A 144,179-nucleotide genomic window follows, 5' to 3' on the forward strand; every position below is an offset into this window, starting at 1 on the left:
ATGTGACATGGGTCTATCTCCTTGCCCAGTCCTAGACTTCAAAGTGTAAACATTGAACTCCCCTGTGAATTCACTTTTGACCCTGTTTTGAATTCTGACTTGGTGTATTAATCCAGTGTCTGATTTATCTTCAGGCATGTTACAGACTATAAGTAGGGGATTCTACTTTCACAGTAGTTCACAAATCGTGTAACAGCTTATGCCTGTCTTATGCAGTTGCAGTTTAGACTACCAGTGTGTTGCCAAGATTTCACACACCATCAATGCGAACATGCATCACTGTAGGTTTAAAGAGGCTGGTGAACTACTTGGTGAAGGTGTTTCCTGTTTCTCATCCTTTGGAAGTTACAAAGAGCATTGCTCTGTTGGTATTTGCGGCCTGGTCAGTCTCATTATTGGGCGCTGGAGATTGGGGGCTTCACTGTTGTGTGGGCAAATGTCTTCTGTACAGTTTGTACCATGTGGAACCTTGCCAGCTGGTGCTCTGGTGCTTTCACTTCTCCTTTGGTAACACCGTGGGCAGTTGCCCATTCACTTAGTTGTAGTAGTAATTCTACTTGCAGTCCATAAGACCTTGCAGTGCAATGTGCACTGGGTGGTGTTCTTAAACAAAGAACATATCTCCTCCAGACTCCTGTTGTTAGGCCTGAGGGTCCGATCTTTCCTCTCTACTACTGTTATCACACTGTTTTGTTGCGACCGATGGTATTGTCCCTCTCTTGCAGGGAGTTGTCCCCTCTCTCTCTCTCTCTCTCTCTCTCTCTCTCTCTCTCTCCTCTCCTCTGACTTCTTTCTTTGCGCATGAGGACACCGCCCAGCCACAGCTTCGACCACCCTTCCCTCACTGTTCTTGAACTCCTTAAGCTTCTTTTGAGCTCCATTGGTCTGATGCAGCTGAGCCTCTGCCTCAGTGTCGCTTACTGCTGCCTGCTCTCCTGCAGCTTCACCAGCTTTATTTGGAGCTGTGCTGTGTTCACGTTTAGCTCCTGACTGCTCCACCCTCGTATGGGCATGACTCTTCTTACCAGTCTCAACTCTTTTTGTGAGAGATGTTCCTGGATTTCTTCTCAACTATTAGCATCGTGTGATGTTTTCTATTTTTGTTACAGACAACGTTGAGTTGCCTTCAATCTCACTGCCATTAAGTCTGCAAAGCAGCCTTGGTCTTACCTGTCGATTGACCTTTTGCGTATTTTTCCTCTCAGTTTCTGCCTTGTGATTCTCCATATCTTTGGTCGTCATCCGAATCTCACATACCTGTGTTTATAGTCTGTGGACTCTTGAAATCTTGGAAAGCCATACTTGATCACATGTGAAGGTAAGTATCTAGTTTATCCACCCTGGTGATGTCTTCCTATGCATGGGTAAGCCTGATGGTCAGCTCATCCACTGAGATGGCTGACTTTTGACTGTTCCCAACTCAATTTTCTGCCGCATAGCTACCAGCTAATGTAGAGAATGTTCTTCTCTTGTGTAGGTGAGTAAGCCAAGACACCAGTCCTGCACATGCACGATGTTTCATTGCTCACCCCACAGCTGTTGTTGAAGTATACTAGCAGGATTCTGACCACACCTGACACCATGTACCATATGCAAGTTAGTGCACCTCAGGCCTGCCACACTTGTACAGAGCTGTTAGAACCTGTCCCTGTTGTTGTGGCCCTCAGGCCACTCTGTTAGCACTCCCCCAGGGGGCTCACCACCCTTGGTGATACCATGTCCCCCAAACCTTCGCAGCACCTCTTCCCTTTCTGTGCTGCACGTGTATCATCCTATTTTTTCCTCTCCCTTGGGAACATATCTGGGATATTTTTGGGAATGTGTTGTAACATCAGAACAGTTCCTCGTTTGTTTTTTGTTCTCCATCTCCTATCCTTCCTCGGCTTCTGCGTGTTATGTTCCTCTGTTTCTTCTTCCTCCCTGTGCATTAAGGCCGGCACATGCATTTCATGCGTAACAGGTGAGTGGGTAACTCATAATTCCCAGCCCCGGGTTAACAAGTAGTGTTTGCACGTATCCCCTGCTACAGGCCAGGCCGGGGGAGGGGCGATTGCCTGAGCCTGTTACTGTCCCAGATTTACAATTGGTCCCTCAGTCAGGTGTTAGGGAAGTCTGACGTGGTGTAAACTGAGGAGTGTGCAATCAGATGCTGGCAATTGTGGGGGATTTTTTTCACGCTAAGCCAATCACCGTCACAATCTACATCTACTAAACACAAGTGGAATTACGCTGAAGATTCAAAGAATCTTCCAGCTGCACCTCTGCTCCTCATGGTATCGTGTACTGAAGGTCAGTCCTTTACTAAAATTCATTGATTTATTATTCAGAAAGGTGATGATGCAACTGCACGCCCTTTGAAATTCTGCTCTCATTTACGTAATGGAACTTCCAGAGATCAGTTATAATTTTCAAGCCCAACAACTGCTTATAGCTTCAGTCCTCCATGGCTATCCTGGTCATGCTGACTTCTTCACCTGGTGTTATTTACATTTGCGTGCTTGATGGTGTGACCAAGGGAGAAATCCAAATTTACCTTACTGATCAGGGCATCACTGCAGTGTATTGGCTAAAGAAAAATGTTATCAACATTAGTGCCTACATGCACTCTTTTTCTCACATTTGATTGACTAGTGTTCCTCAAATATTAGAGCAGGCTGTGAAGTCATCACAGTCAGATAGTACATTCCGAACCAGACACGTTGCTACCAGTGCCAACGTTGCAACCACACTCGCATGTCCTGTCAAAATGTGGCCAAATGTGTTTCTTGTAGTTGGGATGCTCATAAGGGGGATTGTGTACTACCTCCCCCTGCTGTATCAATTGCAATTGCAACCATGCAGCTTCATCCAGAGAATGTCCCTTGTATCTCGATGAGTGGGCCAGCCAGCAACTTTTGAATGTTCACATTCAGATGTTGCAGTACCTTTATCTTACAGACAAGCACTTTCTCCTTCATACATACAATAGTGTTTGGGTTGATATTAAGTTTCCCAGACGCTGTTGTGAAGCTACTTTCATATCCCAGTAAGGACAAACACCTTCCTCTTAGCTACCGTCCCATTTCTCCGACCAGCTGTGTTAGCAGGGTGATGGAACATATGGTTCATGACTAGTTGGTATGGTGGCTCAAATCTTCTAATCTACTAGCCACTGCACAATTTGGATTTTGAACACACCATGCTGCAGTTGACCACCTCGTCATTTTGTCAACTTGTGTCATGAACAGTTTTCTGTGGAAATACCAGACTATGGCCATGTTTTTTGGTTTGGAGAAAGCCTATGACATCTGCTGGAGGACTGTTATCCTCCATGCTCTGTACATTTTGGGTTTCTTACACTACCTGCCCTGTTTCCTCCAGGAATTTATAAAAGGAAGGGTTTCCAAGGCATGTGTGGCCTCAGCCTTGTCGGACACCTTTATCCAGGAGAACAGGGCACCCCTAGGCTGCGACCTGAACGTCGTCGTCTTTTGTGCTATAGCCATTAACCTGTCTCCCACCAGGTACCTCCAACTCCCTTTTTGTCTATGACTTTGTGATCTATTGAAGGTCTCCATAGACATGCTTCCTTGAGCAGCATCTTCATCAATGTCTCGATCGTCTTGACTCGGAGCAGTGACAGTGGCTTTCGCTTTTTCACTGACAAAATTGTTTTTATGGATTTCTGGTGGGGAATGGGTTTCTTTCGCCATCTGTACTTCTAGGGCCTATTCATCCATTTGCTGAAACTAAGAAATTTCTGGGGCTCATGCTTAATCTAAAAGTTTCTTGGTCCTCCCACGTGACTGTGTGCTGCAGCCAGTCCGTCAGTGTCCTAAGTGTCGTAAGCAGTACTTCCTGGGCAGCAGATTGGGCCACCCTGCTACGTTTGTGTGATTACTTGGCTGTTTGAAACTAGACTGTGTTTATTTTGTATATTCATCTGTACATCTGTTCATATGGGTGTTCTAAGGTTGTGACATGGGTGCTTATGACCTCTGTTGTTTGTGCACCCTAAAAGAAAACAAAACTTCTGTTAGTGGCTTTGAGTAGTGAACACATTGTCTGTTTAGTCAACAAAATCATGCTTTTTCCACCCAAAATCGTGCACGCTGGGACGGGACACTTTTCATGTTGCATCCGCCGCACATAGGGCATTTCGCAGCAACCACCCAGTCATCGCCCGCCGACACCAGCATGCTTACCTTATCAACTGATATGCTGTACAGTTCTGTTCCCAGTATTGTGCCTTGACTACAGTTGATGGATGATGGTCAATAAGTTGTGTTATAAAAAACACTGTCTTCACTATAAAATAGGTATGCTAATTATCGCTTTCGTATTACATAAAGTGCCATCGGTTGGTCATTTGTGCACTTTTTTGGTATTGGCAGTACCCCATTTTTTAAAGCATTACCTACCGACTTATTCTGTGAAGTACTGAGTTTCCAAATGTTAACAGGCTTGTCAGTCATTCTGTATTTTACTGGCATTCCAAGACTTACCTTTATATGATTTAATGAGTGGAAAATGTTTTTTCTGTGCAGAGTCCAAAGGAGAAATGTTTGCAGTCCAGACAACTATAATCCATTATGAAAATTTCAATGAATAATAATTTGTGATGTCATGAAAGACAACTGTAGTATTTGATGGGGAAAGCTATTCAGCATGGGCTGTTATGTAAATTTGGATGTATTAAGTAATATAAATCAAATTTTGCAGAAGTTTGAAAATTTTTCTGTTATGGATATTTCCTATTTTATTTTCTAACAGGTGAGCAAAGCAGTATTAAATACAGTAGTTCCAGCTTTTGCAGCAAGTTTGTGTTATTTTGCTAATGTTAAATTTTGTTCAAAAATGTGACACGCTGTATTTTTATGTTCAAATAAAGAAAATAAATTAGATTTTTAAAGTGCCCTTAACCTCTGAAAACAGTTCCTGCAAGGATACCACCACACAGTTACAGATAACCAACAAAAGTACCAGTCTGAGAATGTGGTGAAATCCCAGTCCATCTTGCATACGTCATTAGCCAAATTTAACTATGAAATATATTTTATATTTGCATGCAATATAAAATTTAAGTGATTACAGCTGTAATTTCTTTACAGGATGTAGACAGTGTAGCTCATAATGATTGAGGAACTAATGTGCACATTGAATTCAGGTGCTTCATGTGTTTTAACAAGACTAATTTTGGTTGTAATGCAGTCTCTAACATTGAGTGGAGTGAGGTTTACCTACAGTTAAAGAAGTTCTTGGTTTAAATGTTAAGTGTTGGTTTTACTTTCCAGATCTTAGCTGTAGCTGGTGTAAAAGTAACATGCCTGGTATTTTTGACACGTTGGTTTTTAAGTTTTATTACAGAGGGTGGGTATTTCAGGCAGCAACTATTTGTTACTATGTAGAAATCTTCACCTGAAGTGAGTTGATTAGCAGTCATATTCTTCTTGGGTGTGCAGCCAGATCATAATGTCATCTTGACACATTTCAGCGGTCCAACTGGCCGCCCTCTTCACGTGAGAGTGCTGGTACATGATTTTGCCGGAACTGACTTCTCAGCTCAAGCAGTGGGCCCCCATATAGACCACAGAAGGCCCACAATGTGTGCGGAAAAAGATGCCGTAACTGCCCTCTAGCGCAGGTAAACATACAGTGCCCCATGGTGGAAACAGGCTAAATCGTGATATCGCTATTAAAAATTATTCCGACGATCGAAACAGACCATTGTTTTTTAATGTCTGATAACACCCTGTTCCAAGTCTTACTTAAGACTTCTCTATTGATAAGATTATCAGATAATCGAATCTCTATGGATTCTTTTAAAACACAGTCCCAATAGCGAGATGCAGGGGCAACCATTTGTGTCTCGTCATACAGCATTCTATGTCCCTCAGTGAGACAGTCTCCGCCACTGCTGATTTCTTAGGCTGAAGCAACCGTGTGTGCTGCTGGTGTTAAACACATCGGTTCTAAATGGTCCAGATTGTCTGACCAATATAAGCCTTCCCACAGTGGCAAGGGATCTTGCACACCCCGGGCTTCCTCAAACCCAAGTCATCCTTAATGGAGCCAAGAAGTGCTCTAATCTTGACTGGCAGATGGAAAAATACTTTTGATATATTTTTAGAATTCTTCCTATTTTGAGGAAATGCTCTCAGCAAAGGGTAGAAAAGCCTCTGATTTGCAGGTATCTTCTGGTGGTTCAGGCGAAGGTCTAAACTGGAAAGCACGACAGGTCTGTTTATCTGTGTAGCCATTCTGCTTGAACACAACCTTGAGATGGTACACTTCTTGTCAAGCTTTCTCCATCGTAAATGGCATAAGCTCTTCTCACCAACATCTGCAGGACCTCTGGACGTTGTGACGGGGGATGACAGCTAGAAGCGTGCAGGTAGCGGTCCGTGTGCATAGGCTTTTGATAGACACTATGTCCCAGTGTCCCATCATACTTTCTGTACACCAGAACATCCAGAAACAGCTTTCCATCACTTTCCACCTCCATGGTAAACTTGATGCAAGGATGCAGGGAATTAAAATGATCTAGGAGGTGGTAAAGAGCTTCTCTCCCATGAGGCCACACCATAAATGTATCGTCAACATACATCCAGAAACAGGTTGGTTTTAAAGACGCTGTCTTCAGTGCCATGTCCTCAAAATCCTCTCCTACCTACAATCTAGCCAAGTATTTAGCATCTGTTCTTGGCCCTCATGTGGGTAATTGTGAACATCATATTCCCAATTCTATGGTGTTTATTCAGAGATTGAAGTTCTCATCTCTTAGTCCCGGTGATTTGCTTGTGAGTTTTGAAGTTGTCGCCTTTTACCCAGGTTCCTGTGGAAGAATCATTGCAATTAATTGGTGTGAAACTGGATGAGGAAACAACCAAGCTTTGTCGCCATGTGCTGACATCGATGTACTTTTTATTCAATGACAAATACTTTGAACACACTGATGGAGTGGCTGTGGGAAGCCCATTGCCCACAATAGTCACCAAGCTTTTTATGGAGGATACTGAAATGTAGTTAAGAGTTTACTGTCCACTTCCTTTCAGAAGTCGACATTTCAAGAGTGTAGATTACTTCCTGGAAGTAACCATTTATTGCTTATCCATACAACTGTTTGAAAGAATATAGTTTTGAAGTTTAATTGCATACAAAAGTACTACATTGACAACTTGATGAAATTACTGCTTCAAAACCTGCACAAGATTTATACAATTTCTTACTATGGTGAACACTTGAAAATAAAGAATAGGGAAACCATTCTTACTACTGTACTTTCAGTTTGGACATACCATTTTTTCCGGTAAGTATCCATTTTATTTCCTCAGAAAATGCTATATCTTAGGTCTTGCCTAAATTTGTATGTTTTAGAGTAAGTTGAGACAAAATATCCAACCTAGAGGCTTAGTATAAATGTTAATGTATACGGTGAATTTCGGAATGCAAGTAAGAATAGTGATCTGTTCCAGATGACGTGAGTAACTGTCACGGAAAACTTGGAAGTATTAGTGTGTTCCAGGCACCCCAACTATTAATTTCATTTTGAAATTGCTAGGTACCAATTAACAATGCTAGTCAAAGAATACAACAGTTAATGTTTTTTATATTTTTGTGTAGATGACAGTGGGAAGACTGCAGCTGTAATGACACATTATACATCTGTTTGGATGGAAACTTATGCATTTTTTCATGTGTTATCTGGTCCATTTGTGGAGGGAGTGACTTTTGGTAGAAATGTTTCTGCCACTTGTTTGCAGCAAAGGGAAGTACTCTGTGCTCCGTAAGATTTCATCCGCTTTGACCAGTGTCATAAACGTGACAAATCCTATAAACAATAGTGTGTATTATGGTTTCTGTTGTTATATTATTATTTTCTCAGAGCTTTGCCAAGTAACAAAACTGAATATATGCATCACATGGAGACAAGAGTGTTTACTAACATTACAGCACTGGGCAAGCCAGAGACTCTTACCAAACATTCTCGTGACCCTGTAGGTTCTACAAATTTTGTTAAGGCTGGTAAGTGGCTGTACTTAAACAAACCAGATTGTAGATATTTGTTAATGGTAACTCAGCTGATCCATTGTTATTTTTAATGAAGCAGGTTGTTTATTGGGCAATGGATTTCCTACATTATTTCACAGATTCACTGCCTACTTTGTTTTCAAGGCTTTAAATTCGGCAACACTGGACAGTTTGACCGTAGGTAAAATGTGGGAGAAATTTGTTTTAAAGGTTTTCCCTTGATTTTGACGTGAAATTTTGCTTTATAGCAGTCCTTTGCCCAGATTTAGCTAACATATGCTTACAGATTTGCCAAGAAGCAAATACAGTGGATTTTTCTGTGCTTTAATTAAAGGCAAAGAAGCACATGCACACTGTGTACGTCATTGTTAGTATTTATTTCGATTACTACTTGAGACCCACACTGCAGGTAACCTTCAGATCCAGTGTAATTACTTCAAATCAGTTTATCATCAGAGTAAGGCTTCATATAACGTTGGTTATGACAGGAACCATGCTCTGATGGCGAACTGAGTGTCGTGGTAATTAGTTTCGGGCCAGATGATGATCTGTGGCAAGTCTAAAGTGATGACCAATACAAAAACGACATGTGAGGCACTCTGAGATGCATTAAAATTGGTAACTATGCCCTCAGGCATGTCTTCAATCATTAAAGGTGTTACAAATTGTGTTAAATTTTTAGTGCTTCTAGCATTTTCTGTAAACATTAATTATGAATAGTAACCTTCAAAATTAACCATGCCTAGTTCAACATAATTTAGGTGAGTAGCATACTACTGTGGATGTACTTTGCTAAAATGCAATTTTTACCTATGTTGTTAATGTAAGCCACTTTTGTGGCTGAATATTTGAAGTTTGTTAAATGGTTGGTTAGCATAACAAATCTCACTCCACTGGAACCACATACCAGTTGCAAGTCGACCATCTAATGGCTTCCAAGGGCTACAAAAAATTTGATTTTCAGTATTCCATGTAATTATTGATCAGATTTAAAATTTCATAATCTGCTCATTAAGAGGTATCATCCAATGTTAAACTTTTTAACACAATAAGTATTATAGTTAGAAACTGTTTTCATTGTGAAGCAGCATGACTGATAGCTTGCAAATACCTAGGCTATGTTCATCCACGTAGAAAGTGCTTCATAACTTCCAACTAACTTTGACATGTTGACTGCTGCCAGCAGGCTCCTCTGTGCCTGACACTGTGCACCTGCTGGTGGTCACATGCTTCATTTTTTGACTGTATATTGTATAGTGCAGCACTGTGTGTTAATTTGTATTTGTTGATTGAGATGACACCAGGTTACAATGTCTTGTTAAATGTTTTGTACTTCAGAGACTTCGCACTGCATCAAATGGTAAACTGTACTAGAGTGTGGAGTGTGAGGCCACTGGTGGTACAGTCAGGTGTGTACCTGTGCTGTTCCACTAGTGGGCTTTTGGCAGTCAGTGTCAAATACTTAACAAATTGATTTGTAATCAGAGGCTTAAAGCAATTTCACTCATGGGAGTCAGATTCTTTGAAGAATTTGGGAGTTCACTGTTACTGATGAAAGGGTGTATGTATGGATCCAGAATGTAGTTGTCAGTATGTTTTCTTGTAAAAATTATTAAAGATGATATGAATGAAATGAAGTTGCAACTGTGCTGAAGACTAGTAACAAAAATTGACATTGTTAATGAAGCTGATGGTTCTAATTTTTTCTTTTTTCTTAAAGCAAACCCACTGATATAAGCAACTTTGACTAAAGGGCAGATTATGGCGTACCACCTGCGAATGAGTATTTCTGAAACAAATGCAGCAGCTTGGTGGTTTCTTGTACTGTTCAGAGTACCTATGTACAGCTGTCATGAGCATCTATGAAAAGTGGTTCAGTGGTGAGACGAGGAGACACGGTCTGGGATGTTCATGCCTCATCACAGTACATGCAGTATGTGGTCCCTATGTGTTTCCTTGTTGATCAAGTGACATTCAGTTTACAGTGGGCATGGATCGAGATTCCACTGTGGATCAGTTGAAACACGTTGCTTGGATAGAGGAATCATGTTTGTTATACAATATTAATAGTAGTGTCTGGATATGTCATCATCCAGGTGAGTGGCTGCCATAAACATGCACCATCTTGCAATTGCACACATTTGGGGGTGTTGGACTTCCAGGGGCTTACGGTAGTGATCAAAGGTAATGTGACAGCTGTGTTTTGTATGAACATTACTACTGATCGTCTGCATTCTTGATGTCTTGCTTGATGGCAGTGACATCTTCCAACAGGATAACGGTCCTTGCCATAAGACCATAATTGGGCATCACTGGTTTGAGGCGCACAATAGTGAACAAACTAGCAGATTCGCTAATGAGCCAGAAGGAACACACGTGAGATGCTGTCAGGTACCAGTTCCGCTCCTACTAGCTTCCAGCACATAATTTATGGGAGATGTGTGACCTGTGCATAAGTATGTGCTGCATCACATCTCTGAAAAACCTAGTAAGGACTTATTAAATCTGACATGCATAATTGTTCCTGTTTTGTGTTCCAAATTTGGACTAACATCCTATTATTTTATTGACTGCACTGAGGTTGGCAGTGGTCAGAGTAATGCCTTATCAGTGATGCCATGCACTTTCCAGTGGCCGCGCACAGCCTCATTGCTGATACCTTGGCCTGAACTGACCTGACGGTGAAACATCTGCCACTATGCCTGTGGGAGTCAACTGCACCATGCATTATGTAACTCTTCGTGAGAGGCTCTGATCACGAGAAAAGCATTGAGAGGCTGTCTGGACATGACTCATTTTCTTTCACATTCTTTCACAAACTATTGATACAAACATTAATCAGTTCGTGAACAGATTATATACATGTGGGGTAACATGTTTTATTCTTATCGAGATTATGTTTGTTGGTGGTAGTCCAAAGAATCTGTAGGTATAGTATGTATCTCATAATAATCACACAATTGAAGTTAATTATGTATTGCCCCTGCTAAACACCTCCCCACAAATGATCCTTGTACTTAATTGTTTTATTTGAACTACCTAAAACTGGTGAATGGGACACACTGTGCATGTTCATTGTATACAGATTTAAGAAACACAATGCACATTAATGTGACCACTGCCTATTTTTGATGGGGAGTAACTCTCAGGTGGCAGCACTAGCAGTGGGGAGTATATAAAACATGTTGGGGTGAAAAACAGTGCAGTTGTAAAGGAGAAGTAGAGCTATTTATCTGATATCCAGTAATCATTGACTTTTGGGCGAAAGTTGGAAGCATTTCTGAAATGCTTAAGTTCATAAACTGTTCATGTATTGCCGTGGATGAAGTATACCTTGCATGGCAAAATTGTGCTATCAAAAAATGGTGCAGAGGCAATGTGGTACACCAAGAGCCATAGATGACAGGGGAGAATGATGGTTGAGGAGGTGTATATGAGTGAATAGACATGCACCTGTTGAGCAACTGGCTGAACTAGATGGACCAGGGGCTGCCAACGGTGTTTCCTCAATGATTGTTCAGTGGTTGTTGCTGCTTATGGGTCTCTGCAGCAGGCGCCTGGTTCGTGTGTCCATGCTGACAGCAATTCATTGGTGATGAACGGTAGAATTCGCATGCCATCATAACTACTACACAGCCACTGAGTGGCGACAGGTGGCCTTTTCATATTAATCACATTTTATGTTCAGACAGATAACTGTTAGTGTGTGTGGTGTGAAACATCTGAAAGTAAACAGCCAGACTGGAGGAGGAAGTGTTACAGACTGGGGAATGTTTTCTTGGAATTATCTGGGTGTTAGTCTTTCTGGAAGGCACAATGAATCAAATCAAGTAAGCATCTATTCTTGGGGACCATGTCTTGTTTTTAGCTGTCTTTCTTTCCGTCGATTAGGCGTAACATGTAGCTGCTTTAAATTTCTTCTAATTAGTATTCTCAGGTTATGACATGGGTGCATATGACCTCTGTTGTTTTTGGGCCATAAAACAAAACAAACCTACATTGAATTTGCTTTTACTCAGCATCTGTCAGTAGGACACTGCAATGAGTCACACAGCTTGCAAAAAATGTGCATGCTTCGAAAAGCACAAGGATGAGTTTACTGTACTCTGTGGCAACCAAACTTCGCAGCTTTAAACCCAGTTGTGAATACATGGTACAGTCTTAATTCAGCTTTTCCCACCATGATCCTCAACCAAGAAATCTAGTGCAGCTGACTGTGGCACTGGAGTTGGGTTTGGCTTCACATCCATGTTGGTACCTTCCAGAACCTCACTGGCTCTTCCTGCACATCTGTCTTTAAGCTGGTGATCATAGTATTGTGATGGGTCTGTGTAGAAGTTGCACAGGTTGTGTTAAGACTTACTCACACCACAATTAACCTTAGGAAATGTGCAATGGTTTTGCTCATATTCTTGAATGTGACAAACCAGTCCTTCCCAATAGAACAGTTATTATTACTAGTGGCTGGGAATACCACTCGAGAGTTGCAGAAAGTTACTAAGAAGCTGGCACATCATGTCTATACTTCTGCAAAGAAAAAAGTAGCTATTGCCAACTGCAAATGAAGCCATTTATAGTTAGTACTTGGTAAACAGTATGTTTGTGAGAAGTTACTGTAAGCCCAGGAAATCTTTTGGAGGCTACTGATACTTCTCAGATACTACTAACAACGCAATGTCTGATCAGTATTGTAGGGAGGCAGAAGTATCCTGAACAGCATATTATTCGCATTCCATAGACATGACATGAATAAACCAGGATGGAAAAGCAAGCAAGTCATACCATTTGAGTGGCTCACATTTTTGAGGTGTACACATAAAGGCTGGTAAATGATTCCAAGGTTATTGCCATGTAACAAACTTGAATACAGGATTTGCTGAATGGGTTTCCGACAGGATCCTACAGGCAACATACTACACTGATGTACGTCACTGCCAGAGTGAGAGGTATAACAAGTTTGCATTATTGGATTGGTTAATTTTTCTTGCTTACAGAAGAATAGTTGGAACGACAGCTAAGAATTGATACTGTGTGTTTTAAATGACTATAAATCAATTGAACAGGATGCGGTGAATGAGGATGAGAAGGTATCAAAGTGTACTATGTTTGCTGCTGTCTCTTCTGTGGCTAGGAGAATGTTTTCCCAGCTTGTATGTATAATTTATTACATGACATACAATTTCTGCTTCATGTTAATATGAGATATTGCATATGAAGAAGAAAAGTCAAGTCATGTTACGACACTCTGTTAGTGCAGTTATTTTATTTGTTTCAGTGAAACGGCATGAAGAAATCGATTACTGTTGATTATAGTAAAATGACACTCTACTAAAATATTGTGACTGCTTTTCTTTAGTTATGCCATTGAAACAGGTTACCAGTGCGTGTTTCAGGATAGTTGTGTGTGTGCAGGGGAAAGAGGACTTCTGGAGTTGCAGCCATGATGTTTTATGCAATGTATTTATTGCAGCACATGATTGATTGTCGTGAGTGTAGGAGAACAGATGCAGGCAGGTTAACACGAAATATTGCTTGTGGTCCAGTGAATGCAAATCACAGAAAGGGGAGGCTGCAGTGTTTGCAGAATGCTGTTAAAGGTGTAGAATAATTTTCTTTAAAAAGCAGACATTTATTGTATTTTGCTGTGTCTAAAGCAAAGCAAAGGAAAGCAAAGCATTTCATTGAATGAGTGTTTCCAGTGGTGGTGCAAAACGGAATGGTATGATATAATCAGTTTGTAGCTGCAGTGTGAGAGTCTCTGTGATTGGTTTATCTTGGTATTGTTTTGAGTGGCCTTTCTGTGTGTGCATAACTTGAAAATGTGTAGTCGCTTCACAGCAGCTGAGGGCATGTTCAAAAATTTTTTAATGAGTAAAGATTTGCGTACCAGATGTAAGTAATGTGGATTTACATAGATGGAGGGCAAATGTGGCATACTAAATTTGATTTTGCAGATTTCCTTCTTTGAGCTACACAAGTGGTTCTTAATTTGAGGTCTGTTCAAAAAATTCTGGAACATTCGTGATTTCATGCCAGTGGCATGCTGGAGCAAAATGTGGTTGGCATCACTGCACATGCTTGTGTTTAATGTGTAACAGCTTGAACTTTCATTGTTGTATGCCGGTTAGCTATTGTTCAGTACTGTATTGAGCAGAACGTTGTCGCACAGTTCGTGAATTTTGAGATCGCAGAGTTTGAGCAGCAACAAGTCTGCATTAAATTTTGCGTAAAACTCGAGAAAACATTTACAAAGACACATCAAGTGACGCAGGGAGCATACAGTGATTAGTGCTTACGCCATATTCGGTGTAATGAATGGTTCACATGATATAAAAGTAACTGGACGGAAGTTAAAGATGACACTTGTTCCGGACGTTTTTAGACTTCTACTGACTACATTTGCGTCAGGAATGTCAATGATATTGTGCATGCCAAGGTTGACTGTCCAAGAGATTGCAGAAGAATGGAACATATCAGTTGGATAACTTCATGAAATTCTGATATAGCATTTTGGAATGCATCATGCTGAGGCCAAGTTCGGCCCACGACTCGTGTGTCAAGACCCGAAAGACCTCCACCTCACAATCTGTGAAGAGCTTTTGTATCACACAGATAAGAACAAGATGTCCCTTAAGAGACTCACAACTGGTGATGAGGCTTGGGTCCGTGGTTATAATCTTGAAACCAATCTTCACAACAGGTTGGGATAGGTTCTCAAAGGCCAAAACAAGCTTGTCAGGTCAGTCAGGCTGATAATTTTCTTTGACTTTGACAGGTTAGTTCATCATGAAATGATGCCACAGGGACAAGCTTAAATCAGTGGTAGTATTGTGACGTGTGTTGACACCTGTTAGAAAATGAGAAGGAAACTGTCTGAAATGGTGTGAGACATTCATAGCTCTTGCATCATGATAATGCATTTGCATGATCATCCCTGTTGGTGTGTGACAGTTGCACAAGAAAAGAAATCACTGTGGCGCCGCATCGTCCGTATTCACACCTTGCCCTACAGACTTTATTTCCAAAATATGAAAACCTCACTGAAAGGGCAAAAATTTGCAACAATAGATGAGATAAATGAAACTTTGCAGACCGCACTTCGTGTGCTCCAGCAAGAGACATACTAAGACTGCTTCTGGAAGTGGAAACAGTGTTGGGAAGTTGTATCAATCGTGGAGTATTTCGAAGGTGACCATGCACAATAAGTAAAAGGTAAGCATAGAAAAACTGTGTGGACAAAGTTCTGAAATTTTCTGAACAGACCTCACATAACCTGTGATGATTATTGTATGTGGCACCATTTTGCATTAGTTTCACAAGTGTGCATTCAATTAGTGGACATAGTGATGCTGTATTTAATGAACACTTGTTTTCCGAAAGTTAGAAGCGATCTAAGCAAATATATTCACATCAGCAGTTACTAGTAGCAGCAGCTAGGATGATGCATTAGTGATAAGGGAAAAATGCAATTGGGCTGTCATAAATGGAGTAAAGTAGTACATGCAGTATCTTCAGTGTATAATTGCTGGTAGAAACGGTAAGTAATTATTATACTGTGAAGCAGGTGTATGATGCTAGGTTGGTGTGTTGGTGAAATTAGGGTGGTGAAATAACTTGATAAGCTAAAAGATATTCCATTTTGCTGCTTGTATGACCAGATGCACTGGTACTTCCAGTTCTTTCATGAATTCTTTTCTAATGTGTCTGCTTTTATATGAACACTTCTCTCTTTCTTCCAATAGGAAAGGGCATGTTCATTCAGCCATATTCATTCATCAGTAGGAGGCAGTCAGTTTAAATGAGTGATTATTGAGGATACGAGATGTGTTGGAAGAGACAGCTCACTGTGTGGAGCATGTTATGTTGATGGTTTGAGAAAAGCAGTTGTAGAAGTGGTAGGCTGCCTTTAGGGATGTATGCCTACTGACGAGTGACATACTGTGTAACTGTTGTAGTAGGGCTGCAGGTGAGTGCCGTCTTGCTGCTGTAGCAATGAAATGTTTGTCTGAATTGCAGGAGATGTTATGTTACTGAATGGATTAGAGTTATGTTTCATTAGTTCTGCACCATCAGTGGCTTTTAGCTAACACTGAAAATTTCTTGTGTCTTTTAGGACGAATAGTCATAATGTGAATGACAAGAGTCTGCTTAAGTTTGAAGTGTTTGTAAAGGATGTATGTTCAGGATTCTGCTGATCACAACATTGGTTAAGCTTCTTGTTAATAAACTGTGCCTTCTGTGTGGTGACAGAAATTAGATTTGAGCATGCTTGTTTGGTTATGTGGTTTGCTGTATGAGGAGGTCAGACATTCTTTGCTAATGTCCACCACCGATATGAAAGGTATGATACCTTGTATTATGGATTGGTTGATTTTTCTTATTACTGCTGTAATGAGTGTTATTTTATGGTTTTGTGTATGATCCTTTTGAATAGGTCACTTACTATTCATTTATTTTCAGAGGAAATGATTGTGGCTATAGCGGAAAGCTATGTTATGATGTATGTATTGGAAGGAGCAGGAAAAACTGCAAATATTTGAGAAGTTATCAAAAAACTTAAGATTATAAAAGAATAGTTGAAACAGTAGTGACAAAATGATAGTACGTATATCTTTGAAATGACTGGAAGGGGATTGAGCAAGATGATGATGAATGAAGATGAGAAGCTGTCAGAGTGTGGTTAATTTGCAGGCATGTCATCCTTGACTTGGAGAATGTTTACCCAGGTCATGTGTATCATTTGTTTCATTGCATGTAATTTCTGCATTATAATGGTACGAGATGTTGCAGATGAAGCAGAGAATATAAAATCATGTCATGACACACTATCAGATGAAGCTGTGTTGTGATTTTTTAAAGTGAAGTGGCATGAGGAAATTGACTATGATTGCTTTTGATTATAGGAAAATGGTTCCCTCTCAACTAAGGTATTGTGATGCTTTTTCATAAGGCTGTATCCATCTTTTTGTGGCTAGAAGTGGCATAGTTTGTTTCAGGACAAATCTTTGCGCAGAAGAAACGGTACTATTACCGTTGCAGCCGTGATGTTTTATGTAATGTATTGGTTGCAACAAGTGAAACGAAGAGTTGATATATTTGCCTGTTGTTGAAATTTATGTAATGTTCAGTTCTAAACATTTGTATTGATCTATCTTTTAATTACAGTGAGTGTAACATGTAGATACATAACTTGATATGTCTAGTATTAGTGGATATGTAACGTATATTACTTACATTCATAGTGTGAAGCTTTGAAATACAGGCAGTTGTAGGCTGCAGAGTGATGGACTGGAGGGTTGGAGAGTGAAGAGAAGAGATGAGATGTAGGATGGTTAACACAGAATATTTCTTGTGATCCATTGAATACAGATCATGGAATGGGGAGGTAGTAGTGTCTGCAGTAATGTTAGTAAGCACATGGAGTTGGTATGTAGTGGGGGAGAAAATAATATTATTTAAAAAGAAGAAATTTACTATATTTGCCTGTGTGTGTTGATGAATAGATATTAACTCAAGCAGTTTGGTATCATTTCTGCCCCTGATAATGATCTATGCAGTTAAGCTGTTTCAGCTTGTCTTACTTTAGTAATGTTGTGCAACCAGAGTTCAGCATTTTTGTGCTTATGAGAATGTAATCAACACAGGGACAGTCCAGTGCGCAATTCTGTTGGGAGCTGTGCCTGCACCTTTTTGCGTGACACAGAGAAAACATGAAGTACCGCCATTAAGTGCTCATTGCATGAGTATTGTATATTGTATGCGTGATTGCTGAATAATTTGTTGACATCCATGCTAACAGGCAACATTGCATAAATATATGAATAATCTGCTGGACATATATAGCACTAAGATGTAAACATGACCTAACTTTGTTGAGTGCTACTAACCAAAATATGCCTTCTCATTGCATGAAAGTGATTCAGTGTCGAGGAAGTGGTTTGTGAAATGGAATAATATGATTAATCAGTTTATAGCTATAGCATGAGAGACTTGGTCATTGGTTCATCTTGGGACTGTTTTGAGTGACCTTTCTGTATAATTTCCTAGTGTGTAGTCATTTCGGTATATTTCAGGTACTAATAACATAGCAGCACATGTGAGGGAATGCTCAGAAGTGTTTTACTATGTATAGTATTTCCTTTACAGATATCATTGATGTGGGTTTACCTGTATGAAGGGCAAGTGTGCCATACTTCATAAAATCATTTTTGTGCAATGTGTGCTTTGATCAAAGGTTATATGTGGCATCATTTGGCGGCTGTTTCACAAGTTTGTATCCACCTATGGACATGAAGTGATGATGTAATTTCTGAAGACTTGTTTCCCTTAGAGGTGATTTAAGCAAATGTGAATCTATCAACAGGTGCTAGTTGTAGCTGTTCAGGCAAAGCATCAACTAGAGCATTCATGATTTAAGGAAAAATGTCATTAGTTTGTCATTGATAGAATATGGTAGTAACTGCTGCATCTGTATTGTGTAAGTACTGGTATAAATGGTAAGTAATTTTTATAGTGTGGTAATTGATGTAGTGTGAAGCAGGTGTGTTATGCTGAGTTGGTGTGTTGCTGACTCTGTGGTGGAGGAATAAGTGGATGAAGTGCTAAAAGAAAGAATTCCATTTCGTTGTTTCTGTGAACAGATGCACTGTTACATGCCTTTGTGACTGTGTGCTGTTGTTTCATGGAATGTGTTACAGTGTGGTGTTGTCTGTGCAAACACCCCTCTTTCTGTCTCACTGTCTTCCAACTGAAATGGGCATGTTTATTGAGACAAATACATAATTATCAACAGAGGGCAGTCACTTGACTTACTGACAGTAGTTGTTGATGGTGCATGATGTCCTGAGAAAGATAGAGCACTGTGCAAATGTTGTGGATGGTTTGTGTAAGGTAGTTTCAGAATATTGGCAGTGTGGATAGTTGTAGACTGCCTTCAGGCATGGTGCCCAAAGATCATTGATATACTACATGGCTGAGAAAGAAAATGTTCCAGGAGGATCAAAGGTGAATAGTGTCATACTGTAGTAACATTAAATGTATTTCTATGTTTGAGAGTATTTGTTTGAGTTACAGAAGGTGTTATTTTACAGATTAGATCTATGTATGTAATTATTTCTGCACATCAGTAACATCAGCTAACACTGTAATATTTTTTGTGCCTCTTAGGATAAATAGTCATAATTTGAATGATGAGATTCACTGTGCTTATCTTTGAAGGATATGGAAGGGCTGTATGTTCAGGAATCAGTTGATCACAGCATTGGTTAAGCATCTGATTTTGTTACACTGAAACAGTGCTTCCCATGTGGTGGCATAAATTTGATTTGAGCATAGTTGCTTGGTTGTGTGGTTTGTTGTACGAGGTTCAATCAGACATGCTATGACCCTCATTGGCATGAGAGGTTGATACACTTGCATTACAGATTGCTGAATTTTTCTTGAATTTTTGCTGAACTGTTAGCAGCTGGAATGACAGTATTCTTTTATGCTTTTGTTATTTTACCCTCTTGTAAGGGTCACTTTGTATTAATTTGTTTTCAGGGGAAATGGTTGTGGGTATAAGGGAGGCTGTATTACAGCGTACATGTTGGAAGCAGCAAGAAAAACTGCAAATATTCAGGAAGTTACCAGAAAACATACATTTAGGAAAGAATAGTTTGAACGACTGTGACGAAATTCCATAACCTGCCAAGGGAAGGTGGTTAATAAGCAGTAGGAAGACACAGGAAACCAAAAAGAAGTGTTTATTACAACCATAGGAGACAGAGTTAATAACAAGGGAAATCTACTTCTTAACAAAAATAAAACAACTTTTCAGTCACTAACAGGCCGTTGTCTGGAACTCTCACTGAATAAACATAGTGAGACATGAAGACTGTGCCACAGATAATTCCTAACCATGGAGGTGGGGCAGTCAGCGTAGATGGCGGACAACTACGTCTCGGGATATTGGTTGGAAGTCGTTGACCCCACTGCAGTGTCTTCCAAAGACACTGAATGATGAGCTGCTAAAAGGTGGTGCATGGATTGGTCCAGAGCTGCAGTGGAGTGCAATGCTGAGTATTTGGCTTGCACTACCCTATATACATGGGACATGGAGGAATTCAGGCCGATCCGGATTTGCACATGCGTCACTGCAGAGAAATAGGTCCCTGGCATGGAGAACCTCTGGTGGCACTTGTACTGCAGTCAGTTGTTCTTGTTGTGATTGACACAGTCTGAGGAAGCAACACCTTGTACATATACAACTGTGTTGTGATGATGCTGTGTGTGAGGGGTTGCTAATAGTTTAGGTGAATGTTGGGTAAATGGCAAAAATGATAGTATATGTTAGAAATGACTGGAAGCAGACTGCCTGAAGAAGGGTCTGCTAGCTCCAAAAGTTTGCAAATTACAAAAGTCTTCTGTGGGTGTGTTCTGCTGTAGCTTGGTGAGTAGATTTTTTATCTATCTAATCAAATAATTTTGTCAACGAATTTGGTTAATGTGCTGCTGTGTCTTCCATGACTAGGAGAATGTTCACCTACATGGTATGTGTAACTTCTTGCATTGCATGTAATTTCTGCCTTATAGTGATATGAGATGCTGCATATGAAGCAGAAAAAAGTTAGCCATGTTTGACAGTCTGTTAAGTACAACTCTGTTATGATTTGTTTCAAGGAAGTTGCATGAGGAAATTGATGTTGATTAAAGCAAACTCATTCTTTCTCTGCTAAAATATTGTTGGTTTTTCGTAAGGTAGTATCCAGTTTTTGTGATTGGAAGTGGCAGATATTGTTTCAGGAAAATCGTGTGTGCTGGGGAAAGAGGACTTAGGTGTTGAAACCATGATGTTTTATGAAATGTATTTACTGGAACAGGTGTCGTGGAGAATAAATATATTTTGTTGAAATTTGTGTGATGTTTGGTAGTAAATATCTCTCTAATTGCTATAGTCAGAAGCAGGCATATGTTGCAAAGTTGATGTGTTGATGAGTTTGTGTTGGAGGAATAACTAGATGATGTTCTAAAAAATAAAATTCTGTTTCAGGTTTTGTATGATCAGATGCATTGGTACTTGCAGTTGTGACTGTTGTATGCTGTTGTCTCATGGATTGTATTGTAATGTGCTGTTCTCTGTGCAAACACCTCTCTCTCTCTCTCTTTCGGTCTTCCAACAGAAATGAGCATGTTTATTTAGACACACATGTAATAATCAGCAGTGGGCAGTCACTGATAATGCAAGAGGTCCTAAGAAAGATAGCTAACTGTGCGAAAGATGTATGTGGTTTGTGTGGTTGCAAAATATGGCAATGTGGATAGTTACAGGAGTTGCAGACTGCGTGTAGGCATTGATGCCCAAAGATCATAGACATACTGCATGGTTGAGGACGGTCATAGGTGAACGGCATCATACTGTAGTGACATTAAATGTGTTACTGTTTTTGAGTTACAGAAGGTGTTATTTTGCAGAGTAGAGGTATGTAATTCATTAGTTCTGCACGTCAGTAGCATCAGCTAACGCTGTAATATTTCTAGTGCCTCTTAGGATAAACACTTACAATGTAAATAATGACTTTCACTGTGCTTAATTTTGAAGCATATGGAAAGGATGTACATTCAGGATTCAGTTGATCACACCATTTGTTAAGCCTCTGGTTGTGCTACACATAAATAGTGCCTCCATGTGCAGGTACAATTTTGATTGGAGCATACTTACTTGGTCCCATGCTTTGTTGTATGAGGTCCAGTCAGAAATGGTATGCTAATGTCAATCACTGGCCTGATAGTTACAATGCACTTGCGTTATGGATTTGTTAGTGAGTATGACATACAGTCGGACACGCTATGCTATGCATCACTGGCATGAGAGGTATGATACAGTTGCATTATAGATTGCATTTTTTTCTTGCATTATTGCTGAATTGTTAACAGCTGGAATAACAGTGTTCTTTTATCCAATTATATATAACTCTTTTGTATGAGTTGCACTGTATTCATTATTTTCAGAGGAAATGGTTGTGTTCACAATGGGAGGATATGTTAGAATATATGTATTGGAAGGAGCAGGAACAACAGCAAATAGTCAAGAAGTTATCAAAAAAACATACATTTAGAAGATAATGGTTGGAATAGCTGCATCAGAATGATAGTATGAGTTTGAAAAGATGGGAAGGAGATTCAGCAGGATGCGGGAGAAGGATGAGAAGCTGTCAAAGAGTTTGGTTAGTTTCCTTTTGTGTTACCCGTGGCTGAGACTTTGTACCCAGGCAATGTGTATAATTTGTTGCATTGCATGTAGTTTCATCCTTATAGTGCTACAAGATGTTGCAGATCAAGCAGAAAGATTGCTCATGTTAATGACACTCCTTCTCTGTTGTGATTTGTATTGGTGAAGTGGCATGAGGAAATTGATTGTGATTGCTGTTCATTAAAGCAAGATAATTCATTCTCTGCTAGGGTATAGTGAAGATTTTCATTAGGCAGTATCGAGTTTTTGTGGTTGGAAGTGGCAAAGTTTGTTTCAGTACAAATGTGTCCAGAGGAAAGATGACTGTTGCTGCTGGAGCCATGATATTTTATGTAATGTATTGGTTGCAACAGGTGTCATGAAGAATTAGTGTATTCCTGAAATTGATATTTACATAATAATGTAATAAATGATTTGTACATGGTGGAGCAAATAGGTGACGTTTAGAACTGAGTTTCAGGGAAATAAGAATCACAGTAGAGGAATGGAAATTCAGTACTAATGACCACCATTCACCTTTTTGCATTTTTGGATCCTGACAGCATGTTGCATAAGGTGGATCAAAGCTGGATTGATGGAACGGCTACAGTCTCATCCAAAATATTCTTCTGCAGTTCTTGAAGACTATGAGGGTTCCTGTGATACACCTTAGACTTGATGGCTTGCTATGCTTTATCACACACTGACAAATCATGTGACATGAGTGGCGAGCTAGTTCTGCGACTAGATTGACCTCTGATCAGTAAGTGTGTGCCAAGGTTTGTCCAGCTCTATAGGCACTTACTCCATCCTGTTAGATGGAAATGGAGGTCATTTCTGCCCAGTTAATGTTGCTGCAAACATACGTCGAAATGTATCCAGTCATCGGGCCCACATTTATTTGCTCCACCCTGTATTTACCTATGGTTTAAATTTCAGTGAGAGTAATATGTAAATTGTGTTACCTGATTTTGTCTAATGGTAGTTCGTGTATAAGTGTCTATTACTCCATTGATATTGTCATGCTGTGAAGTAGAGGTAGCATGTAGGTTGCAGAGTGAGGGATTGGAGTGAGTGGAGAAGGGAGAAATTCCAATTGGTTAACACAGAAAAGAGTGTAATTTTGTTTAAAAAGCAGACATCAATTGTATTTAGCTGTGTGTAAAAGAATCTTTTTTTCAGGTCAATTGCAGCAGCACTTGCTGTTTGAGCCATGTTCCAGGGATGGAATTAATATTAACTGAAGGGTTGTGGTGCCATTCGTGCCTGTTATATGTAGTTCTTAGCAGTTACGATGTTTAACCTGTATAACTAAAGTAATGTTGTGCATTTGGGTTACAAATGTGTATCCGTTAGTGCATGTGGGGAAGTGATTAGCATATGAACTGTTTATCCAGACTGAGGATTGTTAAAATGTACCTCAAACCTGATGGCCCGCTAAGCGAAGTTACCACACACTAATAGGCAAAGTGACATGGGTGGCCAGCTTGTTCCATGACCAGATTGACCTCTAATAATGTCTGTGTCAAGTGTGAAATTTACATTAGTGCTCCGGCTGTATGGGCATGTACTCCATCCTGTTGAAAGGTAGCACAGGTCATTAATTTCTCAGTTAATGCTTTCACAAATATCTGTTGAAATGTATCCAATCATCATGGCCACTTTTATTTGCTCCACCCTGCATTTACCTGTGGTTTTAATGACAGTGAGCTCAATTCTGGCAGTGCTTGTTGTTTGAGCAGTGTACAGAGATGAATCAATATCAACTAAAGCATTTTGGCACCATTTCTGCTGGTTATATGTCATTTATTGCAGTTACATTGTTTCAGTCAGTGTTAACTTAGTAATGTTGTTCAGTTGAGTTAGAAATGTTTGTGCATTTGAGAATGTGATTAACACAGGAACAGTCTGGTGCAGGGTGCTACTGGGAGTTATGTCTGCATCTTTTTGCATGTTGCAAAAGTAGACATGATGTACCACATCAAGGGCTCAATGCATGAATACTGCATGGGTGATTTCTCCTATATTTTGTTGAGATACATTCTAAGAGATGGCACTGCTTTTGGATGATTAGTCCCGTATGTAAGAATAATGTGTTGGGTGTGTGTCTCACTAAGGCCTAAACTTGATCTAACATTGTCAAATGCCCTTGCTGTTGTGAAACATAACAGTATCATATAATCAATTAGTAGCTACAGTGTGAGAGTCTCGTTCATTGGTTTGTCTTGAGATTGTGTTTTGAGTGTGCTTTTTCTATAAATATAACTTGCAAATGTGTAGTCTTTTTGATATGTGTCACATACAAATAACATTGCAGCAGCAGAGAGGGAATGCTCTGAATTGTTTTAATGAGTATATTACTTGCTTTATAATGGAAAATCCAGGATGAAAGTAACAATATTAGAGAAGTAGCTACTCAGCATCTCCGCTATGTGGTGAGTAGCAGCTTTCCTTCTCTAATATTGTTACTTGCTTTACAGATATCAGTGACGTGGATTTACCTGTATGAAGGGCAAGAGTGCCATGTTTTATAAGTGGTAATTTTTGTGGAATGTAGTAGTTTTTAATGTGATGTGAGATGAATGTTGCATGTGGCAGCATACGGCAGTTGTTCAACAAATTTGTACCCGTGTAGCTGCCATGAAGTGATGATGTAATTATTGAGTGCTTGTTTCTAAAATGTTAGAACTGACATATGCAAATGTGAATATATCAGCAGGTGCTTGTCTAATGAGCTAGGACAAGGCACACATAGCATTATTGATGCAGGGAAAAATGTCATCAGGTTGTCATTGGTGGAATAAATTAATAACTACTGTCTACACTGTATTTGTATAGGTAGAAACAGAAAGTAATTGCTTTGATGTGGTAATTCTATAGTGTGAAGGAGAAGTCTAATGCTACCTTGGTGTGTTGGTGACTTTGCATTGAAGGAAAAAATGGATGATGGCTAGAAGATATAATTCTGTTTCACTGTACATTTGACCAGATGCATTGGTACTTGTAGCAGTGACTGCATTGTATGCTGCTGTTTTGTGGATTGTAGTTTAGTGTGTTGATATCTGTATCATTGCATGTAATTTCATACTGATAATGATACCAGACACTGAGCAGAAGCTGGAAATTTACTCATGTTATGATGCTCTGTCAAGAGCAACTCCATTGTGATTTGTTTCAGTGAAGAGGCACGAGGAAATGGATTGCGATTGCTGTTGATTGAAGCAAAATGATTATGTACCTGTTAAGGTATACCGATGGTTTTTTGTTAGGCAATATCCAGTTTTTGTGGTTGAAAGTGGTGGAGTTTGTTTCTGGACATATGTGTGCTGAGGAAAGAGGACAATTGCTGTTGGAGCACTGATGTTTTGTGTATTGTATTGGTTGCAACAGGTGTCATGGAGAATTAATACATTTGGCTGAAGTTGATATTTATATGACGATGTAAATGTTTTGTAGATGGTGGAGCAAGTAAGTGTACCGAAGAACAGAATTCCAGGGTACTAAGAGTCCTAAAAGAGGAATGGAAATTCAGTACTAACTTGACTATAGCAGATATTGAAAGTGACCACCATTAATCTTTCTGCATTTTTGGATCCTGATAAGGTGACAATGGTGACCAGCTTTTTCTGTGACCGGACTGACATCTGTTAACATCTGTCAGGTGTGAAGCTAGTGTAAATACGCTACAAGGTACTTCTGGCGGCATGGGCATTTTTTCCATCCCGTTGGAAATAGCTGTAGGTCAATTCCTCCTCAGTTAATGTTGTCACAAATATATGGTGAAAATTTCAAATCTTCCGGGCCACTTTTATTTGCTCCGTCCTGTATTTAACAATGGTTTTGATTACAGTTGAATGTAAATAAAGGAAAAGGGAGTATGCAGTGTTTGGAGAAATATTGGTAAGCATGTAGAGTTTTTATATACTAGGGAGAGAGTATTTTTGTTTAAAAAGCAGACATAATTGCATTTGGCTATGTTTGAAGCATGTTAATTATGGCAGCACTTGTTGTTTGAGCACGTGCTTCTGGCATGTATTAACTCAAGGGTCTTGGTATCATTTGTTCCATTATATGTGGTTGTTTACAGTTATGCTGTTTCAGCCTGTATCACATTAGTAATGTTGTGCATTTGGGTTACAAATGTGTATCCCTTTGTGCATATGAGTGTGTGAATGACATAGGAACAGTTTGGTGCAGAGACTATTGGGAGTGATATCTAAATCTTTTTGCATGATGGAAAGGAGATGATGATCAACCACATTAAGAGCTCAGTGCATGAATATTGCATGGGTGATTTGCTGAATAATTCATTGAGTTCCATGGTAAGAGACTGACTGTGCTTTTGCAAAGTTTGGTGTCTGTTAATATGAGAATAATTTTTTGAATGTATGTTTCAGTATGGCCCAAACTTGGCCTAACATTTCAAAATGTTGTTATTCAAAGTACGCCATTTTGTTGCATGAAAATTTTTTTTGTGTTGACGAAGTGGTGTAGTGAAATGAAAGAGTATTGTGTAACCAGATTGTAGCTACAGGGTGAGAGTTCAGTAATAGGTCCATGTTGGGGTTGTGCTTTGAGTGGTCTTTCTGTATATGTATAGCTTGAAACTGTGTAGTTGGCTTGATATGTGTCAGGTACTAATAACATAACAGTAGGTGAGAGGAAATGGTCAAAACTATTTTAATGAGTTGAGTTCTTTAGACTCTTGCTAAACCGGCCATCCCTTGCACATATGGGTGCTGATTTAGAGGAAGTGTTGGATTGTTGAGAGTGTCTAAAATTTAGTGTAAATACATAGGGATTGTACTTTATGAAATGAAAAGATACATTAATTTTTACAAAAAATTTTGTCCTTGAGTGCGTACATGTGTATTAGTATCACTAGACATTCACTATGAAACATATCCCATAGTTTTGGTTGTCACTGTGATGATAAGCAACGGTAGTATGCTTCATCACACAACGGATTTACAAGCATTTCATAGGTCCTGCAATGTTTCTGATTGATGCATAATGTACTCCAGAAAGACGTCTAGAGTTTCAGCACTGGCAGTTTTATCCTCATGTTCTCTCTTCCTATGTCGTCTTCTTCATCAGTTTCATCATAACTTTCCTGTGAGTTTGTGATTACCCCTTTTCTGCTAAAGTTTGGTCATAAATAGTTGCTCGTCCAACACAGTTGTCAGCAACAGTAGTTTTGAGTTTCTGCTTGTGGTCTAGCATAACGTGTTTCCCTTTAGAAGCCATGATAATGATTCATAAGGAAAGCCACAGTTTCAAAGTGTACAGGACTGTTAAACATTATAATTAACTAACCACATGGTTGCAGACAAAATTTCATTACTGTAGGTGTCATTTCAGATTGAATGACTAGAAGCTGGAAGTGTGCTGGATTACTGAGAGGCCAGATTACTGAGGACCGTATTAGTGAGAGTTTAGTGTATTTGCTTTACAGATAGCAATGATGCGGATATACCTGTATGGAGGTAAAGTTTGGCGTACTTTATGAGTAATGGTTGTCGAATGTGTACTTTGAACAAATTCAATGGTTTTTAATGTGATGTGAGAAGAATGTTGTATGTGCTGCCCTTTGGTGATCGTTTCACAAGTTTGTAGCCACCTAGTGGACATGAAGTGATTGAGGCAATTATTGAAAATCTTGTTTCCCAAGAGTTAGAACAGACCAAAGCAAATGTGAATATAGCAGCAGGTGCTAGTCATATCGGCTAGGACAAAGCATTATCTAAATTTGTACTGATGTAAGGAAAAATGTCATAAGGTAGTCCTTGGTGGAATAAGTAGAACTGCTATGTCTTTGTTTTGTAAGTACTGGTAGAAACATTAATTACTATAGTGTGAAGCATTCATGTGATGCTATATTTGTGTGTTGCTGATTTTGCCTTGGAGGAATAACTAGATGATGTGCTTGTTGTTGTTGTGGTCTTCAGTCCTGAGACTGGTTTGATGCAGCTCTCCATGCTACTCTATCCTGTGCAAGCTTCTTCATCTCCCAGTACCTACTGCAATCTACATCCTTCTGAATCTGCTTAGTGTAGTCATCTCTTGGTCTCCCTCTACGATTTTTACCCTCCACGTTGCCCTCCAATACTAAATTGGTGATCCCTTGATGCCTCAGAACATGTCCTACCAACCGATCCCGTCTTCTGGTCAAGTTCTGCCACAAACTTCTCTTCTCCCCAATCCTATTCAATACTTCCTCATTAGTTATGTGATCTACCCATCTAATCTTCAGCATTCTTCTGTAACACCACATTTCGAATGCTTCTATTCTCTTGTCCAAACTATTTATCGTCCATGTGTCACTTCCATACATGGCTACACTCCATACAAATACTTCCAGAAATGACTTCCTGACACTTAAATCTATACTCGATGTAAACAAATTTCTCTTCTTCAGAAAAGCTTTCCTTGCCATTGCCAGTCTACATTTTATGTCCTCTCTACTTCGACCATCATCAGTTATTTTGCTCCCCAAATAGCAAAACTCCTTTACTACTTTAAGTGTCTCATTTCCTAATCTAATTCCCTCAGCATCGCACGACTTAATTCAACTACATTCCATTATCTTCGTTTTGCTTTTGTTGATGTTCATCTTATATCCTCCTTTCAAGACACTGTCCATTCCGTTCAACTGCTCTTCCAAGTCCTTTGCTGTCTCTGACAGAATTACAATGTCATCAGTGAACCTCGAAGTTTTTATTTCTTCTCCATGGATTTTAATACCTACTCCGAATTTTTCTTTTGTTTCCTTTACTACTTGCTCAATATACAGATTGAACAACATCGGGGAGATGCTACAACCTTGTCCTACTCCCTTCCCAACCACTGCTTCCCTTTCATACCCCTCGACTCTTATAACTGCCATCTGGTTTCTGTACAAATTGTAAATAGCCTTTCGCTCCCTGTATTTTACCCCTGCCACCTTTAGAATTTGAAAGAGAGTATTCCAGTCAACATTGTCAAAAGCTTTCTCTAAGTCTACAAATGCCAGAAACGTAGGTTTGCCTTTCCTTAATCTTTCTTCTAAGATAAGTTGTAAGGTCAGTATTGCCTCACATGTTCCAGTGATGTGCTTAAAAGGTATAATTCTGTTTTACTGTTGGTGTGAGCAGTTTGTAATGTCCCCCCCCCCCCCCCCCCCCCTCTCCTTCCTTCTTCCATCTATTATCCATATTGAACAATGCCCAGTCCAAGTAATTAACATGCAAATTCTTTTATGAAGATTTGAGAGGAGCAAAGATCACAATAAATTTTCAAGTTTACTTAACTTGTCATCTCGAGATGACTCCAGTTCTTCTTGTCTAGGTGCCTGGTTCTTGAAGCTAACATCGGGTCCTCACAACTGGTTTGAACTAAATAAATTGGGAGATTGTTGTTGGAGAATTTTTTTATGTAAATATTTTTCCACTTATTTTCTCACATTTTAGTGTATCATACAGTGTTTTGATTTATCATATTAACAAAGCCAAAATAACATTGTTCAGACCTATTGTACAAAAAATACATCTGATCACATCAGAGGCAAGCTTACAAATCTCACTCTCTGTGGAAATAACAATATTCCAAAGGGTTTACAATTTGTCTTATTAAATGTAGTTGTTTTCTTTACATTATTAATTTTTATTATTATTTCATAAATGATTCCAGAAGTAAACAAAGGAAACAGTAAAGGACTGTGTAATTAATAATACAAATTTTAAGTGCACAAATAATTCATAATTTCAAATGTTTCTAAAAAAAATAATTTTAACTGTAAATTCAGAACTAAAGTAATTCCTTTTCATAAAATTTAACTTTAAATATAAGATACTGTGTATAAAATCATATGAAAGTATTCAGAAAAGCAATTGAGATAATATTAACCTGTCCAAAATTTGAAAAATGATACTGGTATCGATGACTACTGCCTAGGAGAAGTAATGCTAGATGAGGATGCCCCATTACAAGTTGATCTTCTGATGAGACAAGCTGGGATATTTTTACTTCCTTTTTTGCCATATGCCTCCTTAAAATTCGTTTTTTTTTTTTAAAAAATTAAGTACCATTAACATATGTGAATATAATCTGCATTTTCACAAAAGAGGAAGGTTGGCCGTCAGTCTTAAAGAATACAACACCAAATCTAATTATGTGCTTAGTTTTATGTATGTAATTGATGTTCTAATTAATTTTGACTTAATAGATAGTGTCTTTTTGTTATAGGGTGAAATCACTAATAGTTTCATAACTTAAATTCTATTGTTGATGTACAAACAAATATATATTCTGTAATAATTATAAACATTTGGAAGTCAAAACACTAGCATTCTTTAAGTATTCATTTGGCCCTACTCAAAAACATGTTAGCAAAGCCAGCCCTTAATTAATTGCAAAGTAATTAAGTTTTGTCAAAATTATTGTTTGTGTAATGATATTTGTTAATTTAATCATTTAAACAAATAATTCGGCCTAAACCTTGTAGTAGAAGAAACAGTTAAAAAGACGCACTCTTTCAATGTATTCATTTAATGAGTTAAGTTTTGATTGTGATTTCTGTAAATTAAACATCGAACAATGTGTAGTTTCAGCACCTATTATTGTGAGGATATATAAGGGCCCGATTTTTGGTCCCAAGACAGTCAGTCCATGGCCAAGTTTCAGACGAAAAACCTGTGTTGGTTAGAACAATAATGCTTCAACTTAACTGTGAAATAAGTGTTGCACAGTTAGGCCAGATGTTAAAACAATGACAGTGTCTGCTCCATATGTACCGTTCTATTCTTCAAGAACTGTGAACTTCATGGTTAGGTTTTTACTGCTCGTAGATGTTCAGTAGTAAACTATTGCAGCAGTATGCGGAGATTCACCTGCAAACTAGTAATGAGGCTTATTGAAAGTTGAACAATAGTGCATTGGCCATATATAACAGTGTATTATTGGGGGGGGGGGGGGGTTGGGAAAAGTGAAAGTACATCAACAACCAAAGAAACAAAGTAGGCGAACTGCTACAACCTGCTACTTCTTGTTGTGATTATTTTGTATGCTATTGTTTCATGGACTGCAGTCTAGTGTGTTGGTCTCTGTGTGAACCCTTCTCTCTCTCTCTCTCTCTCTCTCTCTCTCTCTCTCTCTCTCTCTCTCTCTCTCTCTCTCTCTCTTCCACCAGATATGAGCATGTTTCTTGAGACACATACAGTACATGATTGTTAGCAGAGGGCAGTGAGATGAATTATTGATTGATTTAATTGTTGAGAATGCAAGAGGTGTTGGGAAAGATACCTCACTGTTTCAAGGACACGGGTGGTGTGCAAATAGTAGTTTGAAATGTTGACAGTGCAGGTAGTTGTAATTGTTACAGACTGCCTTTAGTCATTGATACCCGAAGAACAGTGGCATACTGTGTAATTGATGTAAGAATTTTTGTAGGATAGTCGCAGTTGAGTACGTTGTATTAATGTAGTGTTGAAATGTTTGACTGTATTTGAGGGAATTGGTCTGAGTTACAAGAGGAGTTGTGTGTTACTGAATGAAATAGTGGTATGTGTTCCATTAATTCTGTACATCAGTAGAGTCAGCTAACACTATAATATTTTTTGTGGCTCTTAGGATGATCAGTCATAATGTGAATGACGTGATTCACAAGTTTCAAGCATTTGGAAAGGATGTATGTTTGGAATTCAGTTGGTCACAGCATCAGTTGAGTCTCTGATTTTATTGCACTGAAAAGGTGCCGCCCATGTGGTGTCACACATTTGCTATGAGCATGCTTGCTTGGTTACATGGTTTGCTTCAGTCAGACATGCAAGCTAATGTGCATCAGTGGAATGAGGGATTTGATATACTTGCAGTATGGATAATTTTCCTTGCATTTTTGCTGAATTGTTGACAACTGAAATGACTATGTTCTTTGATGCAGTTGTATATGATGCTTTTGTATGGATCACACTGTATTCATTTATTTTCAGAGGCAATGGTTGTAGTTAAAATTTAAGGCTGTATTACGATGTATGTCTTGTAAGGAGCAGGAACAACTGCAAATATTTGAGAATTTATCGAAAAATGTACATTTAGAAAATAATAGTTGGAAGAGCTGTACCAAATTGATAATGAGTTTGAAAAGATGGGGATTTAGCAGGATGCAGGTGGAGGAGGATTAGAAGCTGTCAAAGAGTTTGGTTAGTTTCCTGTTGTGGCATCTCTGATATTGAGAATTTGTAACCATGTCATGAGTATAATTTGTTGCACTGAATGTAATTTCATCCTTACAGTGGTACCAGATGTTGCAGGTAACGCAAAAAAGTCATTAATGTTATGATGCTCCAACAAGAGCAGCTCTCCTGTGGTTTGTTGCAATGAAATGGCATAAGGAAATTGATTATGAGAGCAGTTGACTAAAGCAAAATGATTCATTCATTGCCAAGATATTTGATGATTTTTCATTAGTCTGTGTCCACTTTTTTTTGCCTTCAGAAGTGGCATAGTTTCTTTCAGGGCAAATGTTTGTGCCGAGAAAAGAGGACTATAACTGTCGGTGCCATGACATTTTATGTAATGTATTGGTTGCAACAGGTGACATGGAGAAAATATATTTTGCTGAACTTGTAATTTATGTGATGTTTAGTAGTAAATATTTATTAAGTGTTTTAATTGCAATGAGTGTAACATGTAGATTATATGACTTGATTTATTTCTAATACTAGTGCATGCATAATGTATATTACTTCCATTCATAGTGTCATGCTGTGAAATATAGGTAGCCTGTAGGGTGAAGAGTGATTTATAAGGTGACTGCAGAAGGGAATGCAGATTGATTAACACAGAATATTTCTAGTAATCCACTGAGCACAAATTGTGGAATGGGGGGGTCTGCAGTGTTTGCAGAAATGTTGATAAGCATGTAGAGCATGTGTATACTAGGCACAGCATATAGTTTTGTTTAGAAATGCCGATTTTAATTGTATTTCGCTATGCATTAAGCAATGCTTTGATCAGGTTAATTTGCAGCAACACTAGCTGCTTGATCAGTGTTACAAAGTTGAATTAAGATTAATTGAAGGGTTTTGGTACAATTTGTGCTTGTTACATGTGGGCCTTTGCAGTTGAGCTGTTTCAGCCTGTGTCACTTTATTAATGTTGAGCAGTCAGTTTAGTAGTGTCAAGCCATTTGTGCATATGAGAATGTGATTACAGTTCGGCACAGTGCACTATTGGGAGCTATGTATGCACCTCTTTGCATGATGGAGAGGAAATTATGATACATCACATTAAAGGTTCAATGCACAAATATTGCGTGGGTGATGTGCCGAATAATTCATAAAGATCCATGCTGAGAGATCTACAGTGTTAATGTCAGTGTATTAAAATAAGAATAATCTGTTGGACATATGTACCATTAAGGCTTAAACTTGACATAACATTATTAGGTGCTACTATACAAAATATAATGTGATTGGATAGATGAAAAATCTGTTCACCAAGTACAAGCAGGATAACACCTATACAAAAAAAGTATTATGCATGGAAGCTTTTGGGGCCAGTGGCTTGTTCTTGGGATGGAGGGAAAGGAAGAAGGGTGAAGGAAAAGGGCAGGTGATTTTGCTGCATGAAATTGTTGTTAGTGTCAACAAAGTGGTGTTGCCAACTGGAATAGTATCATATAACGAGATTGTAGCTACAGCATGAGAGTTTCTATCGTCATTTAATCTTGGATCGTGTTTGGAGTGGCCATTCTGTCTGTGTATAACCTGCAAGTGCAGTCTATTTGGTGCATGTTAGGTACTAATAACATAGCAGCAGCTGAGAGGGAATGGTCAGAAATGTTTTAGTGAGTACATTGTTGAAGTGATGTGGATTTAACTGTATGTAGGGCAAATATGGCATACTTTACAATAGTCACTTTCGTGGGATGGGTGCTTTGAGGGAATCTAGTGGTTTTTAATGTGATACGAACTGCATGTTATATGTGGCACCATTTGGCGATTGTTTCACAAATATGTACCCACGTAGTGGCCGTGAATGTTGACATAATTACTGAACACCTGTTTTCCAAGAGTTAGAAGAGAGCTAAGCAAATGGGAATGTATTGGCAGGTGCCAGTCGTAGCAGCTAGGATGAAGCGTTATCTAAAGCATAAATAATCTCAGGAAAATCATCATCAGGTTGTCATTGGTGGTATAGAGTAGAAACTGCTGTTCCTTCATTTTGTAAGTATTGGTAGAAACAGTAAGTAATTGATATAGTGTGAAGCAGGTGTGTGATGTTAGGTGGGTGTGTTGATGTCTTAGCGTTTCCAGAATAACTGGATGATGTCGTAAAAGATATAATTCTGTTTTGCAGATAGTTTGACCAGATGCATTGATACTTGTAGGTGTGACAATGTTGTGTGCTGTTGTTTCATAGATTGCAGTCCATATATTCCCCCCCGCTCCTTTTCCCTTTGCCTCTCTCTCTTCCAACAGGAATAAAGACATTTATTGAGACACATGTTCATCGGCAGAGGGCTTTCAGTTGACCTTTTGAGTAATTATTGAGAATGCAAGAGGTGTTGGAAACAATAGCTCATTTTGTTGAAAGACATGGGTGAGTTGTGTAAAGTGGTTTTGAAATACTTGCAGTGTGGATAGTAGTAGTAGTAGTAGTAGTAGTAGTAGAAGAAGACTGCCTTTGGGCACTGGTGCCCAAAGATCTGCTACATACTGTGTAATTCTGATAAATAATAGTGTAAGAGGCTCATAAGTGAGTGGTGTCATACTGATGTATTATTGAAATGTTTGATTTGACTGTAAGTTAGACTTGCAAAGGGTGTTGCATTGTACATGGTAGAATAGAGGCAAGTGTTTCATTAATTCTGCACCATTAATGGCTTTTAAAACCCTTTAATATTTATTATGCCTCTTAAGATGAATAGTCATAATGCGAATGACGAGAGTCACGGTGCTTAAATATGAAGTGTTCGGAAAGGATGTACGTGCAGGATTCTGTTGGTCACAGCATTGGTTGAGCTTCTTGTTAATAAACTGTGCCTTCCGTGTGGTCGCATAAATTAGATTTGAGCATGCTTGCTTGGTTATGTGGTTTGCTGTATGGGGTTCAGTCAGACATGCTATGCTAATGTCCATCACTGGTGTGAGAAGTGTGACACATTTGCGTTATGGATTGGTTAGTTTTTCTTGCTTTATTTCTGAATTGTTAACAGCTGAATTGACACTGGTATTTCATGCAGTTTTATATAACCATTTTGTATGGGTCAGTCTGTATTCATTTACTTGCAAAGCAAATGGTTTCAGTGAAGTGTCATGAGGAAAATGATTGTGATTGCTGTTGATTAAAGCAAAAAGATTCATTCTGTGCTAGGGTATTATGATTGTTTTTCATTAGTCTGTATCCACTTTCTTGCAGTTGGAAGTGGCATAGTTTTTATCAGGACCAATGTTTGTGAGGCAAGTTAGTGACATGACGATTTATGTAATGTAATGGTTGCAACAGATGTCATGGAGAATTAATCTATTTGACTGAAGTTGTAATTTATGTGATTTTTTTTAGTAGTAAATATTTTATATGTATCTGTTGTTTTAATTACAATGTGTGTAACATGGAGATTATGTAACTTGATTTTGTCCTAATATTACTGCATGCATAATGTATATTACTTCCATTCATAGTGTCATGCTGTGAAATATAGGTAGCCTGTAGGTTGAAGAGTGTTCGAGAGAGTGTAGGAGGGAGAAGAGAAGTGATGCAGGTTGGCTAACACAGAATATTTTTAGTAATCCATTGAACACAAATCATGGAATGGGGAATTTGCAGAAATGCTGGTAAGCATGTAGAGTTTGTCTGTACTAATGAGGGAGCGTAATTTTGTTTGAAAAGCAGACATTAATTTATTGTGCATCATGTAAAGCAATGCTTCATTCAGATTAATTGTGGCAGCAGTTGTTATTGGAGTATGTTAACTCAAGCATGTTTCAGCCTATGTTACGTAATATTGTGCACTCAGGTTAAAAATGTCAAGACACTTGTGCATGTGAGAATGTGATTAACATAGCAAAGAATGTGATTAACATACGAACAGTTTGGCACAGAGTACTATAGGGATATACGGCTGCATCTTTTTGCCTGATGGAGTGGAAATGATGATGTACCACATTAAAGGTTCAGTGCACAATTACTGTGTGGGTGATTTGTCAAATAATCCATAGAGATCCATGCTAATAGAAGAAATTGCTTTTCTAATGTTAATATCAGTGTGTTAGTGTAAGAATAATCTGTTGGACGTATTTATCTATAAGGCCTAAACTTGACCAAACATTTTTAGGTGCTACTATAAAAAATATAAGGTAATTGGATTGATAAAAATATCTACTCATGAAGTGGCAGCAGTACACTCACACATAAAAGGTTATAATTAGGTTAGCTTTTGGAGAGATTGGCTACTTTTTCAGGCAGAAGGGTTGAAGGGGAAGGAAGAGGGGTAAAGAAAGAAGATTCTTTCCTTCTCACCTGTCCAGTAAGCCTACACTAACCTGCAGTTCTGGGTGACTTTCCTAAAATCCATCTCTTTTTCTAGGCCTTTCCATTCATTTCTCTGTGCCCCTCTTCCTTCCCCTTCAACCCTTCTGCCTGAAGAAGCAGCCACTGGCTCCAAAAACTTGTCTAATATAAACTTCACTTATGTGTTTTGCCGCCGCTTGGTGAGTAGATATTTTTATCTATCCAATTAAATTATTTTAGCAGAAATTGATTATTTTCCTTGTTATATTTTATAAGTGGCCATTTTTGCAGAACGTGTATTTTGAGTGACTGTAGTGGTTTTTGATGTGAAAAGAAATTATTTTTGTGTGTAGCACCATTAGGTGATACTGTCACAAATTTGTACCCAGCTACTGGATATGAAATGATGAAATTACTGAGCACCTGTTTCCAAAGAGTTAGGAGTGACCTACGGTAAGCAAATATGAGTATATCAGCAGGTCCTAGTTGTAGAAGTTAAGACAAAACATTATCTAAAGCATTTATGACGTAAGGGAAAACATTATCAGGATGTCACTGGTGGAATAAGTAGTTAACACTGTAATATTTCTTTTGCCTCTTAGGATGGAATAGTCATAATGTGAATGATGAGATTCACTGTGCTTAATTTTGAAACATTTCAGAAGGATGTATGTTCAGCATTCAGTTGGTCACAGCATTGGTTAAGCTTGTTGTTCATAAACTGTGCCTTCATTGTGGTGGCATAAACTTGATTTGAGCATGCTTGCTTGGTTATGTGATTTGCTGTACGAGTTTGTCTGACATGCTATACTACTATCAATCATTGGTGTGAGAGGTACAATACACTTGCATTATGGATTGGTTAATTTTTTTGCAATGTTTCTGAATTGTTAACAGTTGAAGTGGCAGTGTTGTTTTATGCAGTTGCATACGACCCTTTTGTACAGGTCTCTCTATATTCATTTATTTTCAGAGGAAAGAGTTGTGGTTGTCATGGAAGGCTGTGTTATGATGTACACATTGAAAGGACCAGTAGCAACTGCAAATATTCGATAAGTCACCAAAAAACATACATTTAGGGGAGAATAACTGGAACAGTGGCAGCAAAATGTTGGTACGAGTTTGAAATGACAGGAAGGGGTCCGAGCAGGATGCAGTTGGAGGAGGATGAATAGATGCCAATGAGTTTTGTTAGTTTTATGTTATCATGTGTGACTTGGAGAATGTGTTCCCAGATCAATTGTATAATTTGTTGCATTGCATGTAATTTCATCCTGATAGTGGTACAAGATGTTGCAGACGAAGCAGAAAACCTAGTCATGTTATGACACTCCATCAAGTGCGGCTCTGTTGTGATTTCTTTCAGTGAAGTGGCATGAGGAAATTGATTGTGATTGCTGTTGATTAAAGCAAAAAGATTCTTTTCTTATTAAGGTACACTGATAGTTTCTCATTAGGCAGTATCTAGTTTTGGTTTTTGGAAGTGACGGAGTTTGTTTCAGGACAAATGTGTGTGCAGAGGAAGGACAATTGCTGTTGGAGCCATGCTTAATGTGTTGGTCACTACAGGTGTCATGGAGAATCAATATATTGGGTTGAAGTTGATATTCATGTGAAGATGCAAATATTTTGTAGATGGTGGAGCAAATAAAAGTGGGGCAAAGAACAGAATTTGAGGGCACTAAGAAGCACACAAAAGGAATGGAAATTCAGTACTAACTTGACTATAACAGATGTGTAAAGTACCACTATTAATATTTATGCATTTTTGGATTCTGGTCAGCAAGTTGCTGAAGGCAAATCAAAGCTGGACTGTTGGAATGGCTGCAGTCTCATTTGAAATATTCTGCTGCAGTCTCATTTGAAATATTCTGCTGCAGTTCTTCAAGACTATGAGGGTTGTTGCAATACACCTTAGACTTAATGGCTCGCGACGCAAAGGTATCACACACTGACAGATCAGGTGACATGGATGGCCAGCTATTTCCAATACCAGAATGACCTCTTATAACATCTCTGTCAGGCCTGAAGTTTGTGTAAGTGCACTCCAAGGTTTCTCCGGCTGTATGGGCATATACTCAATTTTATTGGAAGTAAGTATAGGTTATTTTCTCCTCAGTTACAGCTACCAAAAATATACCTCAAGATATATCTAATCATCCGGGCCACTTCTACCTGGTCCACCCTGGTATTTACGTATGGTTTTAATTACAGTGAATATAATACGTAGATTGTGTTCCTTGATTTTGTCTAATGGTTTTTCATGTATAATGTGTGGTACACCATTCGTAGTGTCATGCTGCAAAGTAGAGGTAGCCAGTGGGATGCAGAGCAATGGATTGCAGTGAGTGTCAGAGGGTGGAGAGGAGAATCTAGGTTCATTAACAAAGAATATTTCTAGTAGTTCATTGAAACCGTAAGGGACAGCATACTACTGTTCTAGTATTGAAATATTTGGCAGTATTGCAGAATAGTTGAGTGTTGTGTGTTACTGAACAGAGTGTAGAGGTATGTGTTTCATTAGTTCTGCACCATCAGTGGATTTAGCTAGCACTGTAATATATATTGTGCCACATAGGATGAATAGTCATCATGTGATATGGAAAACATTTATGTTCAGGATTGAAATCTTCAGAGGATTGGTGTAGATTCTGGTTTTATTGCACTGAAAGGATGCTTTGTATGTGTGGCAGGAATTTGATTTTAGCATGCTTGCTTCGTTACTTGGCTTGCTGTACAAGGTTCAGTCAAACAGTCTATGCTAATGTCCATCACTGGCATGAGAGGTATGATACACTAGCATTATGGATGTATTAATTTTTCTTGCTTTATTGCTGAATTATAACAGCTGAAATAACAATGTTCTTTTGTGCTATTATAGGTGACCTTTTGTATTCGTCACTGAGATTTTTATTTTCATAGGAATTAGTTGTGGGTGTAACGGATTGTTAATTTATGACATACATGTTGGAAGGCGCAGGAGCAACTGCAAATGTATGAGAAGTTACCAAAAAACATGCAGTCAGAGGAAAGTAGTTGGAACAGCAGCAGAAAAATGATAGTATGTGTTTGAAGTGATCAGAAGGGAACTGAGTAGTATGTTATTGAGTGAGAGTGAGTAGCTGTTTGAGTTCCATTATTTTGCTATGTATGTCTCATGACTAGGAGAATGTTTTCCCAGGTTGTATGTATAATTTATTGCATTGAATTGCATGTAATTTTTGACTTATAGTGATAAGAGATATGGCAGATGTAGCAGAAAAGTTAGTCATGTTATGACACTCCATCAAGTGCAGCTCTGTTGTGATTTGTTTGTCAAGTGGTATGAGGAGTGTTTGTTTTAGGACAAATGTGCAGAGGAAAGAGGACTATTGCTGTTGGAGCCATGATGACGTGTGTAAGGTATTGGTTGCAATAGGTGTCATGGAGAATTAATATATTTGGTTGTTTGAAATTTATATTATGTTTAGTTGAAAGTACTTTGTATTTTCTTACAGTTTTAAGTACAGTGAGTGTATTTTATCTGTAGTCCGATCCACGAATGATGCCAGTTCATACAGCTTGAGATGTGGACACAGATTTCACCATTGCCAGTTCCAGCCAATAGTTGTGGTAAGCGCATATATGTGCGCTGCAATTGAAAAAAGTGTGTACTCTGCAAATGTTGTCTTTCACTTGCTTGTGCAGAATTTGTCGCTTACCACCACAATCAGCCATGACAGTTCACAAAAAGTGGAATAAAAATTCACTGAATAACTCACTGTGATCATGTTTAATGCTTGCACTTGCTATGAATGCTTGCATTTGCTATGAATGCTTATTGGTTGGTGGAGTATGCGTGACGTAAATGCGCGAAACAAGCCTAAACTCACAAGCCATTGTTCATGACTTGACCTATAATGTTAGTGCATGCATGATTTACATTACTCCATAGTGTTGTGCTGTGAAATGTATGTAGGTTACAGGATTGGAGTGAGTGTTGGAGTGAGGAGAGGATATTTGCAGTGATCCATTGAATGCACAGCATGAGTGGGCGTGTGTGTGTGTGTGTGTGTGTGTGTGTGTGTGTGTGTGTGTGTGTGTGTGTGTGTGTTTCCAACAGAAATGGGCATGCTTATTCTGTAGTAACATTAAATGTATTTCTGTATTTGAGAGCATTTGTTTGACTTACAGATGGTGTGTGTTATTTTACAGAGTAGAGATATGAATTTTGTCAGTTTCACACATCAGTGGTATCAGCTAATACTGTAATATTTCTTGTGCCTCTTAGGATCAATAGTCATAACGTGAATGAGATTCGCTGTGATCAAGTTCAAAGCATATGGAAAAGATGTATGTTCAGGATTCAGTTGATAACAGCATTGGTGCTTTGGTTACACTGAAACAGTGCCTCTCATGTGGTGGCATAAATTTCATTTGAGCGTAGTTGCTCGGTTCCATGGTTTGTTGTATGAGGTTCAGTCAGACATGCTATGTTAATGCTTATCATTGACATGAAAGGTATGATTCACTTGCATTATGGATTGCTAAATTTTTGTTTCATTATTGCTGAATTGTTAGCACATGGAATGACAGTGTTCTTTTACGCTGTTGTATATTACCCTCTTGTATATTACCCTCTTGTATGGGTCACTCTGTATTAATTTGTTTTCAGGGGAAATGGTTGTGGCTATAAAGGAGGCTGTATTACAATGTGCATGTCAGAAGCAGCAGGAACGACTGTAAATGTTCAGGAAGTTAACAGAAAACATACATTTAGGAAATCATAGTTCAACAAGCAGTTACTAAATTCCATAATCTCCCATGGAAAGATGATTCATAAGCAATAGGAAGACACAGGTAACCAAAAACAAGAGCTTATTAAGACCACAGTGGACAGAGTTAATAACAATGGCAAAACTCTTCTCAGTAAAAATAGGACAACTTTTGTCACTAACAGGCATGTGTCTGGTACTCTCAGTGAATAAACGTAGGGGAAAATGAAGACAGTAAGATATGAAGACAATGTCACTGATCATTCCTAATGACAGTGGTGGGAATTCTTCATAGTTGCGGACAGGTACGTCTCGGGATATCGGTGGGAAGTCGTAGATCCCACTGTAGTGTCTTCTGAACACACTCTGAATGATGGGTTGCTAAGAGCTGCTGCATGAATTGGTACAGAGCTTCAGTGGTGCGAAATCCTAACCTGTTGGCTTGTACCACCCTATATACCCGGGATGGGCAGGAATTCAGGCTGATCCAGATTTACACATGTGGCACCACAGAGAAATAGATCCCTGACATGGAGGACCTCATGTGGTGCTTGTCCTACAGTTAGTTGTCCTTGTTGTTATTGATGCAGTTTAAGGAGGTAACACTTTTTGCATGTGCAACCCTGTGATGCTTCAGTGTGTGAGGTGTTGCCAATCCGTTAAGGTGAACATATGGTAAATGGCAAAAATGGTATTTTGTGTTTGAAGTGACTGGATTGCCAGTATGCTGCTGAGTGAGGATGAGCAACTGTCAAAGAATTTGGTTAGTTTACTGCTGTGTCTTCCATGACTAGGAGAAAGTTTACTTATGTGGTATGCATAACTTATTACATTGCATGTAATTTCTGCCTTACAGTGATAAGAGATATTGCAGGCGAAGCAGAGAAAAGTTAGTCATGTTATGACACTCTGTCAAGTGCAACTCTGTTATGATAGCTTTCAGGGAAGTGGCATGAGGAATTTGGTTGTGATTACTGTTGATTAAAGCAAAATAATTCTATCTCTGCTAAGTTATTGTGATGGTTTTTCAAGAGACAGCATCCTGTTCTTGTGGTTGGAAGTGCTGTAGTTTGTTTCAGGAAAAATGTGTGTGCAGAGGAAAGAGGATTTTAGGTGTTGGAGCCATGATGTTTTATGTACGGTATTCACTGGAACAGATGTCAAGGAGAATTAATATTTATTGTTGAAATTTATGTAATGGTTAGTAGTAAATACTTTTGTATTCATGTATGGTTTTAATTCCAATGAGTAACATGTATGTTCTGCAACTTGGTTTTGTATCATTTTACAAACTCTACATGCTTATAAACATTTCTGCAAGAAATGCAATCTACCCGTCTGTGATTTGATTCAATGGATCATTGGAAATATTCTGTGGTAACCAACCTGCATCTCTTCTCTTCTACCTCCAACCCTCACTCCAACCCAAAACTGTAATGTAATGTGTGAAATACAGATATCCATTGAATCAAATCACAGAATGGGTAGATTGCATTTCTTGCATGTAGAGTTTGTATAGCAGGCAAAGTGTAATTTTGTTTACCAAACATACCTTTATTGTACGGGTTGTGTGTAAAGCCAAGCTTTGTTCAGATTAATTGTGGCAGCACTTGTTGTTTGAGCAGTATACAGGGATGAATTAATATTAATTAAAGCACTTTTGGTATCATTTCTGCCTGTTACATGTGGTTATTTGCAGTGAAGCTGTTTTATTCTATGTTGCTTCAGTAATGTTACACAATTGGGTTAGAAAAGTCAAGCTGTTAGTGCATATGAGATTGTAATTAACATAGTAACAGTTTGGCACAGAGACTATTGGGACCTATGTTTGCATCTTTTTGCATAATGGATAGGAAAAGATGAGGTACCATATTAAGGGCTAAATGCATGAATATTGCATGGGTGATTAGCTGAATAATTCCAAGAGTTCCTTGGTAAAAGACTGACATTGCTTCAGCAAAGGTTTTTGGCAGTATGTCAGAATAATCTGTTGGATGTACACTTCAGTAAGGTCTAACCTTGATGTAACATTGCATGAAAATCTTTTAGTGTTGATGAATTCGTATTGTGAAATGGAATAGTTTCATGTAAGCGGTTTGTAGTTACAGCTTAAGAGTACTGGTCATTAATTTTTGTTGGGATTGTGCTTTAAGCGGGATTGCTGTACATATATCACTTGAAAGTGTGCAGTTGGTTTGGTATGTGTCAGGTACTAACAATATAGCAGCAGCTGAGAGCGAATGGTCACAATTATTTCAATGAGTAGAGTATTTGCTTTACTGATACCAATGTGTATGAAGAGCAAGTGTGGCCTATTTTATAAAGAAACATTGTTACGGATGAGTACTGTGAATGAATCTGGTTGTTTTTAATGTGATCTGAGATGAATGTTGTATGTGCTACAATTGGGTGATCATTTTGCAAGTTCATATCCACCTAGTGGACATGAAGTATTTATGTAATTATTGAAGCCTTGTTTCCCAAGAGTTAGATCCAACATGAGCAAATATGAATATATCAACAGGTGCTATTTGTACCGGCTAGTATGAATAATTACTGATGTAAGGGGAAAAATGATACTGTAACCACTGGTGAAATAAAGTAGTAACTGGTATGTCTTCATTTTGTAAGTACTGGTAGAAACATTAAATAAATGCAATAGTGCGGTAATTGCCATAGTCTGAAGCAGGCATGTAGTGTAAAGTTGATGTGTTGGTGACTTTGTGTTGGAGGGATAACTAGATGATGTGCTAAAAGATACAATACTCTTTCGCTGTTTGTATGACCAGATGCATTGGTATTTGCAGTTGTGACAGTCTTGCATGCTGTTGTTTCCTGGATTGCATTATAGTGTGTTGTTACCTGTGCAAACATCCTTATTTCTCTCTCTCTCTCTCTCTCTCTCTCTCTCTCTCTCTCTCTCTCTCTGTGTGTGTGTCTGTGTGTGTGTGTGTGTGTGTGTGTGTGTGTGTGTGTGTGTCTGTTCCAACAGAAATGGGCATGTTTATTGAGACACATACATAATCAATGTAATCAACATAGGGCAGTCAGTTGACTTATTGACTGAGTAATCATTGCATTTCAAAATACTGGCAGTGTTGATAGTTGTAGTAGTTGTAAACTTTCGTTAGGTATTGATGCCCAAAGATTGTCATACTGCATGGTTGGGATAAGAAATGTTGTAGGAGGGTCATAGGTGCGGGTGAATGGCATCATATTATAGTAGCATTAAATGTGTTTCTATATTTGAGAGTATTTGTTTGAGCTACAGAAGGTGTGTGTTATTTTACAGAATAGAAGTATGTATTTAATTAGCTCTGCACCATCACTAGCATTAGCTAACATTGTAATATTTCTTGTCTCTTAGGATAAACAGTGATAGTGTGAATGATGAGATTCACTGTGCTCAATTTTGAAGCTTATGGAAAGGATGTATGTTCAAGAGTCAGTTGATCACAGAACATGTTAAGCCTCTGGTTTTGTTAAACTGAAACAGTTTCTTCCATGTGGTAGCATAAATTTGATTTGAGCATAGTTGCTGGGTTCCATAGTTTGTTGTATGAGATTGTCAGACATGCTGTGCTAATGTCCATCACTGGCATGAGAGGTATGATACACTTGCGTTATGGATTGCTTAATTTTTCTTGTGTTATTGCTGACTGTTAACAACTGAAATGATAGTATTCTTGTATGATGTCATATATGACAATTTTGTATGGATGACACTGTATTCAATTATTTTCAGAGGAAATGGTTGTGTTTACAGTTTATGGCTATGTTACTGTGTATGTATTGGAAGGAGCAGGAACAACTGCAAATATTTGAGGAGTTGTTAAAACATTTGGGTTTAGAAGAGAAGAGTTGGAAGAGCTGCAGCAAAATGATAGTATGAATTTCGAAGAAATGGGAAGGGGATTTAGCAGGATGCCATTGGAAGAGGATGTGAAGCTGTCACTGTTTGGTTAGTTTCCTGTTGTCATCTGTGACTTAAACACTTTGTACCCAGGTCATGTGTGTAATATGGTGCATTGCATGTTAATATCATCCTGATAGTAATACCAGGTGTTGCAGACGAAACAGAAAAGTTTTTCATGTTACGACATTCTGTCAAATGCAGCTTCATTGTGATTTCTTTCAGTGAAGGGTCATGAGGAAATTGAATGTGATTGCTGTTGAGTAAAGCAAAATGATTCTTTAGCTGCTAAGATATACTGATGATCTTCCATTAGACAGTAACCAATGTTTTGTGGTTGGAAGTGGCGAAATAATGTAAATGATTTGAACATTGTGGAGCAAATAAAAATGGTGTGAAGAACATAGTTCCAGTGTACAAAGAATCACAACAGAGGAATGGAAATTCAGTATTAACCTGACTATAGCAGATGTTGGAAGTGACCATCATTCTACTTTTTCCATTTTTGGGTCCTTGTCAGCAAGTTGCTGAAGGCGGATCAAAGCTGGACTACTGGAATGTCTGCAATCTCATCAGAAATGTTCTTCTGCAGTTCTTGAAGACCCTGAAGGTTGTTGTGATACACCTTAGACTTGATGACTTGCTTCACAGAGTTATCGCACACTGACAGAACAGGTGACATGGGTGGCCAGCTAGTTCTGTGACTAGACTGACCTCTGATAAGTAAGTGGGTGCCAAGGTTTGTCCAGCTATATGGGCACTTACTGAGCACTTACCTCTGTCCTGTTGGAAGGAAGTATAGGTCATTTCCTCATCAGTTAATGCTGCCACAAATACACATTGAGGCGTATCCAGTCACTACCACCACTTCTGTTTGCTCCTCCCTGTATTTACCTATGGTTTTAGTTACAGTGAGTGTAAATTGTGTTACTTGATTTTGTCTAATGGTAGTTCATGTATAATTGACAATACTTCATTCACAGTGTCATGCTACAAGGTAGAGGTAACCCTTAGGTTGCAGAGTAATGGATTGGAGTGAGTGTAGGAGGGTGAAGAGGAGGAGAGATGCAGGTTGGTTAACACAGAATATTTCTGGTAATCAATTGAACACAAATCACGGGATTGGTTTGTCTGCAGTGTTAGTAGAAATGTTTGTAAACATGTAGAGTGTGTATATAGTAGGGACAGAGTATAATGTTATTTGTAAAGCAGACATACATTGCATTTGGCTATATGTAAAGCATTGCTTTGTTAGGGTAATTGTAGCAGCACTTGTTGTTTCAGCAATGTATAGAGATGAATTAATAGTAAATCAAACACTTTTGGTACCATTTCTGCCTGTTATATGTGTTCTTTGCAGTTAAACTGTTTTAGACTGTCTTAATTCAGAAATGTTGTGCAATTGAGTTAGAAAAGTGAAGAAGTTTGTACATTTGAGATTTTAATTAACATAGGAACAGTTTGGCACAGAGTGCTATTGGGAGCTATGTCTGAATCTTTTTGCGTGATGGAGAGGAAAAGATAATGTACCATAATAAGGGCTCAGTCCACGATATTTGCATAGGTGATTTGGCAAATAGTTTGTTGAGGTCCAGACACGACATTGCTTATGCAAGGTTAGTGTCAGTGTGTTAATGTAAGAATAATCTGTTGGCCGTGTATTTCAGTAAGCCTAAAGCTGACGTAACATTGTCAAATGCTACCATCCAAAATGTATCATTACGTCGCATGAAAATGTTTTTAGTGTTGACAAATGTGTGTTGTGAAATGGAGTAATACCACGTAATTGGTTTGTAGCTATGGCGTAAGACTCTTAGTCATTGGTTTTTGTTGGGATTGTGCTTCGAATGGCCTTCCTGTATATGTATAACTTGAAAGTGTGCAGCTGGTTTGGTATGTGTCAGGTACTAACACCGTAGCAGTAGCAGAGAGCAAATGGTCAAAATCAATTTTATGAGTAGAGTATTTGCTTTACAGATAGCACTTTGTATGAAGGACAAGTGTGGTGTACTTTATAAAGAGCCATTTTGGTGGATGTGTTCTTTGAGCAAAATTAATGGTTTTTAATGTGATCTGAGATGAATGAAGTATGTGCTACAATTTGGTGGTTGTTTCACAAGTTTGTGCCAACCTAATGTGATAGATGTAATTACTGAAGTCTTGTTTCACAAGAGTTAGAACTGACCTATGCAAATGTGAAAATATCAGCTGGTGCTACTTTTAGCAGCTAGGACAAAGCATATCTAAAGGATTAATGATACAAGGAAAAATGTCATCAGATTGTCATTGATAGAATATCGTAGTAACTGCTGTGTCTGTATTGTGTAAGTACTGATAGAAACAGTAAGTAACTTTTATAGTGTGCTAATTGCTGTAGTGTGAAGTGGGCATGTTTAGCTAGGTTGGTGTGTTGCTGACTCTGTGGTGGAGCAGTAAGTGGATGATGCCCTAAAAGATATAATTCCCTTTCACTGCTTGTGTGACAAGATGCATTGGCATATGCAGTTGTGACAACTGTATGCTGTTGTTTCACTGATTACATTATGTGTGGTGTCCTTGGAAAGTAGGCATGTTTCTTCTGACACATACATAGTCATCAACAGAGGGCAGTCAGTTGACTTACTGAGTAATCATTGTTGATGCGTGAGGTCCTGAGGAAGATAGCTCACTGTGTGAAGGATGTGGTAGTTTCAAAATTTTGGCAGTGTGGACACAGAGCATTAAGATACTGCATGGTTGAGAAAGTAAATGTTGCCATTCACCTGTGACCCATCTGCATCACACTGTAGTAACATTAAATGTTTCTATATTTGAGCGCATGTTTTAAGTTACAGAAAGTATTGTGTGTCATTTTACAAAGTAGAGGAATGTGTTTCATTAGTGCTGCATGTCAGTAGCATCAGGTAACACTGTGATATTTCTTGTGCCTCTTACGATGAATAGTCAAAATGTGAAAGATGAGATTCACTATGCTTTAAAGCATGTGTAAAAGATGTATGTTCAGGATTCAGTTGATCACTGCATTGGTTTAGCCTCTGGTTATATTACACAGAAATCGTGCCTTCCATGGGGTGGCATAAATTTGATTTGAGCATAGTTGCTTGGTTCTGTGGTTTGTTGTAGGAGGGTCAGTTATACATGCTATGCTAATGCCCATCATTGGCATGAGAGGTATGATTCACTTGCATTATGGATAGCTTGATTTTTCTTGCTTTATTGCCGAATTGTTTACAGCTGGAATGGCAGTGTTCTTTTATGCTGTTGTGTGTTACCCTCATGTGTGAGTCACTATGCATCCATTTGTTTTCAGGGGAAGTGGTTGTGGCTATAGTGGGAGGCTATATTACAACGTACGTGTCAGAAGGAGCAGAACAACTGCAAATATTTAAGAAGTTATCAGAAAATATACATTCAGAAAAGAATAGTTTGAACAGTAGTGACAAAATTGCTTAATCTCCTATGGAAAGATACTTCGTAAGCAATAGGAAGGCACAAGTAACCAAAAATAAGGGTTATTATGACCACAATAGATGGAATTAATAACAGAGGAAAAGCTGTCCTCCATAAAAATAATACAACTTTTTGGTCACTAATGAGTATGTGCCTGGAACTCACAGTAAATAAACATAGTGTGACGTGAAGATTATGCCACTGATAATCCCTAATGATGGAGGTGGGGCATTCGGTGTAGTCAGCTGACAGGTAAGTCTCGAGATATTGGTGGGAAGTCATAAATCCCACTGCTGTGTCTTCAAATATACTCTGAATGGTGGGCTGCTAAGAGCTGGCAGGTGAATTGGTCCAGTTAGTTGTCCTTGTTGTGACCAACACAGTCCGAGGAGGCAACGCCTTGTGCATGTGCAACCCTGTGATGCTTCAGTGTGTGAGGAGTTGCCAATCCATTTAGGTGAACATTGGGTAAGTGGCGAAAATGGTATTTTGTGTTTGAAGTGAATGGAAGTGGATTGCCAGGATGCTACTGAATGAGGATGAGAAGCTGTCAAAGAATTTGGCTAGTTTGCTGCTGTGTCTTCCATGAATAGGAGAATGTTTACCCACATGGTATATATAACTTATTGCATTGAATGTGATTTCTGCCTTGTGTTACGAAATGTTGCAGATTAAGCAGAAAAGTTACGTCATGTTAAGACACTCCGTCAAGTGAGCTCTTTTATGATTTGTTTCAGGGAAGTGGCGTGAGGAAATTTATTGTGGTTACTGTTGATTAATGCAAAATTATTCTTTCTCTGCTAAGTTATTGTGATGGTTTTTCATAAAGCAGCATCCAGTTTTCGTGGTTGGAGGTGGCGGAGTTCGTTTCAGGAAAAATGTATGTGCAGAGGAAAGGTGTCTGTAGGTGCTGGAGCCATGATGTTTTATGTAATGTGTTTTTTTGGAACAGATGCCACCAAGAATTAATATATATTGTTGAAAATTATGTGATGTTTAGTAGTAAGTAGTTTTGTTTTCACCTGTGGTTTGAATAACAGTGAGTGTAACATATTGTTGTGTAACTTGATTTTGTCTCAAATTACTGCATGTATAATATAAGAGTGTATTACTTCCAGTCAGTGTCCTGCTGTGAAATAAAGATACCTTGTAGATTTGGATACGAGTGAGTGTTGGAGGTAGAAGAGATACTGGTTGGTTAACATAGAACACTTCTAATTATGAATTGAATCAAATCACAGAACAGGGAGGTTGCAGCACTTGCAGAAATGTTAGTAAGCAAGTAGAGTTTATATATACTCCCTAGTATAGTAGTGTAATTTTGTTTAAGAAACATACATTTGTTGTTGGCCTATGTGTAAAGCAATGCTTTGTTCACATTAATTGTGGTAGTACTAGTTGAGCTGTGTACAGGAATGAATTAATGTTAATTTAAGCTCTTTTGGTACCATTTCTGCCTGTACGTGTGGTTCTTTGCAGATAAGGTTTCAGTACTGTGTTACTTTAGTAATGTTATGCAATTGAGTTAGAAAAGTCAAGCTGTTTGTGCATGTGGGATTGTAATTAACATAGGAACAGTTTGGCACAGAGTACTGTTGAGAGCTATGTCTGCATCTTTTTGCCTGATGGAGGGGAAAAGATGATGATCGACAACAAGGGCTCAGTGCACGAATATTGTGTGGGTTGTTTGTCAAGTAGTTCATTGATGTCCAGAGATGACATTACCTTTGCAAGGTGTGTTAATGTAAGAAGAATCTGTTGGATGTATATTTCAGTAAGGCCTGAACGTGATGTAACATTGTCAAATGCTACTATCAAAAATATGTCATTACATTGTATGAAAATGTTTTTAGTGTTGACGAATTGGTGTTCTGAAGTGTAGTAGTACCATGTAACTGGATTGTAGCTACAGCATGAGAGACTTGGACAATAGTTTTTGTTGGGATTGTACTGTGAGTGGCCTTTCTGTATACATGCAACTTCAAAGTGTTCAGTTGGTTCAATATATGTCAGGTACTAACAACATAGCAGCTGAGAGCCATTGGTCAAAATTATTTTTGTGAATGGAGTATTTGCATTATAGATAGCAGTGTGTGTGAAGGGCACGTGTGGCATACTTTTTGTAAAGATTCATTCTTGCAGATGAGTGAATCTACTGTCTTGTAATGTGACCTGAGATGAATGTTGTATGTGGTACCATTGACAATCATTTCACAATTTTCTACCTACCTAATTGACATGGAAGTGATTGGTGTAATTACTGAAGTCGTCTTTCCCAATTGCTAAAACCAACCTAAGCCAATGTGAATATATGAGCAGGTGCTAATCATATCAGCTAGGACAGAGCATTATCTGAATCATTATTGATGTAAGGAAAAAGTCTTAAGGTAGTCATATGTGGAATGAACTAGTAACTGCTGTCTCTTCATTCTTCAAGTACTGGTAAAAACATTTAATTGCTATAGTGTGGTGATAACTATAGTGTCAAGCAGGCATGTGATACTAAGTTGAGGACTTTGCATTGATTACTTTGCATTTAAGGAATAACTAGATGATGTGCTAAAAGATATAATTCCATTTTACTGTTTGTGTGACCAGAGACACTAGTACTTGTAGTTGTGATATTTTGTATGCTGTTGTTTCATGGCTTGCATTATAGTTGGATTGGTCTTTGTGCAAACACCTCTCTTTCTCTGTCTCACTGACATCCAACAGAAATGAGCATGTTTATTGAGACAGCTACATAATCATTAGCAGAGGGCACTGAGTTGAATTATTGATTGAGTAAATATTGAAGATGCAATTTGTATTGGAAAAGATGGCTTGCTGTACGAAGGATGTGGATGGTACACATGTAGTTGTTTTAAAATTTTGGTAAAGTAGTTAGTTGTTGTAGACTGCCTTTTGGGATTGATACCCAAAAATTAGTGACATACTGTGTAATTCAGGCAGGAAATACTGCAGAATGATCACAGGTGAGTGGCATTGTACTGATGTAGCATTGAAATATTTGGCTGCATTTGAGAGTATTTGTTTGAGTTGCAGAAGGAGTTGTGTGTTGTTGAATGGAGTAGAGGTATGTGTTCCATTTGTTCTGAACCATTAGTGGATTTAGCTAACATTATAATGTTTCTTGAGCCTCTTAGAAAGAATAGTCATAATGTAAATCATGTGATTAACTGTTCTTAAGTTTCAAGCATTTGGTAAAAATGTGTGTTCAAGATTCAGTTGCTCAGAGTATCACTTAAGCCTCTGGTCTTATTGCCCTGAAAAGGCATCTTCCATGTGGTGCCATAAATTAGATGTGAGCATGCTTGCTTGGTTACATGGTTTGCTGTATTTTCAGACAGACATGCTATGCTTTGCTAATATACATCAGTGTCATGATAGGTATGATGCACTTGCAATATGGTTAATTTTTCTTGCATTATTCCTGAATCGTTAGCAGCTGAAATAGCAGTGTTCTTTTATGGACTTGTGTATAACCCTTTAGTATGGGTCACACTGTACTCATTTATTTTTTAGAGGAAATAACTGTGGTTATAATGGAAGGATAGGTTTTGAGGTACTTATTGTTAGGAGCAGGAGCAACTGTAAATATTAGAGTAGTTGTCAACAGACATACATCTAGAAGAGACTGAAAATACCGGTACAGTTGTAAGGTTCTTTCATTTAACACACAACCGTTTTCAGGCTCTTATACGCTCATATTCAGGTGTCGCTCTGAAAATATCAAGAGATGTGGGATGATTTAGAAGAGAATAGTTGGAACAGCTGTAGCAAAATTTTAAGAGTTTCAAATGATGGGAAGGGTATTGAGCAGGATGCGATTGGAGGAGGGTGTGGAGCTGTCAAAGAGTTTGATTAGTTTTCTGGTGTGTCATCTGTGATACTGAGAACTTGTAACCAGGTTGTGTGTATAATTTGTTGAACTGCATGTAATTTCATACTTACAGTGGTCCTGGATGTTGCAGAGGAAGCCAAAAAGTTATTCATGTTATGACACTCCATCAGATGCAGCTCTGTTGTGATCTGTTTCAGTGGACTGGCATGAGGAAATTGATTGTGATTGCTGTTGATTAAAGCAAAACACCTCATTGTGTGCTAGGATGTAGTGATCGTTTTTCATTAGGCAGTATCCAGTTTTTTGTGTTCGTAAGTGGCAGTGTTTGTTTCTGCAGAAATGTGTATGCAGAGTAAAGAGGACTATTGCTGTTGCAGCCGTAATATTGTATGTAATGCCTCGGTTGCATCAGGTGTAATGAAGAATTAATATATTTGCCTGAAATTGATATTTATGTGATAATTTAAATTATTTATACAAGGTGGTGCAAATAAAAGTAGCCTGAAGAAGAGAGTTCCAGGGTTCAAAGAATCAGAGCTCAGGAATAGAAATCCAGTACTAACTTGACTATAGCAGATGTTCAAAGCGACAACCACTCAACTTTCTGCATTTTTGGGTACTGGTCAGCAAGTTGCTGAAAGCGGATCAAAGCTGGACTGCTGGAATGGCTGCAGTCTCATCCAAAATATTCTGCTGCAGTTCTCGAAGACTATGAGGGTTGGTGTGATACACATTAAACTTCATAGCTCGCTACACCAAGTTATTGCAAACTGACAGGTCAGGTGACATGGGTGGCCAGTTAGTTCTGCGACTAGACTGACTTCTGATAATGTATATGTCAGGCATGAAGTTTGTGTAATAGTGCTCCAAGGTTTGTTAGACTGTATGGGCACTCTCTCCATCCTGTTGGAAGAAAGTATAGGTCATTTTCTTCACAGTTAATGGTGCCACAAATATACGTTGAATCATATCCAATCATCATGGCCACTTTTATGTGCTCCGCTCTGTATTTACTTGTTGTTTTAATTACAGTGAGTGTAATATGTAGAGTGTTTTACTTGATGTTGTCTATGGTAGATCATGTATAATGTATATTACTCCATTCATACTGTCATGGTGTGAAGTAGAGGTAGCCCGTAGGTTGCAGAGTAAGGGATTAGAGTGCGTGTAGGAGGAAGAACATGTCTAGTGATCCATTGAATGCGAAGCATGTGATGTTGTGTTCACAATGTTTGCACAAAAGTTAGTAAGCATGTAAGAGATGCACATAGTAGGGACAGGGTGTAATATTGTTTAAAAAGCAGATATTTATTGTGTTTGAATGTGAGTAAAGCAACACTGTGTTCAGCTTAATTGTGGCAGCACTTGTTTGAGCAGTGTACACAGACAAATTAATATTATCTTGAGCATTTTGGTACCACTTCTGCCTGTTATATGTGGTTTCTTGCAGTTATGTTGTTTCAGCCTGTGTTAATTTAGTAATGTTGTTCAGTTGGGTAAGAAATATCAAGCTGTCCGTGAATTTCAGAATGTGATTAACACAGGAACAGTCTGATGCAGGGTGCTACTGGGAGTTATGTCTGCATCTTTTTGCATGTTGCAAAAGTAGACATGATGTACCACATCAAGGGCTCAATGCATGAATACTGCATGGGTGATTTCTCCTATATTTTGTTGAGATACATTCTAAGAGATGGCATTGCTTTTGGATGATTAGTCCCGTATGTAAGAATAATGTGTTGGGTGTGTGTCTCACTAAGGCCTAAATTTGATCTAACATTGTCAAATGCCCTTGCTGTTGTGAAACATAACAGTATCATATAATCAATTAGTAGCTACAGTGTGAGAGTCTCGTTCATTGGTTTGTCTTGAGATTGTTTTGAGTGTGCTTTTTCTATAAATATAACTTGCAAATGTGTAGTCTTCTTGATATGTGTCACATACAAATAACATTGCAGCAGCAGAGAGGGAATGCTCTGAATTGTTTTAATGAGTATATTACTTGCTTTATAATGGAAAATCCAGGATGAAAGTAACAATATTAGAGAAGTAGCTACTCAGCATCTCCGCTATGTGGTGAGTAGCAGCTTTCCTTCTCTAATATTGTTACTTGCTTTACAGATATCAGTGACGTGGATTTACCTGTATGAAGGGCAAGAGTGCCATGTTTTATAAGTGGTAATTTTTGCGGAATGTAGTAGTTTTTAATGTGATGTGAGATGAATGTTGCATGTGGCAGCATACGGCAGTTGTTCAACAAATTTGTACCCGTGTAGCTGCCATGAAGTGATGATGTAATTATTGAGTGCTTGTTTCTAAAATGTTAGAACTGACATATGCAAATGTGAATATATCAGCAGGTGCTTGTCTAATGAGCTAGGACAAGGCACACATAGCATTATTGATGTAGGGAAAAATGTCATCAGGTTGTCATTGGTGGAATAAATTAATAACTACTGTCTACACTGTATTTGTATAGGTAGAAACAGAAAGTAATTGCTTTGATGTGGTAATTCTATAGTGTGAAGGAGAAGTCTAATGCTACCTTGGTGTGTTGGTGACTTTGCATTGAAGGAAAAAATGGATGATGGCTAGAAGATATAATTCTGTTTCACTGTACATTTGACCAGATGCATTGGTACTTGTAGCAGTGACTGCATTGTATGCTGCTGTTTTGTGGATTGTAGTTTAGTGTGTTGGTATCTGTGGAGAGACACCTCTCTCTCTCTCTCTCTCTCTCTCTCTCTCTCTCTCTCTCTCTCTCTCTCTCTCTCTCTCTCCTTATTCCAACAGAAGTGGGCATGTTTAAGACACACACACATTGGTCAGCAGAGGGCAATCAGTTGACATACTGATTGCGTAATTGAGGATGCAAGACATATTGGAAAAGACATCTCACTGCATGAAAGATGTGGGTGATTTCTAGAAAGTAGTTTCGAAATGTTGGAGATGTGAATAGTTTCAATAGTTGCCTAAAGGCAGTGATGCCCAAAGATCAAATACGTACTTTGTAACTGAGGTAGGATATTTTGTAAGGAGGTTTAGTGGCATTCTTCTGCTGATGTAGCATTGAAATGTATGGCTGTATTTTAGAGTATTTCTTTGAGTTACAGATGTTGTGTGTTATTGAACAGGGTAGAGGTATGTGTTTCATTAGTTTCACACCATCAGTGACTTTACATAACACTGTAATATTTATTGTGCATTTTAGGATGACTAGTCATAATGTGAATGCTGAGATTCTGTGTGCTCCAGTTTACAGCTTTCGGAAAGGATATATGTTCAGGACTCAGTTATCACAACATTATTTAAGCCTCTGGATTTATTGCACTGGCGTAGTGCCTTTCATGTGTTGGCATACATTTGATATGAGCATGCTTGCTTGGTTACACGGATTGTTGTTTGAGGTTTTCTCAGGCATTCCGTGCTAATGTCCATCAGTGTCAGAGGTATGACACACTTGAATTGTGGATATCTTAATTTTTGTTGCGTTATTGTGAATTATTTTCAGCTAATATAAGTGTTCTTTTATGCTATTATGTATGACCCTTTTGTATGGGGCACTTCGTATTCGTTTATTTTCAGAGGCAATGGTTGTAGTTGAAATTTAAGGCTATATTATGATGTACATATTGTAAGGAGCAGGAACAACTGCAAATATTTGAGAATTTATCAAAAAATGTACATTTAGAAAATAATAGTTGTAACAGCTGCAGTTAAATGATAGTGTGAGTTTGAAAAGATAGGGAGGTATGTGATAGGAGGAGGATGAGGGGCTGTCAAAGAGTTTGGTTCGTTTCCTGTTGTCCCATCTGTGATGTCGAGAATTTGTACTATCGCTGTTGGTGTCACTATGTTTTATGTAATGTATTGGCTACAACAGGTGTCGTGGAGAATAAATGTATTTGGTGAAGTTGAAATGTATGTCATGTTTAGTAGTAAATATTTTGTATTTATTTATGGTTTTGATTGCAGTGGTCATAACATGTAGATCATGTAACTTGATTTTGTCTAACATTAGTGCATGCATAAAGTTCTTACTTTCGTTCATAGTGCCCTACTTACAAATACAGGTAGCCTGTTGGTTGAAGAGTGTTGGTTGAAGAGTGTTGGTTTGGAGTGAGTGGTGAAGAGTAGTAGTGCAGGTTGGTTAAGACAGAATATTCCTATTAATCCATTGAACACAAATTACGAATGTTTGCAGAAATGGTTGTAAGCATGTAGAGTTTGTATATACTAGGCAGAGAGTGTAATTTTACTTAAGAAGGCTGACATTGTGTTTGGCTATGTGTACAACAATGCTTTGTTAAGGTTCATAGCAGCAGCACTAGTTCCTTGAGCAGTGTTACAAGGTTGAAGTAAGATTAATTGAATGCTTTTGGTACAATTTCTGCCTGTTCTATGTGGGCTTTGCAGTTATGCTGTTTCAACCTGTGTCACTTTATTAATATTGAGCAGTCAGTTTAGAAGTGTCAGGCCGTTTGTGCATATGAGAATGTGATTAACATGGGAAAATTTGAAACTTCCTGGCAGATTAAAACTGTGTGCTGGACCGAGACTAGAGCTCGGGACTCTGTCTAGGTCCCGAGATAGTCTCAGCCCAGCACGCAGTTTTAATCTTTCAGGAAGTTTCATATCAGCACACACTCTGCTGCAGAGTGCAAATCTCATTCTGGCAACATAGGAACAGTTTGACACTGAGCAATCATGGGAGCTATGTATGCACCTCTTTGCATGATGGAGAGGAAATGATGATGTATCACATTATGGTTCAGTGCATGAATATTGCATGGGTGATTTGCTGAATAATTCATAAAGGTCCATAGTAAGAGATGGCATTGCTTTTACGGTGTTAATCTCAGTGTGTTAAAATAAGAATAATGTGTTAAAATAAGAATTATGTGTTAAAATAAGAATTATGTGTTAAAATAAGAATTATGTGTTAAAATAAGAATAATGTGTTAAAATAAGAATAATGTGTTAAAATAAGAATAATGTGTTAAAATAAGAATAATGTGTTAAAATAAGAATAATGTGTTAAAATAAGAATAATGTGTTAAAATAAGAATAATGTGTTGGACATAAGTACCATTAAGGCTTAAACTTGACATAACATTATTAGGTGCTACTATACAAAATATAAGTTAATTGGATAGATTAAAAATATGTTCACAAAGTGCAAGCAGGAGAAAACCTACACAAAACAAGGTTTTATGCATGGAAGCTTTTGGAGTCAGTAGCTTGTTCTCAGGATGGAGGGAAAGAAAAAAGGATGAAGGAAAATGGCAGGTGATTTTAGTGCATGAAATTGTTGTTAGCGTCAACTGGAATAGTATCATCCAATGAGACTGTAGCTACAGCATGAAAGTTTGTCATTTTATCTTGGATTGTTTTTGGAGTGGCCTTTCTGTATCTGTATAACCTGCAAGTGCATCATTTTGGTGCATGTTAGGTACTAATAACATAGCAGCAGCTGAGAGGGAATGGTCAGAAATGTTTTAGTGAGTACATTGTTGAAGTGATGTGGATTTAACTGTATGTAGGGCAAATGTGGCATACTACACAATAGTCATTTTTGTGGGATGAGTGCTTTGAGGGAATCTAGTGGTTTTTAATGTACTATGAAATGTGTGTTATATGTGGCACCATTTGATGATTTTTCACGAATATATACCCATATAGTGGCCATGAATGATGACATAATTACTGAACACCTGTTTTCCAAGAGTTAGAAGAGATCAAAGCAAATGGGAATATATCAGCAGGTGCTAGTCATGGCAACTAGGATGAAGCATTATCTAAAGCATAAATAATCTTAGGAAAATCACCATCAGGTTGTCATTGGTGGTATATGGTAATAACTGCTGTTCCTTCATTTTGTAAGCACTGGTAGAAACAGTAGTAATTGCTATAGTGTGAAGCACGTGTGTGATGTTAGGTGGGTGTTTTGATAACTTCGCATTTTCAGAATAACTGGATAATGTCATAAAAGGTATAATTATGTTTTGCAGATAGTTTGACCAGATGCATTGATACTTGTAGTTTTGTGCCGTTGTTTCATAGTCTCTCTCTCTCTCTCTCTCTCTCTCTCTCTCTCTCTCTCTTATTGCAATTGCAGCAGGAATAGACACATATACATACATGTTAATCAGCAGAGGGAGGTCAGCTGGCTTATTGATTAATTATTGGGAATGCAAAAGGTGTTGGGAAAGTTAGCTCAGTTTGGGGAAGATGTGGGGGATTTGTGTATGTAGTTTTGAAATACTGGCAGTGTGGATAGTTGTTGTGGTAGACTGCCTTTAGGCATTGGTGCCCAAAGATCAGTTACATACTGTGTAATTGTAGGACACGTATTGGACGAGTGTGACACATCAGTGGTACATATCATACTGTTGTACCATTGAAATGTTTGGCTGTATGTGAGAGTATTTGTTAGACTTAGAAAAGGTGTTGTGTTTTACAGGACAGAATAGAGGCAAGTGTTTCATTAATTCTGTGCCATTAATGGCTTTTGCTAACACTTTAATATTTTTTACGCCTCTTAGGATAAATAGTCGTAATGTGAATGACGAGAGTCACGGTGCTTAAGTTTGAAGTGTTTGGAGAAGATGTACGTACAGGATTCTGTTGGTCGCAGCATTGGTTAAGCTTCTTGTTAATAAACTGTGCCTTCCGTGTGGTGGCGTAAATCAGATTTGAGCGTGCTTGCTTGGTTATGTGGTTTGCTGTATGGGGTTCAGTCAGACATGCTGTGCTAATGTCCATCACTGGTGTTAGAGATACAACACACTTGCGTTATGGATTGGTTAATTTTTCTTGAATTATTTATGAATTGGTAACAGCTGAAATTACAGTATTCTTTTATGCAGTTGTACATATCCCTTTTGTATGGGTCAATCTGTATTCATTTATTTGCAAAAGAGATGATTTCAGTGAAGTAGCATGAGGAAATAGATTGAGAGTGCTGTTGATTAAAGCAAAATGATTCTATCTTTGGTTATGTATAGTGATGGTTTTTCATTAGGCATTATCCAGTTTTTGTGGTTGGAAGTGGCGGAGTTTGTTTCAGGATAAATGTGTGTGCAGAGGAAAATAGAGAATTGCTGTTGGAGCCTTGGTGTTTTGTGTAATGTGTTGGTTGCAACAGGTGTCCGTGGAATATTAATATGTTTGACTGAAGTTGATATTTATGTGATGATGTAAATATTTTGTACATGGTGCAGTAATAAAAATGGCCTGAAGGACAGAATTTCAGGGTACTAAGAGTCACTCCACAGGAAAGGAAATTCAGTACGAACCTGACTGGCTGCAGTCTCATCGAAAATGTTCTGCTACAGTTCTTGAACACTATGAGGTTTGTTGCGATACACCTCAGACTTGATGACACGTTGCACAAAGTTATCGCACACTGAACGATCAGGTGACATGGATGGCCATCTATTCCGCAAAGACGGACCTTTAATAAACTCTGTCAGGTGTGGAGTTCGTGTAACTGTGCCCCAAGGTTCTCCCAGCTGTATGGGCACTTACTACATGATGTTCAAAGAGGTATAGGTCATTTCCTCCTCATTTAATAAGCCCACAAATTCATGTTGAAACATGTCCAGGCCATTTTTAGTTGCTCCACCCTGCATTTACCTATGGTTTGAATTGAATTGCAGTGAGTGTTAATACATAGATTGTGTTACTTGATTTTGTCTAATAGTAGTTCATGTATAATGCATGTAACTCCATTCATGGTGTCATGTTGTGAAGTAGAGGCAGTCTACAGGGTGCAGAGTAAGGTATTGGAGTGAGTGTCAGAGGGAGAAAAGGAGAGGTGCAGGTTTGTTAAAATACCTGTTCCATGGACTACTAGAAATATTGTGACAGCATACTGTTGTAGTATTAAAAATTTTGGCAGTCTTGCAGAATAGTTGAGTGTTGTTACTGAACAGAGTACAGGTATGTGTTTCATTAGTTCTGCACCATCAGTGGCATTTGTAAACACTGTAATGTTTGCCTGTGTCTCTTAGCATGAATAGTCATAATGTGAATGACGAGATTCACTGTGCTTGAGTATAAAGTATTTGGATAGGATGTATGTTCAGCATGCAGTTGATCACAGTATTTGGTAAACCACTGGTTTTATTGTACTGAAACAGTGCCTCACGTGTGGTGACAAATTTGATTTCAGTGTGGTTGCTTTGTGATGTGGTTTGCTATATGAGGTTGTCAGACATGCTATGCTAATGTCCATCACTGGCATGAGAGGTATGATACACTTGCATTATGGATGTATTAATTTTTCTTGCTTTATTGCTGAATTATAACAGCTGAAATAACAATGTTCTTTTGTGCTATTATAGGTGATCTTTTGTATTCGTCACTGAGATTTTTATTTTCATAGGAATTAGTTGTGGGTGTAACGGATTGTTAATTTATGACATACATGTTGGAAGGCGCAGGAGCAACTGCAAATGTATGAGAAGTTACCAAAAAACATGCAGTCAGAGGAAAGTAGTTGGAACAGCAGCAGAAAAATGATAGTATGTGTTTGAAGTGATCAGAAGGGAACTGAGTAGTATGTTATTGAGTGAGAGTGAGTAGCTGTTTGAGTTCCATTATTTTGCTATGTATGTCTCATGACTAGGAGAATGTTTTCCCAGGTTGTATGTATAATTTATTGCATTGAATTGCATGTAATTTTTGACTTATAGTGATAAGAGATATGGCAGATGTAGCAGAAAAGTTAGTCATGTTATGACACTCCATCAAGTGCAGCTCTGTTGTGATTTGTTTGTCAAGTGGTATGAGGAGTGTTTGTTTTAGGACAAATGTGCAGAGGAAAGAGGACTATTGCTGTTGGAGCCATGATGACGTGTGTAAGGTATTGGTTGCAATAGGTGTCATGGAGAATTAATATATTTGGTTGTTTGAAATTTATATTATGTTTAGTTGAAAGTACTTTGTATTTTCTTACAGTTTTAAGTACAGTGAGTGTATTTTATCTGTAGTCCGATCCACGAATGATGCCAGTTCATACAGCTTGAGATGTGGACACAGACTTCACCATTGCCAGTTCCAGCCAATAGTTGTGGTAAGCGCATATATGTGAGCTGCAATTGAAAAAAGTGTGTACTCTGCAAATGTTGTCTTTCACTTGCTTGTGCAGAATTTGTCGCTTACCACCACAATCAGCCATGACAGTTCACAAAAAGTGGAATAAAAATTCACTGAATAACTCACTATGATCATGTTTAATGCTTGCACTTGCTATGACGTACATAGCAGTGTGCTGAAAACACTACTGAAAGCTCATTGGTTGTTGGAGAATGCGTGACATAAATGTGCAAAACAAGCCTAAACTCATCTCCATTGTTCATGACTTCACCTATAATATTAATGCATGCATGATGCACATTACTCCATAGTGGTGTGCTGTGAAATATAAGTATCTTATAGGTTGCAGAGTGAAAGACTGAAGTGAGTGTTGGAGGGAGAAGAGAGATGCAGATAGGTTAACACAGAATATTTGTTGTGATCCATTGAATACAAATCATAAATGACTGTAATATTCTTTTTTCAAGCAAACACTCATTGTATTAGGCTGTGTGTGAAGTAAAGCTTTGTTGAGGTTAATTGTGGGAGCACTTGTTATTTTGAGCAGTGTGCAAAGATTAATAAATATTAAGTCAAGCATTTTGGTACTGTTTCTGCCTGTTCTATGTGATTCTTTGTAGGTATGCTTAGTTTAATAATGCTGTGTAGCTGGGTTACAAATGTGTATCTGTTGGTGCATATGAGAATGTTATTAATATAGGAGCAGTTTGGCACAGAGTACTATTGGAAGCTTTGTCTGTATTTCTTTGCATGATGGAGAGGAAAAGATGATGTACCACATCATGGGCTCATTGCATGATTTGAGCATGCTTTCATGGTTAGGTGGTTTGCTGTATGAGGTTCTGTCTGACATGCTATACTGATGTCCATGACTGGTGTGGGAGGTACGATACACTTGCTTTATGGATTGGTTAATTTTTTTGCATTATTTCTGAATTGTTAACAACTGAAATAGCAGTGTTCTTTTATGCAGTTGTGTATGACCCTTTTATACATATAAGTATTTATTTTCAGAGGAAACAGTTGTGGTTGTGATGGAAGGCTGTGTTATGATGTACACATTGTAAGGACCAGGAGCAACTGCAAATATTGGATAAGTCACCAAGAAGCATGCATTTAGAGGAGAATAATTGGAACAGCAGCAGCAAAATGATAGTATCAATTTGAAATGACAGGAAGGGGATTGAGCACAGGTGAAGAAAGATAAATAGTTGACAATGAGTTTCGTTAGTTTTATGTTGTGTCATGTGTGACTTGGAGAATATGTTTCCAGATCGATTGTATAATTTGTTGCATTGCATGTAATTTCATCCTGATAGTGATACAAGATGTTGCAGACGAAGCAGAAAACCTGTTCATGTTATGACACTCCATCAAGTGCAGCTTTGTTGTGATTTCTTTCAGTGAAGTGGCATGAGGAAATTGATAGTGATTGCTGTTGATTAAAGCAAAAAGATTCTTTTCCTATTAAGGTACACTGATAGTTTCTCATTAGGCAGTATCTAGTTTTGGTTTTTGGAAGTGACGGAGTTTGTTTCAGGACAAATGTGTGTGCAGAGGAAAGACAATTGCTGTTGGAGCCATGCTTAATGTGTTGGTCACTACAGGTGTCATGGAGAATCAATATATTGGGCTGAAGCTGATATTCATGTGATGGTGTAAATATTTTGTAGATGGTGGAGCAAATAAAAGTGGGGCAAAGAACAGAATTTGAGGGCACTAAGAAGCACACAAGAGGAATGGAAATTCAGTACTAACTTGACTATAACAGATGTGTAAAGTGACCACGATTAATATTTATGCGATTTTGGGTTCTGGTCAGCAAGTTGCTGAAAGCGAATTAAAGCTGGACTGTTGGAATGGCTGCAGTCTCATTTGAAATATTCTGCTGCAGTTCTTGAAGACTATGAGGGTTGTTGCAATACACGGTAGACTTGATGGCTCGCGACGCAAAGGTATCACACACTGACAGATCAGGTGACATGGATGGCCAGCTATTTCCAATACCGGAATGAACTCTTAAAACTTCTCTGTCAGGCCTGAAGTTTGTGCAAGTGCACCCCAAGGTTTCTCCAGCTGTATGGGCATATACTCGATTTTATTGGAAGTAAGTATAGGTTATTTTCTCCTCAGTTACAGCTACCAAAAATATACCTCACGATATATCTAATCATCCGGGCCACTTCTACCTGGTCCACCCTGGTATTTACGTATAGGGTTTTAGTTACAGTGAATATAATACGTAGATTGTGTTCCTTGATTTTGTCTAATGGTTTTTCATGTATAATGTGTGGTACACCATTCGTAGTGTCATGCTGCAAAGTAGAGGTAGCCAGTGGGATGCAGAGTAATGGATTGGAGTGAGTGTCAGAGGGTGAAGAGGAGAATGCGGGTTCATTAACAAAGAATATTTCTAGTAATTCATTGAAACCGTAAGTGACAGCATACTACTGTTGTAGTATTGAAATATTTTGCAGTATTTCAGAACAGTTGTGTTGTATGTTACTGAACAGAGTGTAGAGGTATGTGTTTCATTAGTTCTGCACCATCAGTGGATTTAGCTAGCACTGTAATATATATTGTGCCACATAGGATGAATAGTCATCATGTGATATGGAAAACATTTATGTTCAGGATTGAAATCTTCAGAGGATTGGTGTAGATTCTGGTTTTATTGCACTGAAAGGATGCTTTGTATGTGTGGCAGGAATTTGATTTTAGCATGCTTGCTTCGTTACTTGGCTTGCTGTACAAGGTTCAGTCAAACAGTCTATGCTAATGTCCATCACTGGCATGAGAGGTATGATACACTAGCATTATGGATTGGGTAATTTTTCTCATTTCATTGCTGAATTGTTAACAGCTGAAATGACAATGTTCTATTATGCTGTTGTGTGTGATCCTTTTGTATGGGTCAGTCTGTATTCATTTATTTTCATAGGAAATTATTGGTGCTATAACGAAAGGATATGTTATGGCATGCATGTTGGAAGGAGCAGGAGCAACTGAAAATACTCCATAGTGTACCAAAAGACATACATTTCGAGGAGAATAGTTGGGACAGCAGCAGCGAATGATAGTATGTGTTTCAAATGACTGGAATGGGACTGAACAGAATGATATTGAGGAGGAGTAGCTGTCAGAGTTCCTTTAGTCCTTACTGTGTTTCCCTAACTAGGAGAATGTTTACCCAGCAGTATATATAATTTGTTGAATTGTCTTATAGCAATATGTGATGTGACAGATGAAGCAGATAAGTTGTATCCATGTTATGACACTTCATCAAATGCAGCTGTGTTGTGATTTATTTCAGTGAAGTGGCATGAGGAAACTGACGGTGGTTGTGTTGATTACACCAAAGTGATGGTTTTTCTGGTAGGGTACTGAATACTGTGATGGTGTTTCGTTAGGCAGTATCCATTTTTTGGAGTTGGAAGTGACGGGTTTTGTTGCAATAGGAATGTGTGTGTCTAGAGGAAAGAGGACTGTTGCTTTTGCTGCCATGATATTTTATGTAATGTATTTATTGGAAGGGGTGTCATGGTGAATTAATGTATTTGGCTAAATTTGAAATTTTTGTGATGCTTAGTAATAAATATTAGTATTTAAATATGGTTTTAACTACCGTGTATGCAACATGTACTTCGTGTAACTTGATTTTGTCTAACATTAGTGCATGCATAATGTATATTATTTCCCTTCACAGTGTCATGCGGTGAAATGTAGGTAGCTTGTAGGTTGCAGAGTGATATATAAAAGTGAGTGTAGGAGGGAGAAGAGAAGAGATACAGGTTGGTTAAGACAGAATATATCAAGTGTTATCAAATCAGGAAATGAGTAGCTAGCATTTACTACAAAGTTTCATGCAGTAGAGTCCTTGAATATAAATTTCTCAGTTCACTTTCCACATCAGAAAGTGCAACATTACCCAAATTTTTAAAAGTTTGCAGATGCTATTGACCATCACCTGAGCAGGAGGTTCATTATCTAAAGCATCAATGATGTAAGGAAAAACTTCATCAGTTGTCACTGATGAAATCTGTTGTGTCTATATTCTGTAAGTACTGGTGGAAACAATAAGTAATTGCTATAGTGTGGTAATTACTATAGTGTGAAGCAGGCATATGATGTGAAGTTGATATGTTGGTGACATTGTGTTAGAGGAATAACTATGTGGCTTACTAAAATATAAAATTCTGTTCCACTGTTTGTGTGACCATATGCACTGGTATTTGTAGTGGTGACTGTGTTGTATGCTTTTGTTTCTTGGATTTCATTCTGGGGTGTTGTGTAAACACATGCAAGAGGTGTCTGAAAAGGTAGCTCAATGTGTGAACGATGTAAGTGAATTGTGAAAGCAGCTTTGAAATGTTGGCAGTGCAGATAGTTGCAGACTGCCTTTACGCATTGGTGCCCAAGGATCATCAATGAACTGCGTAATTGGCATAGATGATGTTGTAGGTACATTACAGGAGAGTGGCATGATAGTTTTGTAGAACTTAAGTTGCAGTTGTATTTGAAAGTATTTGAGTCATAGGATTTGTTGTGTGCTATCAAATGGAGTAGGGGTGTGTGTTTCATTAATTTTATACCATCACTTTCTGTAGCTACCAGTAACATTTGTTGCTACTCTTTGGATGAGTAGTTGTAATGTGAATGATCGGATTTACTGTGCTTAAATTGCAAGCATTTGGAAGGAATTCAGTCGGTCACTAAATTGGTGGATTTCATATAGTTATTAAATTTTATTTGAGTTTGTTTGCTTGGTTATGTGTTTGCTTGGTTATGTGGTTTGCTGCATGAGGTTCAGTCAGGCATCATGGGCATGAGAGTTATGACAGGCTTGCATTATGGATTGGCTAATTTTTCTTGCGTTATTGCTGGATTGTTAACAGCTCAAATGACAGTGTTCTTTTATGCTATTGTTTATGACCTTTTCATTATTATTATTATTATTATTATATTTTATTTTTAGAGGAATTGTTTGTGCGTATAAGAGAAGACTGTGTTATATGTACGTGTTGGAAGGTGCAGAAGAAAATGCAAGTGTAGTAGTATTAGACAAAAAATGTAATTACAGGAAAACAGATGGAACAGCAGTTAAAAAGATGGTGTGTGTCTGAAATGACTGAAATGGGATAGATGCTATCAGAGAGTTCCATTAGTGTGCGATTGTGTCTTCAGTGACTAGGACAATATATGTGTAATTTGCTCCATTGGATTCAGTTTCTGCCTTCTAGCAATATGTGGTTTTTGTTGATGAAGCAGAAAAATTAATACCATGTTTTTATACTGCCTCAAGTGCAACACTGTTTGGTACAGTAATAAAATCATTAAATGGTTTATTTGTCTGTAATAACTTAACAGTTGTGGACATAGTCAGTTTACAAACACAAGAACATAAAGAAAAATTTAGGAGTAAAGATAAATTATTCACAATATCATTAGAAATCTTTGATGGAGTACAAACATTTATCAATTAACAGTTGCTTTAATTTTGTCTTAAATCTTCTAACAATTTTATATTATTTGGCAATCTTATAAAAATGTCTTCAAGCTGAAAATGGACTATCATATGTTACTCTTTTGTTACTAAATTTTATATGAAAATCCTGTCTTTCTCTTGTATTATAATTATAGATTTCACTATTAATTACCATATGCTCCATATTTTCTTTTACAAACAGTGTAGTTCTGAGAACATACAATGAATTTACTGTTAGTATGTTATACTTAATGAAATATTCTCTACAGGACTGCCACTTACAAATATTAGATATTATCCTAATTGCTCTTTTCTGTGCTCTAAAAGCCCTATCCATATATGCCATTGGTGCCCCACCCCAAATCTTGATACCATATTTCAGGTGGGAGTGGATAATTCCAAAATAGATTTGTATTAAAATAGGTTGCACTATTATGTTAGAAAGGTTTTTTAGCAGGTAGGTGTTGCAGGAGATTTTTTTTACACGTGTAAGTGATGTGCTCCTTCCATGTAAGATGTTCGTATACTATAACACCCAGGAATTTATGTTTATCAATTGTTTCAACTGATAGCGCTGTTTCTGTATCCACTTGTCTTGATTTATAATTTAGCAGAAACTCCATCAGAAATGAAGAAACTGACTGTTAGTGCTGTGATTAAACCAAACTCTTTCTGTGCTGAGGTATGATGATGGTTTTTTATTAGGTAGTATCCACTGTGTTGTGGTCGGAAGTGATGGAGTTACCATTGGATGTTTCAGGACAAATGTGTATGCAAAGTAACGAGGACTATTTCCGTTGGAACCATGAAGTTACATGGAATGTACTTATTGCAACAGGTGTCATAAAGAATTAGTACAAGGGTCACTCCAAAAGAAATGCACACTAGTTTTTTAAAAATCCATCTTTTATTCTACATGTTCGAAAGTCTTACAATGTGTGTAGGTACATCCTTTAGGAACAATATTTTCATTTCTCCACATAATTCCCATCCCTCTCAACTGCCTTACCCATCTTGGAACCAGCGCCTGTATACCCACACGGTAAAATTCTGAGCCAACCTGTTGGAGCCACTGTTTGGCAGCGTGCACAGGGGAGTAATCATCTTCCAACCTTCTTCCATGAAGAGAGTCTTTCAGTTTCCCAAAGAGATGATAGTCACATGGAGCGAGGTCAGGACTGTAAGGCGGGTGTTTCAGTGTTGTCCATCTGAGTTTTGTGATCGCTTCCATGGTTTTTTGACTGACATGTGACCGTGCATTGTCGTGCAACAGCAAAACATCCTGCTTTTGCTGATGTGGTCAAACACGACTCAGTCGAGCTTGAAGTTTCTTCAATGTCATCACATATGCATCAGAATTTATGGTGGTTCCACTTGGCATGAAGTCCACAAGCAAGAGTCCTTCGGAATTGAAAAACACTATAGCCATAACTTTTCCAGCAGAAGATGTGGTTTTGATATTTTTTTCATGGGTGAATTTGTATGATGCCACTCCATTGATTACCTCTTTCTCTGGTGAAAAATGATGGGGCCATGTTTCATCACCTGTCACAATTCTTCCAAGAAATTCATCTCCACCATTCTTGTACAGTTCCAAAAGTTCACTGCATACCGTTTTTCTTGTTTCTTTGTGAGCCACAGTCAACATCCTGGGAACCCACCTGGCACAAACCTTTTTAATGCCAACTCTTTCCGTATTCTGCAAATACTTCCTTCCCCTATCCCAATGTAGCATGACAATTCATTCACTGTGGTGCATCTGTCAGCAGTCACCAATTCGTTAACTCTCTGCACATGGTCTGTAGTGTGTACAGTACGAGGCCTGCCACTGCGAGCACAATCCTCAATATTGCCGAGCCCGCCTTCATCATGTAACCTGCTTGCCCACCGACCAACTGTACTGCGATCGACAGCATCATCTCCATACACCTTTTTCAACCTCTTGTGGATGTTTCCCACTGTCTCGTTTTCACAGCACAGGAATTCTATGACAGCATATTGCTTCTGATGAACGACAAGTGTAGCAGCCACCTTGAAGATGTGCTGTGATGGCGCCACTCACGGGAACTGGTTGAACTAAGTTTGAAAACAAGTGCGAAGGATGTATCTACATACTGTAAAACTTTCACACATTCAGAATGAAAACTGTATTTTTACAAAAATAGTGTGCATTTCTTTTGGAGTGACCCTCGTATATTGGGCTAAAGATGAGATGTGTGTGATGTGTAATAGTAAATTCTTTGTACTCCTTTGTACTTTGTTATGAGTGTAATATGTATATTGTGTAACTTGGTTTTGTCTAATATTAGTGTGTGATAACATGTATTAATCTATTCATAGTGTCACACTGTGAAATATAAGTAGGTTGCAGAGTGATTGACTGGGGTGAGTGTAGGAGCGAGAGGAGAAGAGGTTGTGGGTTGGTTAACATGATGTCTTTGTAGTGATACATAGAATCCAAGTATCAGAATAGGGAGGTTGCCGTGTTTGCAGAAATGTTAATAAGCATGTAGACAGTGTAGTTTTGTTTGCAAAGGAGATATTTATTGAATTTTGTTGTGTGCAAATGCTTTGTACAAGTTAATTGTGGCAGCACTTGTTTGAGTAGTGTTCAGGTATGAATTAGTGGTAACTCGAGCATCTTGGTTCCATTTTCTGTCTATTATATGTTGTTATTTGCTGCTATGCTGTTCCAAACTGTGTCACTTTATTAATGTTGTCAAATGGATTAAAAAGTTAAGATGTTTGTGCATATGAAAATGTGTGTAACATAAAAGCAGTTTGGCACACAGTATTATTGGGGCTTTGTATGTATCGTTTTGTTCGACGGAGGGGAATAGCTGTTGAACCACATGAAGGGCTCAATGCTTAAATATTGTGTGGATGATATGCTGAATAATTGGTTGAGATGCATGCTAAGAGACAATACTGTTTTTGCAAGGTTTGTGTCAGGGTGTTGGACATATTGATCACTTACAGCCTTCATTATTATTTATCATATGATGAAACACACAGCATTGCTTAAGCGTCTGAGTTTATTGCATTAAATTGGTGTCTTTCTTATAGTGGCATACATTTGATTTTATTGTATTAGCTTCATTAGGTGCTTTGCTGTATGAGGTTCAGTCAGGCATGCCACACAAACCTCAATCACTAGCATGAGAGGTATGATACACTTGCATTATGTACCGTATTTACTCGAATCTAAGCTGCACTTTTTTTCCAGTTTTTGTAATACAGAAACCCGCCTGCGGCTTAGAATCGAGTGCAAAGTAAGCGGCAGTTCTGAAAAATGTTGGTAGGTGCCGCCACAACTAACTTCTTCCGTCGAATTATGTAGCGCTACACAGGTATGCTTTGCAGGCACAAAGATAAATACTGGCGACAAAACCCCTGCGTCAGTAAATTTAAAAAAAAAAGTGGAAGACGAGCTTTTTTTCACCGCCACGAGTTTTGACCACTGCATTTTCATACATTACCCAACGAAGTAAATACAAATTCCGTATTGTTCATCTTCGAATGTAGCAGCATTTCAGCGTACTACAAAAATCCGACTGGCAAGATTTTGTCTGAATTTTTTCCTGCGTGGGACAAGAGATCATTGCTAATAAGAACTTGGGACAAGAGATCATTGCTAATAAGAACTTGGGACAAGAGATCATTGCTAATAAGAACTTGGGACAAGAGATCATTGCTAATAAGAACTTGGGACAAGAGATCATTGCTAATAAGAACTTGGGACAAGAGATCATTGCTAATAAGAACTTTTATGAATTGTGAATCATATGCAGTATTCTCTTCACCATAAGAATAATACGAATATAGACATTTTGCCATGTATTCTTTCGTGTTTGCTGCTATCTCATTTAAATCCTGTCTGCCTAATAAACTACGAAACTAGAGTGAGACAACAGCAAACGCGGAATAATATACATATCATGTCATGTTTATATTCATATTGTTCTTATGCCTAATAGTGATACAGTCAGAAATGAAGCACAGCAATTGACAAGATATTTAAATTTAAGATGACTAATTTTTGTACAGAATGTAATGTACTACAGAGGCGTCTGCATAGATTTTCAACCGGAGAAAAATTTTCGCTAAGCTCTCGTTCAGAACATCTTCTATCATACGCAGCCTATTATTTGGTTCTTGTTGATCATTATCAAAGAAAGCACCAGTGTAAGTAACAGCAAATAGCAAGCAGTCTCTTGCCATTGTTCTGCTAATGAGACGATTTCTCTCTCTCTCTTTTTTTTTTTAAAAGCGGCGGTTGCGCGCGCAAAAGCAAGCCATGCCGCGAGCGGCGGCAGGTCGTAAACACTCATTATCAGAATGCGACAAACAATGCATGACACAGTACAGTAATGCATTTTCAGCTTAGAATGACGTGAACACCTATAACAAAGAGAACAGCACTTGCCAGATCAAAGAAAAATAAGCAATCAATTCAAACCAGATGAAGCACGTGATAAAGGAATGGTACCCGTATAAATACGGATGGAGCACCTGACGCATAGCAATGGCTACATGGTAAAGCTTAACTGCTAAGCTTAAAACTCGAACCAAACTACTGTAGCTGTATCGTCATTCATTCGACCTAAATTGTATTACAATGGACCAACTTTGTTTCGATTTGGATGTGCGGCCTAAAACTCTTCTTTCCCTTGGAATTTCGAGTCTTGAATTTCAGGTGCGGCTTAGATTCGGGAAAATTTTTTTTCCTTGATTTCGAGTCTCATTTCGCAGGTGCGGCTTAGATTCGAGTGTGGCTTAGATTCGAGTGTGGCTTAGATTCGAGTGTGGCTTAGATTCGAGTGTGGCTTAGATTCGAGTGTGGCTTAGATTCGAGTGTGGCTTAGATTCGAGTGTGGCTTAGATTCGAGTGTGGCTTAGATTCGAGTGTGGCTTAGATTCGAGTGTGGCTTAGATTCGAGTGTGGCTTAGATTCGAGTGTGGCTTAGATTCGAGTGTGGCTTAGATTCGAGTGTGGCTTAGATTCGAGTGTGGCTTAGATTCGAGTGTGGCTTAGATTCGAGTGTGGCTTAGATTCGAGTGTGGCTTAGATTCGAGTGTGGCTTAGATTCGAGTGTGGCTTAGATTCGAGTGTGGCTTAGATTCGAGTGTGGCTTAGATTCGAGTGTGGCTTAGATTCGAGTGTGGCTTAGATTCGAGTGTGGCTTAGATTCGAGTGTGGCTTAGATTCGAGTGTGGCTTAGATTCGAGTGTGGCTTAGATTCGAGTGTGGCTTAGATTCGAGTGTGGCTTAGATTCGAGTGTGGCTTAGATTCGAGTGTGGCTTAGATTCGAGTGTGGCTTAGATTCGAGTGTGGCTTAGATTCGAGTGTGGCTTAGATTCGAGTGTGGCTTAGATTCGAGTGTGGCTTAGATTCGAGTGTGGCTTAGATTCGAGTGTGGCTTAGATTCGAGTGTGGCTTAGATTCGAGTGTGGCTTAGATTCGAGTGTGGCTTAGATTCGAGTGTGGCTTAGATTCGAGTGTGGCTTAGATTCGAGTGTGGCTTAGATTCGAGTGTGGCTTAGATTCGAGTGTGGCTTAGATTCGAGTGTGGCTTAGATTCGAGTGTGGCTTAGATTCGAGTGTGGCTTAGATTCGAGTGTGGCTTAGATTCGAGTGTGGCTTAGATTCGAGTGTGGCTTAGATTCGAGTGTGGCTTAGATTCGAGTGTGGCTTAGATTCGAGTGTGGCTTAGATTCGAGTGTGGCTTAGATTCGAGTAAATACGGTATTGGTTAATTTTTCTTGCGGTATAGCTGAATTATTAATAGCTGAAACTACAGTGTTCTTTTATGCTATTGTCTATTTGTCAGAAAACATGCATTTACAGGAGAATAACTGGAACAGTAGTTAGAAAAATGACAGTATACGTTTTAAATGACTGGAAGGGGATTGAGCAAGATGCAATTAAATGAATGTGAGAAGTGTCACAGAGTTCCATTAGTTCGCTGTTGGATCGTCCACGCATAGGAGAAGGTTTTCCCTGGTAGTATGTGGTGTGTGTTGCATTGCATATAATTTATGCCTATAGTGATACAAGGGGTCGCAGAAGCAGCAGAAAAATTAACATCATGTTATACTCTTTTAAGTGAAACTCTGTTATGATTTGTTTCAGTAATGTGGTACAAAGAAAGTGACAGTAAGTGCTGTTGATGAAAGAAAATGACTCTTTCTGTGCTATGGTATTGTGCTGGTTTTTATTAGGCTATAGCCAGCATGTTGTGGTTGGAAGTGGTGGGTTTACCAATGGATGTTTCAGGACAGGTGTGTGTAGAGTAATGACTGTTTCTGTTGGAGCCATGAAGTTTAATTTAATGAAGTTATTGCAACAGGTGTCCGAAGAATTTGTATATTTGCCTAAAGTTGAGACACAATGTTATAAACAAAGTATGAAATAAAACATTCTCAAACATATGCTTAGATTTCAGAATGAGCAATGAAAGTTGGAAAATTGAACGTGTTTCCTGCAGCAATGTTGTCAAGTGTCTACACTCAATGTGAGATATGACAGGAATGAAAGGGGATGTGTCAGCTACTAGTTCTATGCAGCTAATGATAGTGGTGATGAGCAGATGATATGTTTGGAAGAAAGACACATTTTAACGTCTCACGTCACTGTGGAAGTGAAATACAATATGTATTTGGCAGAAAGCAACTGCTTTCTTAGATCCCAACATAACCACAATCTCAGAAACTGTGACATATTTGGAAGGCACAGTCAATGAAGATACAAATTTTGCACCTGTCGGCTTAGAAATCAGAAAAGATAGTGAAGGTAAAAATTAATGTAAACTATTTCTTTTTGTTTATTTTATTTCTCCTTGTATTATCAAAATGTGGGAGATCAATAAATGTCATAAGTTTATAATATATATAGTGCTAATGTTTTAGGCATATACTCTCTGTCCATAAAACAGCTTGTACTTTTGATTAGCCAGAATATAATTTCGTGAAGAATTGTCAGTTTTTGTGCATCTATTTTCCCAGCTGTAAACACCCCACGAACTTGATTCTTCTTCAGGACTCTTCACCATTTCAAGAGTTTTAAAGGTACTGCTCTATTGTGTGCAAGCCTCATCATCTCTGATTAACTGCAGCAACTTACATTCTTCTAAAACTGCTTACTGTATACACCTCTTGGTTTCCCACTACAATTTTTACCCCCTTCACTTCCCTCCAATACAAAATTGGTAATCCCTTGATGTCTCAGAATGTGTCCTAACAACTGATCTCGTCTTCTAGTCAGGTTGTGCCACAAATTTGTTTTCTCCCCAGTGTTGTTCAGTACTTGCTCATTAGTTATGTGATCTATCCACTTAATCTTCAGCATTCTTCTGTAGCAACACATTTCAAAAGCATCTATTCTCTTCATGTCTAAACTGTTCATCATCCATGTTTCGATTCCATTCATGGCTACACTCCATACCAATACTTTCAGAAAAGACTTCCTAAAACTTAAATCTCTATTCGATATGAACAAATGTCTTTTCTTCAGAAATTCTTTTCTTCAGAAATTCTTTTCTTGCTATTGCCAGTGTACATTTTGTATCCTCTACTTGGGCCATCATCAGTTACTCTGCTGCCCACATAATAAAACTCATGTTCTACTTTGTCTCGTTTCCCTAATCTAAAACTACTTTGTGTCTTGTTTTTCTAATCTGATTCCCTCAGCATCAAATAATTTCATTGTTGGTGATGAATATGTGATCTCAATTTTTATGAGAATTGACTTGGCTCTGAAAAGTTTCATGGCTGACATTTTTCATTCTGAGGCTCAAAAATTGGTATGAGGTGTTAGTCTTGGAGAGCATTATGTATGGAAAGAGAGTGAGTGAGTGAGCGAGTGAGTGAGTGAGCGAGCGAGTGAGTGAGTGAGCGAGTGAGTGAGTGAGTACATGTTCTAACGTTTCATTGCTCACTTGAATGGATATTTTCTACATCTGCACTACATACATACTTTGCAAATCACTCTACAGTGCATAGCAAAGAATACTTAGAATTGTACCATACATTGGTAAATTTTTCTATTTGTCATACATAGACTGTGGAAGGATGACCTCTGTGCTGTAATTAATCTTATCTCTTTGAATTCCCTTTAGGAACAGTGCATAGTGGGCTGAAGAGTATGTGTAGATTCTTTATTTAATTCCAATTCCAGAATCTTTGTAAGTAGACATTCATGGGATAATTGGCATCTTCTGGTGTCGTCCTATTTAGAGCCTTCATCTTTCTATGAATAAAACTTACCATTCATGCCATCCTTTTTATATGTCTGATTGATATCTGACTGTCACACTTAAGCAGTATTCTAAGATAAGACACTCAAGTGGTTAATAGGGAGTCTCCTCTGTAGACTGACTGCATTTTCTTAGTATTCTGTGAACTAACTGAACTACTCCTACAATGAGTCAGATCACCAATAACTTTAATTTTATAACAATTCAGTGCTCCTTTAACCCAAACACACACAGACTCACTCACTTTTTTTTTGCGATGAATCGTCATCCTGAGAACAAGAGGCATGGTAGACATACAATATGATCTTCGGATGTCCCTGTTATACAGCTCACATATTTGAAAGGTGTGATAGGCAATAATGTCTCTATCATTGAAACTCTGAAGACATCCTACTCGTGGCATCTCTGTAAGAGATGGACGACTTACAGAGATGCCGCATTATTATAGGAGGAGAAGGCCTTCGCGCCTTACAGTGTGTAAAGCTGCAGATAACATAGGGATGAGCACTGTAGATGGTGTAAAATGACAAGTGTTTTTGCATGGTCCTTCAGTGTTTTGTGGATGCATTCTGAATTTTACTTAGGATAATAATGACACTAATACACATCGTAATGGATGGGTTACTGTAGCAGTAGTATGATATCCAGGAGACGCCCAAAGTAGGACGACTTGAGAGTTTCAATTATAGAGACATTATTGCCTATCACACCTTTCAAATATGTGCCTTACCTGTGACAGAACATATATAATCATTCTGTTTCATATCCCTACAAGTAATTGCACCCACGTATTTGAGCAAGTCGAATGATTACAGTTGTGACTAATTGTAATTTTAATTGTAAGATAGTACTTAACTGCATTTTGTGAAGTGTACATTTCTTCATACCAGCAGATTTAAAGCAAGTTGCCAAATTTTACACCACCTTGAAATCTTATCAAAACCTGTTTGGGTATTCTTTCATGGAATATTTCATTGCAGTTAACTGCATTATATGCAAAAGTCTAAGTTTACCATCAGTATTGCCCTCCAGGTCATTAACATGCAACACACCTGAAGTTACTTCTACTGCTGTTGATCTCTCTCCATCCAAAATAACATTGTGTGTTTCCCTTAGCAAGAATTTCTCAATTTAGTCACAAATGTTGTTTGGTAAGGGATATTGGATTCCATGCCTTTCCGTCTGGCTTCCTGGAGAATTACAAGCTATACATTGTATTTTCCAAGTTCCTCAACATTTGAGGACTTCCTGTCCAGACTTGGACATTCTGAGATCGAAAGTATAGGACATAACACTGTCATGTCCTGGTCCAGTGAATGGTGTAATGTTTCATGGCATATGTTGAATGACCTGACCAGTTAGTCTTTTTTTCTGTGAGTGGATTGACAATTATTTTTTATTTATTTATTTATTATTTTTTTTTTGCACGTATCTTAATCTGGATTACCAGGAGCCTAAATTTTGGTGTGCCCTATCCAAAGGAGGGTTGTCTTCATTGTGACTAGATGACAGTCTGTCTTACCCATGGTAATTTAGCCCCATCCCAGCTGTTTTATTTCCCTGTCCCCCATTACTGTGTGTCTGCCCACGAAGATGCTATGAGTATTGGAAAAGTAAGAAATGTAAAGTAGACATTATTAAAATATCCTTTCTGTTCACTCCATGTCATATGGCATCTTTGAAATGTGCATGGGTTCTTGTTATTTTTATGCACTGTTAAAAACAGTGTGTTAATTTTACAGTACTGAAAGAGTTAATCATGCATATCTGGTGCATTTGTATTTGCTGCAAGAAAGACAGCGGTGAGTGTCTGGCATTGTCATTGTAAAACAATTTTGGAGGGGACATAGTGCTGTTCTTTAGGGTGCTTGTGATTGCATCTTGGTATTGTCATTTGTAATGGTATCGCTGACACTGGCAGTCACAGATCAATAAGCTATTTCTGTTCTTATAAAAATGTAAGTTGAATACACTGTGATATTACATAGCATATGGCAAAATGTACCAGACTTACTTAATTATTGCATTATTCATTGTGTATTTTGAAGCAGCATAATTTTATCATTTACAGTGTTCAAATATTAATGATACAGTCAAGAAATAGTTTAGCAAGGAAGCACGTCAAGTGCCTGAGAACACAGCAGCAGCTCAAGCCACTGTTGTATTTGTTAAGTTGTCATTGTTGCAAGTTAAACCTTTTTTACCACTATCTTTGTATTAACATGTGTTCTTTTTCTTATTTTGTAAGTTATTGTGCTTATAATGATACAATATTAAAATCCTTCAGAAGAACTTAAAAATGAGCTATGCTGTTTACATATAGGGACATTGCAATACACCTGCTACTACTACTGAATACCTGGAGCAAGGAAAAAGTTACTGGAAACTGTGTGCTAAACAATGAGGAAAGTTCGCAAAATAAAGACAAGGTAATTTGAAATGTTAGAATTAATGACTGTGTAGAAAAAGTTAAAGTTGAAGAAAAATGCTTTTCAGGGTGATTGTTGTCATTTTTCTCTCCTTATAAGTGTCTTCTGTGGTTCTGTTTTGTTGCAGGCAACAAGGAACCAACCTTAACAATCAAGGGAAGTAAATGCAAGATTGCCCAAGACTGTTTCTGTAATTACTTCCAATGGAAAATAGCTTCAAATCCAACAAGTGTGGGTGCGTGCACAGACACCACAGATGTCAGCTGTTGTTGATTGAGAAATTTGTTGATTGGATCAGATCGTGTACTGTGTCTGTGTATATTGCATAAACTGTACATAAAGTTTTTTCTGTTTTTGAAAATAGTTGATCTTAAATTGTCATTTACTGTGGCAATATTCAAACAGAGATATTAAATGTATTATGTAAGAGTAAATATATTTGGATTTTCCATTAAACAAAAACAAAGATGTAAATTAGTTGGGTAGTAGTACTTGCTGTGTTTGTGGTTTCCAGTCTTGTGATGGTTGGTAGAGGAACAAGGATGATTTGTTGGATGGTTGATGAGGAAATGAAGTTGGATATGTTATTGTGGAGGAAAACTGTTAATTTAGTTTCATAGCACTCTGCTGTACTTTCATTTGTTGCCAAGAGAAATTTCAGGTCTTTGTGGACAGATGACCGTGACATGATGTTACGGTAGAACTGTTACATTGAACCTGAGAATGGGAGCTTGCTCTCTTGATATGTGTATTCAACAGGAAGAAAAATATCACAAGGTTGAATGCAATAATTCAGGATAATAGTTAAAATTTGAAATAGCTAGTTCATTTGTTCATAATTTATCTCTTAATTTTGGAATGCTCTGCAATTATAACATACTGGTACAGGCACGACTGTGGTATCAGAATTGCATGTAACATCACTGTTTACGAAGTATAAACCATAAATAGATGTAAACAATTAAATATTGTCTAGAATTATTATTCAAACTGTTGAAATGTGCTCTCTCTTGTCTTTAGCGGCATGCAAATATTACTGAGCATTCACAACATTCAGCACATCTGGTATATGAGACTTTTGAAAAGTGATAGAAAACTATTAGAGATACACTGTTATCAAATGTACCTTTAAAATTGAACTGGAAAACTGGTAAGTGCTTCAGTAAGGACTGTTAGCAGAATGATTATCCTTAACACAGATGGGTCATAGGGCAGCTGTGAAAGTAATAAGTTGTAGTCTACATAACTTTTGAAAAGTTAAATGTAGCTTTTCCAAGTAGCTAATAGTGACTCATATTAACTTGTCACTATGTTAGTAATAATTTCTTGACTTCCATTGTTGAAGTTAAAACATAGTCCCCATCATTTGCATACTATTTCTAACTGGTGAAATAAGCTCCCTGTTTCACAAACCTGTGTAGTATTATAATGTCCGGTTTTCTAAAAAGAGTGAAGCAACATTTCACAGTGAAATATAAGAGATACGAATGATGGTAATTTGCAAATATTTTCTTAATATTTTGTGTATTTGTCAGGAAGTTAAACATAATTAATACCTATAGCAAACATTTAATGATGCTTCAACTATTTCACGTCATCACTTTATAAATGAAAACAGAGTAAATAGTACAGTCTCGTGTGCTTTTTTAAATACATTATTGTTCTTTAGGAAAAGGAGAATTTATATTTTCATCAGCTAGTTATGTGATTAAAATTTTTGTATGGCTTGGTTATGAAGAAAAACAAGGTGATTGTTTATGGTGATGTTAATAGTAAATTAATAATATGAACTACACAAGTGAGAATGTAATGTGTGAAAGAAATGCTTCTTAAATGGTGAAATTATGCAGTAAAAGGAAATTAACAAATGATTTATTTATACTTGCTCTCATTTTAGGTTATGATGTTGTTGATAATTTTGTATTGTATACTGGTGACAAATACAATGACACAGCTACTGTTTCATTCATTTCTTTTCATGTAAATTATAATTTGTCCTGCTACATTGCCATTTCAATCATTTTAAGTCAGAGTATCTTCACCTTCCTTACAAATCCTATAATAGCATGTACTTTGGTGCTTAAACTTATAGAATGAAATTTACACTAGTAAAGTAGAGAGATTATTCGAGCATGTCTGGCATTTGGCATTCTACACTAAAATTGTTATGCCAGTTAACATCCAAAACTACAGACCTGATTTTTTGCCACTGTTGAATTTTTCAATACTTATTAAAAAATTATCTGTTTACATTCTTAGTTATGCACAATGTAGGTTTTTTCTATATACTGTAGAATGTAAATAACTTTTTTGGTCTCTCTTATGAGAGAACTCTTGTAAAAAAAAAAAAAAAAAAAAAAAAAAAAAAAAAAAAAAAAAAAAAAAAGAGAAAAAAAAAAGTTAATTAAGTCCTCATTCAACCTTTTCAATGTTTCAACAAAAACAAAGCAAATAATTAGATAAAAGATTAAGAAGACAACAAAGCATAAAATCCATTACAGTAACATGACTGAGAATGGTGAAATTAGTTAACTTCCAATGTTAGCAGAGTACGCAGCAATGGCATTTCTGTATACTCTGAAACATAGTATCTAATCAGCATAATTTGCTGAAGCACATCAACTGATTATGGTGTCACCAATCTCCTTGCAGGTGATTGGTGACTGATTTACACATGATACGTGATGTGCATGCACCAATAATAGTGGATTTTGAGTAGAAAGTTATTGGCGTAAAACAAGCTTTACAGCAGATAATTTGATGGTCTTAGTTAATTACATCAGCATGAGAACTTAATTGTTAAACTTGGTCCATCATTAATATTTGATCGAGGTATACAAGAAACTGTGTAAAGTAAACTATCTGAGAAAAAGAGAACTAAAATAAAGGAAGTAGTTCTGCAAATTACGTAGTAAACCACTTTTCCTTCCCTGTCAAGGACAAAGTGTGTATTTTTTTAGTGTTCTCTGTTATTAATTCAAGTAAGGTTCATGAGGGAGTGATATGAGGCCAAGAGACTCAATATTCTAATCATACTTGAATAACTTAGACCCAGTAAGTCATGAGTCATCATCTGGTCTCCTAATACTTACAAAGTGCTGTAACAGACTACATAAGCAATTGTATGTTGTCTGTTACACACTACAGAAACTTGATGTGCAGTTGGTTCTTCCGTTTACTTTCAGATGTAAAAATGGCTTAACTGATTAAGCAGTATGGATTATCACTTTTGGTGTTTGTGCATGAAAATGGCCAATGAGGCTGCAATTAGCTATAGTTAAAATTTCCAAAATATAACAGTGAAGACACACAGTTTGTTTGGAGCACACCAAATTCTTATTTTTCAGTAACTGTGGGTCATTAATTGATATTAATGTGTTTAATGTATCTGGTACCAGTCAAACTAGATGATAGTGCCCTTCTCTACAACAACAACAACAACCAATGACACTAGAACTCTAAGTTAATGGTGGGCTAACCCTTTCTGTAGCCTAATTTGATGAGGGGAAAACAATTAAGTCAATATTAGCTATTATCAGAGCTAGACAAGGTGGGAAAGTGAGATGAGACAGAAGTAGGACCAGTTCTTAACTTCGTAAGATGTTTGATCTCGTAACTCGTACCTATATTTTTGTGGAGCAAAGTAACTTCACTGCTATTTTATGGCAGAAGAAAATCATTATTGGTTACTATATAATTGATGTTTGTTAGAAAGAGAAAATTTGCAAATAGGAAACATTTTTATTATTCTCTTCCTCAGACCCATTTGTGTGTGTGTGTGTGTGTGTGTGTGTGTGTGTGTGTGTGTGTAGGTGGGGGGGATGGAATTTTGCACATAGAGTTGTGTATGATTCATGCAGTTTTTAAAGTGCAGTGAAAGCTAATTTCTGTGTCCTCTGTGACAGCCTAATTAAATGGTACTTGACTTAAAGATATCAGAGAATTTAGTCAATAACCTATGAAGTCCTCCATAAATCAGAAGGTAGAATTCTTATAATATCGGATGCAAAATTTTCATTTATACGTACTAAAACAGAAGTGACAGTTTATAATCATATAGGCAGTAGCATAATCACAATGCCAAGCATTATTGCCCAACTACTGTGGATGGGGGAGGTGTGGGCAATGGCCTTGCTGCAGTGGACACACCGGTTCTCGTGAGATCACCGAAGTTAAGCGCTGTTGGGCGTGGCCGGCACTTGTATGGATGACCATCCAGCTGCCATGCGCTGTTGCCATTTTTCAGGGTGCACTCAGCCTCATGATGCCAATTGAGGACCTACACGACCGAATAGTAGCGCTTTTGGTCAAGAATACCAACATAACGACCGGGAGAGCGGGGTGCTGACAGCCTGCCCCTCCCATCCGCATCTTCCTTTGAGGATGACACATTGGTCAGATGGTCCTGGTAGGCCACTCGTGGCCTGACGACATAGTGCATAAGAACCTTAAAGTCTGTAGCAATGACTACCTCTCTTACAACTTCACTTTCTTGTTCTAATCACATGGGGAGAATGACAGTTGGTAACCTTCTGTATGTGCTCTAAAGTTTAATTACACACTTGTGACCCTTCAGTGAGATACATGTAAGGAGGAACCAATATGTTGGCTTACTTCTAGGAACTAAATACATTCTTAGAATTCTGAGTATAAACCATAATGTGATGCCCAGTGCCCCTCCTGTAGCTTCTGCCACTGAAATTGCTTGAGCATCTCCAACACGTCTGTGCTTTTTGAGAATCAGTGATGAAATGTACTACTCTTCTTTGAATCTTCTGTTTCCTCTATTAATCCTACCTAGCAAAGGAGCAATATTTCATTATTAGTCTAACAAGGTTTTTGTAGGCTGCCTCCTTCATGAATTGATATTTTGTGAAAATTCTTCCAGTGAAAATCAATCCTACATTTGACTTTTCTATGATTAGTTTTATGCCGACATTGTCAGTACATACCCTCAGATATTTAATGGCTATGGCTTTTCCAGTGATTGATAGGTAATCATATAATAAAAACAATAACCAGTCTTCCTATGATCACTTAATGCTACATGTGTCATTTCTGTGTTCCATTGGCAACTGAAACAAGGAATCATAATATGAACTTCTCAGTGTAACAATTTAGGAAAATAATTTAGAATTGTGGCGTTTAGTCTATAGTCTTCCTTTTTGGAGTCAGTACAGCCACTAAGTGACTGATAAATGGTTTTGATTTGTCCGCTGACTTAATGTAAAACCAAAACTTTTTAGCATTCTCTTGCCAGATCAGCAAGTAGAATTTTACTTTGATTCGTTGAACACACCGTGCATGGCTTTCTTCATACTTACTTTAGCTCCATTCACATTTTGTTTGTCAACAAGGCTTAGGCTACATTTAAATCTGTGGTGAAGTTCTCTGCTGTTGAACCATGACAGGTCTTCCCGTTTCCTTACAACTTTGTTTGGTACATGCCTGATTAAAACATTTTGTTCAGCACAAATGCTACCTCTGTTACTCCCTCTCCAAAATTAAGGCTCCAGATTCTCTATCCTAAAGAAACACAATTGTGCATGCTGCATGTACTGCATTAGCCAAGTAGCCATTAAAAGGGAACCTACAATTCATCAGATAGTGGAGGTTGAGAAATTCTATTCCAGGATTATCACAACGTTGTCTGAGTACTTGCTTTAAGTCACCCATTTGGCTCCAAGTCAGAGCACTGCAACGTGTTCTGGCAACAAAGATGCAAAATGCTAGATTGTTCACAAATTCAGTGGGCCTCCTGTAGGAACTGAATATGGCCTTCAAATATAGGGAGCAGGTGTCGTTAGTGTTGATATGGGCCACCATTTGCTGCTAGATGCAACCAGATTGTTCAGTAGCAACTGGCAGATCATATCCAGATCTTGGATGAGATGCCATGGTGAACACACCAGGTGGACAATGACCTTTCTTCCTTTCCGACTTGCCTACAGTTCCCCTCTAGGAATCTATTATCTGCCAGACATCTGAATTCTTGATGACCACCAAACTTACTATCTGCACTTGAATGTGTCTTCCAGAGAGATTGAGCTCAGTCACGAGGTGTCCTGTGCTGTCTCAAATTTACTGTCAGCAATAGGGAATACCTCATACCTGTTTATGGTAGTGAGCACATCCCAACACACTTATTTAGCTGTCAATGGGATATGAATTGCAGGCAGAAATATGACTATGCAATTATATTTCCTGACTAAAAACTTTGCAAAATTTTAAAAATAGATATGAGCAGTACTCTCTCTCTCTCTCTCTCTCTCTCTCTCTCTCTCTCTCTCTCTCTCTCTCTCTCTCTCTCTCAGGTTGATATCTGATACTCCATCATGCAATAACAGATAGTAAACTGTAGATCCATGATGATGCATATTGTACATTTATGCAGCTATTTGCTGGGGTATTCCTATCTTGTCTTCCCCAGCAGCTTCTATCCTCTACCATCTCCCTCTAGTGCCATCAATTTTATTTTCATTGTTATTTTTTAATGTCTTAATATGTCCTATCATTCTGCCTCTTCATCTAGTCTATGCTTTGCACATATTTCTTTCCTCATCGACTCTGCAGAGAATCGCATCATTATAAGACTACCTGTGTTTCAGCATACTTACGTAGCACAGCATCTCAGATGCTTTGGTTCTTTTCTTTTCCAGATTTCCCAGAGACCATGAATTCACTTCAAAATGCACAGTATCAGATATTTATTCCTCAAAACTAAGGCATATATTTGATGCTAGTTGACTTCTCTTAGTGAAAAATATCCTTTTTTTCCTTGTGCCAGTCACCTAATATCCTTGTTTCTTCATCCACCATGCATTATATTGCTCCAAAGATAGCGAAACCCTTCACTTCATCTCCTCCACAGTCACCAATTTTTATGTTAATTTACTAATATCATTTCAACCAATCCTCATTACTTTCCTTTTTCTTCAGTTTCCTTTCAATGCATATTTTGTGCTCATTACACTGTTCATTTAAATTAGCAGGCCCTGTATTTCTTCCTTGCTTTCACTGATGATTGCAATGTCTTTGGAAAATTGTATCAGTGATATTGTTTCACCCTGAATTGTAATCCTGCTTTCAAATCTCTTTTATTTCTGCCATTGCTTCTTAGATGTACAGGTTTAAGAGGAGAGAAACACTGCCTTCCTGTCTTACTCCTTTTTTAATCCAAATACTTCGTTCTTGGTTTTCCTTTCTTCTTACCTATAGGTTCTTGTGTATACTGTATACTACATGTATTTCCCTCTAGCATTTTTGTCCGAGAGTTTTAAAAATATTGCACCATAACATCATCAAATGCTTTATCTAGGTCTTAACTCTTATTCCTATTTCTGTGATTCGATAATAAATTCTGTTGGGAAGGGCATACCACAGAATTGCTTAAGCACCTAAACAAGTCCATATTTGCAGTGAGAATGATGTCAGATGTAGGAGATATAAATATAAGAAGACTTGCATACTTTGCTTACTTTCGTTCTATTATGTCATATGGGATCATATTCTGGGGCAACTCATCAAAAACGAGCAAAAGCTTTTAGGGTCCTAAAGCATGTGATACGAATCATTTGTGGTGTAAATTGAAGAACATCATGTAGAAACCAGTTCAAGGGACTTTGTATTCTAACCACTGCTTCTCACTATATTCCTTAATGAAATTTGTTGCAAGACATACATCTCTATTTCCAACCAAAAGCTCAATACATAGTATCAATACTAGTATTAAGAACAATCTACATAAAGACCTAAAATCACTTAACCTTGGTCCAAAAATGGGTCCAATATTCAGGAACAAACATGTTCAATAAATTGACAGCAACAATTAAAAACTTGGTTTCAGATAAAACACAGTTTAAACTGAGTTTGAAAGACTTTTTGATAGGCAACTCCTCCTACTCTATAGATAAATATCTTAACAGAGACAGTTAAGCCAGCTTAAGTAAAAATGTCTGTTAGATTTCAGCTTTGACAGCACTTACTCACAACAGTCAAGTTTAGGTATTTTGTGTATGATAAACTTATTAATAGTGCATAACAATCTTTGATTCCGACAGCGTGTTAATTCTGTAAGTATCAGCTGTTCCAGTTTACTGCATTGTATTCACCTATTTCGACAATCTCCTGACAAATGATCAGGGTAGTGAGTATTTTGTTCAAATTTTTTATACTTTCTGACATGTTCCACACCCACGAGAATCATCTCATTTTTTGGGCCTATGGAACAAAAACTGAAACTAATCTAATCTAAACAGCATCAGAGCTGCTACTCTGGTGCCTTTAGCTTTTCTAAACTCAAACTGATCATCTAACAGATCCTGTTTTATTGTGCAATGGTTATTGAGTTAAAAACAAATGTTGAAGGAGGACACACCTTTTCATTACACTGATTTTTAAATATACATGCACTGTAGATGGTAATAATGCATATATTTTCGTTACAATAATTATTAAACAGTGATTTCTGGTTTTAAATGCTTATGTGTTCTGTAGAGAGAGAGGGAGGGAGTCAAATTTTTGTTTAATTGCCATCACATTAAAGATTAATACATTTAGGACAAAACTAAAAATTTACACATAATGTCAATGGTCTCCATAAATTCAGCAACAGAAACAGTGTGGGAGTATTATACAGATAACAGTATTCGTGAAAGAATTCTTATTTTTGACTGAGCAATGTAATTTATTATTGAGTATGTTACCTAGGTTCTCCAAATTGTCATGACAATTTATTAATCATTATTTGTTTTAAAGAATTGGAGATACTTGTTTACAATTGAAACAGTCTAAGATGTATATCTACATGACAGGTAATATTCCCTATTCTTTGAAGATTTGGTAGGTAGATGTATATGGTGGCAATCACATCATAATCTTGGTGATCCATTTTTGCATAACAAATATTTTCTTGTGTATTGGCTCCGGGAAGAAATGCCATATGACATGACTGAGTTAACTAGAGCAAAGTACACAGTTTTGATGGTAGTCAGTCACATTTCTGACTAATAATTGTAAAGACATTGTAGCGGAAGCTACATGTTTTGCACAAAAGTTTTTCTATCGATAATCCATTGCACTATGCTATGTTGTCTATCCAAAGCCCCAGAAATATAGTCTTTTTGACCTTTTCAGTAACTTTCTTGTCCATGACTAATGATTGTTTGCATTTTCTGGATCTTTGCTGGACAGATTATATGAGCTTTTTGTTCAATTTTAAGGAAAATATTATCATATAGCCAGTGCCAGCCTTTCACTGCTGTCAACTAAGTCAGTTCTCGTCTGCTATGGAGAAAAGTTGCTTGAGAGGAGATCTGTAGTAACAAAAATAATGTTTGAAAATAACGGGATGGATAAAAATCTGCTCGCCAAGTGGCAGCAGGAAAGAAACACACAGAAAAGACGTGGAAACGTGAGTTTTTGGTGCCAGTGGCTCATTTTTCTGGCAGTAAGACTGAAGAGAAAGCAAGAGGGATGATGGAAAAAGACTATTAAGATTTAGGAAATGGGAAAAGCCACCCAGTACCCCAGGCTGGACAGGGTGAGAATGAAAGACTGAATATTGATGCCTGCGCTGAAAGAGATTTGAAAAACTTAGGACTTGAAGAAGGTAGATACCATAATAACCAGAACAGAAATTACAGGAAAAAAGTGATACGAGCAGAAAACTAAGTGCAGGAAAAACACAGAGCAGGAAATAAAGTAAAACAAAACAAAGAAAAAGAATAGTTGCTAAAACGAAATGTTGATACCACTGATATCAGTGTAGTTAACCCAGGTGGGTGACAAGAACCAAGCACATGTTGTAAAGGCAGTTCCCTCCTGCAGAGTTCTGCAAAATTGATATCAAGGGCATGTATTCTGATGACGTGTGGTGAAACAGGCACCAAGGTCACAACTGTCATGTTGTACAGCATGCTCTGCAACAGGATATTATATTTTGACATTATATTCTCTCTGTCTATGCCTGTTCATCCTAAATTACGGTAGTTGGACAGTTATTACATAACAGCTGGTACAAGTGTAATTTGACAAGCAGTTCTCCCTTTGATAGTATACATTTTGTCAGTTACAGGACTGATGTATGTGGTGGTAGGAAGGAGCATTGAGCAAGTCTTACAGCAGAAATGGTCAAAGGGGTAGGAGCAGTAGGTACAAAAGCATGTGGTCTGAAAGGGATGTTGGGGGAGGGCTGAAAAGTTATGCTATGTGAGGAGAACAAAATGTCAGAGTGGACCTCATTTCATGGCATAATCTCAGGAAGTCGTAGTCTGTTGAAGTATTTGATTAGAGTGACAAGAAGTGTACTCCCAAGTCTTCTCTTTATTATTATTATTATTATTATTATTATTATTATTATTATTATTATTTATTTTTTGAATCAGTAGTATCAAATTAGACATGAGAGCACAGGGGATCCTCTTTTGAACTAGACTGGTGGATTAATTATGTAAAGGCTGGGTTGACAAAAGATTGGTATGGGGAGGAGCCAGGGCCGTACCCCCGAAACTCTCCTTAATCAGTAACTTGAATGGGATTTATCCTTTTTTCATGTCAAATGGCACTGTAATGTTGCTGATATTGGTTAGCAATTTTCCATTCAAATTTACAACTAACTGTGTAGCTCTGTCTTATTGTTTGTTTTCTGTAGCGACTCTATCTTCTTTGTGTGTGTGCTTTTGTTTATTTGGCAAATTGTAAGTCGTTAATGCTCTTCTTTTGCAATTTTTCTCTGAGAACATGATTGCCATATACGGTGAAAAATAAAATATCCATTTGGGTTTTGGTCTTGTTAGTGTCACCCAGTACTGATGTATCCTGTACCGTGCATCACAATGTTCTGTTAAAGGGTTACCTCTTTTTTGATGAATCTGACTTGTATGTAATTTCAATCAGCAAGTAGAATTTTGCAGAGCAGCTATGCTCTACCCACCCATGCAGACCCCTCTGAAGCATCTTCTCTGCTGCAGGAAATTGCTAAAGCTTTCCAACTAATGACTTATTGTATTATAAATTATCAAATGATGATTGAACATGTATTGTTACTTTCAACCACCCATTTCCAGATATTTACTGCATAATTGCATTTACAATTCAGTCCATTAACATGACACTAATTCTTTCTTTCTCTATGAGAACTCAAACAAGAGCGCCGCCAATTTAACAGTAATACAAAAGCTTTGTTACATTAAAATCAAAAAAATATCATTTGCTTTTCTCCTAAGAGATTCCATAATCCCATTTATTCCGTGCTTGTTTTGTGGGTCCGTCGACTGCACCAGATGCTCAGCAAGTAGTCAGCATTCTCCTAGCTTCCGCACACTGCAGCACATCTGTCCGCCCTCTCTGTAGGAACATACACAGTTCACACAGTATGTCTGTCGATCTTTAACACCCTATAAAACATCATGTACATTCTTAGCTGATGGATCAGTTCATTGTACAGTGGAACAGGACTTGACCACAATGTCGTGTTACACTACATACCCCGCACTCAAACTAAGATGTCGCTTTACCATTTTCTTTTATGATGTACAATTTTGATATATTTCACATAGCTGCCTTCTTATTAAATTTCCTTTCAGCATTCATTTTATTTCTTATTTCATTATTACATATGATATACATTTTCGTGTATCTCGATTCCCAGACTGTCAGATAGTACCCATTATACATAATTGGTGTACTGTTTTGTTACATTTTGAATAAGTGTTCCTTAAATACTATAACAAATTATTTAGGAACAAAGGGGACGACTCACTGACAGGCAGAAGTGCTGCATCATTGATTGGTACACAGACAAAAGGTGCAGATCTTTGCTAGCTTTCAGAATAAATTCCTTTTTCAAGCTTGTAGGAGAGACATGCACACAAACACACTCACATGCACATGCCTGTCTCCCTACATTGTGCCCATTCGACTACCAGCTCTTTCCATGGTGAGTTTACTGGGGTGAAGTGAGAGTGCAGGGTGGGGTGGGGTGAGGGATGAAGAGAGGCAGGAGGCAGGGAGGGGGTAGGATGGAAGCGGCTCGTGAGAAAGTGGGGAGCCATCTGTGGGCTAGCTAGGGATGCAGGTAGAAGGGGCAGTTGGCAGACGGCTGGGCACGCAATTTCACAGACAAGGATGAGAGATGGCAGCACATAACTAGCTGACACAAATTGGGCGGGGATATTGGAACGGGTACACACACATTCTCTCTCTCTCTCTCTCTCTCTCTCTCTCTCTCTCTCTTTCCTATGGGATTGAAGGATGTGCTGTATGGATAGCTCCCATCTGCACAGCTTAGAAAAGCTGGTGGTGGTGGGGAGGATCCAGAGCTCTGCTGCATGTTTTGCCACTGGGTGGTCCACAGGTCCATCTAGTTTTTGGCAGCTGTTTGGCGATGGCCCTTCTTTCTGCTTGACAGCTGGTTGGTTGTCATATCAATATAAAACACTGTGTAGTGGTTGCAGCACAGCAGAGCTTGTACATGACATGGCTGCTTAGTGGTCCGACCTCTGACCATACCCTTGTGGAAAATCCAGCTGCAAGAACTGCCCAATCCACCCACCCAGCACCTCCTACTCCAGTCCTGTCACAGTCTTATCCCGGCCATGTCATATACCAGCTCTGCTGCAACCACTGCACAGTATTTTACATTGGTATGACAACCAACCAGGTGCCAGCCAGAATGAATGGCCATCGCTAAACTGTTAGCAAAAACTAGGTGGACCACCCAATGGCACAAAATGCAGCAGAGCAAAGCATATGAATTTTCAATGGCTACCTCACAACCCATGCCATCTGGATCCTCCCCACCACCACCACCACCACCACCACCACCAGCTATTCTGGAAGCTATCCTGCCAGCACATCCTTCACTCCCGTAACCTCCCTGGACTAAACCTAAGGTAACTCACTGTCCCCAAACCTCCGCCACAATCCCCTGACCCAGTACCCCCACCCAATTTGTGTCAGCTAGTTGTGTGCTGCCATCTCACGCCATAGTCTGTGAAATTGCGTGCCCAGCCGTCTGCCACCTGCTACCTCTACCTGCACCCCTAGCTAGCCCAGAGATGGCTCCCCACTCCCACAAGCCACTAAATGCTTCCCCTGAACCCCTTCCCTGTCTGCCATCTGTCTTCATCCCACACACCACCCCACCCCACCCCACCCCACCCTACACCTCCACCTTGCCCCAGCACATGCACGGTGGGCCGGGAAAGAGCTGGCAGTCGAATGAGCACATTGTAGAGAGACAGGTGTGTGCATGGGAGAGAGAGTGTGTGTGTGTGTGTGTGTGTGTGTGTGTGTGTGTGTGTGGGTGTGCGCACGTGCGCGCATGTGCATGCGCGTGTGTGCATGCCTGTTTCTCCCACATCCATGAGAAAGGCATTTCATCCTGAAGGCTAGCAAAACTCTGCAACTTTTGTCTGTGGCCCTATAGATGGCTCAGCTCTTCTGACTTTCGGTCGGTCATCTCCTTCATTTCTAAATAATTCGTAATGCTCAACTAGAACTTCCCACATATTTCATTTTCCTTTTATTAGCATATAACATATAAAGGCCCTTAATGTTTAAGAACAAGAGCATTAGTTAGTTCTATTTTATGTTTCATCAACAAAAGAATACATCTCGAAATTTCAAGTTACATTTGGGGATATGTAAATCTCCTTAATTATCTTTACTATTTATGTTCAATATCTCCTTGTTTAGTGTGTTCACTTGTCCTACTAACTCCTAAATAAATTCTTTTTTTATTGTATAGTAGCTGAACTACCCCATTTTTGGGTGTACTGCACAACTTAGTTTCATTTGTATGTGAAAGTGACCCATTCTCAACTATTTCAAAAAAGTGGTACGGACCATTTCTCTTATGAATGGACCCAACCTATGGTATAGATCAGTCACTCCAGGGTCTCTCTACCCTCATAATATACGATCCATTGTGAGTCCACATTCTTTGTATGATTATTTTTGTTGGGCAGTACTGGTTAGCACCCTTTAACAACTTTATTGACTAGTAAAGAAGAACTTCATTAATATTTTTCCTCGAATTTTACTCTGTTATGATTTCAGCATGTTCTTTCTTGTCTCTCTATGTAATCTTTGTCGTACTCACTATCGTTGCCCTGTAGTATCAATAATTTTCATTTGTATGTCTCTAACCCATTGGGTTCTTTATCATAATTTATGTGGATCATTTAGCACATCTTACATTATTGCATTGCTGTATCCTTTATTCCCCTGGGAAATATGATGCAACTAAATTGTATCATGGGAGTAGTCCATTGTTTCTGTGTATCTGTCAATAAATTTGATTGGAATGTTTTTATTTATCTGAATATCTTTTCTGAGTTGATCTTGAACTTCTTCATTACTCTGTTCCATTAATATGTTGGCACTAGTTAGTATGCATATTTTATTTGAATGAAATATTTCTGTATTTACAGATGAACTTGGCTAAGAAGTTACTTCTACCATATTGTGATCTAGACTACATCTTAAATTTCTATTGGAAAACTCAATTATTACATGATGTTTCAGTAACCAATCTAAACCTAGCAATACTTGTATTATGAGAAGGAGCCACGGTCTCCGGATGGACGTTCTCCTGGGATTCATGTTTCTTGTTTCTGACGCAAACTGACAGTTAATTGTAACCCTCCTAATGATGATGAAACACACAAATTGCATCGTGTTGTGGCACTGCTGTGTGCTCATGGGGGCCCTACATGATATTAGGCAGGTATACCAGTTTCTTCGGCTCTTCAGTGTATACAAAGAATCATCACAAATACACTCCTGGAAATGGAAAAAAGAACACATTGACACCAGTGTGTCAGACCTACCATACTTGCTCCGGACACTGCGAGAGGGCTGTACAAGCAATGATCACACGCACGGCACAGCGGACACACCAGGAACCGCGGTGTTGGCCGTCGAATGGCGCTAGCTGTGCAGCATTTGTGCACCGCCGCCGTCAGTGTCAGCCAGTTTGCCGTGGCATACGGAGCTCCATCGCAGTCTTTAACACTGGTAGCATGCCGCGACAGCATGGACGTGAACCGTATGTGCAGTTGACGGACTTTGAGCGAGGGCGTATAGTGGGCACGCGGGAGGCCGGGTGGACGTACCGCCGAATTGCTCAACACGTGTGGCGTGAGGTCTCCACAGTACATCGATGTTGTCGCCAGTGGTCGGCGGAAGGTGCACGTGCCCGTCGACCTGGGACCGGACCGCAGCAACGCACGGATGCACGCCAAGACCGTAGGATCCTACGCAGTGCCGTAGGGGACCGCACCGCCACTTCCCAGCAAATTAGGGACACTGTTGCTCCTGGGGTATCGGCGAGGACCATTCGCAACCGTCTCCATGAAGCTGGGCTACGGTCCCGCACACCGTTAGGCCGTCTTCCGCTCACGCCCCAACATCGTGCAGCCCGCCTCCAGTGGTGTCGCGACAGGCGTGAATGGAGGGACGAATGGAGACGTGTCGTCTTCAGCGATGAGAGTCGCTTCTGCCTTGGTGCCAATGATGGTCGTATGCGTGTTTGGCGCCGTGCAGGTGAGCGCCACAATCAGGACTGCATACGACCGAGGCACACAGGATCAACACCCGGCATCATGGTGTGGGGAGCGATCTCCTACACTGGCCGTACACCACTGGTGATCGTTGAGGGGACACTGAATAGAGCACGGTACATCCAAACCGTCATCGAACCCATCGTTCTACCATTCCTAGACCGGCAAGGGAACTTGCTGTTCCAACAGGACAATGCACGTCCGCATGTATCCCGTGCCACCCAACGTGCTCTAGAAGGTGTAAGTCAACTACCCTGGCCAGCAAGATCTCCAGATCTGTCCCCCATTGAGCATGTTTGGGACTGGATGAAGCGTCGTCTCACGCGGTCTGCACGTCCAGCACGAACGCTGGTCCAGCTGAGGCGCCAGGTGGAAATGGGAAATGGCATGGCAAGCCGTTCCACAGGACTACATCCAGCATCTCTACGATCGTCTCCATGGGAGAATAGCAGCCTGCATTGCTGCGAAAGGTGGATATACACTGTACTAGTGCCGACATTGTGCATGCTCTGTTGCCTGTGTCTATGTGCCTGTGGTTCTGTCAGTGTGATCATGTGATGTATCTGACCCCAGGAATGTGTCAATAAAGTTTCCCCTTCCTGGGACAATGAATTCACTGTGTTCTTATTTCAATTTCCAGGAGTGTATGTAAGTTGTCTAATACTAAATTGGTGATCCTGTAATACACAACTGAATCAAAGAAATATTGATGAAAAATGAGTCCAAATGGTTCACATGCGTTCCCTTTCACATAAAAATGGCTTGATCTTTGCCGCATTCTTACCAGATTTTAAAGCTTCAATTTCCACAATATTTGCATTTTCAGTAACGATGTTGTGATATGTGTTTATATTTCCAAGCTTAATTGTTTTTAATTCGATTGTTTGTACTGATAGAATGTGTATGTGTCCTTGAATAGCATATGTTCCTGATGCAGTATTTGGTATTTGATATGTTATATGGTTTTATCACAACACTCTTTCCTTTAGTTAGCCTTTGCTATTACTTGTTCCATCACCTGTTTTCTCATCCTAAGTTCTGTCTTGAGCCAGAGGATCTGTGAAAACTTCAGAGAATATATCTTTTGACACCAGCTTGAGAAGTAATTAACATGGAGTTGATATATGTGGCATGTGTATCACACTCTAAAAATCATCAAAATTTTCCCTTTAGGGTGTTGATGGTGACAGTATATTAAACACCTACAACTGACCACCTTTAAGAGACACAGTCAGATTAGATGCCCATAGGTACTTTGCTGTAAGTACTTATTCGTCGTCATTTCTCCTCACCATCTCTTTCCATTCCTTTGAGATAAACTGTGGTCCATTGTCCATCTGCAGCTTTGGTTTACAGAACACCTTCAAGAAATGATTTTTTCATCTTGCTGATTGCTTATCAAAGTTGGTACAACTTCATATATGTATTTCCAGCACAAACAGCACTTATGTGAAGCTGCCATGATAGTTTGGTAGAGTGCCAAGTAAGTCTGTTGCTACTGCACCCTTGATTCCACCAGGTATAATTGGGTGCATAAAACCTTGGAAATTGATGGTTGTTGCTTTTATCTCTTGAGAAACTTCGCATGTAAATAAACTTTTTCAAATTTTTTGGGCATATCAAAGAATAAGTACTCTCTTCTTAGCTTCTCCAGGCACTTGCATAGATCAAAGTTAGCACTGCTAAAGTGTTTGAACCATGGAGGTATAATACAAGGAGCTGTCATAATGCCAAAACTTGAAGACGAGGTATGCCATGTTAGCTGCCCCAAAGATTAGCTTCTGGTATTAGTGTTTTGATCAAAACTACCAGCTTGCAGCTTTTACAGATTTACTAGTTGTTCGGATTATGGCCTAAAGTGTGAAGAAACCACATTAAATTTGTAACGGGACTTGACGCAACACTAGTTGATAGCCATGTGAACTAAATATGAAGCACTCATAACTCGGCCAGATACAGACACAAAATATTAATTCTGATGTGTTAGGAACAACGTTTTATTTAGACTAAACCAGATCACTGTTGCACATGCAGAAGAATCCAAGTATGTAATGAAACTAGACAAGGACATTTTTTACAAAGGTAGGTATATTGCTCAGGCATGGTCAGCAACTAAGTGAACTTTCTGACTGAACAAAACAGTGGTATAGTGTTGCACTGCAGCGAAGAGAAATTTAATCAGTGCCGCTGGTGGCCAATGCATAAAGTATTTTGACAGCTTCACCAAGTGAATCAGCTGATGACTTGCTATCAGTGGGTAGTGATGTCTGTTGCTCCACCAGCCCCTTCAGGAAGAGCGCAATATCACCCAGAGCACGTTCGATCTTCTGGTTGAGCTGCTGCTGCAAGTGGAAGTTGTACTTGAGGTGCAGGCTGTTGCTGGTTGTGTTGTGCATGCAATTGTGACAATTCTGGCAACACAAAGGCTGGCTTAATCCTATTGAAGGGGACAGTACTGGAGTTGCCATTAATTGAAATGTCTATTGTGTTTTCACTTCTGCCAATGAGACCATGAGGGCCTGTTTTGTTCTGTCTATGTATACCATCACTTGTGTGCGTGTCTGTGACTCAGGGAGCACAAAGATTTGCAATGTTCCATGCCTCAATGCCATATGTGGTCGGGCATGTATCATCCAAGTCTCTCAGTTGCGATACCCTGTCATTGTGTGGTGTATGGCACCGCAGTGTTTGCTCAGCAGGGCAAATAGTTCGTGTCTGAATTTTCAGCTGCAGTCTGTTGCAATGTGTAGTGGACAACCAAAATGGGATATCCAGTGTGAAACAAAGATGGAGGCTAGTGTTTCCATTGAAATATTGTATGGCCAGTGGTTAAAGCAGTCGATTGCTATTAAAAGATATTGTTGGGCATTTGAGGGCAGTAATGTCCCCACTACATAACACACTTGTGTAAGTTGAACCAAGTGGCTGCCATGCAATGTCTACATGTTGTAATGTTGTGTCAGTCACAGTTTGACTTGCATCCACCGCCAGTGCTAGAGGTGCTTGTAGCGTGGGGTGTGCAAGGAGTGCCGTGTTCGCTATACTTTGGTTGGCTGTCTTGAAAGCAGTCCTCATAGCGTCTGTCTACAGTAGTGGCGTATTTTCCTTAACTTTAGGACCAGTCAATGCTGCTCAGTGCTACAGGTACAATTAACAACCTCTCTATAGTCACTTGGTGTAAAACAACGGATAATCAGACAGATTGTAAAGGTGGTGCTATCGATATCGTTACTAATAATTGATCACAGCCACCTACTTAGGGTAAATACTATCTTGTTGACCTTCTAAGAAGTTCCAGAACGAACAGTTCCGCACCAACTGGCGAAGTGTCCCCTCTTATATTGCTTGTGCTTGTGCAGACGCTGCAACAGGTCAGAGTTGGACGAGCGGCCGGTACTGAAGGAGAAAGTTTATGTACTTGAAGAAATATTTATTCGATTAAAATTCTGATGAGTGCAGTGACTGGAGGAAGTGTGTCTATAAACGTGGAAGGAAATTTTTGATTTTGTAAGTGGAGCATCGAAAGTTGTCATTTGCATATCACAGCATCTTCTTTCAGTCAGTTAAATTTCGCATCTGTAACACGTCATCTTCGTGGTGTAGCAGTTTTAATGGCCAGTAGTGTATTTTGTACATGCAAATGTACATACAAAGAAAAAGAGGTATTAGATAGCATTCCGGGCACAGCTAGTAGTTGGTAAAATCCTCCAGCCGCCTCAAGTGCTTTAAAATTTACAAGCTTCCTAATGAGTACTCACGGCCACTGTCAAGTGATGACTGTCGTGTTGTTGTTGCTGCTGTTCTTATACAGAGGCGTTACCGCCCGTTTCAACCTTCCGATAGTCGGGTCTCAAGTGTGCTTAACTACACATCACTGCCTTTATTGAGGGTATTTTCAGAAATTTTGATCTCGAACGTTTCTTGTAGTGGGTTTGTTTTCGATAAACACTATGGCTGAGACACCCATTTGCTTTTCGGTGGTTTCCTGCTACACTCGCAAACAGCGCCGGGTTCAAATGGCTCTAAGCACTAAGGGACTTAACATCTGAGGTCATCAGTCCCCTAAACTTAGAACTACTTAAACCTAACTAACCTAAAGACATGACACACATCCATGCCCGAGGCAGGATTCGAACCTGCGACCGTAGCGGTCGCGCGGTTTTAGACTGAAGCGCCTAGAACCGCTCGGCCACACCGGCCGGCACAGCGCCCGGGAAAAACTAGTGTCTATGTGTCTCATTGTATATGACATCGAAGAAGTCTTCCACCTTTTCACATCCAGAAGGTCATATAATGATTAATGTAACGATAAAAACAAGGCAAGAAGTTGTGACCAAAGTGATGTTCCCTTAGTACGCCATTAATAGATTGGTTATATCTAAAGCTAATGCGGTTTCCAGCACGATGCCATCCACCTGGTTAAAATATTCTCCACTATATGAAAAAATAAGATGTCAGAGTGTTCTTAAACAAATCCACAACAGTATCGTCAAATAACCGGGAGTGCAAGTCTGTAGAGTCTGTGATGGCAATGGTCGTGAATAATGAGATCACAAAATCAAAGCTGACCACCATACCACCTCCTCCAAGACACAGGCACGGAATTCTGTTGATGAAGTCAGTCGTATTCTTGGTATGGTACACGCAGCGACCAACTTGCTCGACAAGGAGGTGAGGCAAATGTTTTGTTCCACTGTAAGATGGTGTTCACGATGCGCCATAGGAATATATCCTGCTAATGAACTTTTGGAATCCCATAAAACTTAGGTGGCGAAATGACAGAGGAGACTTTTACTGTCACTTTCTTCCAATGACATATTCTCGAGAAGCTCCGATGTCTCCCTCATTATTGCAGACATTGGGTTGCTTTAAAATTTGTGGTGGATGTCCTCCTCCGGTTTCACCTGAATCTTCACGTCTTAGACAGCTCGTTCCGTTATGATGAGTGCATTGTCTTTGTCAGCTGGCAGGACCACGATGAGAGGGCCGTTGAGGAGCTCGTGTAAGCCACTGCGCTTAGCTCTTGTCATTTTCATTGTTGCTGGCTTGGATTTTGACAGAATGCGGTTCGTTTGTCGATTAACTTCTTCTACAGTTTCACTAGGAAATTTTCGAACTGCTTGCTCCACGCCACGTATTTTCACTTAAAATAAGAATTCAGCGCTCACTTATCAGCAGAATATGTTACTTAACTTATCTATAGGAAAATGTAACTTTTAATTACTAATTACTAGAGCATTACTTGATATTAGAAAATGCTTTTAGTCGGCAAAATACGGCCTACTATGCATGATGCAATTTTACGCAATATAAATACAAAACCTAACCACGAAATCTTCAACAGCCCAGATGAAGGAGATAGAAACAAACGAATTTAAGTATTAAATGTGCTTCATACAATCACTTCGCTTTTCCCTACAAAAATGGTCTATTTTTCACTTGTAACACAGATACAGCAGCAAAGAGGCACCTGTACTGCCAACCCTGTCTTTTAAAATGCATTAATGAGGAGATGTTGAACACGCTTTCTAGATTCAGTAAGAGCGCCCAGCTGCAATATTTTAAATACACTATCAGTGACGACATGTCCGTAAAACATGCATAGTCTCCAGAGTAAATGCTCAAATCGACCTCTCTGCATTTCCACAGATTTAATGACTCGCCGGATCATGTTTCTATGAACTCTTCGCTTAAAAGTGGGATCTCCAGTCAAAAGTGAAATAATGAAGACCATTGTACTCTCATTTCAGTGTTAGCACTAAATAGCTAAACTTATTTTGTATAAGACGTACTGTATTTGCTCGTATAACGATTAAGGAGCCAGAACCATATCTTTAATCCTAAAATTGGGAAATTAAAAGTTTGTACAAGGACGAAATTCAAGGAATCACGGAGTGGTGCACGAGCGCACGAATTTTGCTTCATCCTATATATATATATATATATATATATATAATGCCTACTAAGAGTAGGTTTGGAATCGCCCTTCCCCTATCTCTCTCACAAATTTGACGTTCCTCTCAATCCTGCTGAAGTCTAATGGAGGCTGTTGCATTACCGCGTATATTTTTCCAGCACACTGATGTAAGTTGAATGTTTCTCAGACTGTTATAAAGCCGGCCGGAGTGGCCGAGCGGTTCTAGGCGCTTCAGTCTGGAACCGCGCGACCGCAGGTTCGAATCCTGCCTCGGGCATGGATGTGTGTGCTGTCCTTAGGTTAGTTAGGTTTAAGTAGTTCTAAGTTCTAGGGGACTGATGACCTCAGATGTTAAGTCCCATAGTGCTCAGAGCCATTTGAACCATTTTTTTTGAACTGTTACAAAATATTTGGTTATAATCAAGTCAAAAGTTTTCTGAAAATCTACAAATCCCAGACAATTCATTCTTCTTGATCCGTTCTACGGTTTCGTTCAGCGCTTGCAGGTGATCCTCTGCGCCGTAGCCATACAGTCAGATTATATGTAGTGTTCCATATTCTTAGTAGAAGTAGTACTTATCGGGGTTAGGAGAAAGTCCTAGAAACATATGCCCAGATAAAAATACTAGTCGAGATATGGGCCATTTTACATCGTCAGAACTCTGTGGTGTGTGATGACTACCTCTTGACGTTTATTGTTCGTTTATTACTGACTGTGTTATGACCAGACGAAACTACAATCTTCCAGCCATAACTGTGGATTCTTTGTTTGCTCTGGGAGACGGCTCATCTGAACTACAACGGATAAATATTACTTCACTTTAGTACATGAATGATAAAAAGATTTACTTTATTTGATACAGTCCTTGGCCACAGGAGTGCTTGGTAATTTGCAAATTTCATCGACTATACAGCATCACTTGATGTATACAATTACAACTCTGCAGATCTTGGTGCCTCTCGCGTCCATCTAGAAAAGATAACCTGAAGATTCCTAAATAAGGCGAAACGTGTCGTTGAAAAATAAAAAAAACTAAAGTTGCAACCAAGACTGTTTTTAACCAGTACTGTTAAGCACCGGTTTGCTGTTATGCCACATATGAACTGGAAGAATTTCTACAACTCTTCTCTTGAAGTAAATGTTCAGCAATCACAAAAGTACATTTCCATCTGAGACCTGAATAACTTAAACCTACTGCTTCATCTGAGATCAAGAACTGAAGCAGAGCAGTCCCATGCTCGGCTCTGTATTGATCTTTGTGCGTAGGAGCTTCTGTGCTGAAAGACAGGACATGTCTTATTTAGTCTCTCCCATTCGTCGCTGCGCACTGCAGCAAGACATCGCTAATGTCTGTGGCATAGCTATGCATTGCTGATTGTGGACGATACCACAGACTGAATTCGACTCTTGTTGCAATACTCTTGTCAGTCATAGCACTGACACCTTTCTCTTACATCAGCCATTCCGCAAATATCGTTTTGAGATGACGCTGGCGTCAGAATAAGTTTAGTACTGTTTGTGTGGCTCAGTGGCCGAGTTCAGTTCTTGCAGTAGGACGCCACTTCAGATTCTTGTGTGTCTTTAATTTACCCCAGTTACCCAACTGAGGAAAGGGAACCCACAGTTCAATGTGAAATCCGAGCCATGTGTCTTTCCTGCCAACTCTTCACATCGTTGAGACGTGAAGACTAGATTACAGGCAGATCGAAGATTCCCATTTTCCGACAAGGAATCGATTCCACGACCACTCGGATTTCGAGCACTTTCTTTACCACTTTTTTTTTTTACCGCTAGACCCCAAGGCCCAACAACAAATTTAGTGATTCCGTGGAGTTAGAATAACTTAAACTGTGAAACAGAGTACCATTACTCCATGCGGAAAATGGCAGACATGGTAATCTGCTATGATTTAGCTAACTGCGTTAATCGAAGTGCACCGAACGATATCCTCAGTGCCGCTTCCAGTACAAAAGAAATGTTCAATAGACGCGGGATCGTTTGCGACGAGAACAAGAGACCGTGTAGACCTTGCAAGTTTCTACGGGTGATATGGAGGAGCGATTGTTCCGGTGAGTTGATGATCTTCAAACAATTGTGCGGGGAATTCAAGCTGCTAAAGGGATAAATAACGCTCTCGTGTGTTCAATTTGGGACGAGCATTAACTTATCTGTGTCACTAACACAATGTGCAGGCTTTCAGGCCATAAAATCACAATGCCACTTTATACTTCTGCCAATGAATTGCCACAGTTCACAGTTTGCGTTTTATTTACGCCTGAGGCAGGGTTCACATACAATGGGCTAACGACAGCTCCAATAATACCCAAAGTAGCCACGTGTGACCAGATGTAAATCCCCTATCGAACATGTAATCAAAGCATTAGGTTCGCTGTATTATCACTGCGTAGGCAGCAATTGTTGCTAACAGACTCATAGGGTTGTGCACTTTACCGGATAGGTTTATGGATGCTGCTAGCCACCAATTTATGATCGACAAATTACCCTATACAGAAATTTACACAAATAATCAAAACCACCAGGCAAACGGAAAAACTTCCTGACGACTGGAAAAGAACACTTATCCACCCGCTGCACAAGGAAGGAGATAGAGCGAATGTGAACAACTACAGAGGAATTTCCCTGCTACAAGCCACCTACAAAATTTTCTCAGCGTGCTTACTCCAGAGAGGATGTTGTTGTTGTTGTGGTCTTCGGTCCTGAGTCTGGTTTGATGCAGCTCTCCATGCTACTCTATCCTGTGCAAGCTGCTTCGTCTCCCAGTACGTACTGCAGCCTCCATCCTTCTGAATCTACTTAGTGTATTCATCTCTTGGTCTCCCTCTACGATTTTTACCCTCCACTCTGCCCTCCAATACTAAATTGGTGATCCCTTGGTGTCTCAGAACATGTCCTACCAACCTATCCCTTCTTCTAGTCAAGTTGTGCCACAAGCTGCTCTTCTCCCCAATTCTATTCAGTACCACCCCATTAGTTATGTGATCTACCCATCTAATCTTCATTAGTCTTCTGAAGCACCACATTTCGAAAGCTTCTATTCTCTTCTTGTCCAAACTATTTATCGTCCATGTTTCACTTCCATCCATGGCTACACTCCATACAAATACTTTCAGAAACGACTTCCTGACACTTAAATCTATACTCGATGTTAACAAATTTCTCTTCTTCAGAACCGCTTTCCTTGCCATTGCCACTCTACATTTATATCCTCTCTACTTCGACCATCATCAGTTATTTTGCTCCCCAAATAGCAAAGTGTCTCATTTCATAATATAATTCCCTCAGCATCACACGACTTAATTCAACTACATTCCATTATCCTCTTTTTACTTTTGTTGATGCTCATCTTATATCCTCCTTTCAAGACACTGTCCATTCCGTTCAACTGCTCTTCCAAGTCCTTTGCTCTATCTGACAGAATAACAATGTCATCGGCGAACCTCAAAGTTTTTATTTCTTCGCCATGGATTTTAATAACTACTCCAAATTTATCTTTTGTTTCCTTTACTGCTTGCTCAATATACAGATTGAATAGCATCGGGGAGAGGCTACAACCCTGTCTCACTCCCTTCCCAACCACTGCTTCCCTTTCATGTCCCCTGACTCTTGTAGCTGCCATCTGGTTTCTGTACAAATTGTAAAGAGCCTTTCGCTCCCTGTATTTTACCCCTGCCACCTTCAGAATTTGAAAGAGAGTATTCCAGTCAACATTGTCAAAAGCTTTCACTAAGTCTACAAATGCTAGGAACGTAGGTTTACCTTTCTTAATATATTTTCTAAGATAAGTCGTAGGGTCAGTATTGCCTCATGTGTTCCAATATTTCTACGGAATCCAAACTGATCTTCCCCGAGGTCGGCTCCTACCAGTTTTTCCATTCGTCTGTAAAGAATTCGCGTTAGTATTTTGCAGCCGTGATTTATTAAACTGATAGTCCGGTAATTTTCACATCTGTCAACACCTGGTGTTTTTGGGATTGGAATTACTATATTCTTCTTGAAGTCTGATGGTATTTCGCCTGTCTCATACATTTTGCTCACCAGATGGTAGAATTTTGTCAGGACTGGCTCTCCCAAGGCTGTCAGTAGTTCTAATGGAATGTTGTCTATTCCCGGGGCCTTGTTTCGGCTTAGGTCGTTCAGTGCTCTGTCAAACTCTTCACGCAGTATAATATCTTCCATTTCATCTTCATCTATATCCTCTTTCATTTCCATAATATTGTCCTCAAGTACATCGCTCTTGTATATACCCTCTGTATACTCCTTCCACCTTTCTGCTTTCCCTTCTTTACTTAGAACTGGATTTCCATCTGAGCTCTTGATATTCATACAAGTAGTTCTCTTTTCTCCAAAGGTCTCTTTAATTTTCCTGTAGGCAGTATCTATCTTACCCCTAGTGAGATAAGCCTCTACACCCTTACATTTGTCCTCTAGCCATTCCTGCTTAGCCATTTTGCACTTCCTGTCAATCTCAGTTTTGAGACGTTTATATTCCTTTTTGCCTTTTTCATTTACTGCATTCTTATATTTTCTCCTTTCATCAATTAAATTCAATATTTCTTCTGTTACCCAAGGATTTCTACTAGCCCTCGTCTTTTTACCTACTTGAGCCTCTGCTGCCTTCACTACTTTATTCCTCAAAGCTACCCATTCTTCTTCTACTGTATTTCTTTCCCCCCATTCTTTTCAATTGTACCCTTATGGTCTTCCTGAAACTCTGTACCTCTGGTTTCGTCAGTCTATCCAGGTCCCATCTCCTTAAATTCCCACCTTTTTGCAGTTTCTTCAGTTTTAATCACAAGTTCATAACCAATAGATTGTGGTCCGAGTCCACATCTGCCCCTGGAAATTTAAAACCTGGTTCCTAAATCTCTGTCTTACCATTATATAATCTAGCTGATACCTTCTAGTATCTCCAAGCTTCTTCCATGTATACAGCCTTCTTTCATGATTCATGAACCAAGTGTTAGATATGATTAAGTTATGCTCTGTGCAAAATTCTACCAGGCGGCTTCTTCTTTCATTTCTTATCCCCAATCCATATTCACCTACTACGTTTCCTTCTCTTCCTTCTCCTACTATCGAAATCCAGACACCATGATTATTAAATTTTCGTCTCCCTTCACTATCTGAATGATTTCTTTTATGTCATCATACATTTCTTTAATTTAGAGAGGATAGGGACAGTTAAAACACGAAATTAGTGAATACCAGATAGGATTCCGCCACGGTCGTTCGCGCACAGAACAGATCTGAAAACAATTCTAAAATACAAGGCTATCAGGAATACTCCATTCATTTGCACTTTCATAAATCTCAAGATAGCATACGATTCTGTTGAACCACAATCCTTGTTCAACGTCTCAGAAAAACAGGGATTCCACCCAAAAACATTAAGTCTATTCTAGCAGATATTGGCTACCACCACATCGAAAGTAAAATACGTGGGTGAAATCTTTGATCCCTTCATGATGAAAACTGGAGTACGCCAAGGTGACGGATTATCCCCACTATTGTTCTACCTAGTTCTGGGCAAAATGATGAGGGAATGGGAAAAAGGAATGAAGATCCAAGGACATTGGAGACCAACACGACAAGGACGACCCCAGGGCAAGATAGAAAACTCAAAACTAGCTTTCGCAGACGATCTGGCCAAACAAAGAGGAATACTACAAGAATGTGCAGAAAAAGTTGGCCTGCAAATCTCATTCCAGATGTCTGAATTCTTCTGCTCAAAATTAAACGTACAAAAACTGGACGCAAAATACGGCAAGATAAACGGAATTCCACATTTCAGATATTTAGGTATAATCCTTGAACCTACAGGAGGAGAAAAGATCTCGTAGGGGATTCGACTACAGAAAATGAAGAGAGCTTACGGCAGAACACAATACATACATAATCAGAAAGGCACATACATTCAGACAAAGACCAGACTACACAGTAATCAAGCCTGAAATACTGTATGATAGTGAGACGCAAACATTCCATACGAAAACCTACATGGAAAGTATACAGAATTAAGGATGCAAAATCATGAAAAAAATTCTTGGCCTAGAGCTGACAGAAGAGAAATACAGATTACACTCTAGGAAAACCAAAGAGAAGATGTCAAATCTAAGAGGAGATGTCAGAAAAAGAAGGTTAAAGTTCTACAGGCACATCAGTAGGCTACCACCGACATGTCTCACCAACAGAATTCTGACAGAGGGGAGGGGGGGGGGGGGAGGGAGGGTCCACCGGGCGCCGAACCGCACAATAACCCTGGGTTCGTTGTGGGGCGGCGAAGGGGTGAAGTGGACTGCGGTAGTCGTCGTGGGATTGTGGACCATTGCGGCTGCGGCGGGGACGGAGCCTCTCCGTCGTTTTCTAGGTTCCCGGTTAACATACAACATACAGCATAATGTGACCACACACTTTTTACGTCATGAGAAACATCTACTACTACATGGATACGCTGCAAATCACAAACTCGTATAGCGCGCGGAAAGAACGAACACCTGTATCTTTCCGTACGAACTCTGATTTCCCTTATTTTATTGTGGTGACTGTTTCTCCCTATGTAGGTCGGTGCCAACAAAATATTTTCGCATTCAGAGGAGAAAGTTGGTGATTGGAATTTCGCGAGACGATTCCGTCCCAACGAAAACCGCTTTTCTTTTAATGATGTCCAGCCCAAATCCTGTATCATTTCAGTGACACTCTCTCCTATATTTCGCGATAATACAAAACGTGCTGCCATACTTTGAACTTTTTCGATGTACTCCGTCAGTCTTATCAGATAGGGATCCCACATCGCGCAGCAGTATTGTAAAAGAGGACGGACAAATGTAGTGTAGGCAGTCTCCTTAGTAGATCTGTTACATTTTCTAAGTGTCCTGCCAATAAAACGCAGTCTTTGGTTAGCCTTCCCCAGAATATTTTCTACGCATTTCTTCCAATTTAAGTTGTTCGTAATTGCAATTCCTAGGTATTTAGTTGAATTTACGGCCTTTAGATTTGACTCATTTATCGTGTAACCGAAGTTCAACGAATTCCTTTTAGCATTCATGTGGATGACCTCACACTTTTTGTTATTTAGAGTCTACTGCCAATTTTCGCACCATTCTGATATCTTTTCTAAATCGTTTTGCAATTTGTTTTGATCTTCTGATGACTTTATTAGTCGATAAACGACAGCGTCATTTGCAAACAACCTAAGAGGGCTACTCAGGTTGTCTACCAAATCGTTTATATAGATAAGGAACGGCAAAGGGTTTATAACACTACCTTGGGTTGGTTGGTTTGTGGGATTTAAGGGACCAGACTGCTACGGTCATCGGTCCCTACTACCTTGGGAAACTCCAGAAATCACTTCTGTTTTACTCGATGACTTTCCGTCAGTTACTACGAACTGTGACCTCTCTGACAGGAAGTCACAAATCCACTCACATAACTGAGACGATATTCCGTAAGTAAGCAATTTTACCACAAGTAGCTTGTGTGGTAGAGTGTCAAAGCCTTCCGGAAATCCAGAAATACGGAATCGATCTGAAATCCCTTGTCAATAGCACTCAAAACTTCATGCGAATAAAGAGCTAGTTGTGTTTCACAAGAACGACGTTTTCTAAACCCATGTTGACTGTGTGTCAATACACCGTTTTCTTCGAGGTAATTGATAATGTTCGAACACAATATATGTTCCAGAATCCTGCTGCAATGCTTTTATCTTCGTACTGTCCAGCTAGGATACTTATTGTTTAAACTTTTGTTGTTTCATCATCTTACATAAAGATGAAGTAAGCCTGCTACAGCCACCAACGTTAGTTTACACTCACAAACTTCACAGCCCTTACGTTTGTGTCACCTGCATGTTGTACATGCTTTATATCTCTCCCTGTAACCTCATCGCCCTACACCTCATTATGCTGTGATCGTATCTTCACTACTAGCGATGCTTTCAAAAAAAGTGAATTGTTTGTTTGCAAAGTAAATGCGTTTTCCTCCACTGTCCATTGTTCTGACTAAAGTTGAAGCTACATCAAATACATCTCACAATCGAAACAACTGCTACGATCAGTTTTTGCTAACGCTATTTTCATATTTCGTATAAAACCTTTAAAAATATGTGACCCTCCCGGAAGTCGAACGTATAGCTTCTTTTTCTCTGCAGTCCAGCAGTCATGCGAATAAAGAGCTAGTTGTGTTTCACAAGAACGACGTTTTCTAAACCCATGTTGACTGTGTGTCAATACACCGTTTTCTTCGAGGTAATTGATAATTGCGCCACGGAAAGGCTGGTAGAAGTAAATCGCTTCTTTTACAGAGGAAATCGGCATTAAGTTTTGCCAAGAATAGTTTTATTGTGCTTTGGGTCCTAGCTTACGACTGATAGTCGACAATCTTGGTACAATATATGGACCCACTTGCAAAAGTTCTACGATTTATTAGTTCTGAGCGAGTGTGATGATGTTGCAGAATGTCTATCATTGCAGATATCGCCGCTCTAAATGGGAGGAGCATAAACGGATCAACTTTCAAAAGGCTTCCACTATCAGTGTTCACAAAAATTCCTTTCTATTATTTCTTAAAAATTGTAATTGCGTTTTCCGTGACTAAATAGCTAAATTGTTCGCAGAGAAAGTCCGTGAAAACATCGTAACTTCAGCTAATGCTCCCACAACACAGCTTCGTCTTACTCCTAGCCTGTGACGTCTCCAGAGCATCAGCCAATAACAGAGCGTTTTCGATCACGTGACCACATGTTGGTATTTAATGTCTTTCTAAGCTTTAATTACATAAAATAGCAGATATTTTGTGAGGACATTGACCGTTAGTGCTATTTAAATGTTATAATTAATCAGAATAACAACAATATGAAGCATATTTTTAATACGGGAAAATAGTCAATTCCTGATACTGGGGACGACTTACACAGAAGGCAGTTTTTCATGCTAATTACAACAATGCATTCACGGGAACTGCTCGAATGCATGACCATTGGTCTGTATGAACGCAGTTCATCGTCGGACCACTGACTGTGGTGTCCGTTCGTAGATTAGTGGGACGTCCCCGATGGTACCAACAGCGACGGCAATTCTAGCGACTTCTGGTTCCACAGCGGTTTCGTTCATCAGATGTTTCATATTCCCCCAGAGGGAGAGGCACCCTTTTTGGTTTTGTCGGTAAATGAATGACTATAAATTTTTCTCCTTCAATAGTTAATGCACATGAACGCATGTCTTAAAATGTTCGAAACAGGATAGTTATACTGGTGAACCTCAACCGAAAGCAGCAAAGCTCGTTTTAGCTGAACTAAGGCCAAGTGGGCTGGCTGCTTGGTGATAGCTGGTATCTTCCCTAAGCTATCAACACGAGCGGTTACGATGCCGTTTACGCACGCCCAAGCGCCATATTCCGCCGCTTTACGTCCGTGAACTGCGTTACCGTCTCCGGAGCTGAGCCTCGTACTGCGGTCTGCTGCATTCCGCTCCCTGCTTCGACGGCGCTAATCGTAAGTTAAATCTCAGTGCGCTCTTCACCGTCGCCTCCTCAGACTTTGGCGATCTGTGCGGTGGCAGAAGTAATTAAAGAACCAGTTCAGCGTTCGGTGACCTACCTTTGGATAGCGTTTCCTCAAGAATGTTGTTTCACAAATGGCTGCTTGGGACAGGATGAAATGTTAATTTTCTGGCCGGGATCGGAGTCATCATATATCAGCACAATTGTGGATTAGATAAGGACGTACGAAAGAACTGGCTGTGATATCGTTCAACACTGGTCTCTATACTATCGGTACTGGAAAGTACTAGCCTTGGAGCAAAAAGCTTACGCACTCCTGCTGATTTATGTCGTCTGCTTCCTCCGCGATGTTGAAATTAGGCGAAGAGTTTCGATTAAACTACGTGATTGACTTGTGAATCTTATGTCGTTGTCTGAAGCAGGGAACTGTCAAGACTACAATCTCTGTATATAAAAGAAAATGTGCCGATCGACTGACTTAGTATCGCCCAGCTCAAACCGCTAAAGATAGAGACTTGAAATTTGGAAAGGGTGTTGATCTTAAACTACACGCATCGTTTAAGAAGAGATTTTTCGGAATTGCACTGCTAAGGGCTGAAATTGGTCGGTTGGTAGGACATGTTCTGAGGCATCAAGGGATCACCAATTTAGTATTGGAGGGCAGCCTGGAGGGCAAAAATCGTAGAGGGAGACCAAGAGATGAATACACTAAGCAGATTCAAAAGGATGTAGGTTGCAGTAGGTACTGGGAATTAAAGAAGCTGGCACAAGATAGAGTAGCATGAAGAGCTGCATGAAATTAGTCTCAGGACTGAAGACCACAACAACAACAACAACAAGGGCCGAAATAGGGGATGAAAGGTTTTTAATAAATGTCGCTATTAAGACAATGTTGAAGCCAAAACTACGGAAAATTGGAATCTGGTTTCTCAGTCAGAAATAAAGGAATACTTCTTTCGGCAGTCTGGAAATTTAATATTTAATCACTATGGGCGTGGAACAGTTGGCGAAAATTTTTTGAAAATAAATTATTATTGAAGAACTACTAAAACATTGTTAAAGGCATTTGACTTCTCTGTGAGAAATGAAAAAAATACATGTTTCAGTGTTTTTGAATGTAGAGGATGAAAGATTTTATGAAAGTACTGGAATATGAAAGCGTCTTTAAACTTCAATCTAAGAAAATTTGTATTTGACTCCGAGGTAAGAAATTAAAAATATATGTTTCAATGTTTTCTTGGAAATACAACTCCTAAGGGAGTGAAATAGAGGATGAAAAATTTTACGAATGTTTTTCGCACACTTAAAGCTGAATCTACGAAAATTCACGCGTGCTCCGGTATTACACAAACTGACAAAGAAGTACCGGGTACCTATTAGTGGGCATTAACGTGGGGCATGTCCAGCCTTTGCCTTTATGACAGCGTTGCTGGAGACACTGTAAATAGTGTGTCTGAATGTCTGTGGAGGATGGAAGCCCATTCTTCCTGAGGAGTAGAAACAATAGAAGATAGTGATGTATTTAATTGCAGGCTCTCTCGGCTTATTTCAACTACGAAATCTTACCGGGTTATCAGCCGAGTGGCGCCGTCATCTTGTCGCAACGTTTCAATGGATTCCGTACCCATGATCTTCAGGCGAAGTGTCGTGATGCTCAGTTGACTGCATAATCACTTCCCCACACAAAGATGTTTTTGGGACAAGGATTCTGTCTTTCGACATTTCCTTCAGAAGTATGCGGCGTTTTTATTTTGTCCGCGTACTGGGTACAATCCTAACTTTTCTGTGATGCCTAATGTTTACCGGTCGTAAATTTCGAGGCTCTGCAGTTAATGCAGGATTGCATTGCGTCTCTTGGAGGATTCGTGTACCTATGGGTAATTCCATAGTTCTCTTGTCAGTGGGTTGTGCGAGTTGATCTGGGTATCGTGAAATGCAATTACAAGTTCTCAGAATCTTTCTTTCAGAGTTTTCATTTCCGAGTCTTCGCGGGATGTCGGCCGTTGAGAATCGGGTGGGGACGTGTAGCGCCGGTTTAGTGCCCTGTTTTAGACTTTTAGCAGCCTAACCATATGTTATTTGGCTGCGTGGCTCCAAACAGGGCAGGCATATTCTAGGATTGGCCTCACTAACGTGCAGTATTGCAGTACACATGTTGTTGCTTCGAGGCTGCTGTTCATGTTAAGGAGAGGGTACAGGATGTTCAGTCTGGCGCTTTCTCTTCTCCGGAGATCCTCAGTGAGGTGCTCCAGGCGAGGCGTTGGTCGAGAGTCACTTATAGATACTTTGCTGTGCCTTTCCAGGGGATTTATCGCCTATGTAGCCATAGCGGTATATTTTGGCGCCTACAGTGTGGAAGGGAGAGCTTACCGCTTCTCTGTGTTGGCATTATTGCTTGTGGTTTTTCACTCTTTATCGTTATACGCCAATGTTTGGTTCGTGTTTCTATCGTGACGATCAGTTTCTGTTATCTACACTACTGGCCATTAAAATTGCTACACCAAGAAGAAATGCAGATGATAAACGGGTATTCATTGGACAAAGATATTATACTAGAACTGACACGTGATTACATTTTCACACAATTTGGGTGCATAGATCCTGAGAAATCAGTACCCAGAACAACCACCTCTGGCCGTAATAACGGCCTTGATACGCCTGGGCATTGAGTCAAACAGAGCTTGGATGGCGTGTACAGGTACAGCTGCCCATGCAGCTTCAACACGATACCACAGTTCATCAAGAGTAGTGACTGGCGTATTGTGACGAGCTAGTTGCTCGGCCACCATTGACAAGACGTTTTCAATTGGTGAGAGATCTGGAGAATGTGCTGGCCAGGGCAGCAGTCGAACATTTTCTGTATCCAGAAAGGCCCGTACAGGACCTGCAACATGCAGTCGTGCATTATCCTGCCGAAATGTAGGGTTTCGCAGGGATCGAATGAAGGGTAGAGCCACAGGTCGTAACACATTTGAAATGTAACGTCCACTGTTCGAAGTGCCGTCAATGCGAACAAGAGGTGACCGAGACGTGTAACCACTGGCACCTCATATCATCGCGCAGGGTGATACGCCAGTATGGCGATGATGAATACACGCTTCCAATGTGCGTTCACCGCGATGTCGCCAAACACGGATGCGACCATCATGATGCTGTAAACAGAACCTGGATTCATCCGAAAAAGTGACGTTTTGCCATTCGTGCAACCAGGTTCCTCGTTGAGTACACAATCGCAGGCGCTCCTGTCTGTGATGCAGCGTCAAGGATAACCGCAGCCATGGTCTCCGAGCTGATAGTCCATGCTGCTGCAAACGTCGTCGAACTGTTAGCGCAGATGGTTGTTGTCTTGCAAACGTCCCCTTCTGTTGACTCAGGGATCGAGACGTGGCTGCACGATCCGTTACAGCCATGCGCTTAAGATTCATGGCATCTCGACTGCTAGTGATACGAGGCCGTTGGGTTCCAGCACGGCGTTCCGTATTACCCTCCTGAACCCACCGTTTCCATATTCTGCTAACAGTCATTGGATCTCCACCAACGCGAGCAGTAATGTCGCGATACGATAAACCGCAATCGCGTTAGACTACAATCCGACCTTTATCAATTTCGGAAACGTGATGGTACTCATTTATCCTCCTTACACGAGGCATCACATCAACGTTTCACCAGGCAACGCCGGTCAACTACTGTTTGTGTATGAGAAATCGGTTGGAAACTTTCGTCACGTCAGCACGTTGCAGGTATCGCCACCGGCGCCAACCTTGTGTGAATGCTCTGAAAAGCTAATCATTTGCATATCTCAGCTTGTACACAAAAGCAGAGTGCTACACACTGCCGACCGATGTGGCCACGCGGTTCTAGGCGCTGCAGTCGGGAACCGCGCGACTGCTACGGTCGCAGGTTCGAATCCTGCTTCGGGCATGAGTGTGTGAGATGTCCTTAGGTTAGTTAGGTTTAAGTAGTTCTAAGTTCTAGGGGACTGATGACCTCAGATGTTAAGTCCTACAGTGCTCAGAGCCAGAGCTGTTGCTACACACTGTCGAACGCCTTGGCTGCATCTAGCAGCACTAGGTCACAGCAGCCTTTCCGTTGGCCGCGTCGACTACTCTCATTAGTTACTGCAGTGGTGAGTGTCTGTTTCGAAATCAGAACTGGAATTGGGGGAGCATTCCTCCTCTTCGTATGTGTTGTTCAATGTTAACCAGTAGGAGGCCCTCGTATAGCTTACTGAGTGTGCGGAGTAAGCTCATGGAACCGTCGTTCTGAGGGAAGACGAGGTCTTTCCATGGCTTGACGACAGCGAACACTTTGGCGTTTTTCGACTGTTTCGGGAATGTTTGTGGTCGTGTAATCTCATTGGTTTCTGTTAGTGTTTCTATCGCAGCTGGGGCAGGTTCTTAAGCAGTTCAATTTTGAGGAGATAGTGGCCTGGGGATTTCTTAGTAGGCAGTGACATGGCTTTGGCTACCTCCTTGATAAGAAGGTAGATGCGTTGCCAGCGACATCATCTTCTGTTACGAGAAATGCTGCAAGTTGTTGTCTGACCATTCTTTTATGTTCTCGGTCCTGTGACTCTACTGGAGTGAATTGTTCCTGAAATACGTCGGCGAGTACGTTGGCTTTATCTTGGGCGCTAAACACTAGTCCTCTCTCGCCATGCAGAGGTGGCGTCCTTGCGCACCTCTTAGTGGACTGCTTAGAGGCTTGCCAGGGGCTGCTAACCTGCACTTTTGTGGCCTTGAGGCGGTTTGACCATTACTGGTTTCTGTGCTCAGGGAGCGACACTTTTAACTTTTCTTTACAATCTGTTGAGAAACTTCCTGGTATTCGGGTTTCGCATTAGTTTACATTCCTTCGAGATCCTATTTCTGTGTCATATCTGGGCAAGCAGCTGGGGTGGCAATCGCTTGGTGTGTATGTGTGTGTGTGGGAGGGGGAGGGAGGGGGGAGCTGTAATGGGTCTGGGTGTACTGCCCTGTACTGCTTGTACGATGACGTCGATGAAACTTCTCAGCGTTCGGTCTACATCTGCTATTGGAGGCGGAATATTTACGATTTCAGCCGTTACTTTTTCTTTAAATTGTGGCCGCCCACGTCAGTCTCAAAGATTACAGGATTGTCTTCGGACGACATTCTATATGGTGAACTCGCAGCCACAAATCCTGTGAGACCTTTTGTAACAGCTATATCGAGGACGTCCGTCCTGTCGGCCCACTTTGTTTACCCATCTGGAATGCCAGTCTATGTGTTTTGCGTTGAGGTCACTCCCAACTATGAGCTTGCCTCTAATTTGCCCCAATTTCCTTCTGTCGTCTTCATCTAACGTGCGGTCTGGGGGTCGGTATGCCGCATTCACAGTTACTGGATCTGTGGTTGTCGCTACTCTGTTGCTACCGTTTGCAACTGCATCATATTTGGTAGATGTATGCAGTGATGTGGAATACCCCTTTTGATGTAAATTGCTACCCCGCCATCTGCAGTTGGTCGGTCTCGTCGGTAGCTGATATACGTAGTTTGGTGCCTTTAGTCTAATTCCTTGTTTAAGGTGATTCTCTGACTCCTTGTATACATCTGTGTATTCGTCCGTCCAGGAACTCTTTGAATTCGAGTGCCTGTTGGGTGAGAACATTGGAGTTGAAAGTGCACGGCCGGCTGGAGTGGCCGAGCGGTTAAAGGCGCTACAGTCTGGAACCGCACGACCGCTACGGTCGCAGGTTCGAATCCTGCCTCGGGCATGGATGTGTGTGATGTCCTTAGGTTAGTTAGGTTTAAGTAGTTCTAAGTTCTAGGGGACTTATGACCACAGCAGTTGAGTCCCGTAGTACTCAGAGCCATTTGAAAGTGCACATTTTGAGCCCCTGAACAGCTAGCCTATCCATCGCGTTTTGTGATGGCATTAGTGTCGCAGCTGTCTGCGTGGGCGTAACTGCCTATCGTATTTCGGCTGTGATTTTTTCGAAGTTCATACTCATCGTTTGCATGAGCATGTCAATGAAGTTGATGATCTGAGTGAGGACTCTCGAAAAGTATTGTATTGTATGTGTGTGTCTGCATTTTTACTGACGGTAGTTTGAGGTGCTTGGCTCAGTTTTTGCTTTTTCCTGTTTTTAGCCTGGTCTTTCAGTATTGGGACTGCCTGTGATAGAAGGGAGAGTGCTCTTGCAAATGTGTGAGAGGGAGCGTTGTCTTTGTTACCAGGTGTATCCTCTGTTGTGGGTCTTAAGCAAGTTCGGGGTCTTTCCAGCGCGTCTCTATTTTGGTGCTGCCGTGATTTCTGACGAGATTTGTGTTGGCTGTGAGCTTCACTTCTCCTTGTTGACACGCACAAGCGCGCTTTTGTCCGGGGCAGCTCACATAGCTGGCGGTGTGTTCTCCGCCGCAGTCTGCACATTTAAGGGAATCGCATTGTTTCCTTTTGCATTCTCTGGACGGGTCTTCCCACGTGCGTCAGACGCATTTCGGTGGCATGTCACAGTTGGAATTGACATGATCTAATATTTGGCAGTTGAAATACTGTATGGCTCTCGACCTTTGTTTGAGTGGTTCAGGGGTGACTACAAGTGCCATCAGTCCCTGCTCTTGGAATATTTTCCGGTGTTGGGGAGTGTCTGTTAGCTTGGCGACATAAAAAGGCTTGTTTTTCGCTTGAGCCAAGCCGCCTCAACGAGCGTACGGCGTAACCTTGAGTGGTTATGGCGGATTGATGTCTGCGTTATCTGTTCCTTTGGGGAAGCCTCTCAAGACTACTTTTAGTGCTTTTTGTGCTCCTGTGGGGAAGATGTAGTGCGATCTGCTTTTCTTTCAGCGCGGCTTTAGTGGTGTTACGAGGGGCGTTTGAAAAGTCTGTGCAAAGTCCAAGAGATGGCACTACCAGCGCGTATCGAGGTCATGTTTAGTTAGTATCATCTTTGGAAAGAACGTACACTAAGTTTCAGCCATATTGGTCTATTTCTTTGTGTCTGGCATTCGTGTGAATCAAGGAAGTCGAGTGATTGTCAAAAGATGGACGAAGAAGAATTTCGTTTGGTGATTAAACAGAACTTTACGAAAGGCAAAACGCCTCAGGAGACTAAAGAGAAGCTTGATAAACATTACGGTGACTCTGCACCTTCGATTAGAACAGTCTATAAGTGGTTTCAAAATTTTCGGAATGGCCATATGGGTACAAGTGATGCTGAACGTTCTGGACGCCCTGTGGAGGTTACGACTCCAGAAATCATTGATAAAACCCATGATATGGTTATGTATGACAGAAGAGTTAAGGTGCGTGAAATCGCTAATGCTATGGGGGCATCTAGAATGAACGGGTATATAATATTTTGCATACACATTTGGACATGAGAAAGCTATCCGCAAGACGGGTTCCGCGATTGCTCATGCTTGAGCAAAAACGGAATCGTTTGAAGTGTTGCAAGAATGGTTTGCTCCTGTTCAGTAAGAATCCGCAGGACTTTAAGCGTCACCGTGGATGAAACATGGATACATTACTATACTCCTGAGACCAAACAACAATCTCAACAAAGGGTTACCAAGGGAGAATCAGCACCAAAAAAGGCGAAGACCAGTCCTTCGACCGGAAAGGTTATGGCGACTGTCTTTTGGGATTCGCAAGGGATAATCCTCATCGACTATCTGGAAAAGTGTAAAACTATTACAGGTGCATATTATTCATCGTTACTGGACCGTTTGAAAACCGAGCTGCAGGAGAAAAGCCGGTGATTGGACCGCAAAAATGTCCTTTTCCATCACGTCAATGCAGCAGCACACACGCATCAGCAGTTGTGGTCGCAAAATTAATGGAAATATGATTACAACTCGTTTCACATCCCCCCTATTCTCCAGGCTGCTATTTGTTCCCCAATTTGAAGAAATGGCTGGTGGGACAAAGATTTTATTCAAATGAGGAGGTGATTGCAGCAACTAATAGCTATTTTGAAGACTTGGACAATTACTATTATTCGGAAGGGATCAACAAATTAGAACAGCGTTGGACGAAGTGTATAGGTCTAAAAGGAGACCGTGTCGAAAAATAAAAAAGGTTTACCCTAAACACGTAAGTAGTTTTTATTTTTGCAGAGACTTCTCAAAGGCCCCTCGTTTGGTCTTCTAGCGTCCGCTTGGTTTTATCTTGTTCTCTCCCGTTAATATGGCCTGAAAGTGATCACTCCCCAGTGCGTTTTTAATGGTGTCGTAAAGGTCTTTGTGGGTGGTGGGAAATGTTGCCACTATTGGAGGGAGTTTGAAGTTTGCTGGTTGCTGCGTAGCTGCCTGTTGCGACGTCGGGGCGTGTGTCGTTTCTGTTCGTCTGCTAGTGCTGCAAAACGGTTTGCTGTTGGCTTAATGGCAGTCTGAGGCGGGGTTGTGGCGTGCGGGCGGTCGGTTTCCCGCGGGAGTTGGAATTCCCTGTCTTCGTTATGTGTTGGGGTTGAGAGAGGTAGTTGTCTTGTCTCTGTGGTCACTCCTGTAGTGTTTAATGGTTCAGGGCTCTATGGGGAATCGGTTACTGGTATGGAATGCTGCTGCTGACTGCATAATACACCGGGATGGTTTTGTCGTTCGACAGGTTCTTCAGAAATCTAGGTCGATTTTATTTTGTTAACACTGGGTAGGGCCCTAACTTTTCTGTGGTGCCTAACGTTTATGCGGTTTTTAATTTCGATAATCTGCAGTTAATGTGGCATTGCCTTGGCTCTCTTGTAGGGTTTGTGTACCTGGGGGAAATTTCCTAGTTCTCTTATCACTGGGCTGCAATAATTTTCAGTCTCATCACAGGGAAATGTTGATTTAATGGAGCGATGTCACGATAATGTTGGCAACATAAATTGAGATACGATTAACAACAACTTATTAATATAAGTAATGCATTACAGATATTTAGTATGGTGCTGGTGATATTACACTCCTGGAAATTGAAATAAGAACACCGTGAATTCATTGTCCCAGGAAGGGGAAACTTTATTGACACATTCCTGGGGTCAGATACATCACATGATCACACTGACAGAACCACAGGCACATAGACACAGGCAACAGAGCATGCACAATGTCGGCACTAGTACAGTGTATATCCACCTTTCGCAGCAATGCAGGCTGCTATTCTCCCATGGAGACGATCGTAGAGATGCTGTATGTAGTCCTGTGGAACGGCTTGCCATGCCATTTCCACCTGGCGCCTCAGTTGGACCAGCGTCCGTGCTGGACGTGCAGACCGCGTGAGACGACGCTTCATCCAGTCCCAAACATGCTCAATGGGGGAAAGATCCGGAGATCTTGCTGGCCAGGGTAGTTGACTTACACCTTCTAGAGCACGTTGGGTGGCACGGGATACATGCGGACGTGCATTGTCCTGTTGGAACAGCAAGTTCCCTTGCCGGTCTAGGAATGGTAGAACGATGGGTTCGATGACGGTTTGGATGTACCGTGCACTATTCAGTGTCCCCTCGACGATCACCAGTGGTGTATGGCCAGTTTAGGAGATCGCTCCCCACACCCCACACCATGATGCCGGATGTTGGCCCTGTGTGCCTCGGTCGTATGCAGTCCTGATTGTGGCGCTCACCTGCACGGCGCCAAGCACGCATACGACCATCATTGGCACCAAGGCAGAAGCGACTCTCATCGCTGAAGACGACACGTCTCCATTCGTCCCTCCATTCACGCCTGTCGCGACACCACTGGAGGCGGGCTCCACGATGTTGGGGCGTGAGCGGAAGACGGCCTAACGGTGTGCGGGACCGTAGCCCAGCTTCATGGAGAAGGTTGCGAATGGTCCTCGCCGATACCCCAGGAGCAACAGTGTCCCTAATTTGCTGGGAAGTGGCGGTGCGGTCCCCTACGGCACTGCGTAGGATCCTACGGTCTTGGCGTGCATCCGTGCGTCGCTGCGGTCCGGTTCCAGGTCGACGGGCACGTGCACCTTCCGCCGACCACTGGCGACAACATCGATGTACTGTGGAGACCTCACGCCCCACGTGTTGAGCAATTCGGCGGTACGTCCACCCGGCCTCCCGCATGCCCACTATACGCCCTCGCTCAAAGTCCATCAACTGCACATACGGTTCACGTCCACGCTGTCGCGGCATGCTACCAGTGTTAAAGACTGCGATGGAGCTCCGTATGCCACGGCAAACTGGCTGACACTGACGGCGGCGGTGCACAAATGCTGCGCAGCTAGCGCCATTCGACGGCCAACACCGCGGTTCCTGGTGTGTCCGCTGTGCCGTGCGTGTGATCATTGCTTGTACAGCCCTCTCGCAATGTCCGGAGCAAGTATGGTGGGTCTGACACACTGGTGTCAATGTGTTCTTTTTTCCATTTCCAGGAGTGTATATGGCAATCTTCTTAAAGTTGTGAAAGTTGATCTGCGAGTAGTTTATGAAACCAGTGACCGATGGTTAACTATACAGGCGTGCAAAACTTAAGAACGAAATTGATTTTCGCTTGATGTGTCAATGCCAGTTAACATAGCTCCAGGAATCTTGGACCGTATATAGACCGAACTGCTACAGTAACTGAAAGAAATACGCAGTGAGACGAACAGGAATGACACTTTTATTCAAAGAGAATAGTTACACTGTGGTCACCGCACTTTATGATGGTCCTCTGGACGTTAAAAAAGGCGGGACATGGTTCTTAATAGGGTGCTTGATCACCCCGGTGGCAATGAACTCTCTGCAACTTTCTCTTAATCCCACCATGCGGAGTTCTCGTGGGAGGGCGTTCCACTCCTCTACCATCGCGATTGACAACAGCTAGGTAATCGTTGGTGCACGTGGACGTGCCGCAATACATCTCCCCAATGCACCACACACGTCCTCGACGTGATTTATGTCGGGAGAACGGACAGACCAGTCCATTTATCGAATATCCTGTCATTTTAAGACCTCTCCCACGAGCGCTGTTCTATGCGGTCGCAGTAAGTGGTCCATAGAAATGACGTTAGGGCCGAATGTAGCCACGAAAAGACGCACATGGGGATGGAATACAGTGTTACAATATCACTGGCGGTGAGTGTGCTGTGTTCAGAGATTTGGAGACCATTACGCCCATGCAACATTATGCTTTCCCACATCGTACATCTGGATCCGAAAACGTCCATGTTCGACTACTTTCCTGGGTCCATTACGTGCTCCTGCGTCTCGCCATACGAGGGTATGCCCAGAGTCACTACTCAGACAGAATTTGCTCTCATATGGGAAGAGCATGCGACCCGCTTCACCGTTGGTCCTTTCCCTAACCTCTTGGCACCATCGCAAACGGTGACGCCAGCACCTCAGTGGAATAGGATGCATAGGTCGTCGGGCACAGAGACAACTGCCCGTGCCCTCCCCCTCCCCACATTCCTCCCCTCCTCCCCCCACCCCTACACAGTCGTCGTGCCAATGTGGAGCGTGAGACTGCTTGCCTTGCGCAGTCCTGCTAAATGTGGTTCCAATTGCATCCGATGTTTGACGTGGGTGTGTTAGTCAATGTAGCGGTCATTTGTTGCTGTAGTCGACTGTGGTCGACTATCTCGTCTCCTTCGGGCTGTAGTGCTTGTGTTTCGGAACGCTCCCCATGCAGGTGAAACAATGCTGTGAGCAGTACCTAATTCCTGGGCTACATTGTCACGCTTTGTCCTTCTTCCAGTTTCCCGATGATTCTTCCCCTGTGGTCATCCAAGATTCTGGGCCATGTTCTAATGAAGAATACCACCACGGTGCATCCTGACTGCTCGCACTGTCTTTTCTTCTTCCTTCAGCTACTCGTGTTGCTGAACAAGCCTCATTTGGGAAGCAAACAATTTTATATTCCCGGCGACCGCACCTGTTGAAAGGCACGATGTCAGGAAGAATTCCGCTCACCGCTGGTAATGTTGTTGTTTATTAAAATACGACCGCTTTCATTGCTTTAAACAGCATCATCAGGTGAACAATGTTAAAAGATCATAGGCATATCCATCGCTCCTACTCAAAAGTTACTATACTATGTGACCAAAAGTATCCAGACACCTGGCTGAAAATGACTTACACGTTCGTGGCGCCTTCCATCGGTAATTCTGGAATTCAATATGGCGTTGACCCACCCTTAGCCTTGATGACAGCTTCCACTCTCGCAGGCATACGTTCAATCACGTGCTGGAAGGTTTCTTAGGGAATGTCAGCCTATTCTTCACGGAGTGTTGCACTGTGGAGAGGTATCGATGTCGGTCAGTGAGGCCTGGCACGAAGTCGGCGTTCGAAAACATACCAAAGGTGTTTTATTGGATTCATGTCAGGACTCTGTGCAGGCCAGTCCATCAAGGGATGATATTGTTGTGTAACCACTCCGCCACAGGCCGTGAATTATAAACAGGTGATCGATAGTGTTAAAAGATGCAATGGACATCCCCGAATTGTTCTTCAACAGTGGGAAGCTAGAAGATACTTAAAACATCAATGTACAAGAGTGCTGTGATAGTACCACGCACTACACACGCTGGCAGATGACGTTCACCGGGCATTCGGCATACCCACACCCTGCCATCGGATCGCCACATTGTGTACCGTGATCCGTCACTCCACACAACGTTTTTCCACTGTCCAATCGTCCAATGTTTACACTCCTTACCAATTATTTGGTATTTACCGGCGTGATGCGTGGCTTATGAGCAGCCGCTCGACCATGAAATTCACGATTTCTCACCTCCCGCATAACTTGAGGTGGATCCTGATGCAGTTTGGAATTCCTGTGTGATGGCCTGAATAGATGTCTACCTATTACACATTACGACCCTCTTCAACTGTCGGCGGTCTCTGTCAGTCAACAGAAGAAATCGGCCTGTACGTTTTCGTGCTGTACGTGTTCCTTCACGTTTCCAATTCAATATCACATTGGAAACAGTGTACCTAGGGATGTTTAGGAGTGTAGAAATCTCGCGTACAGGCGTATGACGCAAGTGAACCCCTATCACCTGACCACTTCGAAGTCCGTTAGTTCCTCAGAGCGCCCCGCTCTGCTCTCTCACGATGCCTGATGACTGCTGAGGTCGCTGATAAGGAGTACGTGGCAGTAGGTGGCAGCACAATGAACCTAATATGAAAAATGTATGTTTTTGGGGGTGTCCGGATACTTTTGATCACATAGTGTATTCAGAGAATGTCGTCAACGTTATGGCGAGTGAAAGGTAAAGAAGACGTACCCCATTCATCAAAATTTGCCTGCATCAGTATGACGGCAGGGCAACTCTGTGCCTCTTTGTCGTTCGTGCGGGCCGCTTTTGCCTTCCCCTGTACTGAGCTGCCCTGCTGTCATACTATTGCAGGCAAATTTTAATGAGTGGGGCACATCTTCTTTACCTTTCGTTCGCCATAACATGGACGACATTCTCCGAATAGTAACTTTTGACTAGGAGCGATGGGTATGCCTATGATCTTTTAACATTGTTCACCTGATGATGCGGCTTAAAGCCGCGAAACCGGTCGTCTTTTAACTAACAACAATTTTATCAGCTGTGAGCGGAATTCTTTCTGACATCATCATTTGGGAAGGTAGTTGCGCTGATCTCACGTCACTTGACGTCCAACTTTCCGCGCAAGACCGCGAGACCTCTGGCAACATGCCCCCGCACTTTCATGCATTTTCATCATATAGTTATGTTACTTTACCTAGCTCGTCCTTACTTTTTGCAGAGCATTGTAGTAGAATGTCCAGCCTGGCTCTACTGGCGGTGACGGCTGAGAAATCTTGGTGACACCCATAGACGCACACTGCGGCACTGGTACTGGATAAGTGGAGCTGGACGTCCACGAGTGGCAGATGAATGTTAACTTGAGGACTATTTGTGTGACGTCATACGTGATTAGCGCGTCCCCTATGGTGTCCGATCATAACTACGTTTGAGGACTGTTTGAATATCGTATATCTTAGACATAGATACGTATAAAATACAGATAGAGTATAAGAGGATTTTGAGCGGGTACTTCAGTACCTAAAGGCAGATGAAAACCTGATAGTCATGGGGAAGTGGAATGCGGTTCTACGTAAGTGAGTAGAAGATATCGTTACGGGAGACTATCGGTTTGGCAGTACGAACGAGGCAGAACAAACACTAATTGAGATCTGCAATGGGTTTGGCAATAGGAATGAGATAGAAGAAAGACTAATTGAGATCTGCAGAAAATATCCGGTAGTAATAGCGAATACTCTTCTCAAGAATCATAAGAGGAGGAGGTATACTTGGAAATCGCCGAGAGATACTGGAAGATTTCAGTTAGATTACTCATGGTCAGCCATAGATTCAGAAATCAGGAGCAAATATAGACTATGATCACAATTTAGCAATGATGGACGGTAGGTTTAAGTCTTAAGAGACTAGTCAGGAAGAATCAATGCGCGAGAAAGTGGGATACGGAAGTACTAAGGAATGGCGAGACGCGCTTGAAATTCTCTGAGGCTATAGATGCTGCGATAATGAATAACTCAGTATGAACATCTCTAAAAAGGGCAATCACAGATGTTGGAGAGAAAACCGTAGGTACAAGGAAGATAACTGCGAAGAAACCATGAATAGCAGAAGGAACATATCAGTTGATCGACGAAAGAAAAATGGTTCAAATGGCTCTGAGCACTATGGGACTTAACTGCTGTGGTCATAAGTCCCCTAGAACTTAGAACTACTTAAACGTAACTAACCTAAGGACATCACACACATCCATGCCCGATGCAGGATTCGAACCTGCGACCGTAGTGGTCATGCGACGAAAGAAGGAAGTACAAAAATGCTCAGGGACATTCAGGAGTATAGAAATACAAGCCACTTAGGAACGAAGCAAATAGGGAGTGCAGGGAAGCTACGGCAAAATGGTTGCCTGAAAAAGTGAAGAAATCGAAAAAGAAAAGATTGTCGGAAGGCCGGGCTCAGCAGATACAAAAGTCAAAACAACCTTCGGTGAAAATAAAAACAAGAGCGTTAATATTAAGACTGCAATGGTAATTATACTGTCAATGTTAAATGCAGAGGAGAGAGCAGATAGGTGGAAAGAGTACACTGAAAGCTTTTATGACGAGGAAGGCTTGTCTCATCACGTGATAGAAGAAAAAACACGAGTCGACAGGAAAGAGACAGGGGATCCAGTATCAGAATCAGAATTTAAAAGAGCTTTGGACTTCTTAAGATCAAATAACGCAGAAGTCAGAATTTTTAAAATCATCGGAGGAAGTGGCAACAAAACGACTATCCACGTCGGTGTGTAGGATGTATGAGACTGGCAAGAAAAAAATGGTTCAAATGGCTCTGAGTACTATGGGACTTAACATCTGTGGCCATCAGTCCCCTAGAACTTAGAACTACTTAAACCTAACTAACCTAAGGACATCACACACAGACATGCCCGAGGCAGGATTCGAACCTGCGACCGTAGCGGTCACGCGGTTCCAGACTGAAGCGCCTAGAACCGCACGGCAACACCAGCCGGCCGACTGGCAACATACCATCAGACTTCAGGAAAAACATCATTCACACCATTCCGAAGATAGCAAAAGCCAACAAATGCGAAATTTATCGCACTATCAGATTAACAGCCCATGCATCCAAGTTGCTGACAAGAGTAATATACAAAAGAACGGAAAAGAAAATTGAGGAACTGTGATGACGACGAGTTTGGCTTTAGGAGAGGTAAAGGCTCCAGAGAGGCAGTTATGACGTTCGGTCGATAATGGAAGAAAACTGAAGAAAAATAAAGGAGCTTTCATTGGATTAGTCGACCTGGAAAAAAGGTGATCGACAATGGAAATTTGTGTAAGATGTTCGAAATTCTGAGAAAAATAGGGATAATCCATAGGAAAAATCTGGTAATACACAGTATACGCAAAAACTAAGAGGGAACAATAAGACTAGAGGAACTAGAACGATGTGCTCGGATTAAAAAGTGTGTAAGGCAGTGGTGTAGTCTTTCGCCCCTACCGTTTACTATATAGATCGAAGAAGCTATTAGGGAAGTAAAAGAAAGTTTCAAGACTGGGATTAAAATTCAAGGTGAAAGGATATGAATGACAAGATTCACTTGTGACATTGCTATTCTCAGTGACAATGAAGTATTACAGATCTGAAGTATTACACATTGTATTGAATGGATTAAACACTCTAACGAGTACAGCATATGGATTTAGAGTAAATCGAAGAAATACGAAAGTAATGAGACGTAGCAGAAGTGAGAACTGCTAGAAAATTAAGACAAGAACTGGGTATCACGAAGCAGACGAAGTTAAAGGATTATGCTAGCTAGGGAGCAAAATAACCCATAATAGATGTAGTAAGGAGGACATAAAAACTAGCACTGACAAAAAGGGCATTCCTGGCCAAGAGAAGTCTGGTAATATCATAAATCTTAATTTGAGGAAGAAATTTCTGGGAATGTACATTAGGAGTACAGCGTTGTAGGGTAGTGAAACATGAACGTTGGGAAAACCAGAACAGAAGAGAATCGAAGTCTTTGAGATGGCGTGCTATAGAAGAATGCTGAAAATTAGGTGGGCTGATAACGTAAGGAATGAGGAAGTTCTCCGCAGAATCGGCAAAGAGAGGAACATATGGAGAGCATTGACAAGAAGAATGGATAGGATGATAAGACAACTCTTAAAAAATCAGGGAATAACTTTCATGTTACTAGAGGGAGCCGTAGAATATAAAAAAATGTAGGAGGCTGAGATTGGAGTACATCCAGCAGATAACTGAGGATGTAGGTTGCAATTGCTACTCTCAGATGAATAGGTTGGAACAGGCAATCCGAAAGGCAGATTCACTCATGACATTGCTACTCTCCGTGACGGTGAAGAATTACAGGTTGTGTTGAATTGATTGAACAGTCTGACGAGTACAGAGTGTAGTATCGGTAGCTGGACCGACACTGTGAAGTGGATTGCTGCAAAAGAAAGCTTGACTAACGCTGTAGCCGATAGTGCACGCATTAAGCATACGGGCGTGAAGTCTGGAACATGAGAACTTATTAATGAATAAGAAGAAAAGTATGTAGATGCTTTGTACTTATCTTTTATTTCTCTTGAATACTCGTAAGCTATTGGCACTGATACAAATGGCTCCTTGCTAGTTCGTAGCCATTAACTTCTGATGGCTATTCTGTCTCTCGGCTAATGAGAGAGAAAGGCTTCGTACAACTGGGCGATAGCTTGGTTCTCGTACAACTGGTCGGTAGCTAGGCTCTCGTACAACTGGGGGCGAGTCCACTCTCGTATCACGAGACCTGCCTTGGTGGTGGCGCTAGGTCTGCGATCACAGTGGCGACACGCGGGTCCGACATGTACTACCTGGACCGCGGCCGATTTAAGTTACCACCTAACAAGTGTGGTGTCTGGCGGTGACACCACATTCCTCCCCCGCAAATCGGCGAACGGTCGTGAGATAAGGCTTCCGCCCGCCGTGGGGAGGACCACATGTTGACGTATGCGAGGAGGTGGGGAGCCTAACAACAGGCGAGGCTGTGCCACCCGCACCCGGCCATCCGGTCCGAGGGGAGCTAGGAAACGCCTGCAAAACTAGTCCAGGGTGCACGTCAACATGCGGTGTATGCGCCCGGAAAGAAACATGAGGGGCCGAATTGTCGACCTCCATTGCGTCGGGGTAGCCGACGCGCGATGACGTCATGTGGTCCGGAGCGGGCGGGAGGTCCATGGCGGCGGACAGCTGGTCACGGGAAGCGATCGGCGGCGCGTGACCCTGGGAGGCGCCTGGCGGCTGCAACGAAGCGTCGAATGCGGGCGCCGGCGGCGGGAGAACAAGCGGCGGCGGCGGCGGCGGCGGCGGCGGAGGCGGCTGCTGCTGCAGCGGCGGCGGCGCGTCGCCATGGGGCAAAATGGAAGGCATCGTCGGTAACACCTGGGGATGAGGCGAGCCAGTAGATGGGTCCCCAGGGCGCTGACCGGACGGCACCGTCGCTGAAAGCAGACGGGGAGCGGCAGAACCCGAGCGACGACAGAGGCGCAGCTGATTGAGATGCCGACGCACCTCACCAGAGGCCCCCAAAACCAAATACATCGCGCGGCCGAGGCAGCGAAGAATGCGCCCTGCGAGCCAACGCCGTGAACCTCGATAGTTGCGATAAAATACAACGTCGCCTGGAACAAAAGCAGGAGTCTGCCGCTGCGCAGGAACCTGATGCGGCGGATGCAGCAAAGACATCAAGGTGCGATGAGGACGACCGTGGAGCAACGCAGCCGGCGAGCGACCATCTCGGGGCTGAGAGCGATACGAAGACAAAAAGAGCAACAATGCGTCCTCCCGAGAATGCGACTCTCGCAATTTCAACATCTGTGACTTGAAAGTCCGGACCAATCGTTCAGCGGCACCGTTGGACTGAGGCGAAAACGGCGCGGATGTCAGATGTTGAATACCATTGGCCTGGCAGAAAGACTGGAATTCTGCGGACATGAATTGTGGGCCATTGTCGGAAACAATAGTCTGCGGAAGACCTTCAATGCAAAAGATAGCAGACAACGCTTGGATGGTGGCGGAGGACGTCGTGGAAGACATCCGGACAACAAAAGGAAAATTACTGAAGGCGTCGACCAGAACCAACCATCGAGCATTCCAGAATGGACCAGCAAAATCAATGTGCAAGCGTTGCCAAGGGGAAGTGGCTTTTGGCCACGCAAAGACTTTCCGCGGCGGTGCGGATTGTTGTTCGGCACACGCCGGGCACGAAGAACACATATTCGTAATCGCAGCATCGATTCCGAACCAAGTACAGTGCTGACGAGCAAGTTGTTTCGTTCGCACTATACCCCAATGTCCTTGATGAAGAAGCCGTAAAACAGAGGACTGTAACGAACGTGGGACCACGACTCTGGACGGATCATTATCAGAACGCAACAACAAAACACCACGTCGCACAAAAAGTCTCTCCTTGTGAGCAAAAAATCGGCGAACCAACGGATCCTCGATCCGAGACTTTGACAAAGGCCATTGCGTAGCAACAAAACGTAAAACAGTAGCAAGGACAGGGTCAGCAGCTGTGGCTGTAGCTACACGACGAAAATCAATCGGAAACGATTCGACCACTTCATCGGTTTCCGAATCAATGAACATGCAAGCAAGTTCGGAAGAATCGAATGCTTTATCCTCAGCAACAGGCAAACGGGACAACGCATCGGCGTTTCCGTGCTTAGCAGTGGACCGATACAATATATCGTAGCGGTACTGCGAGAGGAAAATAGACCAGCGAATGAATTTCTGCGCTGTACGTGGAGGTACAGGCTTGGTCGGATGAAAAAGCGATGTCAAAGGTTTGTGGTCTGTGATGATGGTAAAGTGACGACCATACAAGAAATCATGGAATTTAGTAACGCCAAACACGAGAGCCAAAGCTTCTTTCTCTATCTGTGAATAATTTCTTTGCGCAGACGAGAGCAATTTGGACGCAAAGGCAATAGGGCGATCATGGGAGCCAACTTTGTGCGCAAGCACAGCACCGATCCCGAAATCTGATGCATCTACCATCAACAAAAGGGGTTTCTGGGGATCGAATGGCGTAAGGCAAGTATTAGAAAGCAACGCCGATTTCAACTGGCGCAAGGCGCGTTCGCATTCCGTCGTCCAGAGAAACGGAACACCTGTACGGCGTAAGCGATGAAGCGGAGCTGAAAGGAAAGAGGCAGTGCGCACATACACTCACACCTTGTGATTCTACAGTGTTCAATGTTCTTGCGACCTCCTGACGCAATGCGTGGGGAACATTGCGCGCTCTGAAAAATTTCGGTTGCGCGTTGACCTTCAGTTCTAAATGTGCTTCATAGTTTTTAGCGCAACCTAAGCCCGGTGCAAAAATGTCTGCAAATTCGTCACACAGCCGAGAAACACTGTCTGTAGGCACAGTCTGATTCACTGATAGGACTGGATTGACACTAGACATGTTAAACAACTTAAATAAATCTAGACCAAACAAATTCACTGCAGAAGAAGAACGAAGAACGTAAAATGACACAAGTTTTGTTTGTCCCTTGAATGTTGCAAGAAGGCTGCACTGTCCTAACACAGGAATTTTCTGTCCGGAATATGTAGTTAGCTTAACATTTGCGGCACGCAACGGAGGTGCGCCCAGTTGTTTGTACGTGTCATGATTGAGCAATGAAACTGCAGCTCCGGTATCGAGCTGGAATGGTATCACTCGGCCTTCAAAGTCTAAGTCCACAAAAAGTTTATTGTCCTGCTGACGACAAGAGCGACTGTTTTGTGCTATTGGAACAGACACTGGCACAGAATCACTTGCTAATTGACGTGATTTCCGGCGACGTCGACGCACAGTTTTTGTGGGACGATCACAGTTACTGTTAGAGAAAGTGTCACTGGACGAAGTGGAATTAACGACATGAATGTCCATAGGCGAAGGTCCACGAGCCTGAGTGTCCTTGGTTCGATTCCGGCGCGAAGCAAAGGGCCTGGAATGATTGTGAATGTCTGATCTGAGCTTTTTCTGGCAAACACTTTGAACATGTCCCTTCTTATTGCAGAAAAAGCAAATAGCTTGGCGTGACGGGCAATGTTCACGCGAATGTCTAGTAGCACACCGCGGGCATGATTTCACTGTATTTGTGTGCTGGCGCGGCACACCTGGCTTAGCACGCGGCGGTCGCTGTGCGTCCGTGCGCACGGCCCGGTTACCGGGCCGCGGAGCGCGTCCAGCGGGCCGGTTAATGTTACACACGGCTGGCGAAGTTTCAAAAGATTCCTGAGCACAGTCCAGTGTGTCCTGTCTATCCAATATGTCTATCACTTGTTGAAGGGAGGGATTAACTAGTTTCAAAATTTGCTCCCGTATGCGAACATCAGAAACGTTCTGTGCAATTGCATCACGCACCATTGTATCTGAATAAGAAAGACCACAGTCACATTCAAAGGCACAGTCCCTAGTAAGTCCTTGCAATGTTGCTACCCACTCCCTATTAGTTTGACCGGCCGTACGTTTTGTACGAAAAAACGTATACCGTTTTGCAACCACATTAACTGTTTCTTTGAAATAGGCATCTAATGCAGACAAAATTTCCTCGTAGGACAGAGTTGCTACGTCTCGTCGGGGAAACAATTTCACTATCACACGGTATGTGGACACACCGACACAAGAAAGCAAAAACGGCTGCCGCTCTTTACCTTGAATTCTGTAGGCTTCTAGATGAAAGTGGAACTGGCGAGACCACTCTTGCCAGGTCTCATCGGCTGCCACGTATGGTCGAAAGGGAGGTGCAACAGCGTTCAGTGGCAGCGGTAGCGAAGAAGCGGCGGCGGCCGCATCGGTTTGAATGGTACGTTGACCCTGGACGAGCTGTCCAAGGGCATCCAGTAACGCCTGCGTCTGCTGAGTCTGCAAGCGATAAAATTCGGACAGTACATCTGGAGAATGTGGCGAAGCCATGACACAATTAAATAGAAACAATCAGAACACGTGAAACGTCATCAATGGTACAAACAAAGTAATACAAACTCTTTAGCTCGTCGCCATATGTAGTATCGGTAGCTGGACCGACACTGTGAAGTGGATTGCTGCAAAAGAAAGCTTGACTAACGCTGTAGCCGATAGTGCACGCATTAAGCATACGGGCGTGAAGTCTGGAACATGAGAACTTATTAATGAATAAGAAGAAAAGTATGTAGATGCTTTGTACTTATCTTTTATTTCTCTTGAATACTCGTAAGCTATTGGCACTGATACAAATGGCTCCTTGCTAGTTCGTAGCCATTAACTTCTGATGGCTATTCTGTCTCTCGGCTAATGAGAGAGAAAGGCTTCGTACAACTGGGCGATAGCTTGGTTCTCGTACAACTGGTCGGTAGCTAGGCTCTCGTACAACTGGGGGCGAGTCCACTCTCGTATCACGAGACCTGCCTTGGTGGTGGCGCTAGGTCTGCGATCACAGTGGCGACACGCGGGTCCGACATGTACTACCTGGACCGCGGCCGATTTAAGTTACCACCTAACAAGTGTGGTGTCTGGCGGTGACACCACACAGAGTATAGGCTTAGAGTAAATCGATGAAAGGCGAAAGTAATGAGAAGTATCAGAAACGAGAACTGCTAGAAAATTAACACAAAACTGGGGATCACGAAGAGGTCGAAGTTAAAGGGTTATGCTAACCAGGGAGGCGCCTGACCGTAACTGCTACTCATCACTGTAGGTTCTCCTCATCGTGTGGCACATTTTGTGTGTAAGGCTGTGTGCCGTGTCTACTGGCGGACACAGACCTGAGTTCGCGTATATTGCCCCATTTCGAAGGAAGAAAGAAGACTAACAGGTAAGTGTCACGTCGCCGTTGAGGTACTTAGAGAGAGGCTAACAAAATGGCTCTGATCACAATGGGACTCAACTGCTGTGGTCATCAGTCCCCCAGAACTTAGAACTACTTAAACCTAACTAACCTAAGGACATCACACGCATCCACGCCCGAGGCAGGATTTGAACCCGCGACCGTAGCAGCAGCGTGGCTCCGGACTGGAGCGCCTAGAACCGCAAGGCCACCGCGGCCGGCAGAGGCTAACATTAGATGATTGAACTCAGATACGACTGTCGTTTAAATTTCATTTAACTTTTATCCGAGTACACCCATGAACAGCTGAATTAGAGATCTCTGCCTGGATGACAGCGGCAATACATCGTGACGAAATCCAAAACACACCGAAAACGCTGATGAGTCGTCCTAACCCATGGCCGTTCAAACACTCTAATTGATTTAATTAAAACCCTTCTGAGTGTATGGGCACACTTCTTATAAAATACGCTAAAATATTAAAGTGGCCGATGTTTTAGTCATGTTGCAGCTGCCTTCATCAGGGTGTAGACTAATTTAGCCGGGAAGTGTGTGCTTCATTGTTTTGCGGTTCCAACGGTGTCCTAAGATCACTGATGCTGACTTTCTTAGATTTTGTTGACCCTAAAATATCACCAGTTGTTGCTAGCAGAGTGACGGGGGAGGGGGGAATGGGAAGGAGGGAGTGTGTTGGAGACTATTCGTGGATTACACAGCTTGCTAGTAATTGGTCTCCCATTGCGAATCGGCAACAAATTCGTATCCGCCAGATTTCCGTGCTGCTAAAAAGTCCGATCAACGAACGAAGGCGATTCGTGCTAGTCGAGAAACGGACTGCATTGTTGTCAGTCCGACGCCACAGTTGCGATTCGCGCATAGACGTGCTCTGAGCTCGTGTAAACTACTATCGTGCAAATTATGTCTCTCACTTGCTTGTGTAGAATTTATAGCTTACCATCACCAGCTATGACAACTTGCAACAAATGCAATAAAAATTTACTAAATAACTCTCTACGACCATGTCTGATGCTCACATTGGGTACGACATTCACAGCAGATCTCTCAGAACACTACCGAGTGCTGATTGGGTGCCGGAGAACGTATGACGTAGGTGCGCAGAACGATCCTAAACTCGACCGTCGTCGTTTGTGACTCCAACAACAGACGCGCATTCTTTGCGATCACAGTCGGCCGTTCGTACTGGTATTGCTGGCAACAAGGGCGTCGGCAGCCTGTAACGTCCTCTGTATTGTAGTTGTTAGTCTGCTTCAGGCTATCATTGCCTCTCTTATTTTGTGTATGCGCGTCCAGGCTACCTCGAAACACTCTGACTACTTCCACATTTAACATTTCGTCTTGTACCGATCTGTTGTGCTGCCCCAAACGACATTGACTGTTTAGAGCTAGGCCCAAGGTGCATGCATCTCATTCGATGGTGTCGCACTGTACTCCACAGAAACAAGGACAGGTGAACGATGGATCACAATCAATTTCATTTACCCAAATCATACTGACACCAGTCACTGTGATACCGAAAGGACGCGGTAGACCAGCACACGACAGTAACTGTCAATTAGAATGAGACTGTCAATTCTGCATTAATTAACAACAGTTTTTCCTAAAATCCTGTATCTTTAAATTCGGATATAATCTTACTGCATTCGGTGTACATGTACATTCGAACTCCTTTTTTTTTCATAGAAGCATATACTGCCTGTTTCGTAGTAAGGGTAATGCAGTTCATAAAATGACAAAACGTTGTGGTGCTTCTGTATCGACTGTATATATAAACAGTGCAGTAACATCAGAACAGTCCCATCAATTATTCTGATACTCCGAGAAGAGCATAGAAATCTATGATATTTGACGACTTTTACAAAAAGCTCGAACGTAGAATTGTATTACTTTAGTTTGACAGAGGATAGTATCCGATGGCTAGAGAAATACAGGATAATGGCCGTGATAAAATTGATTACTCTAGCTACTCATTTCAATGCACTGTCTTTTGCGCCCACTTTTTTTTTTAATTCATAAACTGCAGGAACAGTTCGACAAAATAAAACATTTTTACCCAGAGAATTTTTGCTAGAGAAAAGTCAGGAGAAACATACTAAGAAATTGGTTTCACTAGTTATCATACTCTAGTGTCATACGTTCCAGTAAAGAGTAAAACCGTATTGTTACTTTCTATAATACCTCGTACATGAAATATAATTACCGGTGATGTTTCTACGCCTGATCTAATGAAGTACTACAATGCGATAAAAGGTGGGATGCACTCATTAGATCAAATGTTGCTCATTTACTCCTGCAAAAGAAGAACAGGAAGATGCTGTCATTCTTTATGAAACCAGTTTAAGTATGAGAAGCTGCAGCATATGTGCATTTCTGAATAAAAATTTGGCATATCACCTCAAAAAGATTTTCCTTGCCTAACTTGCTGAAGATTTGGTTCAACCACATATCAAAAGAAGGCCAAAACAAGGAATTTAGAAATCTGTTCTTCATTGTATGGAAGATGTCGGGCATGAACTTCAAGGCTCCAGTGCGATCCTGAAGAACAATGCAGGAAATCTAGTAACTGCAGAAGAAACGTATGTAGTGAACATTCAGCCTCTTTTATGGTGCAACAATTGATCTCTGTGGAAGCAGGACAGAAAACAGAACTTTTTCAGGAATAAAGTCTGCCAGTATAATATAAAAATTTATGGAAGATATAGAGGATCTTTTTGTAGGATTTATCATTCAGTGAATTTTAGGAAAATAACCAATAGATTTTGCTATTTAAGGGGGGTAGGACGTCAAACGGGCCGACTTTGGGCAGGAGAAGAACCACATGACATTTTAATTTCCACTGTCTATACTTTTACAAATAAATTCATTAAACTTTGTCAGCATGACCAGGAAGGATTCAGAATTCACACTCTTAGAAGTGGAACTTCGAAAATAATATAGAAATAATTTTTTTACATGTGAAATTTCATCATTTTTTTCACTTATTAATGGCAGCATTTGTTGCTATAGATACACTTCTCTTCATAAGTAAGAGAGATCCTTCGATGAATTTTGCACAGCATACAAACCATACTTAAAGGTGTATGAAACTCTAGAATTTTCCAAATCTATTAAAAACTGTGGTAAAAATTGAGATAAATAACTATAAAATTTGTGTTTTTTCTAATCATGAAGTTTAAAATATAACAGCTCATTCGTTTTTTCATAAATTAAATAAATTCTAGAGTTTCATACACCTATAAGTATGGTATGTATGCTGTGCAAAATTCATCGAAGAATCTCTCTAACTTATGAAGAAAAGTGTACCTATGGAAACAAATGCAGCCATTAGTAAGTGAAAAAATGATGAAATTTCGCACGTAAAAAAATTTATTTTGTTATATTTTCGAACTTCTACTGCAATGAGTATGAATCCTGAATCCTTCCTGGTGATGCTGACAAAGTTTTATGAATTTATTTGTAAAAGTATAGACACTGGAAATTAAAATGTCCTGAGATGCCTCTCATGCTCCAAGTCGGCCCGTTTGACGTCCTACCCCCCTTAAATGTTTTTAATGATATTAATGAAACAATTTTCAAATGGTATTTATTCATATTTTCATTGTTGTCTTAGTGAAGAACTAACATTAAGAAAAATGAATCTTGCAGACTCACATCAGATGTCTGTTCTAGGGTTAAGGAAGCGTAAAGACACCTGAGAGGTAGTTCTGACGGTGCACTTGATAATGGAAGGAAAAACAAGACACGTTCAAAGGATTTGTCGACCTAGAGAAAGCGTTCGACGTTGTGAAATGGCGCAAGATGTTCGAAAATCTGTTAATGTAGCGATTTTTCATTTCTGTACAGCATATTAACTGTTTTATGAGTTACTTATGAGTATCTTACACTAACAGTATAAAACAAAAAGGAGCGGGAGTGATCAAGCAAGGAAGAGGGCAGAAATAGACTGTGAGAAAGAGAACAGGTGTTGTAATTTAGTAGAAGACTGGTAAACACGGGAGAAAAACAAAGGTTGTTGTTGTGTGGGGCTCTGAATTCCCTATGGCTGTTGTGTGGGCGGCGAGGCGAGAAGGCGGAGAGAGAGAGAGAGAGAGAGAGAGAGAGAGAGAGAGAGAGCGCAACGTGACAGGCGACCTAGTGCCAACCCATGACGCGCGCAATAGCTAGATACGTCACAGACATTGGCGAGCTGTGAGAGCTGCCGATCGATGCCGAGGTTAGCCGAAGCGCTGGACGCACTACTCAGAAATAGCTGCGCTTGGACGTATCGCGGGCAGTGCGCGCGAATTTGTGGTGAAACTGGGCTGCGAATTGCGGTCACAACAACAACATGTGTTAAATGTGTACCTTTACTCTTCTACCGTCAAGGTACCGTGCAAACACTTACACATTGCAGGCTTCTATCATTTCCTTACCAGGCTCCTTTTGCAGTGGCTTCACACAGTGGAATGGCAGCAATTGGCAGTTTGTTTAATATTAATGGCGAGGACAATGTGATCGTTTGTAATATTCTCCTGTACGCTTCCTCACATTCATGCCCCGTCTATGATAATCTCGACCAGCTGAATACAGACCAAGCACATCGCAAACTTTTTACGTGTGCCTGCATAACTTTTGCTTCCTTCCCAGTGAGATTAAGTTTTGGTAGCTGATAGAATGTCACACGACATTCTATGATCTAACTTCCCGTCATCCAGTAAGCTACGAGAAATTATAATTTAATTTTTTCTTATTTAGTACTTACGGATTTGTGACCCTACTGGCTTTCTTACTTTGGAATATTTGGATTGTTGGAGTACGCTGTTCGTAGTTTTCAACATGATACATTTCTTTTCTGACCGAAGATCGACGCGTAAGTTTTGTTGTGATTCATCTTTCTATGAGTGTAATCGTAACATTTATACAGTAGTAATATCGTGTTGACCTCGAGGTCATTGGAGAAATGTATGTGTCTTAATTACTCTAGGATAACCATTAAGACCTAAAATAATTATTATGGCCAAAACTAGAGATACAAATATAGCCACCAAAATATCATCATTTACCATTTGTTTCGAAGCTGTATTTCTAAGAATGTAACAGGAAACAGTAAATAAGTTCTCCAATGAAGGTCGCTGTGCTATGCACTCTCACCGTTGGCTATATACAGTGTCAATAGCTTTAAGTAAGAAAACAAAAAAACAGAACTCGTTGAACATCGTCGTCTCCTTGAGAGCGATTCAGAGGGTCGTGTTCATTTTGGCTACATTTTGTTAATGGTGATAAACGAGGGAGGGAGTTCAAATGGATTTGGTTTGTAGTATTTATGTGTCGGAGATGAAGAGACATAAACGGAAAGGACTGAAGACAACAAGTATCGGAAACTAACGGGAGAACTCCTCCGGAAGCCCTCATAAGAAATTGTCTGCGGACATTACGCTCTTGATGTCACTGTAATATCTCTTTAATGAGAAAACAGCGCCTATCTTAGAAACTCTCCTAGGATTTTCGCTTGTAGGTAGACACTTTCGCATATGTTCTCTATGATTACCCGCCGTTGCCATCTTAGTTATCTACTCTATTCTCATTTTAAACAGGAAAAGAATTAAATCTGTCTATAGCGTAATTTTCTTATTTCAACACAAAAAACATGTTGCTACAGGCGTCTTGCCACTACATGTTTTCCCCTATATATTAGGACATACGTCTGTTCTAAGTTTCGTTTAGATTTTTGTACGCAATAAACTTAACTTTCGCTATTCCCGTACTTTGCATTTACGAGTACTTGGAGTGTCATATTCTTACATTATTTTTATCCAGATATTAAATCACATACAACCTAAGTTTCATTGAAATTACGCCAAAAGTGCTTGAGTTATGCAGGGTTTACATGACCTCAGGAAAATACCCAGTCTGAGTAGTACCTCGAAAACTTTGGATTTGACACAAATATCGTTCGTTTTCTACTATTTTTACATGTCATCCCCTTCAGAGCCCGCGCTACGCCTAAGAATGGGCGGAATATATTTTTCCAACAGTACACTTTTTCCAGAAAATTTGTCGTAAGTGTAGCAAATTTTTTCAAAATTCTGCAGGTGCTTACATGTTATCACTTTCCCCTCTCCCACCACAGATATGGGGGCTGGTCCTGTACTTGACTCCTGGCAGTAAGTCGCGTCCGTGTCAAGCTTGGTTGAAATTGTTCAAGGGTTCCTGAGCTAGGCTAGAAAATCCCCTTACCCCATTCTCACCCAACCTCATACACATGCATACAACCACACACTCAGTTCCCCAACTAAAATACTGTCACATTAAAAAAATTAAAATATCTAAGGTCTTGTAAAATCGAAAATAATTACTTGTAACTGATCTGCTATGTCATATTCAGTGACATACCAATGCCTTGGCATACGATACATGAAACTGGACTATAGTTGTATTGGAGCAACTGTTGTTAAAATACAGGTAAAATAATAGTAAGCAGCTAAATGACCATAGAACACATTGTGGCAGGCTGGTTTTTTAGGAGCAAAAGCAGGGTGAGAAGGCCATCAAAGGAAGGGCCAATATGCCATAGGACAATACTTTATATGGAGGAGCGTTAAAATTAATATTGGGAAGAAGGAACATGTGGCCTGGACCACTGGCGTCAAAGACTGCAACTTCTTGTTCCTCAACCTTAATTACTACTTCTACTGCTAGTAGTAGGGTACAAGGGGTATCAGTGCAATTTTGATATCAAATTGATATAATTGATATACGAATTAATTAAATCAATCAATTAATTACCCCCAAATCGCGCCTACCCCTACCCCTATATGAGGTCACATGTTTTTGTCAGAATGAATGTGGGTCCCAGGTCCTCCTCCCCCCATCCTCCTCCCTCACCTAACCTACTGGCAGGAGTTTTGAATTTTGGCGGAAATTTCGAATTTTGGTGGGAATTTCTTTGTCCTGGGATTGTGCTGGCGTCCCACCCCACCCCTACCAGGGAATTGGTGGGATATTGCAAATGGCAATGCTCCATCCAGGAATTGCATTCTGGCCCTCCTGGATGGTTAGCCCAAGTGCACCCTCCTAACACAATAATACCACTGGAGGCGCCTGGAATTGGCGGGAAATTAAAGATAGTGGTACTCTTTACTGGTCGTAAACCCTGGTTCTCGACAGAAAGCCCAATTGCCTCCAGCAACACATGGAAACTGCACAGATACAGGAGAGGAAAGTTAGTTCATTGTACTTCATTTATTTTGGTTGGGAAATTCACCTCCAGATTGGTCCTAATTACGTAATTAATCATTCAACTGACGAGATGCTGGTGTCAGAGAGGAGCTCAGTACGTCTGTTATCTGTAAGCATCCTGCTGAGGACTGTATCTAGCGCTGTTTGACATCAGAGTTCGATACAGACACCTGATCGACAATCACCATGCGCCCAGGTAATCATAGCAATGCTCGTAAATGCTAACATAACTGATGGAAAAATGCACCACTGTTCTAGTTCTAGACTTTGGAAATGTCATGGAAAAAAACAGCACTCACAATGAACGGTTCATAATGCAACAAATGTATCGGGAAAATCGTCGTCCCAAAAGACTGCAGAGGAGGCTGTAGTTGAACATGCATTCTCCTCGATGGGCGCTCACAAACAAACCAACTTGGAGGCAGTGTTGCCCCCCCCCCCCCCTTCCACCCCACATCCCTCCCTGCCTTCCTCTCCTCACCATAGGTAGGGATAGAAGCCTATCCTATCTTGCTGCTACTGGTCCACAAGGAGCTCCTTCTGGTGGCATTGATATATTGTGATGCAATCTGATAAACATATTTCTCACATAGACTGTACCCCTCTGGAACAAATCTATGTATTTCTGGGGAGCGCTCCAGATCGCTTTTTCAAATGGCCGGCTGCTACAGCAGCGCCATGCTTTGCAATCTACCGCCCTTATAGTGTAGCATGAGCTGGCCACAGTTGCTGATCGCCTTGAGGCAACAGTCCTTCACCAACAGAAAGGCATGTGTAGTCAGCTAAACAATAGTTGATAAATGGATGACCCCTCAAGTGCAACTTGTTCATCTGAAATATAGCGACACAGCCCCATCCCAACACGCCACCCCTATGGTCATGGGTTACATCTGTGGTGTCTACCGAACATGGTCTGGGGAATACACCAATGCCCCCAATAGGTCTGTCGTTCTGCGACGGAGAACACACTTTCTTGCAATCTGTTAAACGTATTTCTCAGAAAGACTAGACCTCTATGAAAAACAAAGAAATTCCGGAGAACAGAGATGGCTTTTTCAAAAGTTGGCTGCTTGAAAAACAGGAAGCCCTCCGCCCAAAGCGACCACAGATCCCAGAGCATCCTCACACCGCAGTGTTTTCTGGACAATCTGTCCCCACGAGCACGTGGGTGGGTGGTAAGCGTTATCGACGCCGACAAAAGCTACACATACAATAGAGTGCGAAACCAGCATCCTTCAGACAAAACCATGATACATGACGGCTGCCTTGACTGTGGGTTGTTTGTCTAAAAGAACAGCTGCTACTTCCTACAGATCTCGGCCACCGCCCCCTAGTAGCCCAGTCAGCATGTGCCCGCCATTCTGAGCACTGCATCATAACATTTATATTTAACATCAGCACGTCTCCTAGAATCAAGCATCTATTAAAAAAGGAAAACAGAATCGTGATGATAAAACATGTCCTCTTTCCACGAAAATAGGCCCAGTCTATTTTCTTTTAGTTTTATGAGCAAAATCGGTATACTTTTTAATTCAACTGCCGGATATAATTCGCATCTCATTATTTTGCGACATCCAACAAAGTGCACCGCCGCCGATTTCAGACGATCAGCAGACACATGTCCACCCTACATAAAATTTTAGAAAGGACTTCGACTATTTTGATACAAAAATAACGGTGGTCTACAGAAACCATCATTGAAATAAAGAAAAATTGTTTTGTACACTATAGCACGTCCCGTTTTAGCAATGCAATGCTGTATCTTAGTAACATTTATGGCCGGCCGAAGTGGCCGTGCGGTTAAAGGCGCTGCAGTCTGGAACCGCAAGACCGCTACGGTCGCAGGTTCGAATCCTGCCTCGGGCATGGCTGTTTGTGATGTCCTTAGGTTAGTTAGGTTTAACTAGTTCTAAGTTCTAGGGGACTGATGACCTCAGCAGTTGAGTCCCATAGTGCTCAGAGCCATTTTTTTAACATTTACGAAAAAATCGTGAGAACTTGGTTTGCCCAGTGTCGGTGGGAGATAGAAATTTCGTTAGAAGATATTGCCGCAATGAAAAAAAAAACCATGTTGAGAATGATTCCAGACTAATTAATTAAACTGATCGTGAGAATCACTTCGCACAATGAATAATTTTCTCCATCATTTGGATTACACTCACCAGGTAGGTCAAATGGCAATCCATGGAGGGAAAGACGATGTTCTTTTCTAGGAACACTATTGAGAACCAACATTTGAAGCTGACCATAGAGGGATTCTATAGCTCACAACATAAATTTTTCACACAAGGAAACCTATCTGCTAAGGGTCCCAGTGCTAGTTTATGGACAGTCCCTCTGTTCAAAATGTTCAAATGTGTGTGGAATCTTATGGGACAACTGCTAAGGTCATCAGTCCCTAAGCTTACACACTACTTAACCTAAATTATCCTAAGGACAAACACACACACCCATGCCCGAGGGAGGACTCGAACCTCCGTCAGGAACAGTCCCTTTGTATCTTGTAAATCCTCCCCAGTCTCACCTCGCCTTCCCTGCAATTTCGTCCATGTGATTTGCCCAATTTAAGTTTCACTTGAATGTCAGGCAGAGAGCACTGTATCTAAGACCCTCGGTTTCCTGTGTAGAAACAGGGTGAGCTACGTTAATGCGACAGTACCGCATTTTGCCAATCTGTGGAAATGGGAACATGTTGTCGTAACTCCGCCAACCGTATATAATGTGAAAGGCCAGCGCCAACCAAAGCTTTCCCCTGAAACCTGAGGTAGTAGAAAACATAGTACGGGCAGTTGCAGTGGTGTTTCGTCTTGGGAAAATTTGGAAGACTCCACATCATGCAGGGCATTGATGAGGGATGAGGATTTTGCTACTGCATTGCGACACATCTCCAAACTACATACAGGTACTGTAGTCTGGAGGACATCTCAGTCCCTCAGGGTGCATTCATGTCTGTCACCCAAAAATGCTCTCCGATCTCGTTATTTTGTACCATCCAACAGAGTAAAAATACAAACAATAAGAACTTCGCTAACGTCATCCAGTAGAGAAATGCCTCCCTTCTCCACTGTTAAGGCGTGTATATGTAACACTAGTCTACTCTCCTCCTCCAGAAAACAGAAATTTAGTGATTTTGCTCAGTACACTTTTCATGGTTTTTGTCTCTAATTTTATGTATTCTCAGTCAGTTTCCATACTTGTACTAGGTTTTCACGATTTCATGTAATTCATGCTGTTCCTCAATTTTTATGCATATCGAAATTTACAGATTTTATGTAATTCTGCATATTTTTTACAGTTTTTCGTATGTATATAGTCATATTGCTGACATACGCATGAGCTGTTTGATTTTCTAAGAGAATATTTGCGCATCTTATACACCAACCTACTAAAAAGTCCTGCCGCCTCCCCGATGATCCATGTGAATGCATTTTGTATAGAACGGTCACGAAAAGTATAGTAACACCCGCTTCATACCAATATGAAACTGAAGACTCGATTTATGTCCAAGATGTGACAGAGAAATGGAGTACATCGCATCCATCTTCGTTCGTCTAGATGACGGTGCCGAAACAGGTTTTCCATTGATGGATCTGTTTCATTATCATACATACGTTGGAAACCCTCTGACGACTGTGGTATGGAGACATTTGCTGGTAACGATCGTAGGTAGATAGTGCTCTAAGTCACACACACACACACACACACACACACACACACACACACACACGATCGGAAGTTATACCACACAACTGATACACCACGAGAGAACAATGAAAAAAATGGTGAAACACGTGAAAATAGCATCAGTTAACATCTCCCTCTTCCTAGAACGCATCATCAATCTACCACTAAATCATACCTCGCTACAACCCCTCTCAACCGATCACCCCATCCTCATTGCATCATCCTTTAACGCAGATCCATGTCAGTTTAGAGGCAGATGGCTTTTTTCTTCCAGGAAAGCAGTCAACAACCTATCATTATTACCTGGATAGACATACAGTAGGATGTTGTTCAAAAATGCCAGACAGTGTTTGTATGATTTTTGTTAGCTCACACCGCATGGCTTGATTGGTGGAGAACACACAGAAGCACATTGTAAATACAGTTTGTTAGGTTTTAAAACACCTAAACAGTCATCCACAGGGTCAAACAAGCCATTCACTCTGTAGTTGTTTATTGCAGTCACCCCAGCTGGTAATACAACCCTCTTTGGTAACTTTATAAAATTTATAAAGCTGTTGCCGATATCTTTGGGGGTCACAGCTGGGCTTGTGGCCCAACATCCGTAAATTTATTACTCTGCATTAGGCGGTCAGCATTCTGCCTCCATTTTACCGCTGTCTGGTTCCTCATTTCATGTTATCTTTTTCTCGTATTACGCTTGCTGTCGCGTCATCGTTCCCATGCAGAAGAATTATCCTGCACCAAGCAGAAAACATGCAAGAACCCACTCAGTCCCGTAAATTCCTTCCACATGTGGCATATTTTCCCTCAATTTATACGTATTTTTTCGTAATTTTACCGATTTTGTGTCACTTATACCCGTAGTATAATGACATCACTTCTTGCCACATACACTATGTGATCGAAAGTATCCGGACACCTGGCTGAAAATGACTTACAAGTTCGTGTCGCCCTCCATCGGTAATGCTGGAATTCAGTATGGCGTTGGCCCACCCTTAGCCTTGACGACAGCTTCCACTATCGCAGGCATACGTTCAATCAGGTGCTGAAAGGTTTCTTGGGAATGGCAGCCCATTCTTCACTGAGTGCTGCACCGAGGAGAGGTATCGATGTCGGTCAGAGAGGCCTGGGACGGCGTTCCAAAACATCCCAAAGGTGTTCTATATGATTCAGGTCAGGATTTTGTGCAGGCCAGTCCATCATGGAATGTTATTGTCGTGTAACTACTCCACCACAGGCTGTGCATTATGAACAGATGCTAGATCATGTTGAAACATGCAATCACCCTCCCTGAATTGTTCTTCAACAATGGGAAGGAAGAAGGTGCTTAAAACATCAATGTAGGCCTGTTATGTGCTAGTGCCACGCAAAACTACAAGGGGTGCAAGCCCCCTCCACGAAAAAACACGACTACACCATAACACCACCGCCTCCAAATTTTGCTGTTGGCAATACTCACGCTGGCAGATGACGTTCACCGGGAATTCGCCATACCCACACCCTGCCATCGGATCGCCACATTGTGTACCGTGATTCATCACTCCACACAACGTTTTCTCACTGTTCAATCGTCCAATGTTTATGCTTCTTAAACCAAGCGACGCGTCGTTTGTCTTTTACCGGTGTGATGTGTGGCTTACGAGCAGCCGCTCGACCATGAAATCCAAGTTTCTTCACCTCCTGCCACACTGTCATAGTACTTGAAATTGATCCTGAGGCGGTTTGAAATTGCTGAGTGGTAGTCTGGATAGATGTCTGCCTATTACACATTACGACCCTCGTCAACTGTCGGTGGTCTCTGTCAATCAACAAACGAGATCTGCCTGGACGCTTTTGTGCTGTACGTGTCGCTTCATGTTTCCACTTCACTATCGCATCGGAAACAGTGGATCTAGGGATGTTTAGAAGTCTGGAAATCTCGCGTACAGACGTATGACACAAGTGACACCATTCATCTGTCCACGTTCGAAGTCCGTGAGTTTCACAGAGCACTCCAACCTGCTCTCTCACTATTTCTAATGACTACTGAGGTCGTGGATATGGAG

At 40.5% G+C, this 144,179-nt stretch overlaps 3 long non-coding RNA genes across 16 annotated transcripts in view; all 3 read left to right on the forward strand.

The window, feature by feature from the left end:
* LOC124711384 overlaps positions 1–4,883 on the forward strand; it is a 20,177-nt gene extending 15,294 nt beyond the window's left edge. For both annotated transcript variants that reach the window (XR_007005469.1, XR_007005470.1), the window contains exon 4: positions 4,527–4,883. This is a non-coding gene — a long non-coding RNA (uncharacterized LOC124711384). The remainder of the gene's footprint in view (positions 1–4,526) is intronic.
* A 10,770-nt stretch (positions 4,884–15,653) lies between these two features.
* Positions 15,654–17,442, forward strand: LOC124711385. The gene is made up of 3 exons (XR_007005471.1): positions 15,654–15,976; positions 16,124–16,351; positions 16,471–17,442. It is a non-coding gene; the product is annotated as an uncharacterized LOC124711385 (long non-coding RNA).
* Positions 17,443–37,539: 20,097 nt separating this feature from the next.
* LOC124711134 lies at positions 37,540–79,902 on the forward strand. 13 transcript variants are annotated; one of them, XR_007005419.1, is made up of 11 exons: positions 37,540–39,823; positions 39,942–40,321; positions 40,980–41,209; positions 41,364–41,548; positions 44,831–45,070; positions 45,209–45,424; positions 46,360–46,447; positions 46,831–49,078; positions 73,392–74,051; positions 77,837–77,942; positions 78,070–79,902. It is a non-coding gene; the product is annotated as an uncharacterized LOC124711134 (long non-coding RNA). The 13 variants fall into 13 exon arrangements; XR_007005416.1 differs by lacking the exons at positions 40,980–41,209; positions 41,364–41,548 and having other exon boundaries at positions 37,544–40,321; XR_007005426.1 differs by lacking the exons at positions 44,831–45,070; positions 45,209–45,424; positions 46,360–46,447; positions 46,831–49,078 and adding an exon at positions 62,787–62,965 and having other exon boundaries at positions 38,960–40,321; positions 73,698–74,051.
* Positions 79,903–144,179: the final 64,277 nt, after the last annotated feature.

This window comes from Schistocerca piceifrons, chromosome 8 (assembly GCF_021461385.2).
Source record: "Schistocerca piceifrons isolate TAMUIC-IGC-003096 chromosome 8, iqSchPice1.1, whole genome shotgun sequence".
NCBI lineage: Eukaryota > Metazoa > Arthropoda > Insecta > Orthoptera > Acrididae > Schistocerca > Schistocerca piceifrons.